Genomic DNA, 144179 nt, shown 5'->3' with positions numbered 1-144179 from the left:
TCTCTTAATGTTTGAGAATTTTTTTCCTCCTAGGTCTGGAAAAGATGCCTGACATAAGGTGATCCTTTACTTCTTTACTTTGTGATTTTGGAATGTTGTGGACCGGGAGAGTAACAGCTGTTAAAGGTAAGTATCACTGTCCTCTCAGAAGAGAGCAACAATTACACCTATAATGGTAGCAATGGTAGTGTTTCAAAACAACATTTTAAACCTGAAAGGGGCATTTTGAGTTTGGAACTATGTGTGTAAATCTGGGGCTGCATTGTCCAGTTCTCCACTTTTCGTTTGTAACTAGACACAAGCAGGCTCACCCTCTCAGGGGCTAGGTGTTCTCCCTCATTTTCCTGTGCCAGAGTTGCCCAGGAACACAGGTTTTAGAAAAACAGAAAACAGCCTGAGCTGGCCCTAATGCTAGTGTGTGCTGGGGGCATATACATTCTTTGTTCTTTTTATTACGTTTTCTACATTTCCAAATGGGTAAAGATCTCATTTATTTCAAGAAGGAGGTGTCAGAACATATAACACATAGAAAGAAACTGCCCCCTCCACCGGCCTGGCATGAAGAAACAGTTCATGGAGAATTTCCTATGTTTCATTTCTTTTTGTTTTGTCTTAAGAACTGTACCCCCACAGGGATGTACTAAGTGAACTAATTGTTGCATTATTTTTCAGGCATCGATTTTAGTGTTTTATTAGTTTCTCCACTTCACATCACTAGTGATTTAACTTCACTCCAGAATCTGAAAAGTTACAGTTCGATAAAATAAGTAAATTAATAAAGTCTAACGTGCTTCCAAGCGAGGCAGACACCTTTCTGTACGCTGTGTTTTTACTGTTCTTCCCAGCTGATATTTATAACTCAGCCATATGTGGTTATAAAGATTTATTACGAGACTGTGGAATAAGTTCTGTTAATGTGTACAGTAAATGTCCAAGTTTTGACTCTGTAAGCCTTGGAGATTTCTAATAAGATGAAGCCATTTTGATGGCGAGCCAAGCAGTGTGCAGTTGGAGCGAGGCCTCGTGTTGACAAAGGGCTTAGCTATGCGCCCTAGACTATACTCACCCTGTGTGTGGGTTTGCTACAAATGTTTGCAAAGCTCAGGTAGGTATTTTTCTTCTTCATCACCATCCTCATTTGAAAAGAGTTGAAGTTGGACAATCTGTTGACTGAAATTGAAATGGAAATTTTTAAGATGACAAATAAAGGCCAGACTGAAAAGACAGGGCACAGCCATCCCAGGAGTACAGTGAATGGGGCATCTGTACACCACCCAGCCTTGCCTTGTCTAGCTGCAGAGCAGTTACTCTGTGTTCATCAGGGAAGAGAAATTTGCAGGCACCAGATGGTATTAATCCCCACCATCACCCCTTTCACGGCCAGTGGAAAGAGAGTAGGACTCTAGTCTTCTCCTTTTACATATTTCCTTCATTTTGTGAAACTTCTCTTGCCCTTAAGAGATCATATATTTTTCAAGTGCCATTTTGGGAAAAGGGAGTTCTCAAACTAAAACAGTGGAATGAGAGAGTATCATAAGGTTTGCAGTACTTTTCTCAACCTTGACTGCATTAGAATTACCTGGGGAACTAACTCTTCAAAAATACTAAAAATATCTAGTTTGGTTTTTCCCAAGTACTACCTGGGCATGGTTTTTTCATAGAAGATCTCCAAGTGACTCTAATATGCATCCCAGGTCACAAACCACTGTCAAAATTCTAATTCTAATCCAAATTCTAATTACAACTCAAGAGTTAGAGAATGATCAAAAAGTGACTTTTCATAGAAGTCTCGAAAATAAATAACATTTGTCTATTCCTTAGAACTTGACAATATCCTAAAATACCTTGAGAGGCAGTATTTATTAGCAAAGAAAAGCACAGGTCCTGAAAAATTCTGTTCTGTCAAAAGAAAACCAGTCACATGAGAGAAAGGCTAGTGCCAGAGCTTGCCCAAGAGAATGTCCTGAAGTTTCTGGAGGGTGACGTGAAGCCATTTCTCCTTTGTGCACCCTTCCTCCAGTGCTCATAAAGTTCTAGATTCTTCCTCACTAAGAAGTAGTTCTGCTTAAGTAATAATTTATGTTTGAATTGCTCATCCTCCAGCCCTTCTTCTAGCAGAGCTGTGAAGTGTCATATTAGATGGGATATAATTAATTATCCCCATATGATAATTTAATATATGATTCTATTATCACCATTATAAGAGGATTTTGGTGTTTATCCAATGAGCATTAATATAGAATTTTAGGTATTTTATAATCTTAGACTAACACTAGAAAAATTCTAAGGACCTCTTTAGGTATAATTTTTGACTGAACAACATTCTTCTCAAATGGCTCTCTATTCTTTAAATTGGCGGAGGACTCTAGATTTTAAAGGGTCCTGCTCATAATGGGGCAACATGATCTTTCCTGTCCGTTTCCTTTCCAAAGCATGTCTGAAACCCATTCATCCTTTTTTCCACTGCTACTGTGACCAATGGATGAAAGTCCCCTTTTCAAGGACCACAAGTGAGGTTCTTTTCCTGTTCAGTGTCATGGATGATTAGGAGATTGAAAATGAGTATTAACAGGGCAAGCTTTTGTGCTATAGCCAGAGAATGGAGAAGCAGGAGTACAGGTCTCAGATCAACTTCTAGTCCTTTAGAGGTGGAGAGGTGGCTAAAATAGAATAGTAGAAATAAAGGAGAGGTTTAAGTAAATAGGTAGGAAGAATATTCACAGATTTTCCAGGGAAAGCGGGGAAGCTTTCTCGAAATCAGGGTTCCACCCTCTTTATGTTAATTTATGGTCTCATCCAGCTGTTCTCATGGAGATTGTCAACTGTAATGGTGATGAAAGGTGTGTTATTTAGCCTGGGGATTATATTCTAATGAGCTTTAAAATCTTTTGAAGGTCATTAGACAGTCATCTTGATTTCAACTGGTTTCAACTAGTCTTGGCAAGTTCTTAATTGCTGACCTGGGCCTCCGGTTCTCAGAGATAGAGTTAGAGCCGGGAAGAGGTTCGGCCAGGCCTCTTAGACCTTCAGACAGGCCCTGCAGGCCTGTCACAGGGTAACACTACTACCACCTACCACGCCATTGTTGTCTCCAAAGTAAATTACCTCAAACTTTTACTACAAACTCCTCTAAATCTAGTCTCTGCGTGAACTATGTCACCTAACTCAAATTAGCCTTTATTTCAAGCCCTTCAGTGCATTTCCATTACACTAAAAGTAAAATTCAAATGCTTCACCATGTGATAGGTCAGATCTTCTCCACCCCCTTTGACATGCTCTTTGACCTCATTCACTGCGTATGTCTTTTTCTCAGCTTCCTGAACAGCCCAAGCTCTTTCCCATTGGGAGCCTCTTGCCCAAGCTATTACTTCACCAGACACACTTTATGCCTACGTTTGTCAAGCCTCTGATTAACTGTAACCTCTTCTTTATCTAATGCAGTCCTTCTCTTTATTATCCTCTATCTAATCCTGTCATTTGCAACTTCATAACACTTAAAAATTTTCAATCATCCTATTTTATCTACTTAGCTGTTCTTTGTGTATCTCCTCCATTAGAATGAAAGTCCCTTGAGGGCACAGAATAAGATATTCACCATTTTATTCAATGTCTTAAATGTGCTTTACATGTTTTGGAAACTCAAGAAATATTTGTTAAATGATGAAAGAACTAGAAGAAACTATTTTTTCTTATTTCCTATTCTTTAACTTATTCATCTATGTTCTACTCCTTCATATCATTGAAATGGAATCCAGGTAGCAATCTTCACTTAATCTCCTTCTGGAGACAATTTAGGGCCATTCTTAACTGTTAACGTGTGAAATTTGGAGCTAGGAAAGAAACTCCAGATGAGATAATAAGCAGGGCAAATACATATTAAGCACTAAGTGTCATGCATCCTGCTAAACATTTAACTCTTTAGTCCATACAACAACACAGTAAATTAGGAAACATTACTCTTTCCAGTCTATAGATTCAAAAAATCGGAGCTCAGAAAAAATAAATACTTACCCAAGAGACCTAACTAATACGTGTTGAAAATAGTGTTTTGACAGCAGATCTTCTCTGCTAATCCACTTCTTTATACTCTTCAGGAGAGAATATGGTTTTATGAATATACTTCACAGAATTAGCTAGGATGTCAATACTAATTTTGATTGTTGGTTGTGACACATTTCAGGCTTTGCATTAAGAATATTGGCCACTCCAAGTCTTTCCTATCCCGCACTTATACAATTGTGTATTTTTAAACCAAAATAAAGGATTTTGCACTTGAATAGGGTCACATTTGTTTTAGTGACCCTTGCCTGAAGTCTTTTAAATATTGGTGAATGTTTAGAGTGAAAAACACATGAATTCTCAAACAAGACAGGCCTGGGTTACAACCCTAGTCCACAGGTTAAGGAATGTATAATCTTGGACAAGTTATTTAACTTTTCTGAACTCTACTAATCTCCTAAGTAAAATGAGAATGCCAATATATAGCTTTGTTTGAGAACTAAAAGGATGGTACCTGTAAAGCACATTGACATGCACTTAACATGCAAGGCCTGCACCAGAGTCAATTTCCTAGCTCCTGTCCCATGCATTAACTACCTCCTCCAGCTGTGTTGTCTGAGCTTTACACACAGTAGACTTTTGTTCTATAGTTTCTGAATTATCCATCAAGTAAACTGCTCCCAGAGGTGACAGACTTTAAAGGGAAGTTGTCTCTTCCTTTATACAATTCTCTTCATTCTAAGGATAAACTCTTACATACTTGTGATCAAAACTGCTTTGAATTGTAAGGAATATGAACAACACTGTCCTACTGCAGCTAGAGTCCCCCCCCCCTTTTGGTGGTGTTACTGGCATTATACTTTATTTTAAGCCTTTTGGCCATCTGAATAAATGTTAGCATGAAGCGTGGGAAAATGAACATGAAAATTAATGTGTCTGTCAATGTGAACAGGAAATTCAGAGTTGGGAGAAGTGAAAAACCTATGAACTTATCTTCCATGCCCAGAAGTGACCTCATGCCAAGGACAGTCAGCTGCTTATTGATCATGGCTTTGAGAAGCATGAAAATATCTCTTGCATGGAAAAGCCCCCTGTCAGATTTTCTAGTGTTTCTAAACCTTAACAGGATGTGACTATTACCCAAGGATACAACCATAAACACCTTAAGAATCTACCCTATTTACACTGAATAATTTGTCTGATTAATTCATAATTACCTACTGTCACCTAGCTTAAGTCAAGGTAAACTTTGATGAAGGGAAAAAGTCATCCTACGAGGAAGGCAAACAGTGAATTGAAAAAGCAAGGGGAAATGTCTGGACTTATAAAACCAGAACAAGTCTAAGATAAAATGGCACAGAAGGGGCTGTAGGAGCACCCATAAATGAGAGATCAGAGGTGATGGAGTCAGAACAAAGGACAAGGGCCTAGTCTTCAAGTGAAGCGGGGCTCAAGACTAAGTAATTGGTTGGAAGGACCCATGAGAACTCTCATACATTGTGGGTGAGAATGTAAATCATTGTGACCACTTTCAAAACTTCTTTTTTCAAAACCTCACAAGGTACCTACTTATGCTGAACATACACACACTCCAGGGCATATCAGTTCTACTACTGGGAATATTTCTAGTAGAAATCTGTACATATTTTCACTAGAAAATACATATACAAACTGCTCACAGTATTACTAGTTGTAACAGTTCTGTATCAGTTTACTGGGGCAGCCATAACAAAATACCATAGACTGAGTGGCTTAAACAACAGAAATTTATTTTGTCATAACCCTGTAGGTTAGAAGTCCAAGCTCAAGGTGTTGGCAGAATTAGTTTCTTCTGAAACCTCTTTTGTTGGCTTGCAGATGGCCATCTTCTCCCTGTGTCCTCACATGGTCTTCTCTGTGTGTGTGTCTGTGTCCCAATCTCTTCATATAAAGAGGTTAGTCATATTAGATTAAGGCCTAGCCTAATGACCTTATTTTACCTTAATTTCCTCTTTAAAGGCCCCATCTTCAAATATGGTTATAGTCTGAGATGCTTGGGGTTAGAATCTTAATATATGAATTTGGAGAGAGACAATTCAGCCTATAACAAATTTCAGACTAAAACAACCCAAATATCCAGCAATAATAGCATGAAGACATGCATTCACACAATAGCACACTGTATGGATGGATACAGTTATAAGCAACATTATGGATTACTCTCACAAAAGCAATGTTGAATGAAAGGAATCAGACTCCAAAAAGTATATATCATGTACTCCCATTTACATTAAGTTCTAGACAGGCAAAACTAACCCATAGTGCTTAGAAGTCAGAATAGTGGCATCTCGGTGGGGTAAAAGAATGGCCTGGAAGGAGAATAGGTCAGCTTCAGGTATGCTGATGAGTTGGGTGTAGGTTACACAGGTGTGTTCACTTTGAGAAGAAGTTTCAAGATGCACACTTATGATTTGTGCCTTACTCGGTGTGAATGTTACATCTCAACAAAACAGGTAGAAGAAAGAAAAAGAACTAAGTAGTTGCATACCAGGACAAAACAAAACAAAATGTTGTCTATCAAAGTAGTCGAGTAAATTATTCAAAATGCTTTTCGTTGAACCCTCCTCATATTCTACAAATTGGGAACTTATAAAAGGGTAGCTATTTGTCTTCAGGTAAAGATCTTTTGAAGAGTCTTCCTAAATACATGAAATCTTTGGAAGGGAGCAACTTGAAAATGTACTGGAGACACATTATTCTTTTGTCAAGAGGAACAAAAAAATGCTACTAAAAACTCCAGGAAACATGAACAAAAAGTAAATAATAAAGTCATGCTCCAAATAGAAAGCAAATCAGAGTGTTGTAATTTTAAACAACCAATGGAATGTAAGAAAAGATAAGCCATTTAACTTTGATTTTAGGATAAATTTTACTTAATTGACATTAGACCCATGAGAAAGAAATTTTAATATCAGAACATTACTTGGTCTAGCATAAACAGTATTTTTATAATCATAAAATGCAAATTACACATTTTGGTTTTAAAATTATGAATCTAAACTATGAGCAAAACATGAAAATTTAATTGTTAGTACAGAATAGAAGGCAAAAGCTAATAATGATGTGAAATAAGAGTGAAGGCTGATAGAAGTTCCAGGAGGCAGGAAAGGTAAGGAGATAGCCTTTCTTTCATTGAAGCAGGATGTGTCAAGTTCTGGTGGAAACTAATGGCTTAACTGACTGAAACTAGAGATAAAAGCATAAGGATATTTTTAAAAGCTATAATGGTAAATAAAAGGGAAAAAAACTAAAAATAATGCTATAACTATCAAACATTGTGAGGAAGAAGCAAGGAAAAAATAAATATTGAGATATCTCATAATGAAGAATCAATGTATTTTTGTCTAATTTTGTTAAATATTCAGGAATTTAACTAGCCAGTTGTTAAACCACCGGAAGCTTGAAATCTGCCATGGTGAGAATATTACATCACAAGAAGTTAACAAAAACTATGAATTAGGAAGCAGTCATGATAAGGCTTACAAACAACGTTGGTCAAAAGAGGGAGATTCTTCAAAGTAAGTCTGGGCTGGAGAAGGGTTAGCAGAGGCGACTATGAACTCATTTGTTGCTACAAGTATACATCTTTGTAAACATATGTAAGTATTTACTGTGTATTATTTATTTCTATTATTTATTATGTTACTTATCCTTATATTTTTTAGTATATTATTTTATATATTTATTTAAAATATATATTTAAAACAAATATTTTTTTTAATTACCAAAATTATGAATAATTTTGAGAGCCTACTACATGTGTGCCATCATGTAGGCAATTTATATGTGATGGTGACTTTGGTGGCACATAAGATTACAATGCTTCTAATAAATGATGACTTTTATAATCAATAAAATAAAGAGCATGTACATTTTTCTTTGTAAAATTGGAATTATATTTCTTATAATTTTTTTTCCTTATGTGGAATAAGTACTTTTTGAATTGAATCAAATTAACAGCAGGTGTTAAAACAGCAACAAAATATTTCTGGTCAAATTCATTTATCAGAACACTGAGCTCTCTACTTTCCCTACTTTGAGTTACCACGAACCATTCTCAAATGATGAAACAAAGGAAAATTTACAAAAAAGGGATGCCTGATCCAATACCATTATTTGTTAGACCCATGAGAAAGAAATTTTAATATCAGAACACTACTTGGTCTAGCAGTAAATAGTGCTTTTATAATCATAAAATGCAAATTATACACCTTGGCTTTAAAATTGTGAATCTAAATGATGAGTAAAACATGAAAATTTAATTGTTAGTATAGAATAGAAGAGAAATTCTAATAACTGATGTGAATTAATAATGTGAGATAAGAGTTAGAGCTGATAGAAGTTCTAGGAGGCAGGAAAAGTGAGGAGATAACCTTTCTTGTAAACATATATAAGAGAGTGTCCCAGGGAATGACTACTCACCCAGTTATATGTGTTCCATTTGTGAAATGATCCTAAGTTTTTGCTTTCTTCCATCTACTTTCCAAACTGAAAAAAAACCCACTTCCACTGGCTTTGCAGTATACTGAACACACAGAGCTGCTCTCTTGGGGTAGAGCTGTGGACATGAAGTTTGTACTCAAAGCTTGTGAACTTTCTGGAAGAATTCCCCACAGGTGGGGGCTAATCCCAGGGAGTTCATTCTCAACCCCATATTCATTAGTTTTCTGAGGCACCTTAGGAAAATAAATGATCCTAGGGTCACTGGCCTTGGAATGTCACTTCCTTTCTGAGATTTGTTTTTGGAAGGCAAAGGATGGCAGTAAGCGGAGTGGCTATAAATAGCAGCAAAGACTTCAATTCTGTCTGTACTTTTTGGAGTTTACAATTTAGAGTGCATAGTGTAATTTCTCAGCACCTCAGTTTCCCCACTTGGAGTCCGGGGAAATGAGGCCTCTTTTTCAAGCTAAGATTGAAGATTAAGTGAGATCCCACACGTAAGGCACCCACCACATTTCTCTGCTCAAAAAATAGTCCCTGCTGTTTCTCCCTGGAGGAGGGAACCAGAGAAGCTGAGAATAATAAAGGATTGTGCACTTTCAGAGACTGAAAAAACCTGAACTGATAGTCTAGTCCAAACCCCTGTTCGACAAAAAAGAAAAGTGAAATTCTGACCCAGGAGGTGACTTTCATAAAACCAGTGCAAGTTTGTTGGCAAAACTGGATTGAATACAGCCCACAGTCTTTCGAACCAAAGCTTCCTCAATATACTTTGTAGAGCTTTCCTGTGAGAAATGGAGCAACCACAAATGGATTTTGACTAGCTGAGTTTTTCTTTCTTTCTTTTTAATATCACAACCTGAAGGAGTGTGGCTCAATCTTTTAATATTTCTAATATTTCTTCTTTTAAGGTATATAGTTTTAAATATAAAGCTTAGGTAACGATGGAAATTCAAATTAAAAGGCCAAAGAAAAAAAAAGAATACCAAAGAATTAGCAGATAAATGTTTCGTTTTTCATAGGAGAAGAATTTTTCATTCTATTTTACAGCTAACCATAACTGGTGAGATGAATGACACTTTCTGTTAGTGTCATGCTCTTCAAGTTATGTAGAAACCTGGTTTTGCATGAGAGACTCCAGTGAAGAAGTTATTGTCAGAGTCTGTGCCTAATTCTGCAGCACATTGTGTCCCAAACTTCCAAGTTTCCTCTGGAACCAAAGCTGGGTACACAGAATGCCTCAAGGTTGATAAGCAATCTGGCTCTGAATTATTAGATTCCCACCATCCCAGACAGTGACACCTCTCCTCCCCACACCTCACCTAAGACCACCCCCAGCACAGGTTGAATCATTTTGATCTTGGACCAAGAAGAGAGAACATTTCTAAGGGTTCAGTCATGGCTCTCCCACCCCATAACTTTTGCCATATCTGAATAACACTTATCCTTTACTTATTTTTTAAATCAATTTATTTTTATTAGTTATATACCAGTTTTATCTGGTTCCTAAGTGATAACATCAAGACAAACATGGGTTAATTATGCTAGTTAAATATTTTCCTAAGATACAGTAAAATAAATAAGAAAATAATGTCTTTCTGAGATAGAGGAAGTGTTAAAAAGTATTTATGCTTCATCCCAATTGTGTGCTGGGGCTTAACATGTGTTAACACTTGTGGAACTGTACACCAAAAGAAAAACATAAGAAAGAAAACATTGTTTACTCCAAAAATTGTTGTGGGAGTTAAAGAAAGTTATCTGGTCTATTTTCATACAAAATTTGGAAGGATTGCTAATTATGAAAACAGTGAATCAAAAGGTGGCAAAGAGGAGGTGTGAGTTGCAAAGTTTTCGTAACAGCCTAGCCAGCCTAGGTTTTCGGTGTAGCTGTGAGGGTCACAGAAACCTGGGGCTGCCAAGGCCACCTACTGCAACAGCTCCTGGAAAAGCCCTCAGGGACCTACATGTGCATCCCTCTTGTCCCCTCCCTGAACCACCTCGATGTTTCATTACAAGGATCTTGGTTTTGATGTCCTAGTGTCAGAAACCCACAAACAAAAACTAGATAGTTTTCAACACAAAGTAAGGCCCTTCTTGATGTAATGTTAAACTGCACTTTGTTTTCTTTTAGCTACAAAACCAGAGTCACGAATCTGCTGGGCTCCTGAATATACAGGAAGCTGGATCAAGAAAAATGAAAGAAGAATGGCTTTCTGATGCAGGAGAGGCCCAGGCAGCTTTATCCAATTGTTCCATTTGCAAGAGCAGAGGCTGCGCCTGTTTTGTTCCTGTTTTTGCATTTGCCTAGGGAGTGTCTGGGCCACACTCACTACACATGACATCCACCTGTAGTTTGCAGCACATACTGTTTCCCAGGGCACTCATCTGTTGAACATGATGGCGGAGAGGGGGCTGCTGTCACCTGAAGTCTCTGCCTGGAGGCTTTTTCTGGACCACACAACAAACCTGAAGCCACAGCAGACAAGAAACATGTGGATAAAGATCATTGTTAAGTACATTCTACCTAATTTCCCACAGGTCCCCAGAGAGACTAAGCTACATTTCCCATGGTGCTCAATAACAGAACTTCTGTAGTTCCATTCCTACCCTACATCCCCTGACCCACCAGGTATTCCTGAGGTTACCTCCCAACTAAACTCCTCGAACTTGAATCCCGGCCTCAGGGTATGCTTCTGGGAGAAACCAGCCCAAAGTGCAGCTATGCACACTTATGTGCACACACATACTCACGCACATGCATCCTTTCCTCACATGACCTTGCTCTCTCATGTTCAAACCCCCTTCTCTTGACAGTCACCATAGAAAGGGTGTCTGTCACAAGTGTTGTGATCCACCACTCAAAACTTGTCTGTCTGGGATGTGGCATCTTTTCTCCCTGCTTACATGGAATAGTGCAGATGACAACTGTGAAAATAGATCTCTGTGGTTGGTGCCCATAAACACAATATGTACATGGTTTTCCTTCCAACACACCTGACCTTTTGCTTTAATGTAGTGTTAAGCAGCTTTGAATCTGGAATGTGTGCATCTTGCAGACTTTGTCCATGGCCTCTGTAGCAGCTGATGAAGAACTTTTCTCACTCCAGGCCTGGTGAAAAGTGGATGGTTCAGGTAAAAAACACAAAATGGAAAGGAGCAAGGGAATTCCAGGATCTCTTATAATGCTGCAGAGACATCCTTTCTATTTACTCTGACTGCTCCAGAGTGGGAATCCATCAAAGAAAAATGGCAGGTTTCAGACCATACCCCTCTCCTTTAGACTGTGATAGCAGAACGGCTGTTCTTAATCCGAAACATTACCAGGAATCATTGGCTCATACTACCCTGCATATTTGCCTGCTGGTATTATCAGCCACATCAGGATTCAAAAAAGCTGCCACATATTTCATTTGCTTTTTCCTATCTGAAGCTGCTGAGCATTTATTCAAGGTTTACCAAGTGCCTGGCAGTAGGATAAAGTTCTCTTGGGAGGCTGATTGAAATAATCCTCCCAAGAGCTCGTTGCGGGTTCTGCCAGTATAATCCATCCTATGGATGAGAAAGCTGAGGTTTATAGAGATGAAGTAACTTGGACAAAGCCAACAGGAAGTACCTGGTAGAAACCAAATTTGAACCCAAGTCTTTCTTAGTTGAGAGATTCCAGTTTAAACATAATACCAGCAGCTCCTTAAAAATCATCCCCATTCCCTCTCCTCATTTGGCCCTGTGGGATGTACCTTCTCTAAAGCAGAAAACCTCAACCTTTTTTTGGCACCAGTGCTCCTATGAAAATTTAATGCCTGATGATCCGAGGTGGAGCTGACGCAGTGATGCTAGTGCTGGGGAGCGGCTGTAAATACAGACGAAGCTTTGTTTGCTCACCTGCCTCTCACCTCCTGCTGTGCAGCCAGGTTCCTAACAGGCCACAGACTGGTACCAGTCCACAGCCTGGGGGTTGGGGACCCTTGCTCGAAAGGGCATCGTTCTTCTCAGAAACATTTACATGTGTGCTACAGGGTGTGTGAAGCTGCAGTTACAGAAAAGACACATGTTCTAGAAAAGTCACATTTACTTGACAGTTGAAATGTCATTTTCACATTAAAGCAAATGCACTCTGGTTGCTGATACTGGTAATCAAGATTTTCATCGACATGCTTAGCTTCTTTTCAGTGTACATCTCACTAACAGGTGGTTCAGCCTTCACTTTCTACTCGCCTGAGCCCTTCTGCCTTTCATATTTCTCTCCTTACTCTGACTCTAATTTCACAAAGTACCCAAACTTGATCCTACAGCCAGAAGCCCATGACTGTTGGTTATTTAGAAACACACACAAGTCTATAGAGTGAATCTACATCGTCTGATCTTGCTGCTCTCATTTCTTCAGTCAGTTCACACTGAAATGCCCACCACATGCCAGGCACAGTGCTAGCCGCAGAAGACTCCAGTACTTAACAAGGTGGGCATAGTCTCAGACACATGGGCCAAAAGACAGAGACAGACATTGAAAAAAGATGACATTTGTGAATATGTAATTGTACATTATGAGAGGAGCACAAAAGAAAAGTTTATGGTGAGAGATTAAAACTTAAAAATGAATTTTATTGGGTGGACCTGGAAGGCTTCTTGGAGGAAATGACATTGGAAAAGACCCTAAAAAATTGGTTGGTGAAGACTGGGACATGTGGCTCTCAACCCTGGCTGCATATTCCAATCACAGGGAGGACCTTTAAAACATACTCCTGTCCAGCCAGCACCTGAGACCGATTCTATTAGAATCACTGGGGTACACTTAATCATTTCTATTTTTAACTTCCCCAGGTGACCCCATGTTCAGCCAAGTTTGAGAAGCCATGGGCTGGAGCAGAGGCAGGTGCAGGGGCCCAAGGCCCACAAGGCCAATGTGCCTGAGAATGTGTATGAGGTAGACAGGGGGCAGGGGATCAAATGAGCAGAGACAAACCAGGCAGTATCCAGGCTGGAGATACTGGTGGGACAAGAGCGGTGGTAAATGGTAGAGGTAGGGAGAGATCAACAATATGGGGAAATAAGAGGTGATATGAATTTAGGACGTGGTATGGATTGAGCAAGGAGATGAGGGCAGGATGGATCTGGCGGGACTCCTACTAGATTCTCAGCATGAGTAATAAGCATGATTTGTGCTCTGTTTGCTAATTAATTTAGTGTCATTCATGATGAAAACCGAGAGGACTGTCACCAGGAAGCTCACCTGAAGTAGCAATAAATAGCACTGCTCATGTTGGGCCAACTCTCTTTAGGGCTAGCCAGGCAGCTAGGAACAGCCTTGCCTGTAATGACCTCCAATGTGGAAAGAAAAAGAACTTTCACATCCTGACTCTAAAATTCTCTCTTCACCCCATGAGTCAGTACATAAACTTTAATTCATACATTGCCAGTACTGTCAACAGCTCGTATGTCATTAGCAGAGTGCCGCTGAAGTTCCTTGTGCCAGGGAGCAGACTGCTTCTGCTGCCTTTTCTGGACGTTGGAGTCTCCTTTTTTCATGGAAACCTCAAAGGCAAAGGCTTTCTCAACTCTGGAAAGAGAACCTGAAATACAGAACTTTTCCTCAGCCTCTGGTCTTTGTTCAGTGGCTGAGCAATCTAGGCCAGGTCTCTTGCTTTCTCTCTCTCAGCATGACACAGATGTCTCTCTGCATACCTAGTGAAGTGTGTAAGCATGGTTCTTGAAGCTCAAGACTAGATCTCACAGAGTCTCCACTGACAGCCTGGGAGCTCAGTGGCCAAGCTGGGAGAAACCAGAGTATTAACCTTTATCAGTATGGATATAGGTGCTAACAATACATAACAATGCAGGTAGGAAAGTTAACTTGCCATCCTCCTATGACAATAGCCCCTCCTATCCTAGTTCTCCTTGTAAACTTGTCTGCAGAGTCCTCCTCAGAGTGGCATGAGGGTTGGTGAATGCCCTTGTGAATAACACAGCGTGTTACCTATAGGCAGAGCTGAGCACCAAAGCCTGATTTCTTTTCTCTTCTCCTTCACTTCCCTTAGGTGTGATTCTACCTCATAGGGAAATTCAAATGGAACATCTAATTCTCACAACATTAAAATAAAACTCAGCACAAGCTGTTAATGAATTGACTCATTGCACACAAAATCATCTTTGTAAACTAAAACCAGACCTAGCATGTTCTAACATGTCAGTGGGTGAGGGGATGGGAAGCATGAGCTGCCATTTGAAATGTATACTACGTATATTAAAAGAAGAAATCACCCGACGAAACCACTGTAAAAAGAGTTTAAATATAAGATGGTATAGCTATTGTAAAATGATGCTGAAGAAAACCAGAAGCATTTCTAAGGTTTTGAAAAGTCTCATTATATTTGAAACAGCCTAGATTTGGTGCTATATAGTTTATGAGCCTGAAAATGAAATTACAGGACATAAAATATAAAAATCCTAATCAATATCATATAACCGGGAAGCTTGGAAATGTAAAAGAGTTCTCATGTGCTACATTTGAGGCCCCAAATACCAGAATATGGCATATGGAGAGGAAGTCAGAGTTCATATTACACCCATGTTACCTTGTCCAAGTGTAACAGCTCTTCCATCAGCTCGATTGTGAGGACTAACGTCCAAGACATGGATTGACTTCTGCTGCTTCTCCTTCTCATTCATGTTCTTATTAATGGCAGGTAAAGTCAGTGCGAAATGATCAATTCTTTTATCATTTGGAGCTTGTAAATGCATCTTGATCGTATTTAAACACAAGTAGTTAATTATTAAAAGACATTGTGTTCTCTAAAGATAAAGAGAGAAAATTCTTCCTTTCTTTCATCAGAAGAGAAAACTTGAACCTCTACATATCTGTTCCTGCCTACCCTCCAAAAGCTCAGGACAGCTTTTGTATACTGGGGCATTGGTTACAAGGCGTGGCAGCAGATTCCAGCTGTCACAGTTCCTAGATATGAGACCTTAGATGAGTCAATTCTTACACCTCACTTTTCTCAACTTAAAATGATGATAGGTCTCTACTCAAACATTAACCCCTTGGAGATGCCTAACCTAGCCACCAGATCATAATGGCCCCTGCCTGCCTTAAAAAAAAAAATCTCCTTAACCTATTTGATTTTTAATCACCGACATTTTACTGTATTTCTATTTGTTGATTTGTTAACAATTGAAGGTAAATCCATGAGTGCTATATTCCTGCTTCTGGAACAAGACCTAGCCTTGTAAAGGCCAGTATAATGAATGAATAAATGATGATGATGATGATGATGATGATGATGATATTAATAATAAATCAATAGCCACATTTAGAGGAAGAAAAGAGTCTAGGAAAGATGCAGAGAATGGCAGTATGTGCGGTAGAAAAAAGGAATAAAACCTTGCAGTAGAGGAGTAAAAAGATTGTTCAGAGAGTTAAGAGATAAATCAGCGGAAGGTGATATCTACTGATATCAGTGCGGAGATTGAAAGAGAGCAGTATGTGGCAGAGTCAAGAGACTCGTGAATTAAGAAGCCTTATTCTAGCCCCCTGACAATTAATTTGAAAAAAAAATATAGAAATACATATACCCCTGTAATTTCCTAAGTGATAAAAGCACTAGGAGTATCTTTGTTCTAATGTTTGGTCTTTGACCCGCTCCTGACACAGGGCCCCTAAATCCCTTGTAATTTCATGGGTGATAGGAGTGTCTCTTGCTCTAATGAGGCAACATTTTGTGGGTTTCTAGATGGTCATCAGGAATACCAAGTCATGATTAGAACCTTGGAACTTTCAGCCACACCTTCAACCTATGCAAAAGGGAGAGAGTCTGAAGGTGGAGATAATCATCGATCATGCCTATGTGATGAGGCCTCCATGAATATCCCTAAAGTATGGAGTGCAGGGAACTTCTGGGTTGGTGAACATATCCACATGCAAGGAAGATAGCACTCCCCAGCTTCACAGAAGCTCCTTCATGGGGATAGACCCTCCCCAACCTTTCCTTATGTACTTCTTCACCTGGCTGTTTATCATATCCTTTATAATAAACCAGTAAATATAAGTATTTCCCTGTGAGTCATTCTAGCAAATTATTGAACTTGAGGAGGGGGTCATGGGAACCCCAATTTATAGCCTGTTTGTGAAAAATACAGGTGGCAACCTGGACTTGTGATTGGCATCTGAAATGGGGGCAGTCTTGTGGAACTGAGCCTTAACCTGTGGGGTCTGTCCTGACTCTGTTTAGTATCAGAATTGAATTGATTTGTACAACACCCAGCTTATGTTGTAGAATTGCTTGTTGTGGGAAAAATACCCACACATCTGGTCATGGAAGTGTTCTATGTGAGTCTGTAAAGGAAAACAGAAGAGTGCTTTTTCCCAGACACTATTCAGCATCAGACACTATGCAGTAACTTGCCCATGCAGTAACTTGCTTGCTAACACTCCAAAACATCATAAGGTTTTCTATATTACCCTATTTCTAGAATATATCGCATTAAATCATAGAATTAATATTGCCCAAAATAAGAATTTAACATTTCTGGGGAAGACAAGATTATTCTTGCCTGTGATCATTAATGGAGGAAAGCTCTTTATGGCAGGACTTTAAAGGGTTGGTAGCATTTTCATAGTAGAATAAGGTGAAGGAGGATGAATGAGGGTATAAAAATGTCAAGGAGGAGAGAAGATAAAGAAAAGTGGGCTTTGAGAAAAGAAACTTGATATCGTGATAATGAAAAAAGGTTAGTGTAAAAAACAGAAGAAAATCCTGGAAATATTAGTTGAGGTCAGATTGTAAAGACTCTCAGAACTTAGTTAAGACTTAGGAATTTGAACCACAGAAAACTGAGAGCCATGAAGAGTTTTTGAATGGTGTTTTGATATGATAACAGAAGAGGTTTAGTGTTTGGCTGGGAAGGAAGAAGCCCAGTAGACAGGAGACTAAAGAATTAGACCATAAGAGCCTGCACCAGGTTGGTCTTTTTGGGAATGCACAGGAAGGACAAACGTGTAGGAATTTGGTGGAGACTGCTATGCACCATTCAGATCTCCATTGTGGAAGGTCTTGTGGCTCCAGCTGCTGGGAAGGCTGTTGCTTCAGGAGAGATCAGAGAATCTCCTCACCTAAGGGCATCTCTTTTTCCAGCAGTCCATGTGCAACGACTAGTCAGTCTGGGAGTATGAAGGACTGGCCAGTTCAGCCTAACTTGGATTGACATTAGAGGGCCATTTTAACCCTAGGGCTGCCCATTGCATTGGCCAAGGTTGACAATGGGTGTAATTCACAGCTCAACTTCTTTCTCTGCCTCTTCCTGCTTCCTTTCCTTCCTTCTACAGGTGTTGATCTCAAAGGTTATTTTTAATAATAAACCCCATACATGCTAAACTACACCTGCCTCCTATGAACTCAACCTGCAACAGAAAGAATCCAAAGAGGTGCGGGGCAGGGATAAAATCCTGCTGATCACTTGTATTTGGAAAACAAAGAAGAAAGGAGTTGGGTTTTTTGGGGATAACTGGAAGAATTTGGTAATGAATTGTTCTATCAACCAAATTCAGCCATCAAGTGTAGGGAACTACTTAGAAGGGGATTTGATGTGTTTGGTTTTAGATATGTTGAGTTTAACTCTAAGAGATCTAAAGAATCTAACATAGAAACAATTGGTTTTACCCCACTTTTTGCAAGAGTTCTGTCCCCATGGCCACAGATTGGGCCAGTCCTTGTTCCCAGCCCTGACCTAGCAATCAAAATCCTTCACTAGGATTTCCTAGTTGGAGAAGAGAAGTCATTGTCTTCTCTGGTGCTGAGCTGTTAAAGCTCCAGATTTTCAGAGGCCAAGTCATTTGCCACCAGGACAAACCATTGCAGAGGAGTGAGAATAAGACCACACAGAGAAAGATCACAGGGGAAGCCCAGGTGAGTGGGTCCTGCTGTGTCTGTCTGGCTCTCAGGCCATTCTTGTCATTATTCATAGACAGTAGAATTCTGAGGTGATTCCCAAGATTCCCACCCTCTGGTGTACAAACTCTGTATGATCTCCTAGACCCCCAAGTGTTAATGTGACCTGTGGATATGATGGAACGTTATTCCTGTAGTTAGGTTATGTATTAGGGCAAAGGTGATGAGAGGGTCAAACCTGTGATTATGTTATGTTACATAAGACTCCATGTTAGCAGACTGTAGAGAGTCTTATGTTAACCTTGAAGAAACAAACTGCCGTGTTGCGTAGAGGGACACCCGAGGTTGGTCTCTGATTGGCGAGAATGGTCCCAGCATACAGCCATCAAGCAATTGTGGACCTCAGTCCTACAAGCACATGGAACTAGACTCAACCAATCACCTGAATGACCCTGGAAGAGGACCTGGAGCTCCAGATGGAAATGCAGCCTTTGCCAACATCTTGATTTCAGTCTTTTGGGGCCCTGAGAAAAGGACCCAGCTAGGTTGCACCCAGACTCCTGACCCAGGGACATGTGAGTTAATAAAAGTATGTTTTTCTAAGCCACTAAGGTTTGTAGTAATTTGTTATGCAGTAACAGAAAACTAGTACACTGTCTCTCCCATATCTGTAACTGGAGAATCCTACTTTCTCTCTTAAATTTATACAAGTTGATTTTCTTGCTTTTTTCAATCATGAAAGTTTAGAAGATGAACTGATCATAGGTATGTAGAAAAACTAAGTAACCTAACAAAGAAGGGAATTATAAACTCCAGGAAAAAAAAATATTTGATGTGCATTATATTACTGTCAAAAAACATTTGATGAACCCCTCTAGATGAAGATAATCAAATATCTATTGTAAAATAGCCCTAATATTAGAACAGCATGGTCAAAACAAACAAAAATAATCTTGAAATTTCAAGCCATGAAACAATGTATATCTGTGTTAATTGTGTACAGATGGGAAGATAGCTTTATTTAGTTGTTATTCATTGAAAACAGATGGTGACAGATACTGTGCTAGGGTGAGGAGACACTGGTGGATATACTAAGTTTCTATCTTGCTCTGTGTATGAACTGAGCCCTTACTGTTACTGTTAGTTGCCACGTGTTAAAACAGAACTCTGGATTCACAGACTGTTTGACTTGGAACAGACTTTAGAGTTAAGAGAGTCCAGCTCCCACTTTCCACTAATAAGGAATGAGAGTCAGAGAGGTTCAACAACAGAGCTAGACTTGAACTCCGATCTCTCAGTGGGGCTCTGGGCGAACATTCTTCCCCTGCAGTGCACTGGGCCTCTCACTAGAAAGGTGGCATGTGTGTCTCAGAGAGCTTGGGTCTTGCGTTTCAACAACTGTTTAATAGAGTTATGTTTTATTATACTAATTTTTAATTTGATTAAAAAGCCCCAATACAGAAGAAAACAGTAAACTCTGTTACAGGCAGTAAACTCTGACATTAGTTTTAACAATATTTTCTTGGGCATGTCTCCTTGGGCAGGGGCAACATAAGCAAAAATAAACGAATAGGACTACATCAAACTGAAAAGTTTCTACACAGCAAAGGAGACCATCAACAAAATGAAAAGACAACCTACTGAATGGGAGATGATGTTCACAAATAATATGCACGATAAGGGGTTAATATTCAAAATATATAAGAAACTCATAGAATTCAACATCCAAAAAAAAAAAATCTGATTAAAAAATGGTCAAATGACCTGAATAGATATTTCTAAAAAGAAGATAGACAGATGGCCAATTGACATATGAAAATATGCTCAACATCACTAATTGTCAGGGAAATGCAAATCAAAACCACAGTGAAATACTACCTCACACCTGTCAGAATGTTCATCATCAAAAAGTCAACAAATAAGAAGTGTTGGCAAGGGTGTGGAGAAAAGGGAACCCTCATGCACTGTTGGCAAGATTGTAATCTTGTGCAACCACTATGGAAAATAGTATGGAGTTTCCTCAAATAATTAAAAATAGAACCGCCACATGACTCAACAATTCCACTTCCAGGTATTTATACAAAGAAAACAAAAACATTAATTTAAAAACATATATACACTCCTATGTTCATTGCAGCATTATTTACAATAACCAAGATATGGAAGCAACCTAGGTGTTCATCGATAGACAAATAAAGAAGATGTGGTACATGTATACAATGGAATATTGTTCAGTCATAAAAAGGAATGAGATCTTGACATGTGCGACAACACGGATGAACCTAGAGGGTATTATACTAACTGAAATAAGTCAGACAGGGAAAGACAAATACCATATGATTTCACTTACATGTGGGACCTAAAAAAAAAAAAACAGAAACAGACCTATAGATACAGAAAATGAACTGATGATTGCCAGAGAAGAGGGATGTGAGTGAAAACGGTGAAGGGGAATAAGAGATACACAATTCTAGTTATAAAATAAATAAGTCATGGGAATGTAGTGTGCAGCATAGGAAATATGTGAGTAACATTACAATAACTGCGTGGTGGCGGATGGGTCCTACACTTATCATGGTGGTCACACCGTGAAGGTATATAAATGTCTAATCACTATGTTGTGCACCTGAAACTAATATAATATGGTATGCCAACTATACTTAAATAAATTAAATTAAATTAAAAAGCGGGGGGGAATGCCCCAATACAAAACATGAAGAGATGGGAAAAAAAATTAGGAAAGATAAGTGTGGCAATTGTAAAATTCTTTTGAGAACCCTAGGATCCCAAGGTGAAGGAAAGTAGAGGGAGTGGGATCTTCTGACCCGTCACCTCCCTTTTGGACATTGTTCAAGAAGGAAGGAATAAACTTTTGGAGTGCCATTACAGTGGCTCTCTACCATGACTACACTAGAACCTCTTGTGGATTTATTTTAAAATATGATTATTATTCAAAGGACCTTGGTAATAAGCTCTTTGCTTATCTCCTTATAACAACACCTCTAATCTTAACAAAGGGATTCAGCACGAGTCTGATGAGCTATTTGGATCTAGGTGCCAATTTGCCAGAAAAACAAAGAAACGCATTAACTGCATCATGTCTGCAAAACCCAGACTGTGGATACTCTACAGGTCAAACAGCCTGGTTCTTTAATAGATAAACTGAAAGGAAAAGAAAGATATGGAGAAGGAACTTATCTATTAAAAGACTTAAACAACATTTCAAGTTTAAAATGTTATATGGAAAGAATTACTATCCAAGTAGGGGCTGTGGACGTTTGGGAGGAGAGAGGGGCCTGAGACTGGACATGGAGGGCTTGATCAAAGCTTAATATCTTCATCTGAGTAAAAGTTACAAGTGTTCCCTCAGCTCACTGAGTTATATATTTGTTTATATATTTGGTATTTGTATCTTATTTTACAATAACAAGGTAAAAAGAAAAATTCATTCACTCCTCAGGTCATTTTGATTTACTGGTTCTGTAGAACCAGAAGGCTGCTTGGAGGCAATATACCATAAACACCCCTCCACATTTTTTTTTTTGACCATAGGCTCATGCCACCAAGCCATAGAGGCTTCCTTTAATCAGAGAGACAATTGAAACAAATGTTCTTTAAAAAAAATGTGACCATTGAAAAGATAACACATTAAAAAACATGCAAACCCTGCAGCATCCTCCACTTTTCAATGAACATACCCAGGTCCCTAGAGAAAAGACCTAGCCCACAGATAGTTATAGAAAGGACGTTCACCCCAGTTTTTTGACTCTGCCCCCAGTGCTTAGGAAAGGGAATTTGTTTCCTCCTAAAAATATATCTCATACTTTACCTACATCGACCTGTTTAATCCTCTGCCACGTTGTAGATGAATAATAATTGGAGCTCAGGAGGTGGAAGAACTTTTAGTCACGTCTTAAAAGTGACAGAGCTGAAATTTGATCCATGTTGGAATTTCTAGGACCAAGTACAGAATTCTCAAACATATTCCAAGAAGGCTTGTTCGGCCAATGACAACTGGAAAACCATCTTGGTAAGTGTGTTGCCCTATTCTGTGCTGATTATTCTCTCTGGCCTCTCCACTACTACAAACTCCTGTCTACCTTTTTCCACTCTGGCAAGGGTCTGACATCCCTGAACTTAATCACTGGTTTCCTTACCCACTGACTGCTGCTTGAATTCAGTCAATGAGAAGCTCTAGCAAGAGACCAGAGGGTGGGAAGAGTGAGGAGATGGGATATTTCTCCCTCTGTCAGCTCCTTGCTTTCATGCAGTAAGTGTAACAATAGCTTAATCTTTTTTTACTGCAGTTTCCTCCACCAATCCAGCTGTCATAGGCCTCAGCAAACACCACACCCTCTTCTTTACCCCTCTAGGCTAAGGGTAGTACTGATTTCCCAATGCTGCTTGTTTTTGGATGATTCAACCTTCCTTCTTGGTTCTCTTACTCTGCACACTTTGGTACAGAGATACAAAATCACATTCTCTTCAGTTAGAACTATTTGAGTAAAAGTTAATTCCTACCAAAACCCAGACTGATACAAATACTGATCATACATATATGTGGGTGAACATGAATCTTAGTCTACAAACTCAGGAATGAAAATCATGTCATGCTACTAATTTTCTTTTTCCACTTAAATTAGATTTGACTCCAGGATGTCTGAGATAGGCTAGCAGGACACCGAATGTCAAACATTTATGGATTCTCTTTCCACCATTAGGCCGATATGAAGATTGTGTGAGTTTCATGCTCAGCAAAATATTCTGTAAAACCCTTCCTTCTATAGGATAAGCTGGTCTTTGTGATTCTGCTGTACAGTTCGCATAATCCCTTGACCTCTAGAGGTCCCACCATGCTGGGATCTCAGCTATCCTGAACCCCAGGGCCCAGGGCCCACCTCCTCAGATGCCTCCCACAATTATATGCTGGATGCCAGAGGTGCTGTCACTTCTTCTGGGTCCTACAAGAGAGTGGACAAGTCCTCACCACTCCTAAAATCTTGAGGTTCATTACCTTCTCAGTATCAATTTGCACACCCAATTTTAGCCTCAAGGTAAACCTTCTCTTGAGAAAGAAAGATCAAAGAGTTGATGTGAGAAGAAAGAAAGATGGCCATAGTCAGGCTTCCTCCTGACATCCTTATCAGCTAATTTCTGAGCGAAAGTAAGTCATCATTTCTTCACTTATGTAACCTTGTGCCTGGTACTCATGTGCAGATTTCCATTATTTGGCAGTATGCCACTTTTGTTTAACCTGTGTATAAAAGGTGCCGCCACCATGCGAGGCTGGCTGTACCCTTGCTGGAATAAAAAGTTACGTTGCAGTTGCCTACCGCTTCCTGCATTTTCTTCCAACTGCCCGAGCCTGGTACCCCTTACCTCGGAAACTCAAATCTGCAGCAACACACTTGGCATCACGAATAAGATTCCCAGGTAAGGGAGCTGTATGTCCCACTGGAGGATGGGAGGGACATGTGGCCCCCATGGAATTTGTGGTATCCCGTGGTGGCGGTATTGATGACTTGGACTCCACCTGAGCCTTGGGAGGCAGTTGAGGGGTCCCCGAGAAGATGCTCTGCTCCCTGGAGAAGCAGCTGCTGGGAAAAGCATAGGCCATGGCCAGCCAAGTGGACTGGGTGCTCTTAACAGCTTTGAAGTAGATTATGGACTCAGCTCTAGCAGAGGCTGCACAGGTACAGAAGCTTTGGCCAAAGGCCGATGCCTTGGATGCAAGGGTGCAACTACTGGAAGCTGAGCTCCAAAAATGTCTACCCTCAGAGTTGCCTTCAGAGGTAGAGGAATACGTTCCAGAAGAAGTCCACCCACAAGTACAGCCCCTAATACACCAAAAGGTAAAGCATAACAACCCCTGGGTCCAGGTAGGATGCAAGCTGAATTCATCACATATACCCTGTATACACTTGAGGAATTGTGGGATTTGGAGAAACAATCTCGGCAGCACCCTGGTGAAACGTTGCCGGCCTAGTTGCTGGGCCTTTGGGATGAGGGGTACAACAGTATTTCATGCTCCCCTGATGAGATGGAGAAATTGGCTTCCACAACCATACAGACCTTAATCTGCAGACCTCTGCTAGTGAATTCCACTTGTGAGTCAGCAGTATCTACAGAACAGTCACCACTTGACTCATGGTCAGGGGAACCATATCCTGATGGAATGGATTACTGCCACTGGGGGGACAATTTGGAATGACACCTGAGAACTCTCAGACCATGTGAGTAATGGCAAATGTATGCTGAACTAGCACAGATTATTCATGAACAAGGCATGTGACATGCTATGTTTACTCTGAATACATGGGGACCGGATGATGAATGGTTTATGACTGGCATGCAAGACCTAGTGTCAGGGACCACCTCCTCTACCACTTCTGGCTCATTGGTTGCCATCTTGGCTCCCTATGGAGAAACGTATACCTAAAGTGACTACAGCAATGGTTGCTCTGGGGGATGTAGAAGGGAGATGTCATGAGGCAGGGGCAGAAGTGTCTGTGCAATAACACCCAGACCCATGAGGCCTGAGAATAAAAAAAAAGGCCCTATGCAGGGTTCTGTTCAGGATACCAGAATGCAAATGTGGACTGATTTGCTAGCTGCAGGAGTCTTTTAAGACAAGATAGACCGCCAGCCTGATGCAGTGTTAATAGAATTGTGGCGGCAATTAAAACCTGAACAACAGTTTAGGCATGGACAGAAACCTCCCTCTGACGAAGTTAGGCTGGTGGCCTTGAAGGACTTCTTGAAACCCTAGGACTCTCTGTTGACCTTATATGAGTACAGAGAAGACTGAGGTGCCCATTTGGAGGAGATAGGCAGGGAGCCGAGGCCGTACGTGGAAATAGCAATCTACTGGTCCCCACACAACATAGCACTGGTGGATAGTGGTGCTGTCTGCAGTCTTATCTATGGAAATTCAGACAGATTCCCTGGACCAGCTGCCTATATAGACTGCTATGGGAGTAAGACTATTAAGACTAAAGCTGCGACTTTGCCTCTTGGAATAGGACATTTGCCCCAAGTCTGTATAAAGTATATGTCTCTCCAGTACTGGAATATATCCTAGGGATGGATGCACTGCAAGGGCTTAATCTGCAGACCTCTGCTAGTGAATTCCACTTGTGAGTCCAGGTGGTGAAGACTGTAGGACTGTAGTGTGGGGACATACCAATCACCTGCCACAGAAGGTGCCAGAACCAAGTGTATTGTCAACGTTAAGCAATTTGCCTGGTGGACATAATGAAATCAGGGCTATGGTTCAGTCAATTGGGGAAAGCTCAGACTGTGCACCCCACTCATAATCCTTATAATGCCCCTATATGGCCAGCGAAGAAGCCTGATGGCTCATGGAAGATGACTGTGGACTATCAGGAATTGAATAAAGTGACTCCCCACTGGGTGCAGCAGTACCATCCATCCATGATCTAATGGATCAACTAACCACAAGGCTGGGAACATAACACTATGTCTTGGACTTGGCTAATGCTTTTTTCTCCATAGATTTAGCTCCTGAAAGTCAAGACCAATTTACCTTCATGTGGGAAAGAAGACAATGGGCTTTTGTTTGTATTATCCCAAGGCTTACATAGCCCTAATATTTGCCGTGGGTTGGTAGCCCAGGATTCGGCAACCTGGACCCACCCAGCAACGGTGGAATTGTTTCATTATACTGATGATGTCATATTAACCTCTGCTTCCCTTACAGATCTAGAAGAAGTGGTGCCAGTACTGTTACAGCATCTGAAAACGTGATTGGGAGGTAAATGCAACCAAGGTTCAGGGACCTGGTTATCTATCAGATTCTTGGGTGTTGTCTGGTTGGGTAAGATGAAAGTTATCCCTGATGCTATAATTGATAAGATACAAGCATACCCACGACCCACTACCGTTAAAGAATTGTAGAGTTATGTGGGTCTTTTGCGGTACTAGAGTGTTTGTGTCCCACTTAGAACAGCTACCACGGCTGCTGTATGACCTGAACAAAAAGGGAGCTACTTGGGACTGGGACAAACCAATAGAGAAAGCGTTTACCGTTACCAAGTGGGCGATATAGCAAGCCCAAGCCTTACAGGTAATGGACACAGGTAAACCTTTCGAACTGGATGTGCATGTAACAGCAGAAGGACATGGATGGGGCCTATGGCAACATTTGGAACTAACTAGGACCCCAGTGGGTTTTTGGACCCAACTGTGGAAAGGTGCAAAGAGACAGTACTCCCCAATAGAAAAGCAATTAGCAGCTATATATGCAGCCTTTCAGGCTACTGAGTCAGTGGCTGGCATGGCCAAAGTGCAGATGTGCACCACTTACCCTATGCAAGTTTGGTTATGCACATAGATACAGGCCCCCAAAATGGGGGTGGCACAAATACCTACTCTGATGAAATGGGGTGCCTATCTGGAACAATGGAGTGCCATAGCTGCTACGCCTCTGGCCATGGAATTACAGATGGTTTTAGGTCCAGTTGAATTTACCACTGCAGTTCCTACAGATTTAGAAGTGTCCCCCTACAAAGAAGGGAAACTGCCCATACTCACTGATGCAGGTCCAGTAAGAGGCAGGGGACCAAGTGAGTAGCTATAGGGGTGCAAACAGCTACTGAACACATTTGGTATGATACAGGTATGAGCCAAAGCAGCCAACAGGCTGAACCATGGGCTGTATGGGTGCTTATAGACCATGAAGATTGCCCCTTGACTATTTGTCCTGACAGTTGGGCAGTGTTCAAAGGCCTGACATTATGGTTGCCTACGTCAAAATGGCAAAATTGGCTAGTGTGCCATAGGCCCTTATGTGGACAAGCCATGTGGCAAGACCCCTGGGAGGTAGGACAAGAAAAAGACATAACTATTTACCATGTTACGGGTCATTCCCTCTTGGTAACTCCAGATAATGATGAGGCAGATGCCCTCTCGTGGGTGCAATGGCTAGAAAAGCATCCTGCAACTGATGTGGCACACTGGCTCCACAGACGATTAGAGCACATGGGTACCAAAACTATGTGGACAATAAAACAACAGTGGAACCTTCTCCTGAAGTTGGAAGATGTCACAGATGTCTGTGCTAAGTGTCTAGTATGCAGCCGGGATACGTCGCACCCTTGCCACATGAAGCAAGAATAGATAGATTACATAAGACCACTTCCAAAAGCTCAAGGATCATCTTATGTCCTTACGGCAGTGGACACAGCTACCAGGTTGTTGTATGCATGGCCCTGTGTGGCCACAGACCAAAAATATCCTATATAAGTTCTCAAATGTTTATGTGCTTTTTATGGTAGGCCGTTAGTAGTGGAAAGTGACCAAGGGACCCATTTTACCAGGCATGAAGTCCAAACATGGGCCAAACAAATGAACATTCAATAGAAATTGCATGCCCCGTGTAATTCCCAGGCAGCAGGCATGACTGGGTGGCACAACAGGCTGTTGAAACAGCACCTAACAAGTAATCGTCAATCCCCCGGGGCGAGGTTAGGTAGCCCTCCTGTGGGACGTATTGCAGGGCCTGAACAAGTGACGCCAGGCTGGGGGTCCTTCTCCATTAAAGCTGCTATTATGTAGGGCTGTGGCCTCAATCCAATTTCAGGTAACTACCACAGAAACTGTTGAACTCAATGGTAACATACTCGTACCTGCTTACTTGTCCGAAAAGAGGAGAAATAGTATGACGGACTTGGCCATGGAAAATAAAGGCCCTGCATTGCCATTGGGTAGGTCTAATAGCCCCTTGGGGCAAGAGGATACAGGGAAACTTATAGGTCGTTCCTTGCATAATGGCTTACTGGTCACCACAAGTAATTATGAGATATCCCACAGGAGAGATGGATGAAGAAGAAAGTACCATATTAAGGGGAACATTTTTGTTGTCATTGTGACCTATCGAGAGTTCTCCTATATTTTGTCATGTTGACACAGTGGGACCAATGCCACAGGGGAACAGGTATGGTACTGATGGCCAGGCTGCCCTCTCTCGGTGGCAACAGTTTTATCACAAAATAAGATGCTGGCATGAATCTTGCTTGATGGAAAAGACTTACCTGTATTAACACCATTGTCCTCCCTTTTTTTCCAACCTTAGACTGCTTTATGCAAATATCATGGTTGATTGGACACATATCTATGCCACAATTGCAAATGTCTCACACTATTGGGTATGCACAGAGTTTCCTGTCAGTGCCTCTGCAGGATTATCCTGGAGTATACATACAGCTGATGTCACAGCATGGGATCAGCTGACCCACTGGGGACCCCAGTCACCCAACTGGACCATCATTCATACTTGAGTGGATATACAAAGAAGAACTCAGCATGGACTGGAGAAACCTTACTGGGGTACTCGATACATGATGCATGGTCATAGCTGACTAGTGAAGAGGTGGAGGTAACTGGGGATGTGCCCCATTGTATTGAAAGAAACACGGGGTCCTGACTGTTAGGATGGATGCCATGTCCCCTATGCCAAAATGTAAGACTATTTCACCCACCACGCATTGGTGGACAGGACACAAGTATGCCAGCACCCACCTGACTATGATATTGCCCCCCTAGAAGCCTATGGGTATGTGGGGGCCCACAGACGGCCTTACATTCCCTCTAATTGGACAGGTTGCTATACTTGGGGACATCCATATTTGCCAGTAGGCACTCCTACAGTGCCCCACAAATTGGAATGTGTATTATTCACAGCATACTTGTACTAAGTGGACCCCACTGTGGTATTATCCTTTACCCATCTTTCTGTCTGTGGCAGGTGATGTGGTAGTTGAAACTCAAGTAACAGCTTTGGCAGAACATACTGCTTGAGCCTTGAATTATACTCATAAAGCCCTTAGTCTGGTAACTGATGAAGTAGATAAAATTTTTTAAAAAGTATTGCAAAATTGTATGGCTTTGGCTATCTTAACTGCTGCCCAAGGGGGCACTTGAGCTGTTCTTTAAACTAAATGTTGTATTTATATTCTGGATCACCGGCACAACATCTCACAAATAGGTCTCTCCAGAAAAATAAAAGAAATCCAGCAGCTCGCTGGAGATCCTCTACAGGAGTGGTGGGCAAGCCTAACGTCCACCTGGTGCTGGTTCTTAGCTCTCCTAAGAAGTGAAGCCTGCCTCCTAGTAGCATGTAGTTGCTCGTTGTATTGCTGTGGCATATAGGTACAGAGCAATGTCCTCCTGCAGCAATCAATTACCAAGCCTATGTAGGTGTAAGGGAGGAACCCTGAAGTGGTGGAGTATGGCTATAGTCACGCTCCCTCCCGACACCCTTAGCAGCTAACCTCTGAGCGGAAATGAGTCAGCACTTCTCTTATGTAACCATGTGTCTGGTACGCATGTGTGGGCTTCCGTTTTCTGGCAGTGTGCCAATATCGTTTAACCTGTGTATAAAAGTCACCGTGGCCATGTGAGGGGGTACCTTGCCCTTGTGGGATAACATTGCTCCCCTGTGAGGCTGGCTGTGCCCTTCCTGGAATAAAGAGCTATGTTGCGATTGCCTACGGCTCCCCACATTTTCTTCCAATTGCTTGAGCCTTGTATCCCTTACCTAGCAGTTGGGCTGTCTTCTTTACCTGGAGAAAGAGGAAATACAGAAAGAACAACAGACAAAAGTAACTGGTTATCGGGCTTGCAAAGCACGATAAAGCCTGGACAAGTCTGTTCCATTACTTCCTTGGTCAGCTCTATGGAACCAGACACTGTTCTCACTCTCTTAGAAACAGATATTGAAGGAGAGCAATAGCTGATTAACCCTACAAACCTGCCATGTGACAAGGCAACGCTAGAATTTCCTAGTCTACTTGATGGAAAGAAAGGTCATTTAGAGGCATCAACTAAAGATATGCTTATTTTATTTAATTCCTTTTTTTGCGATAGTTTATTTAATGCTCTGTCATGTAGAAAAAATAAAAATAAATGACATTTCAAAACTAGATATCTACTTTTTAAAGGTACATGATAAATAGAAGTTTCTTTTATTTCTAGGGAAGACAAAGAACAATTGAATTATAATAAAAATCATTCTTAAATACCATCATAAAGGAATTTGACAGGACATCTCTGTTAGGCTGGCATTATTGAAAAATTTAAAAAGATATGAATAAAGCTATGGACATCATAAGCATTGAAATTGCATGCACTCACATCTGAAGACTTTGTTATTCCATATGTAGTATGTTGGCTAGACCAGGATAATTATGAGACTTGGTCTCCAAAGCTAAAGAAAAAGTGCAGTTTAAAAACAATTTTTTTTAAGTAAGATAATGATCAGATAGGAGTTACATTGTTTTTAATGACCGAAATATATTACTGTGCTTATTTTTATTTGTTCTTCTATTGGCACACATACATATATATATAATTTTCTAGTGTCTGCAGAGTTTCTCAAGAAGATGGACAACAAACTCACAAGAGGAATAAGTAAGCAGAGAAGTTCCACATTGAATTTTTACTTTCCTGCTCTTACTTTCTTGCATGGGGCAAGTCCTACCTTCTGCCTTCACAGAGAATGAAGTAGAACAGCAGGGTTAATTATTACACTACCTGCCTGGCATCTGGGATCATGAAGAGCCACTGGAATTGTTTTATATGATTTATTCAAGTTTTCCAGGGTATGGAAAAAAGTAACTTTAGAAGACCTAGCCATGTGACTTTGGACAAGCCAATAAATTCCTTGAGACTTCATGTTCCTCATCTTCAGCTCTAATGACTTCTATGAATCTTCCTTTCAAAGAACACAGAGCACAGTGGTTAAAGTTCAAAGGCTTTGAAGTCAGATAAGCTGTTCAAATCCTAAAGCCAGATCTTGAGTGCTGTGTGACCTTTGCTAAATTACAAAATCTCTCTTTGCTTCAGTCTCTTTACTTTTAAAATGAGAATGAATGCATGATAGATTGAGACAGTGCACGTAAAGACTTAGAATGTAAAGAATTGAGCCTGGCATTTAGTAAGATCACAATAAGTGAGTTGTTTTTTTTCTTCCTGTCATTGTTAGGAGTTGTAGCAATAACATTTTCAGTTGCAATGAGTTGTTGACTGCCAAGTGAATTATTACAGATGGACACTGAAGACAAGATGTGAGAAAAGCCATGCAAACCACAGATTCTCATTGTCAGTTATACATCTTGTCACTGGAGGTACAAGAGTCATGACATCCCTACCTGAATGGACCAGTGTCTGAAATTAGGCCTTCAAAGGTCCTTTAGTCAAGATTGCCCCTTTCCCAACCAGACACTGCCTGCTGCTGATACCAAAAAAGCTCTGGGTGGAGCCCACTCTACCCTCCCACTGGAAAGACGGGAGGTAGGAGGGCTCTGGTTGTTTGACATGCATCTGTTGAAGAATAAATGGACAACATCATCTATATATACAGAGCTTCTCATAACCTTGGTAAGAGTGAGGTGATCCCTGAGGGCTGACTCTGAACATAACAACCTGATCATGGGCTGCCGTTGAGACAGGTACAGAACAGGTAGCAAGTGGCCTTCTTTAATGATAGGAAACCCTGACAGTATCCCCTCTGCCTTTGTTTGCTTGCTTGCTTGTTTATTTATTTATTTCCAACTTCACTGAGATATAATTGACATAAGATTGTATAAGTTTAAGGTATTCAATATGCTGATTTGATATACCTATACATGGCAAAATCTGCTTCAACCAAGTAGTAGTACTAGTAACAGAGAGGATAATTACATCTTAGTATGAAATGTTTTAGCACATTTCCTCACAGGCCCTGAAGGAGGTCTCAGAGAAGCACACAGGTGAGGCAAAGGCAGGAATTCTGGTTCTCCTGGTGACAATTATGCTTCCCTGTGGGTGGCAGCCAGCCCCCAACTTCAACAAACCTTTGACCAGGTTGAAGCCATTTACAGAAATCTGATCTTTGACTTGTTGTTCCAGTTGTCTTCAGATTTCAGTCTGTGACATGCTTCCAGCAGCCTTTGTTGGGTTTACCTGGTGCAGGTAAGCTCTGCCTCCTAAGAAAAAAAGAGCAAAAAAATGGAATAAAAGCAAATAGCAAGATATTTAATAACACAACAGAGGAAAGACTGTAGTGATCTGTTGCTAGTAAAGTACAGAATGACTAATATTTTGTATTAGTGTCCAAATGCGGCAAAAATATTCATCCGTGTTTCATGGATTATCAATCTGTGGGTTGTTTACAGTGCCACACAGATTTTGACAGGTTTAATTTATGAACCAATGAGTTAAAATTTTTGGAAAAAATCCCTTTACTCTTATGTTAAATCATCATCGATGTCATCATCATCATCATCATCATCATCTACTTTCATAAGACAGATTTCAACTCTTGTGGCAACACTGGCATGGTCAAGTGGCAATGCTTGAAGGTTTTCTCCCAAAGTCCATACTTTCTGGCACTGCTGTAGTGTTTTGCTAGCTCTCCATAACCTTTCAAATTAAGGCCAAATCCCCTCTTTGGTGTCTGTAGAGTTCTGATTCTATTCCTTTATCCAGCCCCATTTCTCAATTCTCTCTAACCAAACACCTTCCTTGAAGTCACCCTCAATGCTTTTAATCTGTCCTTCTTTCTTTGTCAGTTTGGTGACAATAGTACACGAAAGCCTGGAGTTCCTACAAGAAGATGGGTCACAGCTCTTCTCTAACCTTCTTGGGCAAGCAGAGGTACTTTGATATGAAGAGAAAAAACATCCCAGTAACCAATGTGGCTCCTGCTCACGTCCTGTGCTTTCTACTGGTGCTGTGTGTATTTAGCATCTCTCAGCTCCTGGCATTTTAATCCTCTGAAGAAAGTACTGGGCCTGCTGCATTCAGGGCACAGTGCTGGAGGCATCCCCGAATTACTGACTTCTCCCCATGTGTCCAGTACTCTGCCAGACTGGAAGATGTATTTCCAGGCAAGCCGATTCTCTGAGAAAATCTGGAATGATGTGTTTTTTCCCTTGATTCTTTTCTATACTGAGCATTAAAGGGCTCTAAGGGAGACCCACATGGAAATATTTCTTTTTTTATTTTTTCCTGTTCAATAAATAACATTCTGAGGCCAAGAAAGGGAAGGTGTGGAAAATAGAATCCTTAATTGTAGAATCCCCCCAGACTGGGCCAATAGGAGGTGGAATGAAAAAAAAAAAAGGTAAAGATGCTGCTGAGGATGTGGCCTCCTAGCTGGTGAAGAGTGTGTGGCAGTAACACAGCTGGCTGAACAGATAACTGAGGCCCATACACATGTGTCACTGAGGTAAACTTAAGCACAACAGAGTTTTGTCCCTGTGGGGGACAGGTATCCGCTCAGGGGACAAAGAGTGGACAGTTACTGAGTTCCTCACTCAGAGTCAGATACTATGCCCAGAGTATCATCCCATTTTATTCTAATAAACACCCTTTCCATTCATGTAATTGTCTCATGTCACTCAGACAAAACTAAGATTGGCATTCACTTCTGATTTCGCTTTTCAAAGCCTGTACTCTTTCTATCATGCTGTGGTTCTCAAATTGTTCAGGTATCAGAGAAGCTGGAAAGTGTGCTCTTTTCTTGTGCTACTTTGATCACTTGGAAATACTGATAGACCAAATTTAAATAGCTAGATATGTAATTCCACATTAAATCAGATACAGTGCCACTTGATATAGATTTTGTTTTGCAAGGATTAAGTGATTTTTTTTTTTTTTAATTTATAGGAGAAAAACAGAACAGTGAGAAAAGTCTGTTAATTTGATTTTTATGTGACCCAGGAAAAAGGGTCACATCCAAAACTAAAAAATAACAGAAACCCATGTCCAGTTATGTTCTCAGGAAGAGGAGAATTTGGGGCTCAGCTGAGATGAGGGCCCCTGCTCATTGCTGTAGAGAAATGTGGAGGCAAAGAGCCTAGCCACAACCCACTGCCCCCACATATCACCACTTGGTCTCACTGGTCATGTTACAAATGTCTATCAAGGAAGCAAAACGGTGACTTTTGTTTTAGATTTTACCATTTCCTTTTTACGTAAGTCACCCAATTTATGAGAAATTTCTAATTTATTAGAAATTTAGAAAACAAAGGTAAACAAAATAATTGTAAATGAATTAGTTGTAAAAATTTTCCACTAGTACCATGCCAAAATAAACATTTGGATCTGCAATCTTTCAGACAATTCTGTGTATATACACTCTATGGATTCTGATGTTGCATGTCTGCCTTTCTATGCCAATTAGTACACAGCTACATCAATGTTTCTCAAAGATGGGTCCCCACTATATGTGTAAAGAATCACTAGAGGTTCATTTTCTTTTTCTTTTATTTTGCTTTCCTTTTTTAAAAAAATTTATTTATTTTAATTAGTTTCAAATATACAGTACATTGGTTTGACATCTATATAGTTCATAAAACAATCCCCCCAATTGCTCCCTCCTTCCCCTGACCCTCCACCTAGCCAACATATTAATGCTGCTTTCCCTATGCTGTGCTCCCCATCCCCATGACCATCCATCAGCTACTAATTTGTACTTCTTTAACCCTTCACCCCATTCTCACAACCCCTCAAACCTCTCTCCCCTCTGTCCGTCACCAAATTGTCCACTACTTTTGTGAGTCTGTTTTTGATTAGTTTGTTCTTTTTATTCCTTAGATTCCACATATAAGTGAAATCATGTAGTGTTTATCTTTCTCTGTCTGGCTTAAACACCTTCTACGTTCATCAAAGCAATATCTTTTTCCATCCCTTTCCTTTTCATATATACGGGTCTTGTTTTCTTATCCTTTCGGCCACTTTATGTTTTGATTTGAGCACTTAATTCTTTTCATTTAAAGTACTTATTGATAGAAATGTAGTAGTTACCATGTTTTATTCATGTTTTTGATACATGATTTTTCTTTTTAAAGAAGTCCTTCCAACATTTCCTGTAATACTGGCTTGGTGGTGATAAATTTCTTTAGCTTATTTTTGTCTGGGAGGCTCTTTATCTGTCCTTCAACTCTAAATGATGGCTTTGCTGAATAAATTATCCTTGGTTGTAGATCCTGAGTCTTCAACCTGTCGAATATTTTTTGCCAAGCCCTTCTGTACTGCATAGTTTCTTTTGAGAAATCAGCTGCCAGTCTTATGGGTATTTTCTTGTAAGTAATTATTTGCTTTTCTCTTGCTGCTTTTAATAGTCTTTCTTTGTATTTAATCTTTGGCATTTTAATTATGATGTATCTTGGTGTGGGTCTCTTTGAATCCCTGATTTTTGGAATATTCTGAGCTTCCTGGTGTTTTATGTCCATTTCCTTCACCAGATTAGGGGAGTTTTCCATCATTATTTCTTCAACATCTTGATTTTCTTCAGTTACACCAATCAGACAGATATTTAGACCCTTAATAATGTCCCATATTCTCCTTAAATTATTTTTATAGTCTAGGCATCTTATCTCTTGCTGTTCTGATTGTGTGTCTTTGGCTTTCCCGTCCTCTAGGTCCTCTAGATAAGGCATTTGATCCGCTTCTTTATTCACTTTGTTTAGTCCTTTGTTTATTCCATTTAATACACTTCTCATCTCAGATAATGTGTTCTTCATTTCAGACTGGTTCCCTTTGATAATTTCCATTTCCATTTCCATTTTTATGTCTTTTATCTCTGTTGGAATTTGCTACACTTCCCAAAAGTTCATTGAGCATCTTTATAACCAGTGTTTTGAACTCTGTATCTGTTAGATTACTTAACTCCATTATATCTGGATCTCTGTTCTGTTCTCTCATATGGCTCTTTCTTCTTTGTCTTCCCATTTTGGCTATCTTTTCGTGTCTGTTTCTATGTACTAAGTAAAGCTCCTAAGTCTCCTGGTCTCATTAGTGTGGATTTGTGAAATAGGTGTCCAGTGGCACAGTCCTGAGAGAAGTTCAGCTGCAGGCCAAACTTAGCCCAAGTCTCTACTCATCCAGGGCCACCTGTTAAGATTCAGCAGTAATCCACGGGTGCTGAGCTTATAGTTGCCTCACAAGGCCACACCAGAAACTGAGGCCAGCTGCCTCCAGTGTGAGTTTAGGCACTGCTCAGTAAAGAGCACCTGACTCGCTGAGGATAAACCTGGATGTGGCTTGGGTAGGGACACGAGTTGGGGGAGGTGGAGTTTCAGGGAATCCTCTGGGTGGAGAGACCTCTGTTATCCAGTGTGAGGAGGTCACAGCTATAGCGGCACTGTGTCCAGTGCACTGGGAGTTGGGAGGGCTCAACAGGGAACTATGGATTCCACCAGCACTTCTGTACAGAGTGAGTCTCACCTGTGCCCTCACTCTGACAATGTCTCCCTGTAAGTCCCTGGTGTTCCCCGCGCCCAGCCGAATCAGCACTGGTGCTTAGAGCGAGCAGGTCCGTCACTGTGAAAATCCACTCACAGACGTGACCCCTTTAAGAGGCTTCTGCCGCTCATGCTGCCGCTGTTGCTGCCTCTGTCTCATTCAGCCATTTAAGACCCAGCAGCCCTGCGTCCTTGCCCTGTCCTATCTTCTGCCATTGCAGGTTGATTTCTTAGTTCTCTCCCTAGTTGTATGGCTTGTTCCTCTAGATCCCAGGCGATTTTTCCTTGCTGCTGCTCCTTGTTTCTGTCACAACTTTGATTTGGTCACCAGAGAGATAAACAGAGTCTCTATCATCTCTGCCATTTTTTTCAAGGTTCATTTTAAAATGCAGATTCTTGAACTTTTCATCCTATTGAATCAAAATTTTGCACAGTATGGGAGACAAGACTCCGTTTGTAACAAACTTTTCAGGTGATTGTTATGTGCACTACATGCTGACAGACATCATCTTTGTCATGCCCAGAATATTCTGATATATATCTAGAGCCTGATTTATTTATTGAATCCCTAGTCATAGTCATTTAGGCAATTTCTGATTTTTTTTCTCAATGATACCATTTATATCAATGCACAGATATCTTTATACATTATTTTCTTTGGACAAATTCCCGAAGATGGAGTTGCTGGATTATGGGGTCATAGATACACTTAGGGTTTTTTGTATCCATTTCCATTGCCTTCTAGAGCTGGAATACTGATGAAGGGGAGTGGAGGGTGGCTGGGGGGTGGGTAGGGCATTGCACATCAGTATGTTTGAAACTTATACCCAGAAGACTCAGAGGATGATTTACTGAAAGCTGGTGGCTGCTGAGATGAGGGCATTGGTCAATAGCTGTGGAGCCCAGAGATTAAAACCAACTCTTGAAATGCTGCACCTTGACGTGGACCCTTTCCTGCCCACATGGCTGTCACCCACTGTGGCTCCTTCTTCTTCTGTGTCCTGATTTGTCCCAAGACTTACCACTCACTCCAACAGGTCATTTGGTGGTTGTGAATGAATCTTCAATGGAGGGACTTGAGAGGGGGTCATGTGGGGAAGGAGATATGCCCTCACCGGGAGCTCTCTGGTTGACACACCCTCTAGACTGGACATAGACAGCTGGACTTCCACACACTCTGCCTTCTATTCCTCTATTCAGCTGATACCATTATAAGACCCACCTGTGTAGGCAACTACGTGAGATGCTGGGGCCACAGTTGCAAATGGCACTCAGTCTCTGGCCTTGAGGTTCTCCATCTGGAGAGACAAAATTAGAAAACAATCAGAATGTGACATGAGTGGAAACATAGCAGAGGTGCAGGTTGTCATCCACGGAAATGCAGAAGGAGTTGGGACTTCTTAGAGTTCACAGTAATCCCTCAGAAAGGTAACTTTTCTCTGAAAGGGAAATATTTTTACCTACGAAAGGAGTACAGTTACAAAACTCTACGCTGTATAGAAACATAGGACTATCTTAGAACCCCATCACACACTCACTCACCCAGCAGAATTATGATTATGTTTTAGACTCTAAAAATTCATGTTAAAAAGACATATAGGTATGTATGTATATACACAATGAGGTCATGCTTTACAGACTTTTCTCTAAACTGCCTTTTCCGTTCAACAATATAGCATGAAATCTTTTCATGGCAATACATTTTTGGCCTCTTTTAGAAATTATTTTAATGGCTGTGGAATAGTCTCTGTTATCAGTGGTCTACGATAACTGTCACCCACACTCTTATTTCAGATCAGTATTGTATTATTGGTTATATGGCCAGACTCCCCTCCTGCCCTATCAGACATCCTACCTTAAGCGACCCTTTTGAGCAGAAGTTCTCTTAGCAAGAATGCGTCTCTTAATGAAAACCTAGCATAAATTGTCAAATTGGGAATATATCGTTTTATAGACAAACCTGAAATGTAACTATCAGGCAAGCTCAGGTTATTGATAGCCGTACTAGTGCTATAGGTGAGGGCGCTAAAACCAAAGATATATTTTCCAGAATGTTCTAGACTTCAAAATGTTGGCCAAGTGGGAGCTGCTTCCTAGGGAGTTGACTACTGCTGACCTCTAATGGAAGTTTGAAGTACTGCACCAAAAACCCTTCTGCAAATTAGAAATTAGTTCTGTAATTTGTGGTTGATCCAATTGCAGTTGTGAATTCCTGAGGTCTTTGAAATGGTGCTAAATTTTCTTATGATTAGAGGGTTTTTAATGGAGTGTTATGATATAGATCCAGTGAGTCTTCTTCAAACTGTACCATTGATATTTTTGACTGGAACAAATGAAGACCATCTTCATAGATCCATAATGTTGTACATCCAGTAAAGATAGACAACATTGAAATGCTCACATTAACTCACCTACTAGTTGTATATCAGGCGTCACATTCATCTAACTGCTTTAAATTTCCATTTTTTTTTTCTGGCACATTACTAGCTTCAGTCCAGAAATGCCTGTAACTGTTCATTGCCTGTCCAATTAATTTTCTGTTCTGTTGGGGAGGTCTGGCAGAGGGCTTTAGGACCCCAGTAAATGACAAACTGACATCCGAGGTCAGACACCCTTGCTGTCATATCCCAGGTTCAAAAGCCCAAGAAACCCTCATTCTAATCGGGTGGTGTCTCTTCCCTTGGAAGGAAGTCAGCAAAAAGTAGCTTATGGATGCTAAATAACTGCTAAAGTCAATATCTGAACTCGAATGGGGCCAGAGCAGCTGCAAAGTCTTCAACTGGTTGCAACCTGCATGTGTCCAAAGACTTTAGGCAAGTGGAAATAGACAAACCTTGGAACCACATCATACTCAGTGGCAAGAGGAGCACAGGAACCAAAGAAAGATGGAGAAGCAAGACAGTGGCCATCATGAATGTGCAGTCAAGCAGAACTGCTTAGGTGGGGAAGGAAGATCTACTATGGCAAATTTTTATAAAATGTGATGACATTTTAATGATGTGAGAACTCTAAGTTTTCTGCTCTAAAACTTCAGGGTGAGACTATCTGAATTGGTGTTCTGAGTTTCTGTAATTTTTATCATTAGTGGAGGAGAAAGCTGATGAATTTCACTATTTCAGCAGTATGTGCTACATTTAGACTCCAGAAAAATGAGGTTCTGGTCTTTAATAAGTACCATTTTATGTGGTTGAACAAGGTGTTGGTGTCTTTTTCTCTGATTTCAATGAGTTCGCTTAACCCCTGCACCTTTTCTTCCCCTGAGAAAATGAGGACATGGCTATGCATGTAACCAAATAATTAAGGCTGATGTTTAAAAACAAACAATACAAATTCTTCATGACCTATGGCTTCCATTTTTCTGTTTATTTTTAAATGGTATATATGTGTGCTGGAATATATATATATTCACTATAGAAAATTTAGGGAATATATAAATATAAAGAAATATAAAGAAATTAATTAAGCCACTCAGTTCTACTACACAACAATGACAACATTCCAATATTTTGATGTGTATTCTTACAGTTCCTTTAAAATTATTATTTTTTTATTTCCACACCTTTGTTTCTTTATCTAGATCTATATCTATAGAGTCGGATATCAGCTCATCTCTAGTATTTTTGTAAAGTTGATTTCTTTTGGTTAAAAACGGTAAAGATGCTTATTACATACTCTTATAAAATATGACTTTAAGGGATGTACAATTTCCATCATATATCTACCACAGTTTACCTATAATTTAAATTGTTTTCATTGTTTTATTACTGAAAATAATGATGCGATGAACATTCAATAAGATTTCTCCTGTTTACTTATTTATTTTACAATTTACTAATAATTCAAAATCACTGAATAAGCAAAGATTAAAGAGTGGCCTGATCCCCTCAGTCAAAAGATGAAGCTATTTAGGTTCAAAGATGAAGAGTGACTTTCCTGAGATGACACAGAACAAATCAACTGTGTACAAAATTTTTTTTTTCAAACATGATCATATAAGATAGTAAAGAAGTGAGAAATAAACCTCCCCCAGTCCCGTTTACCTAGACCTTGCCAGTGTCCTGTCTCTCTGTTGATTCTGAAGCTGAGAGGGTCAGGCTCCACCCGAGGTGTGATGAAGACCTAAGTGAAGGGAAGGAGCCCATACTATGGTTGGAAACTTTTACACAATTCATGTCATCCTCATAATATGCCAGGGAGGCGAGGCTGTTTTATTTTATTTATTTATTTGTTTGTTTGTTTGTTTGTTTGTTTTGACAGATAAGGAATCTGAGGAAGTGGCCATTCCAGGAGCAAAACAGAGATGGGGTCTAGTTTGCAAGATTTAATGGAGCACCATTAGAGTCAATGCCTTTGGAAGCGGGGACGGGAAGCAGTAGTAGAGGAGTAAGGGGGAATATAAGAGGGGAAGAAGGAGAGTAGGAGAGGGAGCTGAGTGCAGGAGGGGAAAGGAGTGGAGGAGGGGAGCAGGAGTGGCCAGAAGGAGAAGCTGAGCTGTGATGTAGGTGGAACAACAGCCTCACCCAACTCTCATGATGGCGCCAGGATGGGTAGAGTTGCCTGTGCTTTTACACTCCTGCATTGAGGAGGAGTCGCTGGATATAGGCGGCTTTGGAAGGGAAGTGACCTGGGCACTTTCTGCCACCGAAGCTTCCCTGAGTGGGGTCAATAGCTGGGTAACAATTCCTCAAGGAAGGGTGTTCTGGTCATACACCACAAGTGAAGGGACCAAGTATAACTTCAAAGTGAGGAAGAATTGGATCTTAAAGCTGGAGTCAGGTCATCATCTCATAACACTTCAAGGCTGCCCCGAGAGACAAAGAGAGCCCATACTTACTTATTCCTCATTCAAATCTTCTCTCATAACACTCCTTCTCTTCACAGCAAGCCCTTAAGCTATTGTACCATTTGCATATTTATCTACCTTTTATCATCATAAAATATAGTAGTCTCTACTTTGATCCTCACTTAAACCTCAAGATCTGTTTTTTTTCCTAAAAACAACTTAGTTTAACAAGAGTCAGCCTCAGTTTACCCATCTGATTGAGTTCATCCCTTGAGCAGCCCTCATTCCTCTGTAATCAGCCACATTCACAGACTTCACTGAAAGTTGGACCTGAGTTTGCACAGAATTACTCCACCTTTCATTTGGAAGAACAAATGAACAGGAAGTTATCTGTCTTTTTTAAGTGGTTAAAAAGAAGAGCACTCATCGCATCGGGAATTATAACACACCATAAAATATAAATAATTTCAACAGTGCTGCAAGAAAGTTGAGAAAGCAAAGAGAAACAAACAGAAGAACCCTGAACATGATTAAGGTTGCATTTCAAGTCAGGGCAGGAAAAGGTTGGGAGGTAGACTTAATGTTATTCACTCTTATTAATATTGAATTTCCTCAAGTGAGCAACTCTTCCTCTACAACATTAGTAGTGACTTTTCTCAAGGGTATGTCCTTGCCCCACCTACCATTTTCTTTCTGCTCTTCCCATACACACCCAAGTCTTTACCTCCAGCTGAGTGTTCTCTTCTGACTATAGATCCACTTACCAACTGCAGAGAACCTTGGCTTGAATGTCCTTTGTATTTCCCCCTTGAATTTTCCAGAACTAATCTTTTGCTATTTGTCTTCACTTAACTCCAACCACTATCAATACACATTGGTCTCTTCCTGGGTGTTCCCTGACTTTGTGGGTAGTCTTCTAGCCACATGTACAATTCAGATGTCTTAGATTGGGTTCCCCTAGAAGTGAAGCCTTAGACAAGGTTGTGCATGCAAGTAGTTTATTTGAGATGTGATTCCAGAGAATACCAGTAGAGGAGTAAAGAAATGAGAGAACAGGGGTTAATGAAAGGTGCATGATCAAGCCAGTCTCCTTTATAGGCAACTGGGGGGCTCTACCTTTCTGGGACCTCCATGTAGGACATGCCTCAGAGTCATCCCACCCATACAGTGATGGGGTGGGGATTTGCCCACCAACTCTCACCAGTCATCTGTTGAGAGTTCCTCTGAGGGTGTGTTCATTTCCCAATTACTGGCTTGCCACATGTAAGCCCATTTGGGCAAAGATATGCAAATATTGGTACTTAGAATTGGGCTGACACATACCAAATGGTAAGGGCTGAGAGAATATGAGAGGGGTACAGAAATCTGGGGGCCATCTTCGACTCCTCCTTCTCACTTTTTCATTTTGACTGCCCTGTCTGGTAGACCCTGCTTCCTATATAACAGATATCTGTCAAATTCTCCCCATATCCATCTCCAACTCCCTGGTTCAAGCCACACTCACTCACATAGAATTTACTACAACAGGCTCTTAACTTGTCTCTCTGCCTCCAATTTTCAATTATTATCTACATTGCAGCCAAAAGCAAATCAGAACACCTCACCTCACAGCATATAATTTTCTATGGCTTCCTATTTCCCTTAGAATAAATTCCAGTATCCTCAAAAATATTTACAGACATTTTAATCATTTGCCCTCAGGTACCATTTCTGGTCTCATTTCTTGCCATCACACCCCTGGTGATTTTGGTCATATCAAACTTTCTTCAGTTCAGCAAGTATACAGGCTTGCATAGAGGTGTTTTCTTCTCCTTAGAACACTGTTCACCCGTCCTATGAATTCTTTGCTAAACTAACTTGTTCTTCAGGTTTTAGCTTAGGCATCACTTCTCCAGGAACCCCAAAATGTCTCCCAACTCTAGGTAAGTGGCTTCTTCTCTGAGCTCCAATAATATCTTGTATATCCCTACCAAAACCTCTATCACACTCCATTGCAATTCCCTGTTTACCTGACTGCTTCTCCTTCTAAACTCAAAGCTCTGAGAGAACAGGGACGCTAAGGCTCTCTTTTCACAATTATTCTCTAGCATCGAGCACAATGCCACAGTGAGCATTTATAATATTGAATAAATTAAAGTACAAATTATTGAACTGAATTACTGCCCCAAAAGTAATAAATCATGAATTATTAATCTCTTAATAAAATTTAATTTTTCTATTTATTACTTTGGATGAAGATAGCTTTTTTTTTTTATAGCTAAAGACATATGTAATTAATGATAGGGAGTCTAATTTAAATCACTTTGACAAAATTGTGTCAAAATTGAACCACAATTTGCTAACTTCCGAATCATTGTTGATAAGCCAATTTCAGACTCGTTTATCTATTTCAAGCTTTTTTTCTCCATTATGAAAAAAATACAAAGTGAGTATATGCACTGTCACTCAAAAATATGACATTATGAGAGGGTAGAACATGTCAGAGGGCCAAAGCCTTTTTATTCCTTTTCCTTATGACCTACTATGCTTGGCTGTGTGCTTAAACTTATGTAGCAGTTTCTCTATTATTCATGTACTTTTTAATCACATGAATATTTTGTATTTTATGCTGTTTTATATTTTATATTTTATGCTGTTTCTTATTATTCAAAAGTTATATATTTTATATTTTATGCTGTTTCTTATTATTCAAAAGTTATATATTTTATATTTTATGCTGTTTCTTATTATTCAAAAGTTATACTTTTATTTTTCCTTATCAAAAATTATAATTTTCTACTGAGCTCAAGCTTACAGTCTACTGTATATGTATAAATGAAATTACATCTTTTTCCTCAAAAATGAAAAACATTTTCACTCTTTTTTTTTCACAAAAATAACATGCCTACATGCCAAAACTGAGTTTTTGTTATGTGTTAAATTTCGTAGTTTGTATGTAGCAAACTATAATCTGGTACAATCTTCTTAAATTGGAGAGTTATTAAACTCAAGGATATTGTTTATTAAAGAAATCAAATCGTGTTTACTTGTGTCATTTGAAGTAGCGACCCCAGTGCATTGCTTTGGGACAGCAAATAAACTTTAGTATGAAAAAAAGTTAACTCCTGTACATGTGATGATGAACTACAAAACCTAAATAAACTCTTCTTATCTCTTTGCTGAATGCAGGGCTCCGCTTTGTAACAACAAACTGCAAAAATCACAGGAAGTATGACTGACTGATTGATTGATTGATTGTCTTTTTACAGCTATAAAATACATGGAATATCTCTACCAAAAGTGGAGAGCACAAAGTTTTAGAGTTCAACTCCAAATCCCAGATCTTCAACCACATGGTTACAGGAGGAGAAGACATGTTCATAAAATGAGACCCTCTTCTGCCTTTTGGGCACTCTGCACGAGGCAGAAGCATCTGACCTAAGCTGGGCCAATGAGCCTTCTCCATTTGAAACTAGCAAGAATTAAGAATAAAAGAGTGCAGTCTTGAACTGTCTGCATCTTTGACTACAGGGCTACATGATTTAGGAAGAAATTGCCAGGAATCTTTTTTCTCATTGGAAAGTGAGAAATAAAAGTCTTACTGGCAATAGAAAGGAAAATGAGCAGCCCTGTGGAGGAAAGTATGTCTGAGACACAGAGAGACAGTATCTTGGGCTAACTGTGAAAGCTCTGGACTGTGGTTTATTACAGTCCAGAGACACCGGGGCACCCTCATTGAGGGATTCTAAGAGCCCTCATCTCTTAATAACCAATTCCTAAAGCTCTTTACCATGTTTTCTATTTGTAATCAAAAGAACTTTATCTACAAATCACAAACTAAATATTTTTGAAATCCAAAGAGTTTTTTTTTTTAAGTGTAAGATTTAATAATTACTAAAAGCTGTCCTGGGGTTTGAAGGGTAGAGATTGTGAAAGTAATAAAGTCATAAAAGGTTTTTCCTTAAAGCATGTCAGCTCTAGTTCATCTATACTGTCATTCATTCTTTGTCATCTCTCTACGAGGGTGTTTGTGTTTGAAAGATGAGCTCATCACAAAAATATTTTGAAATAAACCATCTGAAATTGTCTTCAATTTTAGCGATTCTTTTTCTCCATGTTATGAGAAGGAGAATTGTGCAGCTCTTATCTCAGCCCTCACAACCATTCCAGGATATGAGTATGTTTTTTCTTATTTTTCAGAAAAAGGAAAAGTGGCTTGGAGAATTAATTCGCCTCAAATCATACAGCTTGTTGGGGCAAAGGAAAAGCTTGGACTCAATTCTTCTAGTGTTTAAACAGAGTACTTTCCCCTGTGACTCAATGTCCTTGCTTCTGTTTGTTCCTTAGCCAAGAATATCAGTCTCATTCCACTTAAAGGTTATCAAAATGTTTAATGAGCAATTTTGTCATCTTGGAGAGGAAATGTTGAAGACTTTATTTAACTAATTTTATTCATATTTTTATATTGTATAAATATTGGCAGATGACACAGAAGCAAACTATTTTGATTTAATATCATTTCAAGAATCCAAAACTAGCAGCCCACAAAAAGAAGTTTACATCGAAATATGTTTCTTCTGACTATTTGGAAATATGAACATCCAAATAAAGGAATGAGAATTCTTTATAACAACATAATTAGGCAACACTTGTTAACATTAGCAATCGTTTCTTAATATTTCACTGTCGCACTGGGTCAAATGTTAATATAAGTTATTCCATTCAATCCTTAAAGCAATTGTATAAAGTAGACAAGGTAACTTTTTCAAGGTTATACAGGCAACAAATGCCAAATCTAGGGCCAAAATCCAGGATTCTCTGATAATCTTCATGCTTGTAATGTTTTCTTTTTTTCTCCACAACATAGATTATAGTCTACTTGACAATGTGGCTATAATGTGTGGTATTAATCATTATGTACACATACATAGACACATACACAAATAGGAGATTTGCTACTAATTTGGATTATATAATTAAAAATCATAAGCCAGTCTCTACTATGTGACTTAAACTAGAACTTGTGTTTCTTCTAATAGCATGTCAATATACCATTATTGAGCCAATATTATAAGAAAGAAAGAAAAAAGCTTTCATGGTGAAGCAATGCCACATGTTAGAAACATATAACACTTACACTAGTAAATGCTTGAAATGGATGTCAGAGCTGTGAGCAGGTGGTAACAATTGATTTGTGCAATGTTTACTTCTTGATTTGTGCAATGTTTACTTCTCAAAATGGTTAGCACCCAAAGCAATAGAATGACTTAGAAGTACCATAAGTTTCAGGACCCACACCTAGGCAAAAAGTGTGACTAATTCAGTCACACAACTGGTTGGTATATAGTATGTTGAACAAATCCGGTGGAGCCAATTATGTGTTACTATGAAGAGCATCCTAAAATATGAGACATTATTTTTCACATTTGACTATTGTGATTTTGCAGATAGCAAAAAAGGTGAGCAGGATCTCTTGTGAACTTATTGTGCACACAGCCCAAGACCTGTACAATAGACAACCTCAGAAAGCTAAGACACCAAGCAGCTGCTCTTGGTATGAAGATAAACATTAGTTCTGCAGCCCTGTAAATAAAGAAATGGGGTATTGTGTTGTTCTTCTATAAATGAGCAAGGCACAATGAATGGTGTGGGTTGGGTCACGGAATCACAGATTCATTTTGGAATGAATAAAAACCATTACAAGCACGGAACTTGTCAGAGAATCCTGGAATTTGGTCTTGGAGACAAAGGTAGTGGAGGACTTCATTAAAAAAAAAAAAAAAAAAGACGAGGCAGCTCTCATTTTAAAAGTGTTTTTTGTTTGTTTGTTTGTTTGTTTTGTTTTGTTTTGTTTTTTTAGCACAAATGTAAATGTTCACTTGGGAGATATGGCCTTCAAACTTTAGTTTTGATGCTTTCACTCCAACATACAGAGATTCTGCCACAAAATGAGGCTGCTCCCTGCCACAATTGAAGTGCAGTGCCGGAAACCTGGGGTCAGGTTGGAGCTGGCCTATTTGGTAAGGACAAATAGGCTGTCTCTCTAGGGAAGCAAATCACACCTGCACATTTATTATTTTTTTTAATGAATATCCATGTCACTAGTAAAATAACTTACTAATCAAACAAAGAGGAAAGTTATATGGAGACTACTTAGAATAAAAAAATCAAAGACCTGATGTATAGCAATGCTAATATCATGATTAATAGTAAACTCCTTTTACTTAAAGAATGTACTTTTTTTCTCACATAATTCTTAACTTAATGGTGCATGTGAGTGCTTCTAAAGAGTATTAGGTTTATCCGTTTTGATTGTTCAGTTGGTTGACATTTGTACTGCTGATTGGTGTCTTGATCTTTAGTTATACACATCCAGGCTAACAGTAAACAGTAACAACAACAAAACAAAAAACAAACAATGAAAAAAGAGTTTTACCACAGATTGGTATTCAAATCCACCTGACCCAAGCTTTTGGAAGAATAATATACAGTGCAGTGTGACAATTTTATTCTAGAAATGAGTAAGCATAAAGTACACACCAGCCCACTCAAACCTGCATGGATGACAGTGTAAGCTGTGTTTGATTTGGTTTACATGAAATGCTTCCTCATTGCATCACCATAATTTGAGCTTTCAGCAGAATGGTGACAGTTATGCTTAGCCATGTAGAAAAGCAGATAGCTAGAACATCGTGTGAAAGCATTTATATGAAATCTTTCTCTTTCTCTCTCTCTCCTTCCCTCCTCCCGACCCACCCCCCAACACACCTTTTTACTGTTGGTGGTGACCACCCATGCTTCAGCAGTGTTTTGGCTACTTTCTCACTGATGACTTTTCCAAACCCTGTCAGTGGCTGGCAGTTAAATGTTCTGCCGTAGGCTTACAGAAAATGCAAATTGGATTGTCCTTTTTTCCCCCCAAACCTACGTGTTTATCCTTCTTCAACTTGATTCCTGGAAGAGTCAAATATCTGATACTCATGTCAAGCCTAAAGAATGACTGTCCCAGCTGAAAATAAGATAGATCCCAATTTACTTTTCAATGCTCTTGCTCAAGATCAACGTTTAATATTTTTGTGTGTGTGATGCAGTGCCTCTTAATAAAAAGAAAAAGAGGTAGTTGAGCAGAACTTTAAAGATTCAAGCAGCAGTGATGTTCAGTGGAGAGAATATTATTCCATTTGCATGTATCTGATAAAATAAATAATTCTGACATTGAGTATCTAAGCACAATTGAGATGAGAAAAAAAATAAGAGAAATAAAGAAATAACTAGGTAATTTACCACAACAAAATAACACATCGCAGGCATTTAATTTCAGATTATATCTTACTTTTATTCCCTTCTCTCAAGAAAAGTGTTTTAAATTATTTAATGGAGAAAGGTAGTATTTTGAACTCCAGGAAAATCTAAATGTTGCAGCTTTGAGGGTTTTTTTTCCTTGCTGTGTTTTTTGTTTGTTTGCTTTTTGTTTATTTTTGGTTTGTTTTTTGTTTTTTCTTGTCTCACAGTATCTAGTGAATAAAACCAGAATTTAAAAGAAAAACTAAAAAATAAACATATATCGATCATCTTTTAAGAAATCAAATTTAAACATTTGGTACAGATGAAGGCTTGTTAAGCATTTAGGCAAATAATTTCAGTGTCTGATGGTTATATAATAAAAGGCATTTCAATCAAAACAGTATGTCATGTTGGTCAGCAATATATGCTCCCACTAAATAACCAAATTACACAAATTGAAATAAAGTGAAATTCTTTTCCCAGAGTTAATGAAAGATTCCTGTTTGTGAATTTTAGGCTTTGAAGTCCAAACCTTCCCAACAGCACCAAGAATTTGCTGGTGATTTATTACTATTTGGACAAGTGGCGAACAGAGCGTTATTCTATGGAACATTGACATTCCCTACCTGTCAAGGAGGCTTTGCTAAAACCTGAACACCAGCTCCCCTGGACGAAACTTCTCTTCAGGCTGTGCCCCGGGTGGGGTTCCAATGGGCAAAGTGTGCTTTGACCTGGTGCTGGTGTCATCAATTCCAGGACCCTCACATTTCTCTCTCCACTCCTGCTAGGCCCAGACAAATCTCACTTCTCTGTGTAATCTCCTCAGATTCTCGCTTTGTGACACTTGATGCAGTGGACTAATTCTAAGACCAGTCTTGCCTGCTCGACTAAGGTAATAGTTAGATCTGGAGAGGCTTTTTCAAACCTTTCTCAAATTTTCCCAGATGAGCTGTGGCCTATTCCACATATACAAATAAGAGTTGAGTTTCCCTACCCATCTTTAAACCAACACTACCTATCCTAGGAAAGGACCATGACCTAGGACTTCCAGCCTGGTAGACCCTGTGGGAGACTCAAGGACTCTGCTGGGACAGGAAGGTTCTGGTAAAAGAAGAGTTGGGGCATTTACAGTGATTGTTGGATGAGATCAAAGACAGAGGTGCAGGGTAGAGGCAAGGCCATGTTTTCACACAATTGTGTTGGGGTATAGGACAGTTCTTCCCCCATATCCTACTACAGTGTGGTCATAAATAAAACTGATCCCAATACATCCATCAAAGCTAATGTGTATTACTTGGTTATTTTCTTTACTTATTTCGATACTTGCTTGAAAATAACACGATTTTAACAACCATTAACATAAACTAGAACTAACAAGACATAAAATAATCACTTTTATTTTAAAGTTTACTTTTCTATTTTTTTAATCTATTGTTTTATATTTCCTCAGTTGGCATTTCTGACACATTGCTGCACATATCTTTTTGTGATGTAGTAATGCAAAGAAAGCCCAAGATAAGAACTATCGCTCAGGAATTAATGGTTTAGTTGAAGATAAAAGAATACTTGTTAAAGACGTACTGAGTGAGGTTGCTGTGGTGGACAGAGGCAATGGAGAGAATTGAAAAGTTGATCCCATTGGTCTGGGGCTTCAGATCCTAGCTTTGTCACTTACTAATTACATGGCCCTGACACAGTGGGACAATTTCTAGAACCTCTGAGCTTCGGTTTACATGTCTGAAAAGCAAAGATAATGTGGAACCTGCTTCATAGATTACTGGGAGCATTAAATGTGATGGCTGTGCTATGCTTGGCTCTCTGTAAAACATGATAGATATCCACAGTCACTGTCACTAAAGTGTACTGGAGTCATGAAAAAAAAAGGCCTGTTCATGGGAAAAGGGCAATTTTAGTTGGGAATTTTGCAGTGGGATAGGATCCAGATCAGAAGGAAGAACTGTATGTTGTGAGAAGTGGAGAAGAAGAGAAGAATAAATAACATGTCTTCATTTGCCTTTGTGTCCCAAAATTATGTCTTATTTATCAGGTTTTATGGAAACATCTCACTTGCCAAAGAGAAAAAATAAACATATTAATAATTTTGGTAAAAATATTGAAAATCAGAAACACCACAAACAAACAGCTTTGCTTTATACAAAAAAAAGAGGGACAGAAAAATGTTATTTGTTTAATTTGGATGGATGAAGAAAAAAATGATCTTCAAATAACTCACAATCTTGTCATTTAGCTGAAATTTATTTCCAAATATAAGTCTCCACAGCACCATTTTTGTCCTTCTTTCCCTCCTTTCCTGTTCTAATGTACTCTTCTCCAGAATGGCCATCACTTTCCCAAGCAGCACTAAAGAAAAACTGCATTTTTGTTTTTCTTGATGATTTCCTAACTAAAAACATATGAACTCTGAATTCTGGGTGAGACTTCCAAGCTCTGAGATATGTTCTGAAAAAAAAAATAAAAAAGAATCAAGCTTGTCAATGACTTACAAACGTGTTGATTATAATTCTCTCCACAGAATGAAATTAGATCATTTGAATATGAAATTGGAACATTTGAATATGAAATGCCAAATATCTAGAAAGAAAGGTTCTCCCAGAAAAAAAAGAGGATGCTTTTACATTCTATTAGACAAATTGAAAAATTGTTGAAGGTTCCTTTAAATGTTGGTTAAGAAAGAGTAAAGCAGACATTTGGATCTACATAGAAATTTGGGTGAGGCAGAATGCATTCACAACACTGTACTAGATTCCTGCTCTTTACCAAATGTTGTATCTGGCTTCACTGTGAGGACAAAACATGATTTTTTTTTTCAAAACTCTCACTACTGTCCAAATGAGATGTGCTTATGCCTTAAAACCACTGCTTATCCAGCTGTTTTCACAGACAGTATCCAGAACTCTGGCTGGAATATTTTTTCTCTTTATGTGTCTATGCTCTCACTTTTATTGCCATTTCTATGGATTATGTTAGAGATAAAAGAAATGTGGAGATTTTGATCAAAAGTTGCCTCAGGATACTCTAGTATTTCCACGGATACCAAAATCCAGCTTAAGTGAAGAATAAAAGCTAACATTGGGGTGGCATATTCATGGTCATAGCATCTATCGTCAGTAGTGTTTCCATCCAAAATTTTTCTCCTAAGATTCTGTTATTCTTCGTTAAGACAAAGACTACCCAGGGACATTGCTGGAGCATCTGGCATGGCTATGAACCACAATTTTCCAACAGAAGAATCCTCAGCCGTCCTTGTAAAAAGACATATTAAATTTAAGAAACCTAGAAAAGTAGAAATGTTAGTTTGGCAGTTAGAAGAGAATTCTGAGAAGATTCACGTAATTGGTAATTGAAGCCATGAGCATGGATAAGGTCACCTAGAAAGAGAACAGAGTGAAGGCGGCCTAAAACAGTCGCAAAGGTCTCCAACATTTAGAGCGCATGGAATACAACAATTTAAAATCTCTAAGATGTCAGATATTGCCCATGTCTGTAATGGATCAGTGGAATAAGAACTTCAGTGAGACTCTAGTAGGTCTGACATGGGATAGTAGTGAGTTGGGGGGACAGGTGAGTAGGGTGGAGAGAAGAATGTGAACTTGAATGCGCAGTACCCTCTCCTTAGGTTAAGGTCCTTCATGTTCTGCTGCCCAGAGTATGCAATTCGTGCTTGGTCACCTCCAGAAGGCTAAGTGAGTATGCAATCCGTGCTTGGTCACCTCCAGAAGGCTAAGTGAGAGTTTTAAGCCATATTTCACTTCCCTAAGCAGCGTACATTTCTAATCATCTTCACAACTTCCCAGAAAAGGCATCCAAAGGCTTTGGAGGTCAATAGCAGGAGGTTCATATTACAGAAATTCTAGCAGGTACATTCTCAGCCTGAACTAGTATGTTATCAGAGCATAAACCACAGTTTCCACACCATGGCATTTTCACATTCCACAACCGTGCTTGTCTATTAAATGCCAGGTGCCTCTGAGTCATAGTGGCTTTTTATTCTAGAATCATGTACCAGGAAAAAAAAAAGTGTACAGACTGAACAAGAAACTACTGCCAATATCCACAGTTCATAATGTTCCAAAGGTATCTTTACGTCTGTTTGCTAACAATTTGAGCCCCATCTCTTCTAAGAAATTGGTCTCTCAGTACTGCTACAGATAATTCAGTGTCAGCCACTTATGGTTCACAGTTTGTGACTCACACCAGTCTACAAGCCTGGAAAATTACACTGAAGCTGATGCCCTTCCCTCCCGTCACCTGATCTGGAGATTCTATATTATGCTCTGCTACTATCATTAAAGACTTCCACATTGACACGCATATTTATCTACCTCTTTCTAATGAGTAAAGTGCAAAATGAAGAATGAAATAGGTAGTAGAAAAATTTCTGGGTGACTTCAAGTCATCCTCCAATGCATCACCTGCTTGTAAAAGATGAGACAATTGCATTTGAATTTCCAAATCTAGCTGCTTTGTTTTCTAAGTCCTACCCCAAGCTGGATATCTGGAAAGGTTTTCCTGGAGGAACTATCTTTATCAGTGGTTCTTTAGCCTGACTGCATATCAGAATCATATGTGAAAGTTTGTTAAAAATATAGAGCCTCTGGAGTTTCCAATTCAAAATGTTTGGACTAGATCATAGTAATCAGTATTTTTAGCTAGCATTATTATGCAATCTACATTAATAAATATAGAGGATCTTCTAGTACGTAGACTCGAACCAGAGGAAAAATGTCTGTGGTCTCAGACTTCTGTAAATGATGCAGAGTTCCATAGCCTGGTGAGAGCTGAAGTGGTTATTGAACTTATAACCATGCTATGCAAACTTACTAATCACACATAGTTTCCTAGATTTGATCATTATTTCACTTATCTCAGTTGATATAAGGACTGCAAAAAAAAAAAAGTGGCCTTATTAGAGATTTTTTATTATTCCCCACAGTCTTCAAATAAATGCTGGTCAGAAAAGTTAGAGCAGAGGCCTAAGAGATCCTGAAAGATATTCTTAGTGTATACCATCGGCAAGCCCGAAGAGGTTGTTCATTTCTCAGCTCCTCACTTTGGACACAGCAACTCAGTGTATCTTCTGGTCAAGTGACAATGGGAATTGTCTCAAGGCCTGCTCCAACCAGCCCTTCGTATTTGGATGAGACTTGGAAGGATGTGTTTCAGATGTTGGCCCTGCTTGCTCTATACATTCTTCTTCTCACATGGGATTGTGTTGCCTTTGCTAGGTGGATTTTGAATCATCCAGGTCAGGAACACAGCATCTTTGTCGTGGGTGATCCAGAAGAGATGGTTTGGCCAATGTCAGCTTATGAGAAATGTATTTTCCCAGGTCATTTTTGATGACAGCAAAACCATCGAGCGCATCTCCTCTACAACAGGGGTTTCAGAGTGTGGCCCATGGACTCCCCAAGTCAACATCTCCTGGGTGGTTGCTAAAAACCGCTCTACTTTCAGATCCCTCTCCCAGGTACTGAATCAGGACTTTTGCTGCTCTCTGGAATCTATGTTTTTAACTATTTCTCTGGATGAGTCACATGTACAATAATGTTTTGGAACCAAGACTCTAATTACAGAGTCACAGAGTGAAGGAAGCAGTAATCTGCCACCTTTCTGCTCTGGAGTAATACAAAGAGCGCTTTGAAAATAGTGTCCACTCAGCTCTTCATTTAAGGGTATTACTGCCAAACCCTAAAGCGGCCACCCCCTCAGGTTTACTCATCTAAGTAAAAGACGCTTCTACTCAGTAAAAGTCATCCTTAACTCTCAGTCACACTCTACATTCAAAATTAAGCAGAAAATTCTGCCTGGTTCATCTGAATCTAATCTCTCTTCACCACTTCTGCTGCCATCACTCTCTCCTGCCTCGACCTCCTCCTATTCTTCATCCTGCTCCTCTCACCTCTACTAATGGCCATGAGGCAACCAAAGTGCTCCTTTTAAAACATAAGTCAGAATGCGCTCTACATATTCTTGGCTACATCAACCTCTGAGCTCTCCTTTCTCCACATCCCAGCCCCCTGTCCTTCCTGCCACTCCTGGACTACATTAAGTATGCTCCCTTCAGGGCCTCTGCAATATCTGTTCTCTCGGTTTTAGTGCTCTGTCTCCAGATATCTCCCCAACTCAATCCTTTGTTTTATTCAGGATTCTGCTCAAATGGCATTGTGTTGCCTCTTCCCTGATAACTCGTTGTGTGGGACATCACACCTCTCCATTTCCCTTTTCTTGCTTCGCTTTCACTCATAACACCTTTTACTTCTCAACATGTATATTTTTATTTACTGTCCTTACTGGGATGTAGAGTTCTATTTCTCTCACAGCTAATTTTTCTGTGCCCCAAACAGTGACTGGCACATATTTGTTGAGTGAATAAACCAACACTCAATAAACCAATAAATGGGTGCTAGAACAATGGAGAGGACCTCATGATGTAGACACTGAGTTTGATGTTGTGCTCGATTGTCTCGCTGAAGTGTGGTTGTTATTATCATCTCGATAGAGACAAGTTATCATGACCTGATACTGTCCTGAATGATTTCCTCTCCCTTTCCCTCTATCAGTATTCCTGGAGTGTATGTAGAGTTGGATTTGCCCAGAATACATTTCACAACTCTGACCAGGGCTCCTGACTTGAAAACCTGCCATCCTTCAGCAGCCTTACTTCCATCAACACCACAGATGGCATTTTTCAGAATTTTACTCCACTCCTAAGCTCATTTTCATGACTCCCTTTTTCACATGACTCATGCCTTTTGCTTCTTGCTCTGGATTCCTGACACTTTAACCTATGTCATGAGCTCCTTGGTCAAGGGCACTCAAATTCTCTCTTCCCATTTGCTGGCCTCTGTCACTGGTTCTACTTCCCCACCCTTTGAGCCATTTATGAAAGTGATCTCCTACTCACATTCCAGGATCTGTTCTCTGCCAGGCAGGAGATGCTCCATGTTGGCCAGCAGGGCCACCGTCACAAGTCATGTGCAGGAGCACAGGTTGTGGAGCATGGAGATTTTCCATAGGCTCACTACTAGGAATGCATTTTAAATCTGCTAATTCAAGTGGGCTTGGGATGGCCTGGGACATATATTCTCATTTCTAACTCAAGATTCTTTCCAGACCAGATTTCTTTTCAGCCTTTCCCAACATGCTTTGAGAGGTTTAAAGGGAATGCTTTATTCAGTTATGTAACTTGAAAAAAAAATTAAGCAGTAGTGTGAAGTGGCTACCTATAGTTCAATCTTCTCTGATTGGACTGGAAGAAGATAAGATCTGTTTCTTTTTCTCTTTTAATCTCCTAGCATTCGACTCATGTTTGACATCCCCTACACACACATGAAATACATTCTGTTCTGGCCGTAGGATCGCAGAACCATGCTAAATGAGAAACACAAACATGGCCTTGGTGCCTGAGGTTCTGGTCTATAATCTTTCTCCACAGTCAGTAAGTTTCCTCTGAGGCTATCAGATGCCCCCATTAGCTCAGCAACAGGGACTAAAAGGCATATCTAATTAAAAAGAGAGATAAAAGGCCCTTGCTCCTCATAATGAGTGCCAAAGAATAACCATTGCACAGTGTGGAGTGGGAACTTACAATACAAGTCAACTCCAGGTTTCTCCAGAGGCTATGCCTGCTGTGACAATGTGACTGGCCCTATTACTTTTCTACTCCCTCAGAATCCAGCATGGTGGCAGCAAGAAAGCTAAAACCAGAGCACAGAGGAGCAGACAGATCTAGATGAGGTGGTTGGGGCTGGCAATCGCTCTTCCCCCTGCCCTAGCATACCCACTGTGCTGTGGGGTACACAGATGAATTTTCACTTGTGTTGTGAAAATTCAGTGAATGTGCCTGCCTGTCCAGTGATGATTAGTGGTGGCAAGAATGGGAGTGCCACCACTGAAATTTCAATCTCTATCTTCTGAATTAGACTAGTAGTGCAATGTTTAATTTCTGTTTGAGGGAAGATTATAAAAGCATGAACATCAAGACTATCTGCCCTTTGCGAGTTAGGACTGTACTGATTCTCCTCTTCAATTCTTATCTAGACACAACCCATATCCATCCCTTGGTCAACCACTGATTTGTGTGTGTGTGTGTGTGTATGTGTACATATGAGTATATGCACATAAGTGTGCGTATGCCATGTGCACATGTGCCTGTGTGCATCATCTACTGTGTACCAGGTCATGTTACTGGGATCAACCTTAGCTCCTCTTCTATGAATACCCATAACACAGATTTAGTACCCAAATACATAATACCCATAGCACACAGGTTTCTTCTTTCTATAAATGCCCATAACAAAGATTGCTTCTATCCTGTCTGGTGTTCAAATTATTGTTGTTGTTCTTTTTAATTTATAGGTTAATTTAGAGGGTTTTTTATTTTTATTTTTAAAATCTCAATAGTCTCTGCTCCAGGTTGTGTTCAAATGCAGAAACAGACACACACATAGAAACAGGTAATCTGTGGCTCCTTTTGTGATGATACCCATTCAAAGCTTGAGCTGGCTGCAGGGAGAAGTAGTTGGCCACATTTGAGATTTATACACTGCTTTGAACGTACAAAACAAGAAGTCTGACTCTCTCCATTTTGCAATTCTCAGAATCTAGGACTCTGGAGAGGGTGAGGAGGGGGGCAAACTTTCTTATTATTCTTTTTTACTAATTCATTAATTGAACAAATACTGAATGCCTACTACATGTCAAGCACTATGCTAGGCATTGGGAATCCAGTAAGAAAAGCAAATTAAGTTCTGCTCTCGTGGTGCCTACGTACTCTCACCTCCAAGAACAGTAAGGAAACCACTGTAGAATTGTGTATTCATTGTCATTAATGACCAAATGAAATGGGAGATACAACCTGGGACTATGGTTTTCACAATACCAAATAGTTGAATATTTGATAATGTTTTAGTTGTTTATGTCTTATATTGATGATTTTTCATTTTGTTTTTTATCCAATCTTTCATTCTTCAAATGTTTATTGCTCATTGACTATACGCTGAATCTACCACAGTGGGCAAGTCATACAGATCTTCTATTTTTTGGAGCTGTCTAAACCAATTTTTAAATGTCAATACACCACACAAGCAAAATCCAGGCAAGCACAAAAACAAATATTACCTATCTTGTGGTTTAAGTATAGATTAGGTAGTCCGGGATGGGAGGGTGGGGAAGATTGGAAGATCCATGAGTGAGTGAGATATAATACCATCCCTCAGGGAGACTGAGTCTCAAAATGTGTAAGGAAAAAAATTAGGGGAAGATAAAGCAGGGGAAAGTAGTCATAGGGTAGAAGGAATCTTGCTTTGTGTCAGGGGCCTCATCTTTTCTTGGTCAAGGAGAAGAATCCAAGAGAAAATATATATGTTGAAAAATGAATGCTGACAATAAATGGATCATGGTTCTAAGGAGGAAAGCAAGCTGAGTTCATGGGCAAAGAATTCTTTTTGAGAAGGCAAATAATAATTATTCCTAAAACATGGCAGAGAAGGTTTGGTAATGATAGAAATAATCTGAACTGGAAATAAGGGAAATTGAAAAACTTTATAATAAAAATATAAATTCCAACCTTCCCAGAAATAATAAGCTCATCTTTGGTGAGAAAGAGTTTAGAAATGGGACTTAAGGAGAGTGGAAAATATAATTCATGGCAAACTTTTTAATTGAGCTTATTAATGATATCGCAAAATATTGAGCATTTACAAATTTCCAAAGTTAAAATGTCTGTGACTTTGAACAAGACATACAGACACATCTAGAATAATATAAAGGAGCAATGTTCATCATAGAAACATCATTGTGACTAACATTCACGCATGACTTCAGAACAGCTGAGTAAACTCAGATATCTCCCTCCTTACTTGCAGGGAACCAGAAGCTTGATGTAGTAGAATAGAAAGAGCATGGAGTTGGGTCACCCAGACCATGCTAGAATCCAGCTCAGCTGTTCACCAACTAGGTGACATTGGGCAAAGTACTCAGTATCTGCCTATCTCTTGACAGATATCACAGTCCTGACCATATGGACTTGTGCAGAGGATTAATGTGATGGTGGAGATGAAGTATTTAGTACAGAATAAGCAATCACTACATTACTTCTTTGTCTATGCTTTTTCAGATTTGCTAAAGGTAGACCACCAAGAGTTGGTTTTAGGTTCATGTTCACAGTAGCCTTGTGAAGATAAGCTTATAGTAATAGTCTATGCTGTGCCCCTTTTAGTTAAAACCACTGCAAACTGCTCTACCTAGAACCTACATTTATTCAAGATACATAGGTCTATCTGTATCTATATCTATGTCTATCTATATCTATCTGTGTGTTGGGAGAGAAACTTCTTAATGGTTATTTCCTTGGATTTGGTTACTAATATGCTCTATCTTCTCACTTCCACTTAAAAAATAGCAATTTCTCCCAAATCCTCAGTAATTATGTGAATGAATTGTTAAAAATATAGGTAATAGACACACACTTATATGTTTCCTTGATTGTTGTGTCTCCTATAATTATCTTAAAATACTTGGGTACAGACAGTGTGAAATCACATGCCTGTTAGGAGTGTTGAGTTACAACTCAAGTATTCATGGCATTCCAGCCAGGTAGCCATATTTGCCTTCATTAGAGAGAGCTCCTCTCCCAAGACAGCAAATGCAAACCTTCTATTATTTATATCACAGTCACTATCTGAGGCTTGGCTAATGAGCATGTGTATTTGGAGTGAAGTTTGTGGCTTGTTAACAAGCTGATACAAGTTAAAAATGTGTTCTCATTTGGTGAAATTGAAGGTAATCACGGTATGTGGATTGGCTAAAGTATTGTGGAGATCTTCCCTTTTATGAATGAAAATCAGCAACCAGAGGATTCACAATCTTAAGTGATTTTGTTCGACGCTTGATCTTTTCCTGGATCTATATTCAGTCAGGAATCCAGAGGGTTCTGTCTGCCCGAAGCTGGCCACAATGTGAACCCGTTGCCTCAAGCCAACCTTCGGAAAGCGAGGATTTCATTGAGCTCACAGAACAAGTGGTATGAGCTGCTTCTGTGCTTCCATAATAAGAACTGTTCAGTTTAAAAGGTCTGCAGATATGTCAGGATTTTATCTGTAACTGGGTTTCCTAGTGACTGAAAAGCCACGTTGTGGGGAGGAAAAGTCAATGTTCACCAACTTCTAACTTCTTTGGAGGCTACTATTTTCTACCAAAACAAACAAACGAACTATGAATTCTGTATGATCAAATCACCTAAGACCAACCGGTAATACTAATGAGGTTAAGTGATTATCACAAAAGTACCGCTAATTTTATTCTTTTTGAATTCTAGATAGAAGGCGTTTTTCCAGTATGATTGATATTTTGGCCAATGTGCCATATCCTGTCACATTCAGGTGCCCAAATCCATCAGATAGTTTCAGTTTGTTACATTTCTGGTCTGTGTCTATGCTAACTGTGCTTTTGCTTTTCTTTCTGATCAGCTTTCAATATGGGTGAGGACTACTAGCTAAGGGAGCACCCTAGTTTTAATATTTGACATTCTCTATCCAATCTCTGCTGAAGAGATGTTATTTGAGTCTTTTGTGGAAAAGACAATGACAATCCTCCATACAGGTTTCAACCACTATCTGAAGGTAGAGAATGCCTGTGAACTTTTGTATCTGAAATGGCTTAAAGTGAGGACACAATTACCATTAATTGAACTGTAGAGTCTTTTCATATCCAGTTTGGTCTCCACAGGTTCTTGGAAAGAATTTCCCTGAGACTTATCAAGTCACAAATTTAAGGACTGAAAAAACGGTTTGAACTTTCTGGAAATTATGATGCACTTACTTTAAAAAGGAAAATTGAATGTATACAGATAAATAGTTGTTAAAATAAAGATAAATTCAAGAAAATGCCTCATTCTACCAGTTTTGATATTATAAACACCCATGTACACATAACCCACATTTTTCAAACTAATATCCCTCCCAAAAATGATGCCATATTTACTGAGGGCATTCTTAAAATAAGAAATACAAGTTTGGCTGATACAGTAACCCTCTCCCATCCCACTGGCTTCTTTCACCAAAGAGAATCTATATTCTGAAGATGATTTGCACCCCTTTGATCTGTACCTTAAAACTTATGACATATATGTATGCACTCATAAGTAATACATGGTGTTGTTTTGTGTTTTTTTTAATTTACAAGAATGGGCTATTATTTTATGCAGAACATTTTGCAGCTTGCTTTGTTTCTCAACATCAAATTTTAGAAAGCCATAGATGTTGAAATAAGTAAATCTAGTTTATTCATTTTAACAACTGTGTAGTAATTAAAATATACTCCCAATGTATTTAGTCATTATCAATGAATGGATATTTAAACTGTTTCCATTTCAGAGTATTTAAAAATAAAAAACTACTTCAATGAGCATTCCTCCTTGTGCAACGTGGGGGTTTCTCTAGTGTTTATACCAGGAAGAGAAATGGGTAAGTTATTGCATAGCTAGTGAAGTTCAATTTTACTAGAAAATTGTCAAAATGCCTTCTGAAGTCCTTGCATTATTTTATACTTCAACCATCAGCAGAGGAATTTACCATTTCTCTGTATCCTGAAGAGCAAATCCTCAGAGAGAGTCAGGGATAAACAGAAAACAAAAAGTGAAATGTAAAAGGAAGATGCAGCTGCAGATGTGTAATGAGTCTCACCATGGAAGCCTTTCAGGTCCCCCTGGCAAGTTCTGGCTTCGTGTAATCAATGGTGAGCCTTCAAAACTCCTAATGTGCACTCTAACTAGTGAATGTTCTTTTTCCTTCTTTCTTGAACCTTAAATAAATTGCTTAAGCGAGAGTCCTGAAAACTTGCCATAGCCTCAAATATCTAATGATTTAGATCTTGGGAATTCCAAGAGTCAGGTGTTTGAAGACTCTCCTGCCTTTGGATTTTTGGAGATAATTTGCTAAATATTCTCTTCCCTCCAGCATCTGTCAGTCAGAAATCTTATAAGAAATCTTATATGTACAATAAAAAGGACTATGTCCAGCACCATCTGACACACCAAAGTTTAAAATCTATTTTAAAATGATGAATGATTGTTCTACCAAGTTCTAATGCTGATGTGTTTGGCATTTCGACACTACAAATTTTCTGTCTCTCTTGTCATCATTTCTTCCTTTTTATTCCAAAGGTAACTCACTGTTCTGGGCAAAAGAAGATCTAACCTTCTTCTGAAGTTGCACTTCTGCCCTATCTTCTGACAGTCACCTCAAAGGATGGCTCTTTTAACAGGAATGAAATACAACTACTGAATGCCTGGGCTGGCTCACCTTTCTTAGAATATCCTAGAGACAGGTCTTTGTTCCCTTGGAAGGAATGTTCAGCACCTTTCTCTCAATGGGTAAACCCACTTACTTGTTTCTTCCAGCCTCCCTAGGTAGCAGTCACAGGTAGTGTCAGAGGCAGAGCAATCCAGACCTTCAGGATGGTAATAAACAGTAAATTATCACTCCAGTACCTTGGAGGAGGTGTGTGCCTATATACAGAGCAAGGAGTCTTTCATTTAAAATTCTTTCATTTGCAAATGAAAGAAGAAGACCATAATGGAAGAGAGGGAGAAAAAAGCCAAAACCTCAAGAAAGCAGTTCTGAGGTGTATGGCGCTGGCTGTAGGGATGACCAGGGACTAGAACACTGTCTCCTGTTCCTGCTTCTCTTTCTGTGCTTGCCTCCTTTTCCCTGGCTGGCTATCAGAGTAAAGATGAAGCTATAACTTCTCCTGGAATCCTGAGACTTTCCTCCTTATAACATTGGAACCATGGAGGAAATAGGACCCTCTACTCAATCAGAGTTTTAAAAAATTCAATTCCAGTTTTAAAAAATCCTCATATAGAACTCTGATTGGTTCAGCTTAGGTAATTCAGCCCACCAGTGTTCAGGGTATCAGAGACTCATGACTGATAGTCCTAACCAGGACCAATGGATGAACGGGAGAAATAAGCATGTCATTTGAAAGAAAAGAAGTGCTGTTCTGGACAGATGCCCGCTCCTCATGGTGACACATTTTGATTTTGCCACAAGGGCCTTATGCCAAAACATGCCAAAACTTTTCAGCTTCAATAGCTTTGCCTCCACTCCAGAATCCTTTTTGGTCTTCCACTTCCACTTATAATTTTTCTTGCCATTTTCAATAATTGAATTTGCTTTGGGCTTTCTTCTAGTCTAGGAGTCTCTTTAAGGCAAGCAGTTAATACAAACATCACCCAAATCATTAAGGCCCAGGGTCTTTGTGAAGCTACAGTTCTCTGTCCCCTCTGTGGTCAGTGAAGCCAATTTTCAAGTGCTTTCTTGCCTTGTAGTAATGGGGCCCATGCCACATGACTCCTACCCAAACAAGAAAGAGGAAAATACTGAGAGAACACTCTTAGATAGGCTATGCTGACAAGGAGACATGCTTTACATTGCAAACCCAACTCTACAACCAAATTCTAGCTCTCTCCTACCTGGATTCAGTGGCTGCTGCCTTCCTGGGACAGATTTAGATTTAATGTGTATTTCGTGGAGAGAAGAGGGAAGACTGCATCTGAAAAAAAGCCTTTCATGTTACAGATGAGGAAACCAAGGCCCAGAGATGTCACATGACATGAACATAGCCATGCAGCTCATAAGCAGTGAACCTGAGATCCCTAAGCAGCTTCACAACAGGCAACATCTATTAGATGCTTATTGTGTGCATCACCAGGGTCTTTGGTAGGACAAGGAGTATAAGGAAGACTAAAGAATGGTTCCCTCCTTCTGTGAGCTTCCAGTCTAGTCTCCTCAACCACAAATACAAAAACTCTGAGAATACAGGGGTATATTTTATTTCTTTTTTCTAATAGAGGAACTTGCCATTACTTAAAAAATTTTCAACATAAAAGTTGTCACCAATCATCTAGCTTGTATGTAGATTCTACTACACTGATTAAATAAATTATTTACCTAGAGACATCTCATGCTCCTTACATACAATCTGTTTTGTCTTGGGTGCAGCTCTGTGTGTGGCAACATTGAATAAATGTTGCTGATTGCCTGACTATGACCCCCAGCCCCTCAACTGTGAACGGTCTCAGGGTTGGCAGCTGTGGTCTTGTAAGGGTTAACCGAGGAAAGGAGTAGGGGATTCCAGGGCCTGCAATTGATTTCCAGAGTCATTCCTTGTAGGGCCAATGCCAATGCAACATCTGGTATGCACCTGAATAAATCCAAGAAGTTTCCTTTTCAATATTATATAAATTCTGCACCTTGACTCATGGCTATTAAACTCACTATGGTAAGATCGCCAACAAGTATGGCAGTATTTCCTTCATGAGGGAGGATCACTCCAAGAAGAACAGCATGAAGCCATCTCCACCCACCCTGCATCCCAGAGTCTCCAGAGAAAGCTGTCATCGGGGCACCTTCTACTAATAATTTCGTTTAGTTTACTCTTTTTTTAAAGCCAAGTTTTCCATTTGGAGATGGGCCCTCACTTACTCTCGCCTGCCTCCAGGTTCCTTCTCTCCCTCTTCCAGACTCAGTTTTCCCCGCAAAGACACAGCTGTGCCCTCCCTGTCTACCCTCTGTTTCTGGTCAACCAAGACTCATCACTCAATGGGGCTTAAATTAAAAACAGACTCTTGGAGGGATGCCACTGCCTTTTTCTCCTTTGCTCCCACCTCATGCTGCTAAGTAGAATTTTTTGAAGGGCTCTTGGCAGAGTCAATCTTCTATAATTCTAACCTCCATTACTTCCCTGAATGAGAGTTAAAGCTGGAATTGTAGAATATTGGAGGTGAACAGGTTCTATAAGCCTACCCGGTCCTATACTCCTATTGTGCAGATGAAACAAATGAGATTCCAAGAGGATCCTGCTACTCCCCAGGTCAACTGAAGGTCCTCCTGTCTCACGGCCTCGCTCTTCTCTCCTCTACTTCTATGCACTCCTTCTCATTGCTCTGGTGAACTCCAGCTCACCAGGCTTTACTAAGCTGTAATCACACCACCTCTGAAGATTTTCTTTACACTCCACTACCTCCCAGTTTTGCATGGCAAGGCCATTATAGATTCTCAGCGTATGACAAAGATGCTGTCTTAATTTTTGCTCCATACCCCACCCCAAATAAAACATACCCTAAGACAAGGATTCTAATGCTAACATTAGATTTGGGAGGCAACTCTAGGAGCCACCAGCAAGAGAAAGGGAAAGGAAGAAAACCTAAACTGGACAAGTATCGATCAGGTTTCTGCCTCTGAAATGTGGGAGCTCATTGTGAAGACCGCACCTCAGGAAGTTGTTTTACCAACGAGCAAGGAAGCTAGTGTCTTGATCTACAAACTTTGGTGCCTCATTTTTAAGGGACTGCTCATGGAACATGAACACCTTGGCATTTCCAGGCTCCCTCAAAATTTAGGCAAAGCTCTCAGGCAGAGAGGTCTGGAACTATCTGTGGAAATTTCCATCCAGGTGGCCAACAATGCTCACTTATCTGTGTCCCCTAAGAACCAGAGCCCTGGATTGTATTTATCTCAACATCCCTAATGTATGGACCATAATAGGCATACTGCTTATTTTAATTGAACTCAAAATTTAATTAATAATCTCACAGAATTAATTAATAAGAGACAGATGGAGACCCTGAAGCTAAACTCTTGACTCAATGATTTCCCAAATGATTTTTCAGAATTTTCAGCCAAGTCATCTCTTTTCTAACATCAGAGGCATTTGGATGTATATTCCTTGGAGTCTTGGGGCATTTAGTCAAAATAGTCTGTCACCAACGAAGCATTTCTTTAAAATTTGCTTCTTAAATTTCTCTGCATAGTACATCTGCATTTCTTTCAGCATATTTTAAACATTTAAATTACATTTTTCTGAGAGATTAATGTTCTAGAATAATTTTCTGTGGCTTTACAGGGACTTCATGTGTCCCCTAGCTCAGGCCATCCCCCAGGTTGAGAGTCACAGTACCTCTTTCCATGTAGGAACTACACATGGTAGAAATTTGGCTCCCGTGAACTCTGCCACCCAGGCCATTAGGAGTTTCCTGCCCTCAGCCTTGGGCTCCATGTTGATGAGGAAAGTGTTGCCCAAGGCATTAAGCTATCCTACTGATTTTCACTTCACTTTGTGTCATAGCCTGACCCCTAAATACAGAACTACTGCCCAAGCGAGAATCTAGACAGTGTCAGCATGGTGAGAGGGAGGAACATGAACATAAGGAGTAAGATTTGAAATATGTCTTCTCAAAGGAGACTGGCCATCACCAAAGCCTCCCCCTCACACTCAGAGATTGTTCCTGAGTATCCCTACATCCAGTCTCCACTTTACTCTGCCCCACACTACCCTTCTCATTCACCAGGCAGAACACTCTTACACCAAAGCAGTGGTGACTGATATAGGTTCTACTGGAGATTGGTTAGAGGTGAAGGCACTGAAATTGGTGTATGTCTCTATAAAATGACCTTTTCCAGGTCTCCCTTCTTGGCTATGCAGAAGACAGATCACTTTTCAATCTTTCTTCTCTACCCAACACACTGCCAAACCTTCGAGCTTCCATCCTCCATGCCCCTGTTCTCCTCTTCTGCTTCTCCCCCTCCACAGGCTTGGTTTTCTCCATAGCCGTGGTCACATGTCAGCCCCCACACCATGAATACCAGCCCTATGAAACCATAAGGGACTCTGCAATTACAAATATCCAATGTTCTTGGAAATAATTGGGGGGTTATAAATAAAAGTATTTCTTTTACTTCTTATATTCCCTATAGCCAAAAACAGAACCAGAAGAAGAAACCAAACTCATTTTCATTTTCCATGAAACATCTGATATTCCATCTTTGGCTTGAATGTTTAATATCAGTTAAAATGCAAACATTAACAGAGGGAGTTAATAGTTTAAATATCATCAGATACACCCATATGTACTTCCCACATATATACACATGTACATATATACACACATATTATACATCTATATGTGTCGTGTATATAATATATGATATGTATCTAGATATATAATTTATAAAATCTTACAAATTATATATCTAGATACATAACATATATTTACGCACATGTGTATATGCGTGTGTGTGTGTGTGTGGGCGTGTGTATAAAGAGAAGGTTCACAGAGCTGCTTTTCTGCTTTACGTGACTGCCTTTTCTTATCTCTACAACCTCCAGTGACCACTCTTCCATCATCTCTAATGTCACCACCTCTGGAAGGTTTTCCTTGGAATACCCCTCCAAATGGGATTCACTGTCATTTCTTTGCTCTTTTAGTCTTTGCTTGGTGTCTGCAGTATGGAGTACTAAGGATAGATGTTATCTCAGATTGGGTTTCCTCATAAAGAGATCATGAGACAAGGATTCTAGTGCAAGTAGCATATTTGAGAGGTGAGTGACTCTAAGCAAGCTCACTCAATACTTTCATACATAACTCCCCATTGTCTCAGTTCCTCAATATGTTCCCATCTGCTCTTCATCTTTTGGAGCTTTCTCACAGTCTGATTTGCCCAAAGCCTCCCTATTTCATGTCCATAACCATAGTACACTATGTTGAGTGAATATTCACTATAAGTTAGGTGGGGAATCCATTGTGTTGAAGGATAGTTAATAGAAAAAAATGTAATAGTAAATTTAGACAAGAGTATACAGGTAAAGCAGACATTAGGAATGACAGTCCCTACTTGGGGAAGAAGCTAGTAGACTGGTGACATGTTCTGTCTTTCCACAACCTTAATATCAAAACAACCAACTACCTAGTATTTTACTAAGTAGAATTAAGGCTTCATAAAAGACAAAGCCTTACTGACTATATCTCTGGTTACTCTGATACTCTGTCTTCACCTTATAATTAGAAAATTACTTGTAGACAGAATGAAGAGTCATGAGAGCATGACAAACCTAGCCCATGCATGGGGGAAGTCTAGAGATTTGTGCAAGGAAGAACATCAAAGCAAAGGTGAAATAATGAAGAACGATCATTAAGATTTTGTATAAAAAGAGGGCAAGGCTTGCAGGCTGGAGAGCCTCTGAGTACAACATATGTCTCTGATTTCTCTTCATGGGTGGTAGCTACCAAGGCCAATAATTCGGGTGTTCAAACATTTGCATTCTTTAATCTGTTCCAACCCATCTTTGCCAAGAGCCTGCCTAAGGACAAAATCAACATAAAGGAAGTCAGGGCTAAACAATGAATGGATACATCGTTGAACACTTAGATCCTGCTGATGACCCATCATAGTCACCCTGTTTCTATGCATCAGTACATTCTCCTTGTTTAAGCCATTTCAGGTTGGGATTTCTGTCCCTTGCTGTTTGAAGGGTCTGTTTTAATATATTCTCAATTTGAATCCATTTTTGAAGGAGAGTTATGGTTATTAGCAACTCAAATGATTTTAGAAGAGTATGATAAGAAAAGTATGGAATTTGATATAAAGTGTGCAGCTTTTTAATATTAGGAAGTCCCAGTTTTTTGCAAAGTGGAACATCTAGATCATAGAGTTAGTTGAAGATTAATAAGACAATATATATACATATATTACTCATATATGTGTGCATATGTCTGTATACCTGGACACAAATGAAAATAACACAAAACCCCATGTGGTCTACTCTCTACATGAGGTAAACTCAAAGAACCTCAGGCCAGTCACTGCAGAGTGACCAAAAAAAAATTCCAATTGTTGTTTATTTCTACCATTTTACCATTTAAGGGGATCAAATTCATGACCTACAGTCACACTTCTTAAAATCTTCAGAAAGTCCTTCAGAGTACTCTGGAATCTCGCATGCCACACTTCAACCCCAACCTTTTGGCATTTCATTCCTCCTCTACCCTCTTGTGTCTCATCCAGAGATGCACTTAAGATACTTGATGTTTAGTTGAATGAACAATCTCAAAATGTCAACCTTATTGGGCCGTCTTAGCAAGAACAGAAACTTATAATGTCCTTTACCATAAAAATGTCAAAGATTATCATTATTATTGTTAATCTGACAGGAGGGGGACTGCATAATTACTAAGAATTTCATCGAGAACAGTGTTTTTCCAGAGGAAGCAGAAAGCAGACAATAGTGAGAAGTATAACTCTCAAGAATGCCAACAACCCCTTGAAGGATCAAGGAAGCAATCAACCATGGCGATCAGCATTATGACTATAGGAGACGTGTGAGTGCCTTGCTAACTACACTCCTGGGATTCCTCAATATAGGTTTAAGCTTGTCTCCACATGATTAGTAATATCTGTTCTTAAGAGGTGTGCTGTCTTTAATGCTGATCAAAAAGGGTCTAGCCATCCTGCAGTTCTCTTTAGTGAGACAGAGAAAAATGGAAACAAATGGAGGTAGTGTGTCCAACCTCACTTACATGAGTAAATCTTTCCCGCCCGCCATAATGGTGAGAGTGAAGAACAATGACAATCTGATCATGCTGATCCTGGCCACACTTCAAGATGGCACGACTCAGATGTTGAAGAGAATGAAAAGGGAGATCACTTTCTGTGTGAGTGATCAGATTTCCTGAGGCAGAGAGTAGACTTTCAAAGAGACACTTCAATAATAAGGGACACAGAGAGTCCCTCCTCACTCTTTTCTCTCACCTACTTCATTCCTACCCTTCACTATCCCCTCCAAATCTGAGGGCTGTAAAGCCCAATGAGATGTGGGGAAGAGCCTGGAGCAGATGCTTTGATGGTGGACCAGATCCTCAGTGATGAATTTTGCTGGCTGCAGTGGAAACTGCTACGAAGCCTCTCAGTAGTAACTTCTCCAGGGATCTGCCCTTGGGCCAGGTACTTAGAGGGCCTCTGAATTATGTCTCACCACCCTGGAGCGACCTAAAGCCATCTATGAGCTGTGTGTTTTTGAGAGCCCAGCTCCCTGGCCTTTGAGAAGGACAGACTCTCCATAAGACTTATGCCCTGAGCAGTTCCCCATGCAATCAAGCTCCAGCAGAATTTTATCCAAAACACACATTTACTTAGTTTCTTCTTCTCCATCATCTCCTCACTCCCTTGTACATGTTTCCTGAGGGAACCCCTCAATCAATCACCTGAATTAGAATCTCCACCTTAGAATTTCCTTCCCAGGAGCCCAGTTTAAGACAATTCCTTCATCAGGAAGCGCTGCCTTTCATTCTGAGACTTGAATATGGGCCCTGCCATCTCTCTGACATTGTAATTGCATTCTTCAATTCCTCTAAATCTGTTGAAGATCCTTGTGGTCCGAATGTGCTGATCTTGAGGACTCTGAAGAATCTCGCAAAAGGGCTAGAAGGAATCAGTGCTGCCTCATCTTCTCCACACTATGGTACAAAACAGGTACTAATTTGTTACTAGGGTGGCAGGTGGTGTTGGAAGACAGTCTGTGGGAATCCAGAAATGGAAGGAGAGGTCACAGTGCTGAGGAGCTATCTGGAGGAAGAACTGACACAGGAAAGCAAAGAGAATCAGATCTTCCTCATGTGCCCTGGCTTAGGGAAGGCTGCTCTCCCCTGGAAGGAAGCCATAGCACCAGAGAACTTTGAGATTATCTTATTAAGAGCTTTAATTTACACTTTGACACCTGTACCTGTACACAGGCACAGTCAGAGAAGAAATCTGTAAACTATCAGTTAAAATGGGTTCCTCATCTCTTAGACAGCCATTGGGCAGCAACATTAACAAAATAAATTTTTATTCTTGGTGATTACACCATTCCTGTATTTTTAAAATAATGTTAGTTTTGCTACCTGCCTTCATGGGCATCTGACAACAGAACACTGCTCAGTTACACATGCTCATTAATATTTGTCCATTGGCACTGGTCACAGAACTCCTGCTGATGAGGGCCTCTCCTCCACTCCTGATGGATGGTTTTGCCTGGACTTTGACATCTTTAAGATGCCTGGCCAGCAGTGAAGGAATGACACCAATTAGCTTTGTTTTCTTTATATGATACTATAAATAACAAATATCCCCTTTTATGTTTTATTCAAAACTGGACCATGAATTCATAAGGATGCATCTCCTTTTAATGTGTTTTAATTCAGATCCCAACAGCAATAGCGGAAAAGATAAGTATTTTGACATATGTTACTTTTAAATTCTTAAGATCTGAGAAGCCAAAGGCAAAATATGCTCAGAAATGAATGAAAACATGTGAAGCTAAAATGTGCATTGTGGCCTCTGGGTCTGGTCCTCCTTCACAGAACGTCCTGCCTACCCTTCTCACCAAAGTATCTCTCCATGTCAAGACTTTCAAGAAATACCATCTGGTCATTCCAACTCCAAACACCCCCTCCTTGACAGATCACCTATTACTTACGTTGCATATTTGATATTTAATAATATCACATAGAGAAAGCACATAGGGCTGGGACAGTTTCATAGAATTCAGACTTTGTTTAGAACCTGGCCCAGGAACATACTATGATTATCAGCCTCCATTTCTTCCTAAGTTGCATGACCCTGACATTTTAGAGGTTGTGTATAGGATTACACGAAACTTTATCTTGGACACCCAACAAAGTAGACTCTCAGTACATACAATACCTCCCTCATCCTTGCTTTTCTCATGTGACTCATTCTCTTTTACATGGGGGATATGTATGTAGTGTTTTTTTCTACCATACTGCAAGCTACTTATGAGTAGAGGATCTAAGTTCAAGTAATTAATTTGAGTGGTGATCCCAGGAAGCGCCAGGAGGGGATTGGGGAAGTGGGCATAAAAGAGGAAAGAGCTGTAAGAAAGTTATCAAGCAAATTACTATCATGTAAGTAGGTAACTGAAGCTAAATGCTATGAAGAAACTCTAAAAAATGACATGAAACATGCATCTCAGACTTTTCTAGCCCAGGGTGCTAGTAGGCTGGGATATAAGTGCACCAGCCCTCTCAGCTATTGGTTAAGGACTGTCCCAGGGCATTTACAGCCTTCTCTCTTCCAAAAGAAAGACCCAAGTAAAGAGATGCAGCTATTAGCTGCTTGAAATTCTTCCCTAAAATGGTCAGGCTGGAAGAAAATGAATGGGTACTGACAGCATCTGCTCCAGGGGTCTTGGGCTGAGAATAAAAGGTTATGATTATTGGCTCCAAAAAAAAAGTTCGAGCATATATATTGGCCTTTATGAAATGCAGGGGATTAGTTGTAACTGCTTTTGCTAACATGAGTGGAGAAAGTCTTAATATTGCATCAAAGATCTTATTTAAATTTAGCTGGAGGACTTCTCTAAAAGCTCAGTTAGCTTGACTACATATAGTATAGAAGTATAAAAGTAAATATATACATGCATATGTGTTTACATATGCATGTATATATTCACATAATATAAATACAAAATCTCCTTTCAGAAGTTTAGCCAAAATCCTTTGGACTGTCTAGAATTATTACAAGAAATGGATAAGTGCACACTGAGCAGGATGACAAACAGAGAATGGTGAGTCCTGACCCATGCAAAGGGGCATCGTCTGAGAAAGTAGCATTGGCCTGAGTGCTGATGGATGCAAGGCAGTTAACTAAATGAAGGGTGGAGGGTGGTGCTGTACACAGGGAGTATATACATCTTAAGTGGAAAGATCATGGTATGAGAACCCCCAGGGCAGGAGCAAACTTTGAAGAAAGCCAAGATGAGAACAAGTGACTCTAGGAGTTTTGACAGAATCCCAAAGTGACATGCACGAGCACTTTGACCTTTGTCAAATTATTTAGTTTACCTGCATCTCCCTTTCTACACATGAACAATGAAAAAATACCTACTTTAGAGCACCACTGTCCAATAGAAACTTCTGGAACTCAATTGTACATTTTATTTAATTTAAACTTAAATGGCCACAGATGACTAGTGGCTTCCGTATTGGACAGTGATGCTTTAGAACAAGGTTTCAGGAATTAAACGAAACTCATCCTTATATCTGAAGCATCTGGCACAGAACAATGCTCTACTCACCTTGGTCTCCCCACCCAGTGGTGAGATTTTGGTCTCATAAGCCAGGTCTCTGTATTCATTTAAAATTGCCTCTTGAACAGAAGTGTGTTGGGTTCCAACGTGGCTGCTGCCAGCAGTCCCCGCTGATAGTGATGATTTTCTTGACATTCTTCCAGTATACGATTGACTTGGCCAGTCAAAGACAAAATTGAAATGGCAGCCACTAAACAGTATGAAATATCTCAATTTTAACCTAAACTGAGGGTGAGAACAGTCTCCAAGGCTATAGAAGTAAGGCTCAGCAGATGACCCCAAAGAGAAGAAAAGCCCTGTTTAAAGAATAACAATCAGTGGCTGAAAGCTATTAAGTTCACTCTTCTAGTTCAAAGGGATTTGAAATGGCAATTTGTCAGGCAACTGTTGTCACTTTAGATGCCCCTACTTGCTTTCTTTGAAGCTCTTGATTGACTACAGGAGGCCATGCCAGATTCTTCTAAGAACAGGATTTCCACAGTTGAACACATTTATGTCATAGTAATTATGATTCTTCCCAAATTTAATTAACAAAAGGCGAAAGAGTGTAAGTTTGAGGAAATATGCACGTGTTCTGCAGAGTCCAGGCAATGGCCTGAGTGAATGTGTAGAAAGCCAGATAACCAGTTGGATAGTTGCAGCCACTTAATTGTGCTGATCAGGTGCTAGAAAAAGTTTCTCTGATGACGAGGGAAGGAGAGAGAGTCATAGACTGAGGATGTCTCCCTCCATTCTGCTTGTTCAGTCTGACAATGAAACAGACTTAACCTGAGATGGATAATTCCCAGGAAAGAACAACCAACTGTGAAATAAGCAACCCAATTAACAGTATTATCTCTCTAGCTGGTAGAGGTAGAATATGGAAGGACATGTGTGCCAATTGTTTCTGAAAATAGATGCAAAGAGAAGTGTGAAGCAATGTAAAGCTTGAGTGGAGATGGGAGCAAAGGAAGATTAGCAAGTGTGAAAAAACTGTGGCAGCTACTGTGTTCCTGACTCAGACTTTCTTCTGAAATATACAGAATTGAGAGAGAATGGAATAAACCCTCTGAAGCTTTTTTTGCATTAGGATGAACTATTTGCAAGTGAATTTGCTCTTTGCAGGGCTCTTAATAACCTACTCATCAACATTGGGAAGTGCGCCCATGAGTGTATGGTGAAATCTGCAAGCTCTGTGGTTCGTCTTAAGCATCCATAAGGAAGGTCAAACTAGAAGGCTAGGGGCTGAAAGGGTCAAGTTGTCCTTGTAGTCCAACCTCTTTCTAAACTTCACTCCGCTTACCCTATAACTCAAGCAATAGCAGTGTCCTAGGTAGAAGTGGGGACAGTGATATGAGCTGAGGGGCCCCAAGGAAAGGGCCAGTGAGGTGGACCCTTGCCCAGCAGCTGTGTGCCAGATGTTCCTGCTATGCAGCCTTGGGGACCCATCCATGGCAAATAACTGAAGAGAAGTGACAGCAGGAAAAAACCGTGATATCTGCGTAGGACATGTGGGGGTGGGGCCAGGAGTAAGGTCAAGGAAAGCAGCTTACAAAAGGCAGGAATGAACCGATGGGAAGAAGGTGAAGCAAAGAAAGATCTAGAAAGCTGGGATGGGAGAAAATCACACTTTTAGCTGTTTCACAGGTGTACACTCCCAGGTGTAGGAATCCAAGCAACACCATATATGGTGCGAAAGCACATGCACACACAGTTGGAGGCTCAGAGATCAAGACCCCAAGGGCATTTGCTGGTTATACTAGGAACAAGTCATCGGGCAACATGATGCACACAGGCTGTGTAAATGACACGAGGCCTGCGTTGATGCTGACAAATGTATCTCTCATGACTCAAACAGCATTCACTCTACTTGAATAAGCCAAGAGAAAATCAAAACCCACATGAGATTCTGCCTAAATTACTCAGACGAAAGAAAATAAACGACTATATGCATAGGCAGCAGAAATCATGTGACCTCAAAATTAAATCCAATTAGCAGGCTGAAAAGATATTCCGAAGAGATATGACTCTACTGTTGAGACTGATGGACATGGACAATAGACTAGTGGTTACCAGATGGTAGGAAGGAGAGGAGAGGGAGGAAATAGATGGGGTAAAGGGGGTCAAATATGTGGTGACAGAAAAAAATCTAACTATGGGAGGTGAATACACAGTGTAAATATATATATGCCTTACTGTTAAAGTGTACGGCTGAAACTTATTGGATTTCGTTAACCAATGTCACCATAAAAATAAATAAATAAATAAATAAATAAAAATAAATAAATAAATAAATAAATTTTAAAAAAAGAAAAAAGGACCTTACTGTTGACAAGCTAATTGATCTTAATTCATTCTGGAAAAATTATGTCCTCTAAGCAGGAAAAGGTGGTTGGAAAATATTTTTCTGGAGTTTAAAAAAAATTTTTTTTGTCTTTATTGAAATATAATAGACAATTGGTTGCTTATATTTACATTGTACAATTCAATGAGTTTTTTTCAATTATAGTTGGCATACAATAATATACCAGTTTCATTGTATAGCATAGTGATCAGAGATCCACATAACTCACAGTGATCACCCCACTAAATCTAGTACCTCTCTTCCCTTTGACATATTTATTGCATTATTAACTGTCTTCCCCATGCTATACTCTACATCTCCATGTCTATTCTGCAACTATCCATTTGTATCTCTTATTCTCTTTGCCTTTTTTTGACGTCCCCCAACCCCTCTCCCATCTATTAGCTCTCTAAATATTCTCTGTATCTCTGAGCTTATTTCCACTTTTGTTGTTGTTAGATTTTGTTCTTTAGATTCCACATGTACATGAAATCATGTGATATTTTTCTTTCTCTATCCGACACATTTCTTTCAGCGCAGTGCCTTCTAGGTCCATCAAGGCAATATCTTTTTCCATCCCCTTCCTTTTAGTCTGTGTGTGTCTTTTAATCTGAAGTGAGTCTCTTGTAGGCAGCATATGTAGGGATCTTATTTTCTTATCTATTCGGCCACTCTATCCTCACTCTTCTAAGCAAGAAAGTTGCCAAGAACTTATACTGGCAAGGCCAAGGAGATCCTTATGCAATATTTTGAAGGAGGCCAGTGTTAGATACTAACATTCTAACAAATTAGTTTGTTTCCCAAGACATTTGCATATGGTACCTTGTTAAAGAAGAAAGTCATTACTTTACCCAAATTAAAAATGTAAAGTTTTTGCAAGCTCAGGAAGGAGATATTTGTTGTTGTTGTTGTTGTTAATTGTGATAAAATACACATGAAAATAAATACATGAAACTTACCATCTTAATCACTTTAAGTGTACGGTTTAGTGGCATTAAGTATATTCAAATCATTGTAACCATCACCCCTACCCATCTCCGGAACTCTTTTCATCTTACAAAACTGACAATTTTTTACCCATTAAAAAATCCCCGATTCCTCCCTTTCCCAGCCCTTAGAAATCACCATTCTAATTTTTGTCTCTCATGAATGTGACTATTCTAGGTACCTCCTGGAAGTAGAATCTTATTTCACTCAGCATAATGTCCTCAAAATTCATCCATGTTGTATGTAGCATGTATCAGAATTTCCTTCTTTTATAAGGCCGAATAATACTCCATTGTATGTATATGCTATATTATGTTTATCCATTCATTCATCAATAGACACTTGATTTGTTTCCATGTTGGGTATTGTGAATAATGCTGCTATGAACATATGCACAAATATCTCTTTGAGATCCTGCTTTTAATTATTTTGGATGTAAACCCAGAAGTGGAATTGCTGGGTCATGTGGTAATTCTATTTAATTTTTTAGGATCCATTCTATTATTTTCCAATAACAGCTGCCTCATTTTACATTAACACAAACAGTGCATGAGAGTTACAATTTCTCTACATCTCACCAACTTGTTATTTTCCAGTTTGGTTTAGTTAAATTTAGTATTCTTTCTTAATAGCAACCATCCTAGTGGATGTAAAGTGGTATGAAGGCAATATATTTAATCATATGAAACTTTCAGATCTTGCATATTCATTCATTCATTTATCCCTATACTCAACTACATATTTATTTTAGGGTCCCATCTATTGATACCGCCTTTTAATCAGTTAATAATTCAAATAGTGTCTAGGTTTTGTACATCCAGATACATTCTAGATGGAGAAAACAAAATAAAAAGTAAATAAATAAGATGATACCTGATGAAGATAAGAAATATTTAATAATGGATCAAGATAATATCACAGAGAAGAACTGAGAAATTTAGGATTTTTTTTAAATCAGGAGGCCAGGATAGGCCTCCCATGATGAGGAGCCTGCCTATAGAATTGCACAAGGAAAAATATTCCAAGAGAAGGAAAAACAAATGCAAAATCTTCAAGGAGGGAAACCACTAGATTCCTACCCTCTGATTAGCATGAATTTTCAGACTTAATAATGATTTTAATCAGGATTTTCTTATTTAAGTCATTTGTGATTACAAGGATTTTGGATCATACCCAATAAAGGGTTTCATGCTTACATATACATATATGTTTATACATATATGTTTATACATATGTTTGTACATATATGTAAGTGTATGTACACTTATCTTTCCCATCCTTGGCTGTTTGACCAGCGCATTCTTGTGGGCAAGCCACAGCTCATCCCTATGATGGAGAGAAAGATGACAGAATGTGGCCTTGGAGCCAGACTGCCTTGGTTAAATCCCAGCTTTGCTGAATGCCAGCTGTGTGGTCATGAGTAAATTACTCATTTTTTTCTGTGCCTTGATATCTCATTTGTAAAATGGGGATACTAATAATACCTCTCTTGCAGGAATATCATAACGCTTAAATGAGTGAATATATGCAAAGTGCTTAGAATAGTACCTAGCACAGTAAGCATGCTGCAAGATTTAACTGTTTTTATGATGTGTTCATCATGGTACCAGGACATGTATTGGTATGTATATAAGCACAAGGGAATTAAATAGACATAGACTTTAAGGATAGTTTATTTTTACCCTGCTCGAATCTCTTCAACTTTATCCCTTAAGTGATCTTTCAGATTTTAACATTCCAGCAACAGAGTTTACTACAATCTGGGAAAACATTTATGATTCTTGAAAAATCTTTTCATATGTTGAGTTTTCTCTTCTTTGTTTTGGTTCTATCCTAGTGGCCACACCAAACAAATCTGGCCCCACTTCCACAATAGAATGTTTCAAATACCGCGAGATGACTGGCAAGGTCCCTGAATCCTCTCTTCTCCAGCTTAAATACCCCACTGCCTTTCTCAATACTTCCTAAGACATAGCTCTGAGTCCTTCCATTTCCTGGGTGACTTTCCCTAAATATGTTCCCATTAATGTCTATACCAGTTAAAATATGGTTCCTAGACTGAGTGTAATTATGCAAGTGATTTGACCAGGGCAATGAGGAGCAGACCTATGGCTGTCTTCGTTTGAAATCCAGTAGTTCCCTAAGGATTACTGAATGCAGAGCCAAACTTATGTCTGCCATGTCTCATGAATTCTCCTAAAGATCTTATGATAATAAGTATCATCGAGACTTCTTCACAAATACAGTTTCTGGGACATTTTTTCACCATTTTTACTTAGTGTCATTGACATTTCAGTCCCAAATGTTACAAAATTATCCTTGTCAATTGTTTAAAGCAGTTTATCACTTTTTTGAAACTTAATTTTGTTAGACACTGTCATCAATAACCTATTACATCATTAGATAATCCAAGAGACATGCCATCACAATGTTCATCTGATTACTAATAAAACATGTAAATCAAAAAGAGCTATGAGGTACACTGCCAGAGGCTTCCATATGGGTTGATGCTGCTCCATCAAGAGAATATTTGGAGTACAGCCTTTCACTGGTTACTAATACAAACAATTGTCATAAGGCTCTATATTTCCCCTTATTTTCCAAAATGGATCATGAAACACCCTGTCAAATATCTAACTGTAGTCTAGCAAACCACAAGAGCCTCTTGGCCATTTGTCAGGTCAAAATGTTTTCTTTAGCAGTAAACAAAAGGTAATTGTTGAACTATTGCTAAGAGAGCAGAGTACAGCAGAACCAGACCATTCCAAAAGACAGCTTATGTAAGTGTCACACAGTGTCTACGCTTTTTACTATAGAGCCATGGTCCTCTAATTCAGTGAACACCAGAATCTTCTGGGGGCTTGTTAGCACACAGAAAGCAAGTCCTCAACCCCAGAGTTTCTGATGCAGCAGGCCTTGATGGAGCCTGAGAATTTGTATTTCTAACAGGTTCCTAAGTGAAGTTGATGCATCTTGTCTGAAGGTCACACTTTGAGAACCACTGCCTTAGATGAATTTAATTTTCTCTGTCGTGCTTAAGATGCAAATAAGTAAAGATATGAAGTAAATCTCCAGTTCCGCTGACATCTTCAAGACTATTCAAATACAACAATTTATTTAGCAAAAGGCTGAGTTTTTATTAATGCTACCTTTAGATTTTATTGAAGAGCCTTTGAATGTTGTCTATTATTAAAATTGTGGGTTGTACTTTTTTTACTATTCAGTACCTCATAATTAGAGTTTATTGATTAATTATGATTCTGGCAAGAAGAGAGGGGTCTTCTCCAATTTTCGGCCAGAAATTTCCCTAAAATATAATGCCCACTATATGGTTTAACCCAGTATTCCTTTAAAAAAAAAAAAGAAAGAAAGTTTAGTGTGAAATTGCTATTTCTCAGTGAACTCATGCTAGCTTCTTGTGATCAGATTCCTTTTAAAAGGGAAGCAGAATGAGTAATCTATTCCAGAATTTTGCCTACAGAAGATATTTTAGGTGTCTACTCCCCTAACCAATGTTTACTCTAAAGAGAAATAAAATTGGAAGAATTCTCTTTTTTCCAAGTTGTCCATCAACTTTATACCATCATTCCTAATCAAAGCATGACTTTGGTCATCCTTTTGCTTCTATCACGTCCCCAAAAGCCCTTATTTGTCTAACATTCATCATAGCTCTCTGCTTATTCAGGACTGCAGATCCATCTCACTCTCATGAGAAACGTTTTTCTATCCTTAGTCAGTGTCCTAATGGCAGAAAGCTTCAATGTGCCCTAGCTCATATTTTTATATTCTCAAGAATTTTGCCCTCTTGAGAACAAGCAGCTACAAAGGGCCAGAGGTCTCCAGCTGATCTCAATGATAACAAGCATAGATCCAAAGATTAGAAGACTTGCTGGGCAGTCATCCAACTGTGGTCCAATTTTGGTGAAATGTGCAGCGGACTCCCATTTGGTTCTATTGGATAAGATCCCAATGTAAAAGATGCTGTGTGAGAGTAGATGTTGCTTCCACTCAAGCCCTTTACCTTCCAATAAGCTCTTGTCACACCCTTGCTCATCCCTGAATACATACCTTTGTTCCTTCTCCCAGGGATGTTTTTCCCCCCAGAAATCTTCAGGTGGGCTCCCTGACTTCGTTTGGGTCTTTATCTAAATTTCCCCTTCACAGACAGATCTTTTCTGAATATTCTATTTAAAATTGCAATTACCTACATCCCAACTGGTCCAGTTCCCCATTTCTGCTTTATTTTTCTCCTTAGCATATATCACAACAAGAAATCCTACTGATTCTACTAGTTTTATCTTGTTTATTGCCTGTACTCTCACATAGACAGAAATTTTTGTCTGTTCAGTAGTTCTAGCCTGATGATTTAGAACAGTGCCTAAAATGTAGATGGTACTCCTCTGTGAATACTGAATGAATGAATGAAGTGGAAGAAGGAAGCTGTGAAAGGGAATGTGGGACTAGAGACTTCAGATGCTATCTTGCCAGCAGCATGTTCTTTGGTTCACCATTTTTTTAGCTAAAAGTTCACAGGTAAATCTGGGATTTGATATTGGTCATCTTAAAACTCTCTGTGCCCATGTACTTCACCAAAAGACACTGGATACCCCTAGAGTTACCACTACTCCAATATGAGGACATCTCATCTAGTTAGCCTCAAAAGGCCTTTCAGCTATTAAATTTCATGAGTCTGTGGACACTTAGATGGGGGCAGTATAGCATGAACTTGTCCTCAACAGGCAGGTGGCATTATTTACCTCATCTTCACTAGCCTATATAAGCTAAAATCAGATCCTTTCCTCTTAATACAAAGAGACTCCCTAAAATTCTGGATGGAATTAGATAACCTTCACAGATTAAACTTGATCAACTCCTACAATGTCAGACTGTCAGTAAGTATGTAAGCTTATTAACCCTGCTAGTTATCAAGTAATTACTATGTGATAAGTTCTTGCTAAGTGCTTATGGTTATCATTTCATTTAATCTCCACAGTGAACTGGTTGGATAGTGTACCCTCCATTTCAAAGATTAAGAAACTGAGGCTCAGAGAAGTTACATAGCTTTCCTATGTACAGTTAGCAAGTTGGGTGGAGGGATGGAGCCAGGTAAGTCTTACCTCAAAGTCCATGCTGTGAACTCAAATTTCAGCTCACCAATCTTAAGGGCCAAGTAACTTTAGAGGACGCTATTAAAATATGGTGCTTCTGTAATTCTGGGTTTTCACACAGGGACTGGTTTCAGAAAGATCAGCCAGGGCCTTGTGATCTGAGCCTAGGCCTCTGGTCCTTTCGGGGGCCAACTATGGGCCTGTGGTTGAAAACCACTGGGGTCCAAGGATACCAACTTCCCCTTTCTTCTTTTCCATCAAGACGTGGGATCTACATTTTACACACTGAGCATGGCTAATGGGCCCAAAGGTACATCTGTGTTTCTATACAGCCTTCTCTCATGTGTGCAAATAAAATAAGGGATCACCAAGTAGACACCTGTATATACAGTCACCTTCTTAGACAGACAGATATTTATTTGCTGTTGTATAAATGAGGGAAATTTTCACTCAGCCCTGAAAATTTGGCCACACTGGTCCATCCTTCCTCTTCCCCAGGGATTTCTTCATCAAGAATAGCTACAGTCCGTGACACTTCATTGTACTCTGCTTAAACACCAACTCAGAGATCTGGGAAGATCTGTTTTGCACCTGTACTTGGGCCTTGTAAGGTACTCAGGTTGTCAGGGAAATCTTGTGCACCAATGATAAATCAAGTCTTACATGACAGGGAGGAAGTGCTTTAAAAGGCAGGTGTTCTAATCCTGTCACACAATGTTTTATGAGATGGCCCTTTAAAATACACCCTGCGTAATGGGGCTTGCTTTAAAGGAGTAGTCCCATGTCATTGGACTGAGAATAGAAAAAATGTAAAAACAAGGCAAGAATATAAACCAGAATGTCAAGTTCAACCCCGTATCTTTGCCCACCACACAAGGAGAAATGTTAGGATTCTCCTGCAACAAATTGTAAATGTTTGATTTGTGGGCTGTTGTTAAAATATTAAGAAAATATCCTCAGGGCATTTTTATAACAAGTAGGTGATGATAAAGAGCATTCCTAAATTGCTAGGAAGTTAATTACTTTTCTTAACTAGTTATATTTTAAAATTAAAATATTTTAATCAAATCCTATTAATTGCATAATTTCTAGAATTGGTACAAGCAATAACATTTTTAAACACCTTTTAAAAAACTATTTTCTGTGTTAAGAACCAACATTCACATATTATGTCATTAGTAACCCCCAAAATGATTGAAGGGCTGGGATGGGAAGGATGCACTGATGGATGCACTCCTGAACACTTGAAGCAAAGTAAGAGAAAAAAGCAAAGAACAATGTTTCCCTGAAGAGAAGTGATTATCTAACTCTGCTCATTATTCTTTCTCTCCTGTATCTTCAACATGTGTCTGCAGTTTCCATTTCATCAGTGTTTGTGAGACAGCAAAGCAAAGAGCACTGCCCCCAGCAACATTCATACATGTTCAAGTCTCTCCTGTGGCTCTTAGCTCCCTACACCGTTTCTCAATCAAGCCACTTTATTTTTTAAATTATTTTTAACTTTCAAAAACTACAATATGCCCAAGAAAAATGAAAATATATGTCCACACAAAGATTTGTATAAAAATGTTCAGAGAATCTTTATTTATAATAGCCATAAACTGGAAATAACTCAAATGTCCATCAACAAGTCCAAAGATCAACAAACTGTGGTACAAAAACTACACAGAATTAAAAAGGAACAAACTACTGAAAATATTATCACATGGAATTATTTCAAAAACATTATACTAAGTGAAAGAAACCAGACAGAAAAGAGTACATGGAGAATAATTAGAATTCTAGAAAAGTAAAAACCATCTACGGTGATATCTGTTGTTTCCTGGAGCCAGGGGAGGAGGTAGAGCTGATTGCAAGGGGCATGTGGAAACTTTTGAGAGTGGTGGAAATGTTCTATATCTTGATTTCGTGATGATAGTTATGCAGTGTAGAGACATTTCTTAAGGTTCATAGAACTGAGTCAGAACAGGTACATTCTATTGTATGCAAATTATTCCTTAATAAGGTTAATTTAGAGAGAGAGAGAGAGAGAGAGAGAGAGAGAGATGCAAAAAGAGCACATAGCATCAAGATTTGGTCTAAGTCTCAACCCTCCTGGGGACATTGTCCACCACATGGATGCATATCAATGTGTCATGTAGACACTCTCATGCCATTATTAAGTAATCTAACCTTTTGGGATGGCTCATACTATTTCCAGAACCCTGTCAGAGAATCAAATTCTTATTCCTCAGGTTCATCTGTAGCTTATTCTACATATTTCAAAAACCATTTTCTTCTACTTAGCACATGGATCCCTATTTTAGAAACATATCCCATGAAATCTTCCTAACTTTCCAATCTCCTTGAAAATTCTCCACTAGTTTCAATCACCTTTGAGTCTAATTCCCACACTTACAATTCCTCTCTTACTAGCTTGTTTTATTCTGACACACATTTGCTCACCACATTTCTGCCCACATCACCATCGTTACTCACTGAGCCATGTCCATTCAGTGCTGGATTTTTCCATGCTTGAAGGAGCCTGCCAGTGCCTGTCCATAGAAGTATCTGAAAGCAAGTCTTATTTACTACCATAGTCAACAATGCCTGACTCAATGGGTGACACAACATAAATGGATCACCCTACATCCCACTCAAGACTCTCATCTTTTAGGTTGCAGTTGTTCCCTGAGTCCATGCAGAGGGTAGCAAAGACCTCACAATGGGAGCATTGAGAGCAGAGCTCCTCATCCATGGTCAGCCACTGGATTCTAAAGTAAGGACATCTGTGTGTCAGATAAATTTACTTGGAGCGATATGGATAATGCTTTGGGAAAGGCAGGGACTAACATCAGGTAAATCGCTGAGGAGGCTGGGTTCAATGACACTTGTCGGTGGTGATGAAAACAAGAATGCATGGTGGACATAGAAAGGCAGAGTAGGTTATAAGTTAAGTCTCTTTTTATCACCTAGATTAAAAAAAAACAAAACATTAACTTAGAGGTTTCCCATAGGTCTCCCTCTCTTCTCATCTCAATTAATTCCTCCTATTCCAAGATTTTCTGATAATTTTACTGCATAATGAAGTATTCCTAAAATGTAGTATTTAGTATTGTGTATTATGGGAGCTTTATATAAATAGAATCATACTGTCTTTTGCTGCCATTTGCTTTTTTTCATTCAATATTATGTTTCTGAGATTTATTCATATTTTTATGCAGCTGTCATTCATCTATTGACACTAATAAGTGATTTTCCATTTTTCTGGATATCCCACAATTTATTTTTCCATTTTACTTTTGTGGACATTTGAGTGCTTCCTGTTTGAATATTTGTGTATGCATGTGTGTAAATACTATGACAATCAGAGCTGCTATAAATGTACAAGTAGAAAAGAAAGTGTTTCTCTATGGAACATATGTAGAGGGTAGAATTGGTAGGTCGTGGGGTGTCCACATCTTTAACATTTCTGGATAGTACCAAATTGTTCTTAGGGAAGTTGTAGTGATTGACAGTCTTTCCACAAATTGTTTTTATTTCTGCACACCTTTGCAAGCTCTTGATACTATCAGTGTTTTTCATTTATTTTAGTTCCGTGAGTATGAAATTATATTTCTTCTGATTTCATGATTTGCAATTCTCTTATTCTTAACCAGGTTGAAGATCTTTCACATGTTTATTAGCTGTTTGAGCTTAAAATAATGTTTTATTTATTCATCTGTTGTACTGATTTCTTTTTGTTAGCATTTTTGGGTACACTTTATATATTCTATATATACACTAACTCTTTGCCTGTTACATGTGCTGTAAGGCTCTTTTCCCACTCCACTCTGTCTTTTCCTTCTCTTTATTTCATTTTTTATTAACATTAGTTCTTAATTAAAAGATAATTGAATTTGTTTATCTCTTTCCTTATAGTTTGTGCTTTTTGTGAACTAAGAACTCCTAACTACACCAAGGTCACAAAGGTATTCTTTTATATTATCTGCTACAAAGCCTATGGTTTTACATTTCACATTTAAGTCTTTGATTCACCTTTCTTGTTTGTTTTGGTGTGGTGTGAGGAAGTTTTAACTTCATATTTTTCTATAAATGACCGATTGCCTCTGTATCATTTGCTGAAAGTCGTTTGTATTCCCACTGACCTGCTGCACCAGCTCAGCCTCAAATCAGTGTCGCTTATATGTGAATAGATATGTTCATAGGACCCCTATGCAATTTTTTTTCCCTGTGTATTCCTCTAATGATACAACATCATCTTAGTTACTATAGGCTCAAGTAAGTCTTATTTTCTGAAATGGCTAATAATACACATAGGAGTGTATAGTTGTTTCCTTTATAAATCTGCATTGATTTTAGAATCAGTTCTTTAAGTTCCTTTGGTAATTTGAATGGAAATGCATTGAGTCTATAAGTTCCATTACTCTTTTTTCCCAGTCTAAATCCATCCCCAAGAGAAGACTCTCATGGAATTTTCCTTTGCAGCAAAAAGGGAACAGTGGGCTACATAAGAATAGCTACTGCTCCATATTAGGCAGAAAACTTTATATACCTCAGATCCCAAATACTCACAGCTGATTGTACAACAAACTTGGGCCTTGCTTGTGTAAACCCAGAGCAAGCCTTCAGCAGTGCCACAGTGTCATGATTTGGTAAAAATGGAGAAAGATATAAGGAAAAGTCCAATATTCAAAAGAAAACAAATATCAAAGAAAGTGAGATGAAAGTAGATTCTGTAAATTATGGAAGTTAATAAAAACTATTTGTTTTAGAAATCATGAATATAAAATAAAATTGTATTAAATCAAATGAAATTTAGGATTTATTATTTATTTTCCTGGAAATTATTTCCATAGGCTATATCACACACAAAATATTAATTTTTCAATATATCATATAATATGATGATTTTTAAATATTTGAATAATGTGTCTGGTGAGGGGTAAAACTTTTATTTTGTGGCAGTTGAATTTATTTAATCTACATGAAATTTAGTTTCCTTATTTGGAAAATGAGGTTAATAATATCCACCTTATGAAAGTAACAAAAACTAAGTTAGATAATATATCTAGTGTTTTCAAATGTTTCTTATTTATAGGGCCTTTTGTTCAAATGCCTCCTCCCTGGAAGCTTATAGTGTGTATTTGTGCTAGGTAGTTTCACGTATAGTTAGTTATAGCTCTGCTGTGATGTCTGTGTCATCCAGAGCTTCTGGGAATATGTTGTATAAAAGAATCAGGGAAATTGCTCAGAGCACAACAGAGAAGAGAAGAGATGAGACTAAGTGATTTAATGGAAAAAAGATAAAATTATTAGTCAAAAATAACCGGATAAATCAAGAAAGTAAAAGAGGCAGGGAAGAAAAGACGAGAATCCATTCTGAATTCAGGAGGGATTTTTTTTAATGTAGACAAGAAGTGAGAAGGATGGAAAAATAGATTTTTAGGCAAAAAATATATATATACATATATAAATACATACATACATACATATATACATATCCCTTGGGGTATTGCTTGAATAAACAAAGTACAGACTTCAATAGTCTTGTAATTGAATTATCTTTCTTTGAGTCTGATACTCTGCCAGAACTGGACCTCAAGGTAACTGATGCTTATGTAGTTTATATAAGAAACTCATGAAGGCAAAGCTGTTCTTGTTGAATAGTGTATGAGGATTTGCATGTAGGTCTCCTGAGAAGGTGCTGGGAAAGATTGGAATTCATTAAAGCACAGAGTATACTTGAAAACACTTTGTAAATTTGAAAATGACATGTACGTGAGGCATGATTAATTATGAAAATGCTGTTTACAAAGCATTTTTATTAAAGCGGGATCTACACGTTTTTGGAAGTCTGGTAAAATGCAAGCTTCTGATCCTGTCCATCTGAATCAACTCTTCCAAGTTCTATGTTTTCAGCAAGTTCCTGTGTCATTCTTATATGCCCAAAACCTTGAGAACCACAGTATCTATGAAACAGGGACTTTAGAAGCCAACAGGAAAGATTTGCACAGGTCTATACGCCCATAACAAAAAACAAGGATCTTTTTTTTTTTGGCTTGCATGTTTTGAAATAACAAGTGTTGACTTCACTTAGCTTAAGTGAAAAATATTTTTCCTAGTCCTTAACGTCTGTGAAGAAGCAAAGAGTCATTGGTGGACTCCTCAAGTCCATTAATATATAGGGTCTGAATTGATCCTTTAATTTGCACATATATGTTCTATAGTTTGTCAAATGTAGAAGAATTTTGTTGTTATTCATATAAAAATTTATTAAAATTGTTGTTGCATTTAAGGGAGAACCAAAATTTTTTTCTGTTCAATTTTAAGTACATGAGGATTGGAAAAAATAGGACTTGTAGAGTATGTATGTATGTATGTGGGTATGTATGTATACTTTGAGTGTCTTTGGTAAGCATAAACTATCATCCAGGGCAGAACTTTTGATATAACCCAGAACATTGTCCTCTAGTGTCTGAACAGGTAAATCCAGCTGAAATGACTAGTTGGGCCTCCAAGGTGCTGGCATAGTAAATGTGTACAGAATTGCCTGACCATGTGATCTTGGCAGAAAGGTTAGTTTGCAGTTACTTCATTACTTCTAGGCCCCTTTCCTATATCATTCTAGGGGTGCAGTGGCATGCCACTGTATTTTGGGAAACATTTATACATATTTAAATGACTTGTGTGATATCAACAAAAATCAAGGGCATGAGCATCATTCAGCAAACACACTGTTTTGGAGAGTCACTCTATGTAGGAATTTTTTAGTACTGTTGAACTTCGATCAAGCGTTATATGGCATTTGAAAGCCAGCTTGCTAAGTAGCATAGGGAAATCACATGAATAGATTCGTACTTGATATTTTTACAATTTCAGTCAGCTAAATAAAAGGCTTGCATCAAGCTAAGGAGTGTCATGCTGTCCATATCAGAAATGAGAAGAAAATTCGGTTTGCCTTTCAATATGTTAATATTTGCCTAGAGATTCTCTCGTTCCTGCAACTCAAATTATTAGAGAGTAAAAGTTTAAAACTTACATGAAACTTTAGTGTGAATGGGAATGGAATTTTGTAAAATCATCCTTAGCTCTTCTCTCTACTATAACCACTCCCCGCCCCCGCCCTCGTCCCCACCCCACCCTCACACACACACACACACCACCTGGTGCCCACATAAAACAAGAGTTTCAAGGATTTCTGGGATTCTTTTCTTTGTGTATGACTTTTCCTCCAGGAAATGGTAGAGACAAAATGTCTCTAAAAGAATTAAACACTATTTGTTCTATTGAGATACTGACATACTTTTTCCTCTTTTTAATCGCACACCTAAATATTTGTTTATTAAATTTAGGCCAGAAAATGAGGAGAGAAAAGCATTCTCACTGCAAAGAATCCAGTGCCAGCTCAGAATATATGCAACGAGGGTTTTTCACAAACTGCTTCTTCTCTTTAGATTCAGAGAGCTAATTGGGTTGACTTCTTGAGCAACTAGCCCTTTCCAGTAGCAAGCAAAATTTCTCAGCGGGAGACTTGCTGATAAAACTATTGGAACCAGTGCGCCACCTACCGATCTTTTCACACTTTGCAATTTACTGGGAAAAAGCAAAAAAAAAAAAAAAGAAAAAAGAAAGAAAACTTGGAAATTCCCTCCAATAAATTTACTATAAATTGACTCAGATAAGATTCTCATACAATATTAAAATTTTCTGCTTATTATAAATGTCCGTTCACTTTTTATGAAAAAATTATCTTATTTGTGGCCTTCAAATCCTGTCCTGTATTAGTTAGACCTTCTATCTAATTTGTTAAGAAATACCAAGTGGATCTGGTTTTGCTGTTAATTTAGATTTTTTTCTTCTTTAGTTACTGGTACACATTTACAAGATACATAGCAGATGCTAAAGGGCATCATCCAATATCATTCCTAACCGTCAAAGTAAAATAAGCTCTCAGGTAATCTAGAAATAGCCTTCCAAATGTGAGAGCAGCACAACATTCGACATGCACCAAAAATTAATTAAGCTCATCAATACTGGGACAAACAGACATCATGCGGGTGCTAGCAAGATGCACCAAGTAAGACACATGATCACTTCTGTGATTTTTCTGTCCAAAATGAAAGACATTGGAGAAATCCAAATTGTGTGACATTCTGCAAATTAACTGGCCTCTTTTCTTTAAAAAATCAAGATTAATAAACACAAGAAAGGCAGAGGGACTGCTCCACATTTAAGAAGTCTAAAAAGACATGACAAGGGATACCAAGTGTGGTGGGATCTTGAAATGGGGGAAATAGCTGAAAAGGATATTATTTGGACAAGTAATGGCATTTGAAAGTGGACTCGGGGCTAAATAACAGTATTGTACCAATGTTAAATTTTCTTATTTTGATGGTAATACTATGGTTGTGTAAGAATATTTTGTTGGTCATAGTAAATATACACCTTAAGAAAATCTGTAAGAATTGAATCAGCAAACGAACCAAGAGCGTTGAGGTAAGTTTTCTTGTAGGTGATATAAGAAGAAAAGATGTCAGGACAGGAAATCCTGAGTCTGGTTTCTTCTTCCTACCCTTGTTCTGGGCTGCCTAGCTTGGGGCATAAATCCTTTGTGCCTTAACTTCTACATCTGCATAAGGGAAGACAAATTTTCTTCAATCTGTACTATTTAACCTCTCACAGAAATGTCCTGAAGATCAAATTACATAACAAATTACACAACTAATTCAAAGTTAGTTAAAGATGTTTTAGTCCCTTGTATAGAGATAGGGATACAGAATGCCCTTAGCTAGTAAGGAATGAGTAGCCAGAAGAGAAGACACATTCACATGTCCTCATAAAATGAAGTCAGATGACAGGACAGAGAAATTTATATCATGCATAACTACAATAGTTCTCACTTCTCAGAGCATTTCCTTCCACACTATTTCAGCAGCCTTGCACAATGGCTTGCAAAGCACTTGGATGAGATATTATAAACGGCATTTTATTAATGGTGAAAGCAAGGCTCTTATATGAGTAGTGACATCTCAATTTTGTTTTATGAGTTAGTTCTGGATAGAGTTGGCGTGAGTTAATAGGCCAATTGTTTCATGGGCAGTCACTGCTTCTTAGTTTGACGTAAGATACTCATTTAGTAGAGGCACCTGTAGTATTTAGTAGTATTGCAGAAAGGCTGTGTCTTTGAAATATTCCAGATGTGGATTGACATCTCGTCTCCGCCACTTCCTAAGATTCCAGACTTCAGCCTGAATTGATTTACCTCTCTGAGCCTCAGTTTCCTTATGGTTTTATGCTTTTAACCACATATGCATGCCCATAAATGATATGCAGCATTAATTAGTGTATTTATTTATTTATTTATTTATTTATTTATTTATTTATTCTAATTTATTGTGACTTTATGGGAGTATACAATATAGATGTGGAAAAGTGCCATATCCCACACATATAACTCTATGTACTTTCACAAACAGAGCACACATGTGTACCCATCCCCTAGATCATGAAAAGCACCTTCTCATGTATTTAATTATATAAATGGTGTTCTATTATTTGCATCATTGAAAACTTGCTCTTTTCAATCAGCACCACACTTTTGAACTCTAAACTGCTATATTAAATTTAGTTCAAATTGAGAATAATAATTTTCTATGGAAAAATTTTGTTTATTATTTAATAAGATAATATACAGAGGAAAGAAGCAGGGAAAGAGAAAAAATGGGAGAGAGGTAGGGAAGGAAGGAGAAAGGAAATAGATATCCCAACTCATCTCGCCATCCCTGCCTAGTACAGTGAATGAGTAAACTTGGGAACAGTCTGATCCATCATCACCTCCACCCGGATAGTTCTGCATCCCTCCACTTCGTTCATGTGATGGAGAATGTTCTGGAATGTCCACTTGCATGGATATTGTCTAGCAAGTCATTTCTAACTTATAACCACTAAGGGGAAACATCCATTCCCTGTCTCTTCATCATATGTCACTTTCAGATCCCAGTGGATACTTACCAAGTGTTTTATTATATTGATTTTTCCTTCCTGGCTAATCTTGGTCATTGCTGCTCTCTGAGCCAAAGTGGACTAGATAAAAATTCTGGCAGTGTTCCTCGCTCCCCATGCTGGAGAGCAAGGGGGTCATTCAACTGCAGCTGAGATGGAGATTTGACACACATCCCTGCCCTGCCCTATTTTACAGTGGTATAATGATTCTCATTAGGACACACTGCCTAAAGCCCCATCTAAACCAAACAACACTAGGTGCTCTCAGTCATGACTTGAGTTTATTCCTGTCTGAAAGCTCAGCCATGAGGGTTCCTAGTGTCATTCATCTGTCCATAGGTATCTCAAGGTCTTGGGTTAGTTGACAGGGACCAGTCAGGTCTTCTGAGATGTGTTTGAGTTGGTGGTCACCTCACCAAGCACACAAACTTCTGTTTGCTTGTTCCTGGGGCCCCTCTTCCTCTTGGCAAGGCATGATAGGGTGGTAGAAAGAGCTCAGGGTGCTCTGGAGCCAGAACAGACAAGGTACAAATCCAGGGGTCACCTAATAGCTGTATGACCTAAGAATTTTGTTACATGAACCAAGAAACAATTTTCCCACCTATTATTTTGCATGAGAATTAAATGAAATATAGAATATAGAACACAGATCATAGAATCTGACCCGTATTAAGTACTAAGAGATGCTATTTCTTTTCCTTTTTTCACTCTTTTCCTATCTTTAAGTCTGCTCCTTCCTTCCTCCTCTCTTTCTTCTTTCTTTCCTTCCTCTTTTCCTTCCCGAAAGCAAAGGAATATGTTGTTAAATCTATGTGGCAGGTTCATGGACATGCACCATATATTAAGTGTGTATCTCTGTATGTTTGGAATATTTTATAATTAAGAAACAAAATATTAAAACAATACTCTTTGAAAAAAAATATATCTTAAAGGCCCAAACCAGACAAATGGAAGCAGAATATCAGAAAGCTGGGACTGTTTGCATTTTTTTATAAGTTGAGAATCATTGGTCAGGCCCTCTATCACAACTGCTAATTTTTGAGAAGAATGATTATGTTTTGTCTAGTTTGGGTTAGAGATCTCTGCCCAGGTCAGCTTACCTAAGTGACACAGGCATGCTACCAGAGGCATTATTGGGGCAGATATTTGAAGATTCTGGCATAGCAATGGTACTTACCCATTTTTTAGGTTAGAGAGAAGTAGAAAATTTGCCCTAAAGAATACTAAACAAAAATAAGTTTAATTTATGTCTTTATGCCTTTGTTCCCACTCCTAAATGCAGGTATGGGAACCAGAAGTCTAGGAAAGATCTGAATAAAACTCCATGCTGAGTTTCTCTCAAGTGAATGAACCTTAGGGGATCTGTTTCAGAACCAAGATCTCCTATGTTCTGCCCCAGAGTGGAACTAAATTCCTGAATCAGCCCTGCAGCTCCCCAGATCTCAGCCTTGACCACATGCCAGATACTTGTGCCCAAGATAAAACCTGATTCAGCTTCTGGGCTCCTACAACCTGAAGAGGAAAGAGACCAAGTTCAGAAATTAGAGGGGTGCAGATGACATGGGATTGGGAATTTTCAACACAGTCTTAGAGGTGGGCAGTAATGACTATAACGTGCCATGTGTCTCAATTCAAAATAGCAATTGATCATAGAGAATTACTAACAAAAATAAGCATTATTAAAATAAAGGACATGTTCATAATGGTTTCTGGGTTTTATTCAAAATATTCTCTGATCTGGATATTTCGAGAAAAATTTGTGTGCCTTTGCATGATACCGGTGAGAGTAGTAACCATGTTTAAATGTAGCAGATAGAATAGCTGTGTTTGCCTCTGTGTTATCACATGCATAGTTAAAGGGGGAGAACAAATTTTCCCAAGTGCTTATCCTTTCTCTTTAATATAAGACCAATAAAGATAAGTCACCAGTTCTTTGCTTCTGCTGCTATCAATCCCCAAGTAATGTTCCCAGCATTTTCCCCTGATACTCTTGGCTGGAGGCCAGCAGGTAACTTCAGGTGCACTCCAGCAAGTGAAGATGGGTGGTCCTGGTAGCTGTCAACTCAAGTTCCTGGTGGCCCTCCCTTTATGTGATATCTTTTTCTCCAGACAAAGCCAAATCCTGCTACTCATACCTCTCTCTGAGCCAAGTCTTTCAATGTGGGGAGCTGATTAAGAATTGTAGTAATTCCCTTCACCCCCAGGACAAGACTGGAGTTTTCTGTGTTCTTATTCTCACAAGGTTTTTCTCTGTTCTTCTCTTATTTCAACAACATTTAAATCTATCAGCATTTGACCGTGCCCTCTGCCAGTGTGTGGTATTTGAATTTTCAAATGTAGAGGGGATGTTTGACTAAAATGTAATAAATAAATTCCCCACTGCCTCTCCAACTGGATTTGTGTAATCGTGTCAGACAAAATTGAGTGTGTAAGTAAGTGCATAGTATGTTTGTATGTTGAGAGATGGTTTCCACACCCTTTGAAAATAAGGTTTGGAATCTTTATGGTCTGATAAATGAGAAATTAGCAGAACCTACTATTTCAGGAATCAGCACCTCATAGTTTAGTACAAGAAACTAGACTCGAGAAGATTTAGACATGTGTGAGGAGATGTTTATTTTTAAAGTAGCATAGATCTGTCCTCGCTCTGTCCACTGAGAGGGTCTTGAGGCAATGGATTCCAGTAGTAATAAGTATATCTAGAACCCAGATCTCAGTTACTAAATACCATTCTTCACTAAAAGGAATCCATAATCTTTGGAGAAATGGATGGGGCAAAAAAAATCAATATAAGCCTGGAACATGAGCTAGAAATTAAAGAAATACTAAAAGAATGATGGGGGATATGTTGTATTAGTCTGTTCAGGCTGTCATAACAAAATACCACAGACAGTGAGGGAGGCTTAAACCACAGAAATTTTATTTTCTCAGAGTTCTGGAGGTTGGAAGAGATCAAGATGCTGGTAAAGTCGGGTTTTTTGAGGTCTCTCTCCCTGGGTTGCAGATGATCACCTTCTTGATACAGCCTCACATAGCCTTTTCTCTGTGCATGTATGGAGAGATACAGAGAGAGAACTCTAGTGTCTCTTCCTCTTCTTGTAAGGGCACCAGTCCTATTGTGTTAGGGCTCCATCCTTATGAGCTCACTTAACGGTAATTACCTCCACAAAAGCCTATCTCCATATACAGTCAGCTTGGGGGTTAGGGCTTTAATATATGAATTTAGGGGCATGGGACACAATTCAGTCCATAACACCTGCCAAAAGTACACAGGGGTTAACGTGAAGGGGTTCTCACTGGCCAAATATGGTACCACTTGAGTATTAAAATAAACATTGATAGCAACAGAGCATAACCTTGAATGAAATAAGAATTTATAATCCTAGGCTGATATAACTAAATAAACGAATAAATAAAAAACTAGGGGAGAAGAGAGAGCTCTTTTTTGCAGTAGAAAATTAGTTAATAAATTTATAAGAAATGATGAAATTAGATAATCACAACCATCATTTAGCAATCATCTTAGTGATGCCTAATTCAGGCAAAAATTGCCAATTGATGATAAAAGTAATGAGTAAAATTTTTAGGAACAGAATATTTACATGATCTCAAACTATCTCCCTTAAAATATTTATATCTTACAAAGAGAAAAATAGCACTTTGCAGTGATGAAACCACTTAAACCAAGTCATCAAAGCTAACTAATATTGGAACAAACCGTATCATGTGCCTCCTGATATAATGCACTGAGAATAATACACCATTTTTGGAATATTCCTATCAAAATATGTATAACTTGAATTTCATCATGAGGAAACATCAAATAAAACCAGACTTGGCAATATCTTCAAAACAAGTGTCCTGGACACATCAAAAAAGACAAGGTCGTGAAAGACAGAGACCAAGACTGAGAAACCACTCCAGATCTAAAAAAGGCTCATGAGACGTAATAACTGAATCCAGCGTGTGACCCTAAATTAGATTCTTGACCAGTAAACTCACAAACATATGCATGTGCACAGATATGTGTACATGTACACACACACACACAGAGATACTATAAAGGATATTGGGACAGATGATGAAAATTTGAATGTGGCTGTGGAGTTAGATAACATTATTATATAAACATTAAATATCCTAACTTTAATAATTCTATTGTGGTTGTATAAGAAAATGCTCTGGTTCTTAGGAAATATACATTATAGTATTTAAGGATAAGGAAAACAATATAACTTACTCTTAAATGGCTTGGAAAAAAGTATGTGTATAAATAGATGTATATGTGAATAGATAAATAGATAAACGATAGATGAAAAGATGATAGATAATGTAAATGGAGTAAAATGTGAAGTATTAGTGAATTTGACTAAAAGATATGTGAGAGTTTTGTACTATTGTTGCAAACTTTTGTAAATTTGAAATTATATTGGTTTATTTTAATAGAAACTTGAGTTCAAGGAAGTGGAGTGATTTAGAATCACATAGCTGAAAAGTCACAACATGGGGACTGGAAATGAGATAGCATGCCTTTCAGTTTCCTACTCTTACTCCTTGTTCAGATGAAAGATGTGTGTAGAAATCTGACATCTATTTCCATATTGCCTCAGTTTCACAAACCAGTAACTTTTAGGCCAGTCTGAAATACTCTACCCTGTCTATTTTGAGAAGTCAAACACTAACAAAAGAATTCTTTTTATTGCAAACCAACTTGCCTCATGAACTTGCCACACTGACGTAAGGGCTCCTACGATGCAACCTCAACCACTATTTCCTCCTGAAGTGAGCTCAGCAATGGCTCACCTTATACCAATTCTATTCGATAGTGCTTGGTCTGTATAACAACTTATAAATATTTCCACTCTGATTCGATCTCAGATTGAAATGAACTTCCAGAGTAGTAAAATTTTAATGTGCAGAATCTCATCTGGAGAAATGAGGGTTTCCAATTCAGCTGTGTAAATCATAACCATTCCGTACCCAGTGTAGAAAAGCGTCATCTTCTTAAAAAAAACTTAAAGTTATGAAGTTAGGATAGTCAACTACCAATGGCTATTGTCATAGTATAATTTGAGAGGAATTTTGGAAAGGTTTTTGTCAAATATATTGATTATCAATATATTGATTATCTGCCATTATTGTTTTATGCTTTTAGTTCTTTGGGTCTTAAATGTCTCCTTTAAACTACAATCCCTAACCATCCCCTACTATAAATTTAACATGACCACCTCTTCTCCAAATTTAATCAGGTAATAACTTCATGATGAATTAATATTAAACTAGTATGGATGGAGTAACAAGTTGAGAATAAGCATGAAAGATGACAGAGGAGGAAACCAATCCCTCATAGAGGGAGTCTTGATAAATCAATTCCCTGGAATTTCACAATTCCCTGGAATTTCACAATTTTATTTAGGCCAAGAATTGGCATAGATCTAAACAAATAAATTTGTTCTCAGGTGTGTAAAATTGTCAAAACTCAACAATTGGTCCATTTAGGATTTGTTCTTTTTATTCTATGTAAATTTTACCTCAAAGGAGGAAGAGGAGAAAAGAGGTATGAGATGGAGGAGGAAAAAGGAGAAGGGAGTGGGAGAACGGTAAACAAATGAGCTCGAGTTAGGATATGCATGCTAGAGTTCAAGGGTGAAGAACATTGATGTCTGAAAATTACTTAGCCTGCAAAAACTATGATGAATTGATTGAAGAATGCATTTGTGATAAAGCCAGCAAGTCTATTAAAATGTTAATTACAGACTGTAGGTGGTGGATAGTGAAATATAATATTATAACTGAAAGACTTTTATAACTATACTTAATAATTAATACTTATGGTATACTTTTTTTAATTTTTGTTATATTTAATAAGATTTCCATCTTGAGGAAAATAGAAGTGTTCTAACAGGATAAAATATCAAAAGCTTATAACTTTGGGCTATTATAGCATTAAGCAATATATGTCATTTGTCCAGAAGCAATCTGTCCATACAGATCTTTCCCTAATATCAAATCTTTCTTTCTCTGTTTAGTTGTATAATAAAATTCTGACATCAAACCTAGATATTTTATGGCACTTTGACCCTTAATTGGAACCAGATGAAGCCATGTCCCTTCATTTAATAAGTTCCATTTCTAGAATAACTCTTCATTAAAATGTCTGTGCCACTGGCAGAGCATTGTGTCTGCTTTGTTCTGGCTACTTCCCTGGTACCTAGAATAAAACCTGAAACCCAGTAGAAGCTGAGTAAATATTTCTTGGAAGAATAACTTGGAACTAAAAGATAAAGGAAAACATGAAAAATGGGATTTCTGACAGAATATGAATGTCATCTGTTAAACAAGAATAGAGTAACAATCACAATTTCTGTCTAATTGAGGAATCAAGACCAATGACAATTGGAACTAAGAGTTGAGCCTTTAAAAGTTTATTATAAAATTATTCAAAAATATTTATTGATAGGTATCCTATTGTGCATAAGGTAATTTCATGTGGTTTACAGCCATGAGACAGATCTGACTTAAGCTCCTATCCAGCCATTCACTTAACTGTGTGATCTTCAGTAAGTTGATTATCTTTATAAAGCAGTTTCCTTGTCTGCATAATGAAAATAGCCAGAATTATCTTGAAGGGTTGTTTTGAGTTATTTATTCATGAGTTAATTCTGTGAAGAACTTGGCAGAACCAGATACAGTGTAGGAGTTCAAAACTGATAGCTCTTCTAATATAATAAATATATAATATCAGAGTTCAGACTGATGTAAGCGACCACAATGTTCCAATGATGAGCCTTGAATTATTCAGATGGACATTTATAATTAGAATGCTTTGAGAAAAGGCCTGCACTGTGTTTAGCCAACCCTGGTAGCAGAATTGCAGGATCTGTAAATAAGGGTCACAAGCCACAGCCAATTCCACTATCATCATCAAGAGCATTGATCATGCATGTGGAGAAGACTACTGCTACCATCACACCTTTGCCCAGCTTAGCCACATTTTTAGAAATTACTAGTGTAAATATCAGATTCACAGATAGGCAATCATTAGTAGGGCAATCGAAGTTTATCTTTGGCACATCACATTTTCTCTTTCTATTTTCCCTTCTCTTTCTTTTCATACCCCTTGCCCTGAGTCCTAAAACCATCAATGGAGGACACTGGTTTTCCAAACCACAAATCCTAGGACAATGGCGCCATAGACTCTAGAGCGTTGATCTTTAAACTGGGGTACTCATACCCCTGGAGGAAATGTGAACACTTTCTCACAGTTATTCAGGCAATAGCTGTATAAGAAAATCTATATCCACATGTAACTTGCATAAAATTATTTCCTAAGATTGATCTAAATTCTCATTTTAGCAGCCCATATCCCACTCTCCATGGACAGCAGACTCCTCCCCACCCTAAATCAAACTATGCTGCCTTCTCCAGGGTGAAAAACTCTCCAGGGCAGTGAGAAAAAGAGAAGCATTCCTTAATGATTAATCCAGCCTTTCTAAAACTCATAGAAGTTTCCTGTCCTTAACTGGCTTCTCTTAAGAGTGATACATGTCATTATAGACACAGATTTGGAGCCTTGTTGGGATATTCAGAATTACATATGATAGAAGAATAACATGTACTGACGGAGCTACCTGATGATACAGCTTTTAAGGACAGGTGCACCATGATACTACTTATTTTGCCAAACTTGACAATTACAAATGAAAAAAACCTTTTATTGCAATGATCAATCGTATTATTTGCTTAGTTCCTTTCAACTATAACCTTAAGTACTGTACTTCTTACAAAGACTGGGAACCTAGGAAAGGTCTACTTCTGCTCTTTACCACTGGTGGTACTTAGCACACCAGTTATCATAATCCCAAACCTATTAATTTGCTACTCTAACTTGATTGACAAAAGAGGTAGACCAGGTGTTTGTGCACACATAATTTTATGTTTGGGCTAAGTGGCTTGTGCTAATTAGACATAGAATAAAATAAACTCCAAGTCCCTTGAGAGAATGATCTTGTTTTATTTCATTTGGTTTTCCCCAGGGCTTAGTTCTCAATAAACTGTCGTTAACTGAATGAACTAATGAATAAATGTATTACCAAGATAGCAGTGTGTCTGAACCTACATCATACAACTCAACTCTATAGAGAGCAATTTAAAAAAGTTTTATATTCTAGTTCAGTCTCATTTGGCTTAAAATAAAATCTCCTACTTTTAGCTAGCAACTTAGTACCCCCTGCTCATTTTTGTTGCAGGCAAGATATTCTATTTCTGTTAAATATTGACCCATTGTTTTATTTTCAATGGCCAGAAGACTGCTGGAAAAGGTACAAGTTCTTCATTTCTCTGTATCATCTCTTAGCTGGAACTTCTTAGAGATCAGTTAGGAGTCACTGACAGTAGAGACCACTACCAATGTTAGGCACAAATCACAATTCAAACATGAGCTAGGAGGTGATGGTGAAGAATGAAGGAGATGTGGATGACAGAAAAATAGCAATTTTCAAGATCTCTTTGGCCACAGCACTGTGCTGGGTTCATCTCAGAGTTTTCTTAATCACCAGGAGTGTTTGTTTTGTTTTGTGTTTCCTAAGTGATATACCACAGAGTATTGGGGAGAGCATAAATTTCACAACCCATGCATCTTAATTTGAAAATCACTCCTGACTTAATAGCAAACTAGTAGAGTGGTAAAAAGATGATGAGACCTGGGTTTAGAATTCTGGCTTTGTCAGCTTGGGTATGTTACTAAACCTTCCCAATCCTCAGTTTCCTCATCTATAAAGTGGGGGTAAACAGTACAGCCTATCAAAAGGTTGGGTAGCTTAGGATTTGACACACAGCATGTGCTCATAACTCTGCAATCATGTTTAATCATGTGAGGAGACATTTAACTTCCCTGACCCTCATTTACCCTCTCTAGTCCTACTTCGCCTCGTCTGTATAAGGTTGTAAGGACAGCCTCAAAATGCTTACAGGGGGTTGGCACTGGTGTCTCCAAAGAAAAAGATATTATTTGTACTCTTAATATGAGTAGCATTATTAGCATTACTGCTATTAAATTTAACACTAATTAATATGAGTACTATTATTAGTTTTAATAATATTAGTTTTAATAATTAAGAAAGTATAAGAGAGAAGATGTAGTCAAGACCTAGACCTGGTCCTGAAAAGTGAATGTCAGAAGTATATATTAATATTTTGCATTTTACAAATCAAATAGAAATCTTCTTTCACTTCACCTATTCTGTTCTCTTTTCTGCCCTTTGGAAGCCGTTAAGCTCCTATTTTTAGATTTATTTTTAAAAAGCAAGCCACGACACCATGCCTGCCCTCATTCCTCAGCTGAAGTGATATCAGTTTCCTCTAAAATATTAGATTTTCTCTTTGCTCTTATTTACTATGCACAGATGCAGAAGGAGAATTACTCAAGTTTTGCAATAAAAATAAGCTTGGCTTTGTGAGCACCTGCTTTCCGCTGTTTAATAATGCTGAGCTCCCTTCCTCTATGTGCTTCTGTTTACTCTTCTGCAAATTATTTTTGTTCTCAGTTGACAAAGATAAATGATGGGATTAATATATATTGAAGAAGCCTCTGTGAACAGTATTCTGGCCCAGAGGAAGGGTGGGTATTATTTCCCTCAGGTAAGGCAACACAGCAAACTGGATTAAGAGTAATTTGCTGTGGGGCTTATAGACGATCACGATCCATTAGTGGTACACCATTTATGAAAATTGCTTTTTCTTAAATAAAAATTAGAATGACTTTCATTACCTTGTCAGGACTGAGCCAAGCCAACTGCATTTTCCCCCAGGGAAAAACAAAACATTAATGACAAGGTTTAGATTTTTGATTTAACCTCAAAGCAATCTCCAAACTGTTGAAAGTAACAGTGAACAAAATATGTGGCAAGGAACTTTAGTCTATAAGATTCAGGGATATTGTATACAATTAGAGCTGAAAACTAAAAAGGAAAATATTTCTAAGAAAAATGAGTAAAGTGAATCTAGTGCTATATCTTTTGATGATTGTTTTTAAAATTATACAAATTTATGTAATATAAGTAGACATGTTGCAAAATGGTATGGAGGCTTTCAATATCATGGTATTTTTGTTTCAATATTACAGAATCTTTTAAGTAATAAAAGTAACAGTTTTAACCAACTGATTCAAATTTTATCTAAGTACCTCTTTTATTCTGGCATCCCCAGCATCAAGCTCAGAGACTCACACAATTAGTATTATGTGTAATAAAGCCTTATTTCCATTCTTGGCTGTACTATGATAGAACATTTTTCTCTTTTTTGGAATGTATTTATTTATTGTTTTGCTTAAAATAAATGTTAAGACTTTTTAACACTTGGACAGTTTTTTTAATGCATTAACAATGATAATAAAAGATGTCAAAAGTACCCCTTATTTATGACTAAGTTTGGAATTTTTTTCCTTTTCCTGTTTTGATGAGTGAGTAAAATAGTTTTGCTTTTATACTATATTTCTAATTTTTATTCTGGGGTAGGAGTTGCTATCAGGTCAACATCTTCAAGGAGAAACAAACAAAAAAAAAATGGTAAGAACCAGCCATGCCCACATTGTGCTCATGCCAACCTCAGTCTGGCCAAGATCAAAGGCAGCTATGGATTTGCTAGATTTGCTATAAGATTGTGTCATGGGTGGCTGCAAAGTCATGGATCTCTTGTAAGAGAATTGGGGTGTGGATCACATGGATGATTCAAAAAAAAGAAAGGAAGACTTGTATATTTAGAGCATTTGGGTGAGGTTAGAATAACATGTGTTTCTGACTCAAGTTAACCAACTAGAAGCTGGGCTTCTCTTGAAGCTAAAACAGCTATCAACCATTTGTATTTTTAAAATCCTTCACTGGGCCCTGACATCTTGATAGCTAGGGTTAATCGGGTATGACATCAGTGGTTTCGTTGAGCATATGGTATTAGTTTGCAAGAGCACCCCTTAGGAATGGTGATGGGGCCTCCTCATGCAATGCTTTTTTCCTGCCTCTCTGCATTTATTCAGCTAATGGACACACAAACCCTAAGGTTATCATCTGCCCTGGCACTTGGCTGTGGGTGAGTAGAGATAGCACAGTCACTGCATGAGGGTCGCGACCACCAAAGGAAACTGGATGGAAGAATTAAAGAGATTATAAACCCTGAAAAATTTGGCTTTATTGATTCAGTAACTTTTATTTCATCCATATTAACAAAGGCTTGGCCAGAGATTTTAGATTATCACACCAAGGCAATTTCCATGTAAGCCTACCCATAATCAGTTTTCTGAAACTCAATTATCCACAGCTGAATTTTCCAAAACTGTCCTAGGAAATTTGGTCAGCGCCCAAGTGAGTCAGAAATCTTCTTGTTCACTGGAGGCTAATGGCTGGCTGATGATATAACTCATGAGCAATCAGGCAGGTGTTAATTCTCATACCCATGCTTGTCCCCTCTCCTCTAAAATTACAAAAGCAGGACATTCAGTGCTGCATTTACACAACATCTAAGCTTAGACTAGAACAAAATAACAAGGCCTCGCTCAGTTCAGAAATATTGAATAGTTCTCTCTACTAGTTTTTCACAAGTAAACAAGATAGGAACTAAACCAATTCGAGGAGTTCTACCCAAGAAACTAGGTGTCCCTGTGTGTGCTCACCTATTAGAGCATGATTCTGAACTGGAAAAATGAGATTTATACTGGAGGTCAGCTCCCTCTAGGCCCTAGAATTCCTAAGATTTTCACTCAATGGCTGACGTGGTGATAGAAATATGGGTTTTCTGGGAGCATCTTTGTTATCACAACCCCTTTAAATATCAAGGTTAAATTTCATTATGACAGTTGCCTTCAAGAACCCTATATATCTTGGATGAAAACATGAGTCATTAATCATGCCATCGTCTGCAGTTTGGACTCGGATCAATCCAGGGACAAGATTTGGGAGACATGCATTGAAAGGGGTTGTGTCAAAAGAAAAAAAAAAAAACCTGTGAACGCATGAGAGAATAATGTGGCAAGGACCATGGGAAGTCATAATCTTAGTAACTGTGAGGGACCACGTTTAAAAAAAAAATCCCTTTGCCAGGACACCTCAAGAAGTAGAGTTTGAATATCTTATAGTTCAAATTATCTTCGATATTATCTTAAATTTGTTCTGTATCAAATAAAGGTGCATACCAACAGGTGTTCTAAACCAAACTAAACATGCAAAAAGTAATTTTGCTAGGACAGTGAAATTTCCAATCACCATTACTTTTTCATTCTTTTTTTTTATTATTTTAATTTCTGTATCTCTACTCTACCATGTTTTTCCAAGAGGGGTACATCATTAAAAAGTAACAACAAACTAAAAAGTTTTTGTACAGCAAAGGAAACCATGACAAAACAAAAGACAGTTGACTGATTGGGATGAGATATTAGCTAATGATACATCTGATAAGAGGTTAATATCCAAAATATATAAATAACTCATAAACAATAACAACAACAAAAACAAATCAATTAAAAATGGGCCTGAACAGAAAACCTGAACAGATACTTCTCCAAAGAGAAAATGCAGATGGCTAATAGACATATGGAAAGATGCTCAAGGTCACTAATCATCAGAGAAATGCAAATTAAAATCACAATGAGATATCACCTCACACCTGTCAGAATAGCTATTATTAATAAATTAAAAAACGAGTGTTGGCAAGGATGCAGAGAAAAGGGAACCCTCAAACATTGTTGTTGGGATTGCAAATTGGTACAACCACTATGGAAGAGAGTCTGGGGGTTTCTCAAAAAATTAAAAATGGATATACCTTTTGACCCAGCAATTGCACTTCTGGGTATTTATCCAAAGAAAACCAAAACAATAATTCGTAAAGATCTATGCATCCTAATATTCACGGCAGCACAATTTACAAGAGCCAAGATATGGAAGCAACCTAAATGCCCATCAACAGACAATTAGATAAAGAAGTTATGGTTCATATATACAATGAAATACTACTCAGCCATTAAAAGAAAAAAAAATGAAATCCTACCATTTCCAACAACATGGATGGACCTAGAGGTTACTATGCTGAGTGAAATAAATCAGACAGAGAAAGATATCATATGATTTCATTTATATGCGAATCTAAGAAACAAAAAGAACAAACTAATCAAAAACAGACTCACAAATATATTGGACAATTTGGTGATGGAAAGAGGGGAAGTGAGTTGGGGGCCTGGGAGAATGGAGTGAAGGGTTAAAGAAGTACAAATTAGTAGTCGATAGGTGGTCACAGGGATGGGGAACATGGCATAGGGAATGCAGTTAGCATTAGTGTATTGGCTAGGTGGAGGGCCAGGAGAGGGAGGGAGCAATTACGGGGATAGTTTATAAAATGTATAAATGTCTAACCAAAGTACCGTATACCTGAAACTAATTTTTTTAAAGTAAAGCATGTTATATTTTGCCTTTCTGCCTTTTTTTTTTTTTTGATACTTGTCAACCTGTTCAAGATCTGCCCTTCTCCATTCCCCTATCCCCAGAGCTACTCCTCTCTCTTCTCATTTTGGCAACACAGAACCGAACTATATTCCCCAACCCACTATGTTTTCCTCTGTGTAGTCAGGCAGAGGTCCCACTCCTTCAGCATTTCCTAGTGCCTGCAGAGCAGAGAGTGAGCTAGTTCTTGCTAAAATGTGCAAGAATTTATTGTTTGTATTATGATAATTAACATACATTAAGGTTTATAGTTTTTAATTTTTTAAGTGTTTTTGTATATTGAAATCCATAGCTGTCATCTTGCATAACCTGCTTTTCTTTTGGTAACAGAACTTCCCTCATCCTTTAGAAGAGGGCTCGTGGTATGATGGTGGCTGGCTCATCTTCCAGAGGTTAGCACTCCACCCAGGTCTGGTCATAGTCAGGGTCGTTTGCTGTAAAGAGATTCAGTCTCCTGGGTAGCTGAGAAAGAAAATCAAGCCTCCAAATATTGATATTCATCTTTTCTACAATGTGGAAGAACCTGTCCAGTGAATTCAACAGTGTAAAACAGAGGTGAGCAGTGGTGGAAGAGAGTGATATCACTAAGAGGCTGGGTCCTTCTGTGCTTCAGTTCTCCATCTATGTGAGCCAATAAATTCCCCTTTCTGCTTAAGCTAATTTAAATTGAGTTTCTCTCCCTTTCTACTGAAAGAGTCCTACATAATTTGACAGCCATTTATTAAGTTCCCATTATGTACCACACGGAGAGTTCTAAATGTTTCGGTGCAAGAATCACTTTCCCACATCATCTTGACATGGGAGTTTTATTATTAATGACACTTTGATGATCACCCTCCTGAGATTCCAAGGAGTAATTCTTTCCATTTTAAAGAGGAGGAAACTGAGGCTCCCGGGGATTAAGTAACTGGCCCAGTGTCACACGGCAGGCAAGTGTAAGTCTGGGGCTCACATTCCTGGTCTAGCGCTCCTTATGCTCTTGAGGCATATAGACAAATAAGACACCCTAGGCAATGATGGAGCTTTCAGTCTCTTCTAAGAGCCAGGGCATTATGTATAGCACATAAGGAGCAGTGGAGACCTCACACCATTTACAAGTCAGGGCTCCACTGTGTGACAGAGAACACAAGAGGGAGAGACTGTCAAGGCTGCAACGAACAGGACGGTTGTACTGGGCCTGGCATTTAGGAAGTCCTGGGTGAGTGGACAGGATTTGGAAAGGCAATGTCAAGAGGGGGACCTTCAGAAAAAGGAAGGACAGAGGAGAAGGCTGGAAATAGAAGACAGCTCCGGCACCCAAAGCCCGACACTACTGAAGATAAGACCCTCCCAAAGTGATCCACATCCTTTGAGCTTCAGTTTTCTTATTGATAAAACTGGAAAAATAAAATCCTCCTGTAGTCCCCACCTTCCCCCTTCTCTCCTCCCCTCTCCTCTTCCCTTGTGTCCTCTCTTTCCCTCCCTCTCCCTTTTTTTCTCTCCCTCCTTCTCTCATCCTGCTTCTCCTCTCCCCAACCCTCCACTTTCTCCTCCCTCTTCTCCTTCCCTGTCTCCCTATCCTACCCCTCTCCTCTCCTCCTCCCTTGTTCTCCCTGTCTCCTGGTTCCTCTCAGTTGCAGGATTCACAGGTCCACTCGAGGACAATGCATTTAGCATCAGAGCTTTGGTCACAGTCTTGTCTTGACTTAAGAATAGATGTGACCTATATCAAGTTGTTTAGCCTCAGTTTCTCTGTAAAATGGACACAATCCCTCCCTCAAAGGCTTGTCAATGAGGATTAAAACTGTGTGCCCCATTAACTTTTGGCCCATCTAGCTGACATTCTGCTTTTTGCTTTGAATAAGATTTTCCAAAAATACTTTATTCCCCAGTCCTGGCATCAAATGCTGCCTGCCTTCCACTGATCTTAGAATCAAGATGGAGATGACCTCTAGGCCAGATTTCTTGTCTCCTCCTTAGGTCCTAAACTATACATAAAAACGTATATGTCCCTCATTGCTCCGTGTTGTCTCATGACCATCAGCATCAGCAGCACCTGGGGTCTTGTTAGAAGTGCACAATCTCGGGCTCCACCCCAGGCCTCCTGAACCACAGCCCGCATTTTAACTGGACCTGGGGGAAACGACTGTTCATAAGAGTTTGAGAACCTCTGCAAGAGGCTGCAGACTTCTCCCCATATCAGAGCCCACAGACTCACTGCCTATTTACTTATGGCTGCATTCAGCCAGACGATCCTCCACCCAGTTAATCGCACTTCCCCTTCTGTTGTCTGCAAACACCCTCCTTCAAAAATGACCCCATACTGGGCCATTTCTCGCTGTTACCTGTCCCTACCCTGCCCCCTTGACACCTTGCACTCCTCTTGATGACACTTAACAGAGTCGTAATAAAGAAAGTAATCTCAGTGGAGATGGAGACCTTGTTTATATTTTCATCACACAGTATCTCTACATCATAGATTTCTAATAAATATTTGTTTAATAAACCAATGATGGATAAATAAAAAAGAGAACATGAATAAAGTTTTCTGTATGTGCAAATACCTGACATCTAATCGCTGAGTAAATGTATGTCTTCATTTTTCCTTAGATACCACAGTGTGGGGCGTAACACTCTGCGCACATATTAGAGCCAGGTTTGGTTGGGTGTTGTAAACACACAAAGGCACATGGCCCTGGTGCTGCCCGCTGGAGATCACAGAAGAGGTTCTTACATCCGCTGGCCCTCAGTCATTCGCATGATGAACACACCTGACAGTCAACTTGTCCTCCAAGGTAAGTTGGCACAGCATGTTCTGCAGTGGGGATGCCTCCACCCAGATGGCAATAAAGAAAGCACACAGGTGGCCACATGTAGTATGTGCTACTAAGATCAACTCAGAGGTAGGAGACATGAGGTGAAGTCTGTCTGTGACCTGAGTGAGAGCCATCAGCTATCACTATGTCCGTCCTTGAGATTCTACTCTGGACTGAAACTGAGAATAAGGTCTCCAGAGGCTGTTTTGCAAGTTTCCTGTTAGAGAAAGATGCAGACAAGTCAAAAACATTTTGCAAAGTTACAATTGCTTCTTAGCGGCAAAATGAAACATTTTGTACTTTTCTATGGGAAGCTTCAACTCAGATCACAAGATCTTAAAATGTTTTTAAATATATTCTTTCTTTCAGTATGACTACATTTACATCATGATAGTTAAAATAAATTCTTTGAATTACCCTATTTTAGAGAAGTCCTATTCTACTCAATTCTACCACTAGGTAATATCTCCCCATGTAGGACCTCAAATCTATCTGTCATATAATTGTATCTCCACCCCTTATTGCAAATGGAGACTGGCTGGTGGACAGTCATGGCTACATTGGAGGTGCTCCCCGGCTGTATCTTTTTTGCAGTTGCTCCATTCTGTTCTTAGAATTTTCAGATCATGTGTGAGGTGAGACCCTCAACCTTCCTGGAGAATTATAAAATTCATGAGGATAAACTGCTAGATGAGGTCAGCCTCTACAGAGTTTAGGTTCACTATCTCCAACGTTATCTCCAACGTTATCTCCAACGTTTTCTCCAACGTTAAGTCATAGTGGATTGTAATTTTGCCATTATTATTCTGGATTCTATTAAAATCTTGCAACATTCCTGAGTACATTAAATGTTCTATATATTTGTAAGCTTTTGGTGTAATTCTACTGAGTTTTGTAGCTGCAGTAACGGACTTAGCATTGAAGTTGACATGCCTGGCAAGGTAGAGAGAGCACTAAACTGTGAAGGTCATGCCCACTATTTCTACTTCCATGATTATCGTGGTGATTCCTATTTAAAATGAGGGCATGGACTAGCCCGGTGGTTTTGAAGCCCAGGGGATCATCAGAATCACTGAGGGATAAACTACACTACAGACTCGAGGGCCTGCCCAGGAGATTGTGTTCAGGAGGTCTGTGTGGAGTCTGGCCAGACAGGATGTAATTTAAGGATTCCTGCAACTAAGAGCTGAAGGAATTTAGAAGGAGGAGGAGGATCAGGATCAACTTTGTAGATGAGTTTGACGTAAACTGAATCTTATAATGTAGCAAAGAATGGGTAAAAATGGGGTAAGAGTATTTGGAGAAAAAATTAAAAGATGGGCGAGGTCGAGGAAGTGAAGTTTCAAAGAGGAAGTTTGAGGTAGATTGACAAGCAAGTGCCTTGGTTTTTGGAGTGGAGTGTTTCTCTGGAGTAAGGGACATAATAGGAAGGCTGACCTCATCTAGCAGTTTATCCTCATGAATTTTATAATTCTCCAGGAAGGTTGAGGGTCTCAACTCACACATCTCTAATTGTGACTGCTATCTACATAGTCTCATTCAATCTCCATTCTTTCTTTACCCAGATTTCTTCTTTATTTTTGTCTAATTGTACTGGGAATGTTTAAGAAGCCACTTCAAAAAAAGTCGTGGGGGCTGAGGGATGGATCATGAGGATAAACTAATTAATTTTAAAATCTGTTGGCTATAAAGAGTTTAGGTTCACTAGTTCTAGGTGGGATCCAGCTAGACTGGATAGGATTTAAAAGCATGTTCAGCTAAGAGCTTGAGAAAGAGTGAGGATCTGAATCAACATTGCGGACAAGCTTGACAAACTGTTTTGAGAAGTCGGTAAGATTTCATTAGGTAGAAATTCCCTTTAATTTGCCTGTCTGCCATTGCACTAGCCATGAGGTTTGTAGAGCATGGGGAATTGTGTCCTCCTCCGTGTAGTTGATGTAAAAATCAGCGCACATACACTTTGTTCTTCATGTTTCTGTTCTAACTAAAGGTAGAGATAATAGATTAGTTACACTTAAACGTTAGTTGAAGCAATAGAAGAGGGAGGATCTCTTCATATAATTGAACTTTGAAAGCTGAGAAGCATTTAGAAGATACATGTTAAAATACTATTGTGTTCTCAATCTGATGAAGGGGTGTGAAAAAAGCTAGTCTGACTTCAGTGTGTAGGATGGATGGAAGACCCATTCCCTTACCACTTTACTGTGGTTTGAACCTTGGTGACAAAAGCTTATCTGGGAAATCTACTTGTCCTGGTATTGTTAACTTCTTGCTAAGCTCTAGTTGAAAGGAACAGCTCCTGATAGGCTGTGGACATAGGGACTAATAGGCATTCTGGGTGGCATCTTCTGTCTTCCTCAGAGTACTCATTGTATGCAATTTCTCACTGATTCTGGAATGCCATCCTTCAAGTCATTTGTATTGTCTAGTTGGTTGCTGCCACCAGACCTAGGGCTGTTTTGACTTGTCACTCAGTATCTACATCCATTCTTCTTGTCTGCAATGACTCCATTTCCCATTTGCACTAGGGGTTTCAGAAGTCAATCTGGTAAAGAAAAAAAAAAAAATGTCCACTCAGGCTGAGCTAGTGAGGAAAGGAACTCAAACCAAATAAGATGTTGTTGGATGTGGAACAAAGATTAATATTTAAGGATCTTTCAGTCTGAATGTGGCCTCAGACCCTTCATATTCAGGGAGCACTCCAGTCAGTGCAGTCTCTTCTTTCTCATTCCTTGGTGATGAACTGGCCTTCCAATCTCACTTGAGAGGAGCAGCCAGGGGACAGAAAATGAGCAAAGCATGAGAAGCCAGCAGAGGTGGGAAGCAATGCACCCAGCTAGGGGATGGCCATGGGTGCTGCCTGCCTCTCAGTGATATGTGTGTGATGGGCATGAACCAAAGGAGAAGGAGGAAGACATCAGGGCCCCTGTGACAGCTGCAGACTATGGAGCAAAAATAATCCGTCCTACCTAACAATGCAGGAATCCCCCTGCCTGGGGATGGATTTGAAACCCCCATTCATTTTGCACTTCATCCATGAGCAGATTTATATGAAACGGAATTTGCTAAGACAGTAACTACAGCATTATAAAGGGCTTTTCTCATATTCAGAGGCAGCACTTTAAAGTTAACCCCTGCCCTGGCTAGATCTAGTCCTTTGGGCACACAATGAGCACATGACTGCCAGGCCCAACGCCCCGTCCTCTTTGGGTTCCAGATGTGATTAGACCTGGGCACAGGCTGCAATAGGCATGCTTCAGACAAACAAGTGATCCATCTTGGGCCCTTCCAGACACTGTTTAATATCATATCACAAACCTTTGGTGCCCATCAAACTGGTCTATTAATTATTTCCCAAATAGTTATTTCCCCAGGATCCTGTGCCTTTGCTCACACCATTTCTCAGGATTTAGAAAACTTAACTTTCTAGTTAGCATTTCTCAGCCCCTCTTCTTTCAATGCCACTATGAAAGGCCAAACATTTGTCTCCGCCAATCATCCTCTTCTTAATAGTGCTTCCTTATCCAAACTCTGATATTATTATTTCTTGGTTCCAGATCCAGGGCCTTTGCATTTGCTTTAGATTCTATCTTCCTAGATTTTTCTTCTAATAACTCCTTCTGAAGTCCCACCCTGTCACTGGGGAGTGTCACTATTGCATCACTCTGTCTTATCCTCTCTCATTTGAAACATCTTGATTTTTTGTCTACTTTTGTGTTAACCTGCCTCGTCCTACTTACATGTAGATTCTACAGGATCTAGAACTTCCTCTGTCTTGCTCATGGTTATTCTCCCAGCACCTAGCACAATACAAACACGTAGGAGAGTCTCAGTCAACATTAGTGCAATGAATTAATGCAAGAATGCAATTTTTTGTAGCCAGTTTGTCAGATACACTTTCTTTTCTCCAGGCCATGGCATCTTGAGCTTGTGGTTCAGACCAGGTTCGGCCTCTGCTCACCATATGGCTAACATCTGTCCATAATCTCCTCAGGTAAGCCCCTCGTTTCACCAATTAGATGGGTAAGTGCTTTCAGAGACGGGCCTTAGACATCCAACTTCACTAGTGAACAGAAAGTGCTCACGTAATTAATGATACTGACATGGGACGCCTTCTTGGTCCAGGAGGCCAAGTTCTGTGGTGTAAGGGGTGAAAGACAACCCTCGTCTTTGCCCAGTGCAAGGATGGACTATTTTGGAAAAAAAAAAAAAAAGCTGTGACATTTACAATAACATTGAGCCATGAACTTTATACATTTATCTGCAAAATAAATCATAAGTGAGGGCAGGAGTCACGAAACTACAACCCTTAGGCCATATTCAGTCAGCCACCTTCCTTCTTATGCCTCAGGAGCTAAGAATGATTTTCATGTTTTAAAATGGTAATGTTTTAAATAGCTATTTAAGCACCTAGCTAATATTTTTAAATTTCCCCTCTGAACTTACAAGCCTAAAATATTTACTCTCAAGCTCTTTAATAAGTTTGCCATCCCTTGATTTATCTTCCCAAACCCTAATTACCTTCCCAAAATCTTACAAAACAACAAATAGGTGTTTTATACTGTTGTTCAGAAGGTCAAAAGTATACAGGATGTTATACACAAGTGAACACGTGTATAACAGACTTTTGTTAGGAGAGAGTATTGCCATCATAGGAACAAGTCTGGTCAAGGAAGAGACTGTCTACTGCATGACATGAATAAGCTGGTCAGGGTCAGAAAGTAAATTCACCAGTCGGAACAACCAGTTGGCACTGGGGCCTTATAAAGAATCTGCCACATAAAAATGTATTCAGTTCTGTGAACAGTGGCCGAAAATGTCAACTTAACCATGTTTCAGCCCATTTTCACCCATTAGCATAAACACTGACCCCTTGAGGTCTCGTTTGAATCACAGCACCTATTACAATCCTGCCCATCAGAGCATGATACTTGCTTCTTAGTGGTCACACAGACCTTCTCCAGACACAGGCTGAAGACTCAGCTTTTCCTTCATAGCCCAGCAGCATTGTGCAGAACGATATACCCATGCATGTCCACTTGGGGGCTCCACAGAACAATGTCTTGTGTTCCACTGTGCTTTAAAAAACAGCATCTCATTGCCAGGTCAGGCCAAATGTAACCCACGTCTGCATCATCTGCTCAAATTTGTAATTTTTTTGCAAATATGATAATAAAAATTATCTGAAAAGCCTGTTATTGAGATAACGGTGGTTTTAGGTGAGATTGTTCTAGCCAGAGAAGCCAATTCAGGAGTTAGACTTAACACTTTCCCCAGTCAGGTAAAGGGTCTCAGGGGACTGATGGGCTGCCTGACCTGGAGAATCAGCTGGAACACTTTCTCACAAGCATGATGCACCAGGCATTTCATACTAGACCAGGGCTGTCAAAAGTCCTGACCATTACTTGTTAACTTGCCATTTAACATTTGGTTCTGAGGATTTACATTACACTTAGACCTCATAACCTCAAAAGAAGAGTGGTGGGGGCCAGGACTTGCTGACTAGTTACCCATAAACTGTGCTTTCAGGAATAAACCATATGGATAGCTGGTCTAAAGGAAGAATACATTCCGACTGGCCCTAATTTCACTAGAAGTCACATGCAAATGTATCCTTTTGATAAGAAAACTATTCATGTCATCCAGACCTCTTTATGGCCTGGAAAGTATTTAGTAATGATTATGACCTTAAATTTTTACAGTTTTTTATCATCCTTATGGATTTTCATTTGCATATCTCATTTTATCCCCCAAAACATACATGGGCTAGTATTTAATTGAAATAAAATTAAATACTTTTATAATATCTGGCTCAATACTTACCGTTTTTTGACTATCTTTTAGAGAATTAGTTTACTTTAAACATCTGTATGCCCTCCTTTCAACAACACAGTCTTTCTGAAATACATGAAGCATAACCATGTGATGTAAACAGATACATCTGAGCTATTTTGAGCCATCAATCATTCAGTGCCTAAGTTTGTAAAACCTTTCCCTGATGCACCTGGTTCTGAGACGTTACCCAAGAGCTAAGGTGGGGCCCTCTCTTTAGGGTCCTTATGCATTTTTCTGAAATAAAAACAAATATCTCAAACTCCTTTTAAACTATATCCTGTTATTAAAAGTACATATGCTCTGTCATGGTCTTATATTTCTCCTCCCCAGTTTGAACAAATGTTACCAGTTTCAGGACTTGGGGAATTATTGCCAGATAATAATTTCACCAGCCCTCTGGGTTTAGAAAACAATACTTGAGGTAAGCCGTTTCTGATCTCCTGCTAATCCAAGATAATTGCTTTTGGGTTTCATGGGGAATCTGAAATTCTCAATGCCGGATTTACTGACTGAGTCTACTGGAAAGGGGCTTTGGGGAAGGCCTTTTTGCCCTTATTATCAAATCAGTTTTTAGCAGAGGTTCTATCACAAAAGCATCCTTTACTTTAGTGACTACCAACTACCAACTCCCTGTAAAACTCAGGCACTATTGAGGAACTCTAAGATATTCTTTCATAAATCCCACCTTCCTTTCTCCCTCCATACCCCCTTTCTGCCTGCCTGCTTCTCTCTCTCTTTCAATCTCTCCTACTTTCCTCCTCATTTTTTTTTCCTTTTTTCCCCCAATTCTTTAACAGACTTCTGGTAAAGCCCTGAAAGTTGCTGTCAAGGGTGTTTCTCTGCTGCTTGGAGGATTTAGAGTAGATTTGGGTGAAAGGCTATCTTTGAGCTTGACTTCTTAGTTCTAAGACAGACTGTCAGGATTCTGTTGACCCCACTGCTGAACCTCTATTAAAATCCCAAGAAACTCTGCCAGTTTGGTTTAATTCTCTAACTTGCCATTTAACAGTTGGTTCTGAGGATTTACATTACACTTAGACCTCATAACCTCAAAAGAAGAGTGCTGGGGGCCAGGACTTGCTGACTAGTTACCCGTAAACTGTGCTTTCAGGAATAAGAGGGGAGGGTACAGAACTCTAAATTACAAGGCTCATATGGAGAAGGCAGCATCTCCTAGGACCAAATGTTTTTTGTTTTTGCTTTTGTTTTTGTTTTAAAGAGCAAATCCAGTTGTTTTGTAGGGTGGGGCATAGATGTTTTCACACTCTGGAATGCCTTCTCGCACCTCCATTTTGCAGGAGAATTAAACACTATTGCCAAGAGCTCTGTTAACCGATTCATTTAAACTCACCCTATAGGCTTGATTTTCCTGGGGAAATTCAGATTTATAACTCACCCCTTTTCTTCTTTAGCCCTCATTTGAGTTTATTTGAGTTTATTCACATCTGCCTGCTCAGTCTCTGGGCAATGTAAAGGCTCAGGTGTCCACTGTCCCCAGGTTAGCTAAAAATTAACCTGGAATTAGATTTGGATCCTTGGAAGTCTCTTTGTAGCAAAACTTCAAGGACAACTAAGAAAGCCAAAGGTCACTGAAGTGGCTGTATTTCCATTGTAGCCCAGTAGGTTAGATACACTCCAATGCAGAAAATTAATTTTGAGGTATAACAATCATAACTGAGAGTAACTACGTGATTTTGCTCCTTTAATCCTCATAGGGAATATAGAAGGCAGAAACTATTATTGATCTCCACTTTACAGAGAAGGAACTAAACCTTTGAGAGGTTAGATAAATTTCTCAAGGTCGCAGATCTGACAAGTCACATAAGTATGGTCCACAAAAAGGTCTGTCTCGTGCTTTTTTATGTAAAAAACACCATTTTGCAAGAAAGGTCTAAGAAGCGGGGCAACCAGTGTTCACTAGAGCTTACTGCCTGTCAGGTATGCTCACTGTTGAGTGCCCAGAAACACTGCCAAAAAAAACCTGTCCACCCAGCAAAGTTGAGTTTATTACAAGTGCTGCATAAGGGAGGATGGCTCCCAACAGTTGGGTCTCAGGAGGAGCATGTCAGGAAAGGATATTTACTGGGTCAGGTCTTGGGGCCAGAGAGATTTTTAAGGAAGGTCTTATGAGGTGGGGAGCTGTTGGGACTGGGCAAAGTTGTTTTACCTTATCAGTTATGGATCGGTGGACTCGGCAAGATGAGGGGCATGTAATTAACCTTGATGAGCTAGTGTCAGTTTTGTTAATTAAGCTATTTAGTTGGTTCAGAGACTTTCCAGGAGCAGAAATTTTCTTGAGTATGCAGGTGAGATATTTTTGCTTGTTCTCAGTATTGTCTAAGAGGGCAAGTTGGTTTCAGTTCTCAAGCACTAAAGACAGAGGAGTGACTACAAACAGGTAAAACCCCTGCTCTTAAGGGGCTGTGGCCTCTCTGAGGCAGCCACTATCCATACTGAACAGCTGAGAAAGCAAAGACAGTAGGAATAGGATAAAATTTCAATTCACACATAGGTTTGAATCGGGACTTGCATTTTGATTCTCTGAGCTCCAGCCTCTGAACATTAGTGCTCACTGGGAGCATTTCTCCACTTCAAGCCACTGATATACACAGAGCAGGGTCAGCAGAGAGAGAAGAAAATGCCCTTTGAAGGATTTACTCAAAGATAATTACGAAAAAAAATACTATATCATAGAATAACCTGAGTATATTAGTCACCTGGCTTATCTCTCAAGTTCTTTTAAAAAGTAGGAATTTTCATGGACTTTATTAACCCATAGATCACTAATTTTATTTTTTTTAATTCCCTATAAAATATCCTGGGGGTAATAAGTGGGGCCTAGTGGATCATTTGTTTTATATCAAACTATAGGTCATTAATCATCCATTGTTTTACCTTTAATACTGAGCTGAGAATCTTTAACGGTCTTCCTTCTGATTCATCTCAACAACTGAAACTGTGTTATATAGTAGCAGAATATTACAAAACAGCCTGGAAGTTAGGTGTTAATGAAAACAACCAGAAATATGTGAAAAAATTTAAGTAATAAAGTGACAGAATTTGTGGTGTGTTTTTATTTAACAGACTTATCCAATACCTGGAAGACAGTGAATGATTTTGGCCACCAGGGAGCGTATTAGACCAGCAAATTGATACAATATCCGCAGTCGGTTGAATACTCAATTGAACACTTCAAGTCAGTAAAGAATAGGAGCTGCCTTTTTAGATGGATTAAGGATTAAATAAAGATGGGGTGAGTTTCATTAGATGTAACTGTAGGGTTATAAAGACAAGAGAGGATCATTTTAAAAGGGAACTCTGAGGTCCTTTCTGTTCAATTCCACCCCAGCCAGGTTGTGGCTTCCTTTCCTCTTTCCTTTACCAAACATTATTTACAGAAGAATTTTGTATCAGAGGCAGAGGAGTGGGCATTCTCCTGAAACTTTAGAAGGGAGCTCTGATTCTCCCTCCTCCTCCACAACAAAAGTAGGGCAATGACTTAAAAGGAAAAATGACATGGAGCTATGGTTTGTGCTGAGCTGCTCGAGGCTTACAGCTGACCACTACTTCTAGGAATCCAGCTTTCTCAAGGCTCAGCCTCTCCAGAGTGGGGGGACAAAGTAGAAATGTCCTCACTTTTGTTGTTTGTTTTCTGAGTCCAGCAGGGGGGCGATCTTAGATCAGAGAAGCGACTGCCCCATAGAAAAACCAGTGTCCAGAGACAGGGAGCTGGGTCTAGAGCTGTTGCCTTCAGCATGGTCATGTACCTATTGTAACATTGGGACTTGTCACAACAGGGCTTGGGTAGGTTCCTTTTACTAATACCCTGCTTTGAGATGCTGTGTTAGGACCCTACAAACCACTATGGGCTTGGCCAGCTGTTCTCTACTGGGATCTGTCAAGAGGGGACACCGGAAAAGGACTTTCTCTTGCTGCCAGCATCTCTCCAGCAGTGGCAGTCCCTTCCTACAGCAGCAGATGAATCTCACTGGCTGTCTTCCAACACTTCCCAAAACAGCTCCATTGTATTCCCTCAGAGCCTCTAGCACAAGCTACTGCCCCTCCTCTCGGGTGTAGTCCCAGGCCTGGGGAGCTCTTTCTCTGAATCCCCAGAGTTGCTCCTCGCAGCCCAAGGAGGGACAGCATCTGCTGTCTCTGCCTTTGTGACATCTTAAGGTCCTCCTTTGCCTTTTCAGTTTTTCACTAATGTAACAATTCTTTATATTAACCTCTCTGTGTTTACAATAACTGCAGTGCTTTCTCTCTCTTACTAATACATGTTGTACCCACAGCCTGACAAATATCTGTATTGCAGATCATTTCGGCTTCAGGTGAGAATTGGAAGAGGTGTCAAAAAAGGCAAGGCCAGGATTGAAAATGGAGCGGCAGGATTCTGTTAAGTTAGGACTCATTTCAGAGTAAAAAAGAAGGGCAAACAACTTGAGGACCAAAGGTCACTTTTGGCAGCTCAGGCCTGGCCCACCTAGAACACCATTGCCTCCTTCCGCAGGCCAGGCAGAGGATGCTGATTATCACAGCCACAGCCTTACCTTCCTGGCCTTTTTCTTCCTCAACATTAACCTGTACTCTTCCCCCAGCAGAGCTTCCTTGGAAAAAGATCTATGAGTCACCTTCACACAAAATATACATGGCTAATAAAACTTAAATATATCTTAGGGAAATTTGCATTTTAAAAATTATCTTCACAGCTGAAATTCCAAGCTCTGACAGCATCAAATACCGCTGAGGAAGTGGAGCAACAGGAATTCTCATTCATTGCTTATGAAAATGTGAAATAATACAGATGCCTGGAAGGGAGTTTGGCAGTTTCTTATAAAACTAAACATACCCTTACCACAAGGCCCAGCAATTGTGCTCCTTGGCATTTACACAAATGAGTTAAAAGCATGTCCAAACAAAAACTCACACATAAATGTTTATAGTAGCTTTATTCATAAGTGCTAAAATTTTGAAGCAACCACTATGTCCTTCAAACAGTAAACAAATAAACAAACTGTAGTACCCATATGACAGGATATTATTCACTGATAAAAATAAATGAGCTGTCAAGCCACAGAAAGACATGGAAAAACCTTAAATGCACATTACTAAGTAGAAGAAGCCAGTCTGAAAAGACTAAATACTGGATAAGTCCAACTATATGACATTCTGAAAAAGGCAAACTATGGAGACAGTAAAAAGTTCAGTGGTTGCCAAGAGTGAAGAAAGAGGAAGGAATAAATAGAAGGAACACAGAGGATTCTTAGGTCAGTGAAAGGATTCTGCATGATACTATAATGGTAAATACATGTCATTATACATTTGTCCAAATCTAGAGAATGTACAACATCAAGGGTAAGCTTCGGTATAAACTATGGATTTTAGTTAATAACAGTACATTAAAATCAGTTCATCAATTGTAACAAGTATACCATGCTAATGCAAGATGTTAATAACAGGAGAAATTACGGGGTGATGGTGGAAAGGGGGCATATGGGAACTCTTTGGACTATTTGCTCAATTTTCTTTAACTTAAAAGTGCTCTAAAAATTAAAGTTTATGATTTAAAAAAAACTCAAAAGACAACAAAAAGCCTTGGCAGTGCATTTAACTCCATCACATGCCACCTAGTAGTTGGTCCTGGACAGCAATGCTCTATCTAGTTTAATTCTCAGCATCTTAGTGTGTTTACTACATGAGATTGATGTCAACTGTACGGGTCACTCTCTTGAGTTTCTCCTTCTCCACCATCTTCAGTACCTTTCAGGTCCCCAGAGCTCCTCATTTTGGTCTTCTGATGACAAAACTAGTTACTCTGCTCTAATGTGCACTTCTGTACCTACTACTGCACACAGGACCAAGTGAAAGAAGGAACTAAGATAAAAAATGATGATAAGTTCACCTCCAGTTCAGTGGTACTTTGCCTTCTGGTCTTCTACAATTTATTCTCAGAGTCCTCAGATAGTGACCCTGTGCATCTGTCAAGGTTTTATAAACATGGAGTGGAGAAGGCTTACTCCATCTTACCTGGGACTAGAACCATTCATTATTTATTGAGATACTCAAATGATCAAAGCCAGTGGATAAATATTCTATTAAAAAAATGGCCTGTACTCTTAAAAAATGCCCAGGTCAAGTCCATGAAAAAGATGGAGGAGGAGCTGTCCAAAATTTTAAAAAGACTAAAGAGATAGAGCACAGTTATACAGGACATTATGGGGGAACCGACAGGATTCAAAACTGGTCTGTGGATTGAATAGTACTATAACGATGTTAAATTTGCTGGTTTGGATAACTGTGTTATGGTTATGTAAAGGAATATCTTTTTCTAAGGAAATATAAACCAACAAATTTAGTGTGCAAAAAGAGCATGCTACCTCCAACTTTTCAAATGGTTCAAATATGCACATAAGCATACATACTACCGTTCACACATTTTCACACATATTCTCACACACACACTCACATACACACATTCTAATATACTCATACACATTTTCTCCCACACATACTTCTGCACACACACCTGCTCACACATACAGGCTGACGGCTATAGAGGAAAGAGCACTAACAAGAAGATAGTCCCAGTTCCTCTGTTAACCTTCACCATGGTCAGTCATTTGACCGTGTGTGCTTTGTTTTCTTCTTGCTAAAATGAGGGAGTGAAGCAGTGACTTCGAAGATCACCTCTGCCTCAAATACACTAAATAGCATCTATGGAAATGCCATGCTATTTATGGTGCTCACATAAGTACTGAGGCCTGTGACGGTAAAATAACGTTTTATTTTGGGAAGAGCCCAGTGCTTCCCTGTGAGCACAGAGAGTGCAGAAAAGGCAGAGGTGACTGACCACCACACAATGGCCTTTTGCTTTGGTTTCTCCATCTCTTCCTCCAACAGCCTATGGGGAAGGTTAGGGATAGTTTGAATAGTTGGGTTGTTTTGTTTTTGTTTCAATGTTAAAGGCAGAAGTAAAGCTAAGCCACCTGGAATTCCAAAACCTAAGGTTTAAAGAAATTATATATCTTTTAAAATTCATTCATAGTCTTTAATAGTAAAGTATAAGAAATGGAAATTTGACAATATTATAGAAATATACATATTATGGGAAGTCTCTTTTGACCTTATTATAATAGTATATGAGCCATATTTCTCAGTAAGAGTTATAAATCCAGGACTATAATAGATAGCCTACATGGACTCATTTTCTTGTTCCTCAGAGTTGTAATTATTATTAGCCCTTTTACAAGATGAGACAACTTAAAGTTAGAAAAGCTAACAACTTTCTAGAACACACAGAGCTAGGATTTGAGCCCAACTCATTCTTATCCAAAATCTCTGGTCTTAAGGCCAAGAGTGAAAATGAAATAAAAGATGGACATCTAGATCTAGAACCAAAATGTCAAATGCCTTTGAGCAGAGTCACTTGATTCATCTCCCTCCTCCAATGGGAGAAATGGGGAAAGGAAGAATTTGTGTTTGACAAACTTGCATTCAAATTATGGCTATGAGTCTTGGGCAAGTCATTTAACTGCTCTGACCCTCAGTTTCCCTTTCTGTAGAATGGGATAATAATTATATTGAAGAGTTGATTGCTGAGAGGATACAATGTTCTATTCAATTGAACATAAAATAACTGGCACAAAGCCTGGATATTTTAATCAAGATTCTCCAAACAACAGAACCAAAAGGATAGATATAGATAGATGATGATAGATTAGATAGATAGATAGATAGATAGATAGATAGATAGATAGATAGATGATAGATATAGATAGATGATAGAGATAGATAGATGATAGATAATATAGATAAATAGATATAGAGAATATATAGATAATACTATAAAGACAAATAAGAAGAGATTTATCATAAGAATTGGCTCACATGGTTATAAAGGCTGAGAAGTCTCACTATCTTCAGTCTGTGAGTGGGAGACTCAGGAAAGCCAGTGGGGTATAATTCAGACCAAGTCCAAAGACCTGAGAGCCAGGGGACTGCTGGTGTAAGTCCTGGAGTCTGAAGGTCTGAGGACCAGGAGCTCTAATGTCCAAGGGAAGAAGAAGATGAACCTCCCAGCTCAAAAAGAGAGAGATTTTGTTTTTTCTTCATCTTTTTGTTCCATTTGAGGCCTCAAAAGATTGGATGATGCCTCCCACATTGGTGAGAGCAAATAACCGTATTCAATCCACTGAATCTAGTCCTAATCGCTTCCAGAATCCCCCTTTATAGATACAGCCAGAAATAATGTTCTACCAGCTCTCTGGGCATTCCTTAGCTCAGTCAAGTTGACACATAAAATTAGCCCTCACGTCAGCCCTTTATAAATACTTAATCTAGGGTAATGACCTTGAGAACATGAATGTCGCACTTTACAGCAGATGCTTGGATTTAACACTGCACAAGTACTCATCTAACACAAACAACAAGCAAACAAACACAGTCCACCAAGTAAACTTGCTGATTCAATTTAGAGCAAAATTGTAACTAAAGATGCTCTGTGGTGGGGGACAAGGCCACTCCTTAAGTTCTACTAGGGCACGTAACAGGGCAGCTTCGTGCAAGTCCTATAACAGCACCGTTCCACAGAAATATGATACAAGCCACAAAGGCAATGTTAAATTTTCCAGTTGCCACATTAAAAAAAGAGAGAGAGAGAAAAGGATGAAATTAATTTATAATATGTTATATGTAACCCAATATACCCAAAATATCATTTCAACATGTAATCAACCCCTAAATTATTGATATTCTATGTTATTGTTTTCATACTAATTCTCAAAAATCTAATAAGTTTCTTACAAGTTCCAGTACATCTCAGCATGATAAAGTTACACCAGAAACACTTGATCTGTATTGGGATTTCATAAAATGTACAGCTGAAAATGTGGATTCACATACTCAAGTTGTTTTAAATGTACTCAAAAGTTTTTCAATAACTGAACTTAATACCCATTTTTAAATTTAAATTTAAAAATAATTAAAATTAAACAAATTTAGTTCTTTAGTCATATCAACCACATTTCACTGTGGCTAGTGGCTGGTATATTAGGTCTTGGCATGAAGTCTTTAAGGGACTTCAAAACCTTCCATACAGTTCCATTGACCCCCGCTCTGAAGTCATCTTTAAGGGTCCATGTATGATCAACAGAAATATCTTTTTCATATCTAAATGATGAGAAAAGACCCATACTAGAAATGAATCTAACTTAAGATAAAATCAACAAACATTTGTTTATCTAATCTATCAATTATTAACTGATTTATTACACATTAATGTGATCTTTATTGAGGGTCATTTTATCCCCAACATTGCACTTTAGAGGGGACACCTGAGGTGTGTCTTTCAAAATGAGCTGTAGTGCATTATCCCAACAATGAGAGAGGAGTAGAGATTGAAATAATGCATCCTGCAGGTTGTCTGTGATGAATTTCTAGGTCACCAATTTGGGGTGTCATCATTTCTTAATGTCACCCCCACACAGGAACATCTAGGAGGAAAACCTCCATCCTAAAGGTACTGTCATTTCTCATCCTGATGTTCGCACTCCAGTGGTTCCAATAACTCAAGTTATGTGCAGAAGACTGACACAGCCAGACTAAAGGGAAGTCATCTATTCGACCAATTTCCTCAGGGAAAATTAGGGCAGATTCACAAGCCTGGTCCATGCACCCCATGTGTAGATGAGGACGTACACATGCACACATACACACTTACATGTACACTTACACACACACACACACTCCCCACTCAGTGAGTCATTATGAGGGAACAGGAATTCTTTGAAATCTGTAAAACAGGGCAGAGAATAATATAAACTTTTGGTAGTGGACTCAACATCATTGTGGCTGGAGTCATGTGGCATTCATTCATTCATTCATTCATTCATTTGACAAATGTTTAGTAAGCCAGCAATTGTAAGAAAGTGCTAGCAATATTATTGTGAAAAAGACTCAGTTCTGCCCTCCTGAAACTCACAATCTCTGGGGTAGGATAATTAGCAAGGCACATTAGATACTACTTGGAACTCAGGTAGAAATAGAGAAAAGTTTGCAGAGGGCTGGAAAGTGTTGCACAGAGGAGGGAGCCAGAGAGATTTTGTTGAGTAATGTCAGACTACCAGAGGCTCGTCCCTAAGATGAAGTGGTTTGGGGATGACACAAGCTGCCCTGAGCAGGAGTCAGAAATTCAGTGCAGCTAAGAATCAAGGAGTCCAAGAGGGAGTAGCACAGAGGGGCTATCAAGTCTTGAAAGATTCCGTACACCTGCCAAGGAGTTTGAGATTTTAATTAGGAGACTCAATGTGTTTTAGAAAATAGAGTGGTGATTTCAACTCTGGCTACACAATAGAATTGGAGAAATGGAGTAGGTGAGAACTCTGTACTTTCTATTTAAATTTTCTGTGAACCTAAAGTCAATCTAATAAGTACTTTGTTAATTATAGGAAAATCACCCTACATCAGTCCAGAAACTTCTGGGATCCTAAGTATTCTTTCAGGAGATCCATGAAGTCAAAACTATTTTCATGATCTTATGCTCCTAAGACACTATTTGCTTTCTTCACTATTATTCTTCTCTCACAAGTGTACAGTAGAATTTTCCAGAAGTTTTGTGACATGTGCTGTCACAACAGATAAAATGCAAAAGCAGACATAAGAATCCAGCCTTTAAAGAGAAGGCAATGATGTAAAACAGTGTCACTCTTTCACCAACTTTTTGTTTTGAAAAACATAATATGGTTCATAAAAATATTCTGTTAATTAATGTTATCTCAAATGAACTAATAAATGTTTACTTTTAATTTTTCAATTATAGTTTACATTCAGTATTATTTAATATTAGTTTCAGATGTACAACATAGTGGTTAGACATTTATATAACTTAGGAAGTAATCCTCTCAATAAGTCTAGTAACCCTCTGACACTATAGAAAGCTATTACAATATTATTGACTGTACTTTACATCCCCATGACTATTTTGTAACTACTAATTTGTACTTCTTGATTCCTTCCCCTTTTTCACCCCAACTCCTCTCCCATGTAGCAACCATCAGTTTGTTTTCTGTATCTATGAAACTGTTTTTATTTTGTTTGTTCATTTATTTTGTTCTTTAGATTCCACACATAAATGAAATCAAATAGTTTTTCTTTCTATGTCTGACTTATTTTACTTAACCTAATACCCTCTAGGCCCATCCATGTTGTTGCAAATAGTAGCATTTTATCCTTTTTTATGGCTGAGTAATATTCCATTGTATATATGTACCACTTCCTCTTTATCAAATTGTCTATTGATGAGCACTTAGGTTGCTTCTATAGCTTGGCTATTGTAAATAATGCTGCGATGAATAAATTTTTTTAAATGTCTCTGTTTTAATTTCTAGTGCATTAAATATGGATAGACGGTGGGTAGTGAAGTCAACATCATTGTGGCTGTAGTCATGTGACTTTCATTCATTCATTCACTCATTCAGTTTTCATTTGTTCATTCAGTAACCCACATAAATGAAAGCTCTTGAAGTCTTCGATGCATTTGAGAAATGTATAGGGATCCTGAAACTACAGCATTTGAGAACTTTTGGTCTAGGCTCTAATAGTAAAAGATAAAGAGTAGGTTTAGAAGTTAGCCAACAATGAGACTGATAGGAGGATTTTAAAAAGAAAATTCATTTATAGAAGGTGGAGCCCGAATGGAAATTTGACATCCTAGTGGACCAGGTCTGCCCAGTACTCCCTTCTCCTTCCTCATCAGTTCTCATCGCCAAAAGCTTGAATTTGGCATCAAATACTGAACCCCTAATTCCAAGTCTCACTCTACACACCTTGTCCTTTGTGCAAGCTGAATTCGTGATAAATAAAGAACAAGGAGGGTTTCTTTGAAAGTGAGAGATCATTCAGATCTGCTTTGGAAAGCTGATGACTCTCCTTTCTTATTATTTAGATTAATTTTCCTAAGACATTTGCTAATCCATTTCTCTCTTTTTTGCAGTTTAATAAGAGATCAGGTTGAGCCATATAAAATTATCATTTTTGTAGGCTGAAAAGCATAATCGATTATTGGCAATTTTTTATTAGGTAAACTAATAAAATAAGTTCTTATAATCCAAGGAATGAATGCATTTCGCACCCTTGAGTATATACAGAAGAGCTGCCCAAAAGTATTATCTTGATAGGGACAAAATTACTTTCAGTTGATGGTAGTCCTTGATTTTTGGCCTTATTTCAAGGACCCACCTATACAGTGTGAAAGCCAGGCCTACTGATTCCCATGTCTGCACTCTTAGACCATGGTGGCCGCACACTGGATTAATCATCAGTCTCCATTACCTGGCACATCTCCATACTTTAGTGTAATGTTACTCCCTGTTTCTAATGATCCTTGGAGCACTTTCTGAATCATTTAGGAAAATTTAAGTTGCATCCCTTATGACTCCTGAAATCAATGCATTATGTTGCAAATTGATAATCTGTATTATCTAACTCAAATATTGAATTAAAAAGACCACCCCATTCTCTATCAGATTGATGGATTTCTGCACCCTCACCTTCTTTACTACAGTTTTTACCATTAGAAAAAGTGCAGAGAATGGTATTATCTACTTTGAATGTGTGCCAATTAAGTGCAATCATTTAATAGAAGTTTTGGCTCAATGCTAGGCACATGGTACGGCCTCAATCAATCTTTTTTTCCTGTTTATTACATCAAAACATACAATCATGCATGTGCACAAACTCATGTAATCACATATATTTACATGCAAAAATACCCTTGTACATGCACATGCACCCATATGCACACTCTCACACACTCATTGTGCTCACATGCACAACTATTTGTATATGCTGAGGTGAAGAAAAAATGAGAGCAGTGGCCTTGTATATTACTGTGAGTACATGAATACTTTAGACAGCGCTGTGGAATAGAGGAATTCGAATCCAGAAATCAAAAACCTGGTTCTTCTTCCACTGTGTTGCTCTTTGGTGTATTAAGTTGCAAAATTCTTAATCTTCTGGGCCAGGTGTGGAAGATGGCTTCAGCCTCCTGGGACTGGAAAACCTTTTTTGACAAACATGAGCAATAGTTTCAGAGTCTGGAAGGCACAAGTTCAAACCCCAACTTCATCTGGTGTAGTGCATTCATTTGGAAGCCTTGCTTTCTACTCAGTTACGGTGGAGAGTACTGCCAACTCAGTGGGTCTTTGTGAGGATTTAACAAAATACAGAACCCACCTAATCACTCTGTTAGGGTCCAAGAGAAGGATGAGTGGCACCCACCAGGTTACAAGGCCCTGTCTCTCTCTCTCACTTCTCATGCAGAGGTCCCACTCCCTTCCCTGGAAGTGAAGCAGAAAATCTTCCTGCCTCTTCTAAATGAACTTAACACTATGCTCAAACATGGTATAAGTAAAAAAGAAGAAGGAGGAGGAGGAGGAAAGAGGAGGAGGAGGAGGAGGAAACCCCTCATATACACTCTGGTACACCTTGGTGTTTGCCATTATTAGAACAGCAAACTGAATACTATTGATTCAGAGAGTTTGTGGTTTACCAACCTGGTGCAGTTAAGTTCCTCTTCCTCTCCCTGTGAATCATGAATACACATCAATCCTAAATAGTTTATTTATGATTTGAATACTTTTTTGCTTCTTCTCCCATTGAACAGATAACCCAGGATGGTTCCTTTATCCACAAAAGCAAATGGAAAACAAAAAAAATATATCATTTTAGGAATAAAGGAAGATGTCAAACCTTGCTACTTGAGGTGTACTTCTGGACCAGCAGCACCAGGTCACCTGGGAGTTTGTCACAAAAACAGAATCTCAAACCCCACCCCAAACATACTGAAATAAAATCTTAACTTTAACAGGCCCCAAGATTATCCCTGGAATCACTCCCAGTGGGAGAGCAATGCCTTAGAAAACCTTGCCAGGAGTCCTGTGCATCATAAACTTCAAGACTCCACCAGTAGTTCATTGGAAGTTACAGGGTAACTTTTTCAAAGTATTAGGATTAGGATTTCGGAGTTGAAAAACCTTCACTCAGCTGTGGTTAATTAGTGAATTACCTCTGAGTGGCCCCATCTGGAGGGCTCCATTGTGTGGTGGGGAGCACTATCCCCTGGAAAGATCTTTTCAAAGTGTTTCCTTGGGCATTTTGGAACTCGCTTCCCTAAAACTGCCACTTAGGCCTGTTGTTTACATCACTCAGCACTCAGGGAAAAGATACATCCCTTCCCAGGTGGAGAACTTTCACAACACTGGGACAGCTCATTTAATCACATTTGATCCATATCCACTTCCTTTCTGAAGAACTCTGCTAGGTTCAGAATCCCTCCCTAAAGGAACAGTATCTCTCAGTGCCCTGGACCCATTCCTGTGGTGGCGAGGCCACATGAAGCCATGTTAGTAGGATGAAATGTGCACACATTCACATTTTAATGATGCACTAGCACATTATTAAATTATGGTTGTTTCCTAGGCAATCCAGTGGACAGCTGTGACCAGCTGGACCCTGTGGTTATCTCTACCTGTTAGCAGCACCTTAAAGACTGGCGTTGATGTCACAGGCAGAGCTAAAGACAAGGATTTGAGTCTCAATCAGTAGCAACAATAAATTTTAATGAGACAATACATGTTACTAGGGATACCAACTACAGCAGAAAATGCATAGACCATGGGCACTGATCTCCTATAAGACACAGTCTACCCTATAAGTATGTAAATGTCAGTTTATCACTTAAATTTATTTAGTATTCTTGGCAATACTTTTAAGAACTGAAAAGTAAAGTCATGTGCCACATAAAGGTGTTTTGATCAACGACGGACAGCATATACCATGGCAGTCCCATACAATGGAGTTCAAAAATTCCTATCACCTAGTGATATTGTAGCTGTTGTAACACTGTAGCACAATGCATTTACTCAAATGTCTGTGGTCATGCTGATATAAACAAACCTACTGCACTGCCAGTCACATAAAAATGTAGAACATACAATTATGTGCAGTACATAATACTCAATAATAATATAATAAATTACTATGTTATTGGTTTATATATTTACTATAATATACTTTTAATTGTTATTTTAGAGTGTACTCTTTCTACTTATATATTTATATGAAAAGTATGCTGTAAAATGGTATGTTGTATTACTCCGGCAGCAGTCACATGTTCACTGCATCTCTTGATTGCGTTATATTCTCTGTATGTGATTTAATCTTGTGCTGTCTTATGAATTTAGCCTAAATGTATGGCGTTTATAAAGTATATGGTAATATTCTAGGCTTTCACATTCTCAGGCCACTCACTCAGTTACTCATCCAGAGCAACTTCCGGTTCTGCAAGCTCCATTCATGGTAAGTGCCCTATACAGATGTATTGTTTTTTATCTTTTATAATGTATTTTTAATGTACCTTTTCTATATTTAAATATATTTCGATATCCATATACTTTTGTTATTACAATTACCTACAGCACAGTAGGTAATTCAGCACAGTAACATATTATACAGGCTTGTAGCCTAGGATCAATAGGCTATACCGTATAGCCTAGGTACAGTAGCTATCCCATTTGGTTTGTGTAAGTGAACTCTATGATCACACAACAATGAAATCATTTAATGATGCATTTCTCAGAATACATCTCAGTAGTTAAGCAGCCCATGACTTTAAGTCTAAATGATCTCCAGGCAGCCAACTTAAAGAGTTTCCTCAATAATCTAATAATAACTACCACCTAGAGGATGCTTCCTATGTGCCTAATTTATTCCATAGATCACAAGTGGCAGAATCTGCCTAGAACTCTAGAGCTATCTGCCTCCCAAGTCTGTCTTCTTAACTAGAAGAGATACTGTACTAGACAGCTCAGTTTTACCTTACTCACAAAGCTGTCCATCTATGTGGAGGGATGGGGGTGACGAATAGAATAGTAGCAAAAAATATGTGACTAATTCCTTTTTACCCCATTAGAGTAGGGTGGACCTAGGATTTCCAACACAGCTAGTAACAATTTATTGTCATATTATAGATTTAAATTCTACACAACCATAAAAGTTATCGTCGTGGAGAGGTTTGATATAATCATACGAGATGGCAGAGAAATGTGTAAAACGTTTTAAAAATATTACCATTAAAATGGTTAAAATAAGTTTTCCTTTATTATTCCACAGTGATGTACTGTGTATGAAGTCTTTTTGTAGGCAATTGAGCATGAGGCCAACCTGGCTTTAAATTCTGGCTCTACCACTTAATCAGCTTTTTAAACTTGAGCAAATAACCTAACTCTCTGAACCTCAGTCTGTTGTCTACAGAGTGGATTTGATAATGACAATGTCACAGTGCTGTTGAAGGTATTGAATGGTAAACTATGTTTAGAGCATAAAGCACCCAGCAGTGCAACTAGAGCATAACAGAAAATAAATTAAATTTATGAGATAAAAATTAAAGAATGTATCAATCTGGAAAAGATATTCCAAGACATGGATATGCACAAAAATATATTTTTACACCCTTTGGGCAAGAGAATATGGCAAGTGTTGGAACTGCAAGTGACTCATATTATTTCCTTCACTACAGACTCATCAGGAAGCTGAATTTAAAGTCTGGGCAGAATGTCAACAATTATTTGGAAGAAGCAGGTGCTTTGTGTTTAGAATATCATTGGCCAAAGCTCAAGGATGAATAAGAGAGGAGAGCTGGAAAGAACAGTAAACATGTGGGTTGTAGTTAGAGTGAGAATGATAGCAGAGCATTGATAGGTAATGGGAAGTTGGCTTTTATGATATACAATAGGGGTCAGTAAACATTTTCTGTAAGGTCCAGATAGTAAGTACATTAGGTTTATGGGCCATTCAGTCTGCCTCGACTGCTCAATTTTGCTGTTGTAGCAAGAAAACATCCATTGACAATCTGTAATTGAATGGGAATGTCTGTTTTCAATAAAACTTTATTTATAAAAGCAAAGTAGTAGGCAGGATTTGGCCCAGAGGCCATAGTTTTCCAACTCCAGCCATACCTAATAAATTTTAAAAAATAATTTGGAATCTCATCATCAAGAAACTTCCTAAATACAAGGAATCCAAAGAAAGCTTTTAAAATCCTGTAATCCCATCCAAGAAAAATCATGAGAAGAGATGACTTCTGCCATGAAAAATAAATTCTCTTTCTATCTTAGAAATGACTCCCAGGAAAATATCTGGGAGGGGAGAGGAAGGTATGTTTCTTTACTCTGTATCTAAAAAAAAAACCTCAAACAGAACATTCAAATGTATTAAGATGCCATTTCATCCACACAGAGAGGGCAGTTTGGAGAAATAAAAAGACTCAGGAGCCAAAGCTGCTGCTGAACAGAGAGGTGTATGTTCGAGGGTGTGGAAGTCATGCCATGCCTGTGTGTAGGCTTGGGCTGGCAATGAATTGCCCAATTTCTAGGAGCTCAGTTTCCTAAAGCAGGACAAACACAAGGAGACCTTCTTTCTTTCTGTGAAGGAGGAAGCTGGATGCCTGAGCCATTTCATGATTCCATGACTGGCTTATTGAAAATTAACTGGACAAGTTGTACACAAAGAGATTCTCTTAAGGAATTCTAAGAGATTTGCTGGCAGGAGCTTCTACCTAAAGGTCAAAAGAAGAAAATGGCTTAGTTTCGAGAAGAGCCCATGGTTGCTATTAGCAAACCAAAGAATGAGCTGGAAAATCAGTTTTTTTCTATAAGCTTCATAAGGGGAGGGTCAAGGACTACCTTGGCATTTCTATCATAGGCTTAAGGACATAAACAACAGACACTCACTTAATATTATTTGCTGCATGTGGGATAGTTGTTCACCAACCAGCAATATTTCTGGCTCTATGAACAGCCAGCAAAATGGCTGAGCTGTTGACTGAAAAGGTGGATGAGCATCACAAATTCTATCATTTCTGCTCCCTGACACCTCCGAGATGTGCTGTCCTATGACAGACGTGAAGTCTTAGTGTCCTATGTTCTCTAAACTGAGGGAAGAGGAGCAAGATGCTCAGTTTGCCCCCCAGCATTTGGAACCCTCTTACAGTTTGAAAACTTCCAACAAGGTCCTGCTTCTTCGAAAAAGTGTACATAGTCTTGAATCTGCTCAGAAATCTCAGAAGTTTCAGAAATAAAATCTGTAGGCACTGGTTGACCCCACACATTGTCCTACACACTCAAAGATAAATAGAAGTTCCTGTGTTCAAGTTGGAATAAAATAATAAGCTCAGTTTCCAAAGTTGAGAGCTAGTTCTTATTTTCACTATATCGCTTTTTACCTTTCAAAATAGTTTATTCATTTTTTTTTAAACTGGAGTTTAGATATGCTTTAGGAGTTAGGAATTGGATGATATCTAAACTTTGGGCTTTTGATCTTCATTTAAATGCTTGCTTCTCACAAACGTATGATGGAATGGTTATGAGATAGACTCAAGGCATTTCTTAGTTCTACTGTAAAACATAATGCATTTGTAGTTCTTCACCAAATCATCTCATATGTTTCACTAGACATGTGTTCTATGAGGGAAACATTTATAAAGGCTAAATATTCACTATTTTTATAGTACATGTTCTATATTATTTAACTTTTGTACTTTTTATTTGAAGGAAATATAAGATATTTTATTCTATATCCATAATTATATTTTCAAACAGCATTGTAGGATTTAAAAAACTGCTACTGAACCTGACTTGCACCTGTATAATGTATTTTCTGTATATTTTGACTATGAGTAAATTTGAAAGCAACAGTTTAAAACTTACTTGAATGCTTCGTTTAGCCTAAACAACAATTACAACATAAGAACAAGTCTACAATCAAATTAGCAGTCAAATGACCAACGGCAAGTAGAAAAATAGTCAATGTATTACTTCTTCTATAACCTAATTCAAAATGTGACATTTAAAAATGTAAATCTCTCTTTTCAAGGTTAGAGAACCATCAATGAATATTTCTATGAGTAGGAAAATATTTATTAAAATAGTGGCCACTTATTGAGATTGACCTCATTGTTTTAACCGTTGACTCTTAGAAGAGACATCTGGGCCAGATGGAACCCAAGGGCAATGGAAAATAGAACGCAAAATACCATCCACCTGTGATGGCCCACACAAAGTGGGAAAACCACGGTTCCAATGCCTTCCACTTACAAACCTAGAGAATAAAGTAATAAATCAATATTTCATTGGAGAGAAATTGTCCCCAATACATTGAATGAAGAGTAGCTTCTTTGAAAATGGCAGTTGGTCTTCTTCTTTTTCTTTTTTTAATGGAGTTGATCTTATAACGTTCTGCACACACACACACTCTACCTTAAAATAAGAAATGGGTGAAAGGTAAAATAGCCTGTCTTTCTAGCTCTTCCCTTTTTTTCCTGCTATTTACATTCATCCTCAGAATTTAGTCCACTCTTAACTGTTCACTTTGTGCCTCTTTGTCAAGGCGATATCAAATTTACAATGAATTAATAACTCTATAAAGTTTTATGAAGCCTTGCAAAACAGAGCAAGTCAAATGGTGATAATCCAGAACTTTTCTATAATGCTTTGCTTGGGCTCATGGCCAGGAATCTATGAGCTCATAATGTGACAATTTTAGAACCTAATAAACCAAACTCCCAAGAACAAGTTCCAATTATGTCAGTAGAAAATCATTATATTGGGAGTCAGAAATCTAATCTTCTGATCCCACATCTGTCACACAAACTTTGTTAACCTGGACAAGCTCCTTGAAGCACAGATTACTGTCCTGTCACGTGAGCATGTAACTAACCTTTCTTAAGTCATTTTTAGCCTCCAAATCTATAATTCTAAACCTCATTCCTAATTGAGATCTAGATAAAAGATATCTTATTGGAGTTCTACCAAATTCAACAGATTAAGTGAATTTCTTTGTGAGGTGGTAGAGTCTGCCTTATGCTATGACTCTTATGCATTTCCTCTACCACCTACTTTGATAGCTAATTTGAGAAGGCTTTTCTCACCAAAGGTTTTTTTTTCCCACCTTAGCAGATTGAAGATAAAATGTATGCTCTATAACATGAGAGGAATTTCTCTGGGATTTTGAATCCCTTTAGCCAAACAGTAGTCTAAGAGTCATACTTCTCAGAATGAGACTGACTATCCAATTTGTTCAAAGCACAACTGGGCTATTTGCAAATATCTGGCATCACTTTCAGGTGGTTCTTTCCAAAAGGACAGGTATGGCATATGAAACAAATCTCAGCCTCTAAGTCAAGTTGGAAAAAAAAATGAAAAATGATGATTGATGAATATAGAAATTTCTGAACAGTATTTATTCTCAGCCTTCACGTCTATGTCTAAATGAAAAAATAATAATAATGCTTTTCTTCATAGTTTTGGGGGTATTTAAAAGACTTGAAAAGTATTAGGTGTGACTCAGAAATTTTTAGTTCTTATTCACATAGTGACTCCCACAATTGCATTTTCTTTTTCTTTTCTTTTTTAATTAATTAATTTGTTTTTTATTATGCTGACATTGGTTAACAAAATCCAGTAAGTTTCAAGTATACAAATCAAAAGTAAGACATATATATATTTCACTGTGGGTTCACTGCCCATAGTTAAATTTCTTTCTGTCACCACATATTTGACCCCTTTTACCCTGTCTCCCTCCTTCCACACACCCCCAAACTCCGGTAACCATTAGTCTATTTTCAATGTACATGTTTGTCCTATTTGTTTGTTGCTTTTAGGTTTATATCCCACATATAAGTGATGTCATGTGGTTTTCAACTTTGTCTGGCTTATTTTCCTTAGCATGATATCTCAAGATCCATCCATGTTATCACAAATGGCACTATTTCATCTCTTCTTATCTCTTCCATTATATATATATGTACCACAGTTTCTTTATCCAATCCTCTGTTATAAGACACTTCAGTTGCTTCCATGTCCTGGCCATCGTGAATACTGCTTCTATGAACATCAGTATGCAAATATCTTTTCATATATGGATATTCAAGTCTTTGGGGTAAATACCCCATAGAGGGATTGCTGGATCATATGGTAGATCAATTCTTAGTTTTCTGAGGAAACTCCATACTGTTTTCCATAATGGTTGTATCAATTTGCAGTCCCACCAGCAGTGTATGAGGGTTCCTTTTACTCTTCATCCTCTCCAACATTTGTTATAACTTGTCCTATTGATAATAGCTATTTTAACAGTTTTGAGATGGTATCTCATTGTGGTTTTGATTTGCATTTTCCTAATAGCTAGCAATGTTGAGCATTCTTTCATATGTCTACTGGTCATTTGTATGTCTTCTTGAGAGAAGTGTCTGTTCAGGTTCTCTGTCCATTTTTTAATTGGATCATTTGTTTTTTTGTTGCTATTGAATTGAATGAGTTCTTTGTACATTTTGGATATTAGGCCCTTATCAGAGGTGTTATTTGCAAATATATTTTCCCATTCAGATGGTTGTCTCTTAACCTTGTTGATGGTATCTTTTGCTGTGCAGAAGCTTTTCAGTTTGATGTAGTCCCATTCATCTATTTTGCTTTTATTTCCCTTGCCTTTGAGGTCAAATTCATAAAATCTTCTTTAAGTTCAAGGTCCTTGAGTTTGGTTCCTATGTTTTCTTCTATACATTTTATTGTTTAAGGTCTTATATTCAGGTCTTTAATCCATTTTGAGTTAATTTTGGTGTGTGGTTTTAGACAACAGTCTAGTTTCGTTTTATTGAAGATGGCTTTCCAGTTTGCCCAGCACCATTTATTGAAGAGGCTTTCCTTTCTCCACTGTATGTTTTTAGCTCTTTTGTCGAAAATTATTTGCCCATATAAATATGGGTTTACTTCTGAACTCTCAATTCTGTTCCACTCGTCCGTGTGTCTTTTCCTGCCAATACCATGCCATTTTGATTATTGTCACTTTGTAGTATAATTTGAAGTTGGGTAGAGTGATGTCTCCAGCCTTGTTCTTTTTTTTCAGGATGGCTTTGGTGATTTGGAGTATTTTGAGTTTCCATACAAATTTGATGATTTCTTGATCTATTTCTTTAAAAAACACTGATGGGGTTTTGATGGGGAGTGCATTAAATCTGTATAATGCTTTAGTTAATAAGATCATTTTGACTATGTTGATTCTTCCAATCCAAGAACATGGAATATCTTTCCATTTCTTCATATCTTCTTTAATAGGGTCTTATAGATTTCATTATATAGGTCCTTCACATGTTTCGTTAGATTTATTCCTAGGTATTTTATTCTTTTTGTTGCAATTGCAAAAGGAATTATTTTTTCCACTTTTTATTTCTAACAATTCATTCTTAGAGTATAGGAATGCTATGGATTTTTGAACATTGATTTTGTGTCCAGAAACTTTACCGTATTGGCTTATTGTTTCTAGTAGTGTTATTGTGGAATCTTTAGGGTTTTCTATATAGAGAATCATGTCATCCACAAATAGTAATAGTTTGACTTCTTTGTTTCCTATTTTGGGTGCCTTTCATATATTTCTCTCACTTGATTGCACTCTCTAGGACCTCCAATGTTATACTGAATAACAGTGGTGATAGTGGACAGCCTTGTCTTGTTCCTGATCTTAAAGGAAAGGCTTTTCTTTTTTCACCATGAAGTATAAAGTTGGCTGAGAATTGGTTGTATATGGCCTTTATTATGTTAAGGTACTTTCCTTCTATACCGATTTTGTTAAGTGTTTTGATCATAAATGGATGCTATATCTCATCAAAGGCTTTTTCTGCATCTATTGATATGACCATATGATTCTTATTTTTAATTTCTTTATGTAGTGTATCACATTAATCGTTTTGCATATTTCGAACCATCCCTGTGACCCTGGGATGAAGCCCGCCTGATCATGGTATATAATCTTTTTAATAGGTTGCTGTATTTGATCTGTCAGTATCTCATTTAGAATTTTTGCATTTGCATTCATCAGAGATATTGGTCTGAGTTTTCTTTTTTTGTGTTATCTTTATCAGGTTTCGGTATCAGGATAATATTGGCCTTATAAAATGAGTTGGGAAGTGTTACCTCCTCTTGGATTTCTTGGAAGAGTTTGTGGAGAACAGATATTAAATCTACTTTGAACGTTTGGTAGAATTCACTGGTGAAGCCATCTGGTCCTGCACTTTTACTTTTTGGTAGGTTTTTGATGATTGTTTCAATTTCCATACTGCCGATTGGTCTATTTAGATTTTCCAGTTTTTCTTGATTCAGTCTAGGAAGGTTGTATCTTTCCAAGTATTTGTCCATTTTTCTAGTTTTTTAAATTTGGTGTTATATACTTTTTCATAGTAATCTTGTATGATCCTTTGTATTTCTGCACTATCAGTCGTAATTTCCCCTCTTTCATCTCTGATTTTGTTTATTTGTGTCCTTCCTCTTTTTTCTTTAGTGACTCTAGCCAGGGGTTTGTCAATTTTATAAACCTTCTCAAAGAACCAGCTCTTTGTTGCATTTATTTTTCTGTTGTTTTTTTTGTTTTCAATTTCATTTATTTCTGCTCTAATTTTGATGATTTCTTTCCTTCTGCTGACTTTAGGCTTCATTAGCTCTTCCTTTTCTATTTTTTTTTAAGATGAAGCATTAGGTTGTTTATTTAGGCTCATTCTTGCTTTTGAAGATAAGCCTGTAATGATATAAACTTATCTCTTATGACCACTTTTGTTGTGTCCCAAAAGTTTTGATATGTTGTACTATCCTTATCATTCGTTTCTATGTATTGCTTGATCTCTCTTTTTTATTTCTTCCCTGACCCAGTTATTCTTCAGTAGCATGTTATTTAATCTCCTTATATTTGTGGTTCTTCCTGATTTCTTTTTGCAGTTGATCTCTAATTTCAAAGCATTATGATCAGAGAATATGGTTGGTATGATTTCAACCCTCTTATATTTGTTGAGGCTATCTCTGTGTGCCAGTATGTAGTCAATCCTTGAGAATGTTCCATGTGCACTAGAGAAGAATGTATGAGCAGTTGTTTTGGGATGCAAGGCTCTGTAAATGTCAATTATGTCCAGTTGGTCTAATGTGTCTTTTAAGGATGTTATCTCTTTATTGATTTTCTGTTTGGATGATCTGTCCATATCTGACAATGGGGTATTTACATTCCCTACTACAATAGTGTTTTGGTCTGTTTCTCCCTTTAGTTCTGTTAGTAATTGCTTTACATATTTTGGGGCTCCCTGATTGGAAGCAGAGATATTAATAAGTGTTATGTCTTCTAGGTGCATGATTTCCTTTATCATTATGAAGTGTCCTTCAGTATCTTTCTTTATCTTTTTTATTCATCTGATATTAGTACTGCTACTCTAGCTTTTCCCTGAATGCCAATTGCTTGAAATATTATTTTCGACCTTTTCTCCTTGAGTCTGTATTTCCCTTTGGAACTGACATATGTCTCCTAGAGGCAGCAAATGGTTGGGTTTTGTTTTTTGATCCATTCTGCAACTCTGTGCCTTTTTATTGGTGAGTTCAGTCCATTTACATTTAGGGTGATTAATGAAATATGAGGTCTTCTTATAGCTATTTTATCTTTTTGTTTTCTGGTAGCTTGGTGTTTGCATTGCTTCCTTGTCCTTATGTTTCTGTTTTCTTTATTTTGGTTGGCTTTTGTGGGTTTTTCCTCTGGTTCTTCTTGTTTTATGTTATATACTTCAGTTCTGAATCTTTGGTTTGTCATTGCCATTATGAGTATGTAAAGGATAGTTTATATATATGTATGTGTGTGTATGTATATATATATATATATATATATATATATATATATATATATATATCCGCTCATTTTCTTCTGTGTGTGCCTTATCTCCATTCCCCTTTGCGAATTTGAATCTTTGAATCCTCCCATTTTCAGTCATTGTTATCTCAATTTGTCCCTATGTATGCTGAACGTTCATTACTATCTTTCTATAGCAATTCTCTTATTATTATTTAAGCTTATAATGCCTTGTTTTTAGTAAGGGTTACACTCTTCTGCTTCGATTTGCCTGATAGTCACTTTACTTCTAATTATGTATCTTTTGTGTGTGTCATTTTGTTTTAGGTGAGTTGACCCCTTTCAGTATTTCCTGTAGTGCAGACCTTGTAGTGGAGAATTCCCTCAATTGTGGTATGTCTGAAAAGGTCTTAATTTCTCCTTCATATCTAAAGGAGAGCTTAGCTGGATACATTATTCAAGGCTTGCAGTTCCTTTCAGTTAATTGTTTAAATATTTGATTCCATTCGTTTCTGGCTTATAAGGTTTGCACTGAGAAGTCTGAGGATAAACTAATGAGTTTTCCTTTATATGTTACCATTTTCCTCTCCCTGGCTGCCCTGAGAATTCTCTTTGTCATTGATTTTTGATAATTTTAATACTATGTGTCTTGATGAGGGCCTTTTTGGGTTGAGATAATTGGGTGTTCTGTTGGCTTCTTGTTTTCCAACCTCCAGCTCATTCCTTAGATTTGGGAAACTCTTGACCACTATCTGAAAATGCTTTCTTATCCTTGCTCCTTTTCCTCGCCTTCGATAATGCCCATTATCTTATGTTTCCTCTCCTGATGGTATCAGCTAGTTCTTGTATTTCTTTCATTATTTTTCATTCTTCAGTTTCTTTCTTCTTCGTTCTGAATTATTTCTAGATTTCTGTCTTCGATGTCACTGATCCTTTCCTCCATTTGGTCGACTCTATTTCCCAAGCTTGCTCTTTCATTTTTCAACTCTTGCAGTGTGTGTGTGTGTTTTGTTTGTTTGTTTGTTTGTTTGTTTGTTTATCTCCGGAAGATCTATTCTGTTCTTTTGGAGAGTTTCAATCTCCTTGCTCTGCTCTTCTAGGTGTTTTTTTCAATTCCTGAAATTATTGATATGACTCGTTTCGGAACTCATTGAGTTTTTTCAGAAGTATCATTCTGAATTCTGTCATTTAAGTCACATATTTCTATGTCTGTAAGCTTATTTTCTGGAGATTTTTCTCTTTCTTTCTGAGATCTCTTATGACCTTGGTTGTTCATGGTGTTCAATGGACTATTTCTCTGCCTGGCATTAATGGAAATGTATTCTGCTTTTTTATCCCAGAAAGAAGATTTATTATATAAAGGTCTCTCTTTAGCCTGCTGCAAAGAAGCCCTTTTATTTTGGTTTCCAGTAGGTGGCGTCTAAGTCTCTTGGATCCGTGCTTTATATAAAGCGTTAATAATACCTTTTCATTTTCTTGTAGATATTTAATCAGGCTCGCTACCCTCAGTTTCAGTCCCTGTCAGTGTTAGCAATAGTTTCGGTAGCATTTGCTTACATTCCCCTGGGGCTCTGCAGTGATCAATCTTGGAGGTTATGGAATGAGGGACATTCTGGGTTGGGTGTTGGCCTCAGTTTTGCCACCTCAGCCAGTAAAAATCAACTGTTGTTTCTCTGTCTTCCAGCTTCTTTGCTTTCTGTCCTGAAGACTGGGCCCTACCGCCGGCTGCATTGAAATCACAACTCTCCCAGGCAATGCTGTTCAGGGAACTTGCCGCACCTTCTCCCTTTCCTCTTCTCCTCCCCCAATGGGAGCTCTGATGGCTGAGAGAGGCAATTTCTTTATTTCTCCCAGTCCACCGCCCGACACTCGGGTTTCTGACCTGTGGTAGATCTTATGCGCAGATCCTATGCTCAGACGTGCTGTTGTGCAGTTTGGGTGTTTTTTGTTGAGTTTTAGTTGTTCAGCTTATTGTTGTTTCCAGGAGAGAGATCTGGGGACATCTCTCGCTCCTCTATGTTTCTCCAAACCTACCCCATCTTATTTTTTGATGCATTTCAAAGTAAATCACAGAGTTCCTCTGTCAAAAATATACTTCAGCATGTTTATCATAAACTAGAGTTTAATATTTATTTACAGATTTTTTCTTTTGATGTAAAATTTACATACAATTAAAATGAACAAAATTTTAACATACACTTACTGAGTTTTGACAAATGCATATACTTGTGTAACCTCAATCCCTATCAAGGTATAGAACAGCAAATTTCTTTACACCCTTCCCTAGTTAGTTTCCACCTCTAGAAGAAACTACTGCTCTGACTTTCTTCTACCATAGATTAATTATGCTTGTTCTAGAACTTTGTATAAAGTTGACCATACATTTTGTATTTACGGCAGCCAGGAGAAAGAATGTGCCTCACAGACTTTCAGCTCCAAGGAGCATCACTGGCCAAGGGCCAGAGTGCCTAGGCTCTGATATCTGTTGTAACATTTGCACCAATGCCAATTCTTAAGAGAAACTGGGCTCCTCTAATAGCTGACTTTGTTTTGAGGACAGCTTGTCCACTTTAAAGAACCTTCCAGAGACTACACGACAGTATAGGATGCTCCCACTCACATCCCTGCCCTTTTGCCTTTGAGTCAGACCCACATCACAGCCTCTTGCTCTCCCAGCCTTGCCCAATGCCCTTTCTATGTCTCTTACAGGCATTTCTTCTAATAAAATTTTTGTATATTTAATTTTGTGTTGGTGTCTGCTTTTAAGATGAACTGTACTAAAACAATATTCTTTTGTTTAAGGTTTCTTTCACTCAGCATACTGTCATCATGATATTTCTTAAATTGTGTTCTGAGAACAAAACACCACACTTCTATGGAGACCTCACAATTATCTAAATACACCTCAGGCCAGGTCAGTATTTTCAGCATCCCACAGCTGACCTTAGGGAATGTACTTTATAGTAGATTACTTCAATTATTCTCATGTATGCTACTGCTGAGCCTCCCCTCCCTCTTCTTTTATTTAGACTGTTGGATTTTGGACATAAGGAGAAAATTTGACAGGTAAGTCTGTCAATTTTTCTTTCTTTCTTAATAAAACAGCAAAAGTGGTATGTATGTGCAAAGATCTTTGTTCCAGATGATTTAGATACACAAATATGTACAATAGTGCAGAGATTAAGAACATGGGCTCTGGACCCAGACTGCTTGGCTCAAATCCCTGCTCTATTACTCTGTCAGGTAAGAATGCTTTAGGCTGCAAATTACAGAAAAGCATACCAGTAGTGGTTTAAAAAAATAGATGTTAATTTTTCTCACATTATATGAAGTCTAGAAGCCTTGGTTTGCAGGCTTCACAATGTCAGATTTGCCATCTCTGCAATTCTCTTTACCTTTCTCGTATGTTTTTAAGATGGCAAGATAGCTACAAAATCTTAAATTGTCTCTTCTGTATTCAAGATGATAAGAAATGCTGTCTTTGCTAGAAGCAACCAGTAGACTTCTGCTTATGTCTCATTGGCCTCTCCTAGCTGCACGAAAGTCTGAGAAAGACAGAATTGGACTTTTCTAGTCTAATGTTGGAGGTGCACAAGAGAGAAAGTGTTGAGAATGGTACTGAGTTTGATAACCAATACAGATGTTCTAGCTGCTTACTATCTGTACATCTTAGGCAAGTTACTTACCTCTCACACTTCTGTTCTCTTATCAATAATATGGATAATAAAAAATTTACTTCTTAAATTTTGCTGTGAGGATTAAATCAGTTATTACATATAAAGTATTTAGAACAGTGCTTGGAACATAGGAAGTCTTTAATCATGGTACATATTATCATGGTACATATTATTTACCGTAGAGGAAAGTCAAATGTAACTAAAATGTGTATCAAAATAAGATCAATTGTGTAAATAAACCTGTGTTAGTCACTTTTGGCTGTTATAACAAAATAGACTGTGTAGCTTATAAACAACAACGATTTAACTATGGGCAGTGAACACACAATGCAATATATATATGTGTGTGTGTGTATATATATATATATATGTACATATATATATATATATGTCACATATATTATATATATGCATACATGCCTTACTGTTGGATTGTACCTGAATATGCATATATATATATATATATATATATATATATATATATATATATATACACACATGCTTTATTGTTGGATTGTACACCTGAAACTTACTGGGTTTCATTAACCAATATCACCATAATAAAAATCAAAACAACAACAACAACAGCAATTTATTTCTCACGGTTCTGGAAGCTAAGAAGTCCAAGATCAAGCTGTCTTCTCCCTTTGCTTCACATAGCATAAGGGACAAGGAAGCTCCCTTGGGTCTCTTTATAAGGCACTAATCTCATTCATGATGACCCCACCTCCAAATACCATCATATCGAAGATCAGGTTTCAACAAGCGCAGACATTCAGTCTATAGCATTCCACCCATCTAACTGGAAGACAATGTAACCATCGAGATGTCAACTGATCACGACTGGAATTGAAAGATCATATATTGTTCAGTAAATATAACAAATTATAGGACAATACATAAGATATGATCCCTGCTATATAAAACTGTACACATAAGGGTGAACATAGTATAAAAAGAAAGAACATTTTCACGGCTCAGAGATCTCCTAGGGCCTCGACTACTACCTGCTTCTGTGAATCTTGTCTCATTTTCAAACCAAAAATTGACTTTGCTCCCTGAGGCAATGACTTAATACTTTTTCTAAATGCCCTGGAATAATTTAAGAAATCACCAAGATGCCTCATTTACAATTGTGTAACTTAGCTCTAGATAGTGTTTGACTTGATGAGCATGCCCGATATAATTAAGAAAATCAGTTCTCTAAGTGGCACACTTAAACTACTCATTTTTGACAACTAATACAGCGTTATCCAAAGAGAATGCTATATTGGATTTGCATATTCAAATACTAGAATCCTCAGATTTTTTTTTTAGACAGTTCAAGAAATGTAGAGACAGTTTATTTTCTCTGGAAGTGTCATTATGTCTATGACTCAAAGGTGGCTCTAATGGCTTCAGGCAGACCCTCTCATCTTATCATCGAGCCCCGTTACTTCTTTGGCTCCTTCCAGGGAAAATATTTTTGTTGCTAAAATAGAAGCATTGACCAAACTATTTAACAGTAACAGCTTATCAATCTCTAAGCTTGAGCTTCAAATGAAAGGAGCATTGCCTTTCTGGAATTGATTTTAAAGTTTCACCTTCTCAGTAAAATATTCAGTGGGATTTAGGACAACAAATCTCCTATGAGGTTTGTTTATTTCACAGGCCTCTGAACTACTCATGTGCTCAAGGAAAAAAAAAATCAGGCAAAACTCAAAGCTAGAATTTAGATTGGAAAGTATAATTGTAGATAAGATTTTAATGACATACTAATTGCTAAGAGACCTGGGAGAGCTTTGTAGAATGTTATACAACATCCAGAACACAGCATCTAGAAGAATGAACGTATCCTCTGTCATATCCCCATTCTCTCCAGTAACTTTCACATATTTTGCTTTTGTTTCTTTCTATAAATGGCGAGCACATCACTGAATTTCTGGGCAATCATGAGTCTAAGAGAAACTCCTCTAGTAAGAAAAATAAAGTCATTGTTCCCTCTGTGCACAACATAGTGTCCTTTGCTCTTGGCCACGTGGTGTCTGGATTCTGTGCCACTCTTATGTGGGGATGTAGAGATGGGTACTTGAGCCCCTGCAGAGCCAGTAGATCAGCATAATTTAAAGCTAAGTGCTGAACACAAAGTTAGCTGGTACCCTGGGCGTGGGAGTGGCCCATGGTCACCAAGCATCTACACCTTACTTACCTTCACCCTTTGCACTTCAGTGCATGCAGCCTGACCTCTTCTTCCAGGACCTTCATTTCTTAGGCTGAAGGCATTCTTGGTCACTAAAGCCTGCCATCTTTGCCCATACAAATTAATGCCCCATCCCCCCCCAGCAACATTCAACCAATGATGGACAGGAATCGATAATATATGAATGCACCAGTGTAACACAGGAGCACTCTTCCTGGAACGTGCACCTACATTTGGATATTCTGGAAAAACCACCAGGAGGACTAGAGGGATGAGAAATGTCATTTATTATTCATGAGGCAGGAGAGCTTCAGCAGTGACAGGTTCGGAGCTGCAGGCAGAAAACTTGCTGCTGACCAAGTGAAGCAGAGTTTTTATGCCCACAAACAGAGGGAGGGGTTATCTCATAGGGGAGCAGCCGCCTTCTCAGATGGATGGGAGCAATATGTGCTACTTGGTTACAGGAGGAGATAACATCCATGGGAGCAGCAGAAAACATCCTTAGGAATAGGCAT

Source organism: Pteropus medius, unplaced genomic scaffold, assembly GCF_902729225.1.
Source record: "Pteropus medius unplaced genomic scaffold, Ma_sr-lr_union100, whole genome shotgun sequence".
In the NCBI taxonomy this organism is placed as follows: Eukaryota; Metazoa; Chordata; class Mammalia; order Chiroptera; family Pteropodidae; genus Pteropus; species Pteropus medius.
This window is presented reverse-complemented; position numbering follows the sequence as displayed.